The sequence below is a fragment of the Miscanthus floridulus genome, chromosome 8, assembly GCF_019320115.1.
Source record: "Miscanthus floridulus cultivar M001 chromosome 8, ASM1932011v1, whole genome shotgun sequence".
Taxonomy (NCBI): domain Eukaryota; kingdom Viridiplantae; phylum Streptophyta; class Magnoliopsida; order Poales; family Poaceae; genus Miscanthus; species Miscanthus floridulus.
Window position 1 is genome coordinate 182,410,017 of NC_089587.1, and position 140,604 is coordinate 182,550,620.

General features: G+C 46.2%; 14 protein-coding genes and 2 non-coding genes across 18 annotated transcripts; 5 read left to right on the plus strand and 11 right to left on the minus strand.

Moving 5' to 3' along the window:
* Positions 1–17,502: 17,502 nt before the first annotated feature.
* LOC136470286 (outer envelope pore protein 37, chloroplastic-like) lies at positions 17,503–23,671 on the minus strand. The gene is made up of 8 exons (XM_066468181.1): positions 23,398–23,671; positions 22,940–23,021; positions 22,071–22,647; positions 21,530–21,619; positions 20,856–21,026; positions 20,679–20,773; positions 18,880–19,000; positions 17,503–18,088 (listed from the first exon to the last, which is right to left on the minus strand). Exons 1-8 carry the CDS (start codon positions 23,669–23,671, stop codon positions 17,957–17,959), a joined length of 1,542 nt encoding a protein of 513 aa, XP_066324278.1. The 3' UTR covers positions 17,503–17,956.
* Positions 23,672–24,201: 530 nt separating this feature from the next.
* On the plus strand, positions 24,202–25,082 carry LOC136474211 (uncharacterized). The gene is made up of 3 exons (XM_066471812.1): positions 24,202–24,288; positions 24,438–24,555; positions 24,753–25,082. The coding sequence occupies exons 2-3, from the start codon at positions 24,462–24,464 to the stop codon at positions 24,893–24,895; spliced, it is 237 nt and encodes a 78-aa protein (XP_066327909.1). The 5' UTR covers positions 24,202–24,288; positions 24,438–24,461; the 3' UTR covers positions 24,896–25,082.
* A 2,886-nt stretch (positions 25,083–27,968) lies between these two features.
* Positions 27,969–31,924, plus strand: LOC136474212 (uncharacterized). The gene is made up of 6 exons (XM_066471813.1): positions 27,969–28,095; positions 28,565–28,596; positions 30,093–30,284; positions 30,647–30,697; positions 31,319–31,383; positions 31,483–31,924. The coding sequence occupies exons 1-6, from the start codon at positions 28,049–28,051 to the stop codon at positions 31,558–31,560; spliced, it is 465 nt and encodes a 154-aa protein (XP_066327910.1). The 5' UTR covers positions 27,969–28,048; the 3' UTR covers positions 31,561–31,924.
* A 3,699-nt stretch (positions 31,925–35,623) lies between these two features.
* LOC136474213 (protein PIN-LIKES 2-like) lies at positions 35,624–37,796 on the minus strand. The gene is made up of 2 exons (XM_066471814.1): positions 37,649–37,796; positions 35,624–37,378 (listed from the first exon to the last, which is right to left on the minus strand). The coding sequence occupies exon 2, from the start codon at positions 37,210–37,212 to the stop codon at positions 35,860–35,862; it is 1,353 nt and encodes a 450-aa protein (XP_066327911.1). The 5' UTR covers positions 37,213–37,378; positions 37,649–37,796; the 3' UTR covers positions 35,624–35,859.
* A 3,895-nt stretch (positions 37,797–41,691) lies between these two features.
* LOC136477675 (wall-associated receptor kinase 3-like) lies at positions 41,692–45,691 on the minus strand. 2 transcript variants are annotated; one of them, XM_066475917.1, is made up of 4 exons: positions 44,657–45,691; positions 43,716–44,246; positions 43,385–43,537; positions 41,692–43,204 (listed from the first exon to the last, which is right to left on the minus strand). In XM_066475917.1, the coding sequence occupies exons 1-4, from the start codon at positions 45,630–45,632 to the stop codon at positions 42,021–42,023; spliced, it is 2,844 nt and encodes a 947-aa protein (XP_066332014.1). In that variant the 5' UTR covers positions 45,633–45,691; the 3' UTR covers positions 41,692–42,020. The 2 variants fall into 2 exon arrangements, with proteins under 2 accessions (XP_066332014.1, XP_066332013.1); XM_066475916.1 differs by having other exon boundaries at positions 41,692–43,270.
* Positions 45,692–59,128: 13,437 nt separating this feature from the next.
* LOC136478737 (U2 spliceosomal RNA) lies at positions 59,129–59,325 on the minus strand. Its single transcript, XR_010764450.1, has one exon. It is a non-coding gene; the product is annotated as a U2 spliceosomal RNA (small nuclear RNA).
* Positions 59,326–61,324: 1,999 nt separating this feature from the next.
* On the minus strand, positions 61,325–63,026 carry LOC136477684 (la protein 1-like). The gene is made up of 3 exons (XM_066475927.1): positions 62,925–63,026; positions 62,302–62,380; positions 61,325–61,663 (listed from the first exon to the last, which is right to left on the minus strand). Exons 1-3 carry the CDS (start codon positions 63,004–63,006, stop codon positions 61,555–61,557), a joined length of 270 nt encoding a protein of 89 aa, XP_066332024.1. The 5' UTR covers positions 63,007–63,026; the 3' UTR covers positions 61,325–61,554.
* A 4,999-nt stretch (positions 63,027–68,025) lies between these two features.
* On the minus strand, positions 68,026–68,221 carry LOC136478725 (U2 spliceosomal RNA). The gene has a single exon (XR_010764439.1). It is a non-coding gene; the product is annotated as a U2 spliceosomal RNA (small nuclear RNA).
* Positions 68,222–70,406: 2,185 nt separating this feature from the next.
* Positions 70,407–79,714, minus strand: LOC136477676 (la protein 1-like). Its single transcript, XM_066475918.1, has 10 exons — positions 79,520–79,714; positions 79,340–79,418; positions 79,093–79,245; positions 78,527–78,669; positions 77,722–77,870; positions 77,371–77,451; positions 76,889–77,291; positions 75,408–75,555; positions 74,785–74,863; positions 70,407–70,799 (listed from the first exon to the last, which is right to left on the minus strand). The coding sequence occupies exons 1-10, from the start codon at positions 79,577–79,579 to the stop codon at positions 70,691–70,693; spliced, it is 1,404 nt and encodes a 467-aa protein (XP_066332015.1). The 5' UTR covers positions 79,580–79,714; the 3' UTR covers positions 70,407–70,690.
* Positions 79,715–83,720: 4,006 nt separating this feature from the next.
* On the plus strand, positions 83,721–85,274 carry LOC136477678 (zinc finger protein CONSTANS-LIKE 3-like). Its single transcript, XM_066475920.1, has 2 exons — positions 83,721–84,490; positions 84,609–85,274. The coding sequence occupies exons 1-2, from the start codon at positions 83,810–83,812 to the stop codon at positions 84,921–84,923; spliced, it is 996 nt and encodes a 331-aa protein (XP_066332017.1). The 5' UTR covers positions 83,721–83,809; the 3' UTR covers positions 84,924–85,274.
* Positions 85,275–86,927: 1,653 nt separating this feature from the next.
* On the minus strand, positions 86,928–87,831 carry LOC136477681 (uncharacterized). The gene has a single exon (XM_066475922.1). The coding sequence runs from the start codon at positions 87,775–87,777 to the stop codon at positions 87,022–87,024; it is 756 nt and encodes a 251-aa protein (XP_066332019.1). The 5' UTR covers positions 87,778–87,831; the 3' UTR covers positions 86,928–87,021.
* Positions 87,832–87,881: 50 nt separating this feature from the next.
* On the minus strand, positions 87,882–89,024 carry LOC136477680 (uncharacterized). Its single transcript, XM_066475921.1, has one exon. It carries the CDS (start codon positions 89,006–89,008, stop codon positions 88,145–88,147), a length of 864 nt encoding a protein of 287 aa, XP_066332018.1. The 5' UTR covers positions 89,009–89,024; the 3' UTR covers positions 87,882–88,144.
* A 1,106-nt stretch (positions 89,025–90,130) lies between these two features.
* On the minus strand, positions 90,131–94,666 carry LOC136477682 (serine/arginine-rich splicing factor RSZ23-like). 2 transcript variants are annotated; one of them, XM_066475923.1, is made up of 5 exons: positions 94,534–94,666; positions 94,260–94,357; positions 92,659–92,747; positions 91,388–91,640; positions 90,131–90,748 (listed from the first exon to the last, which is right to left on the minus strand). In XM_066475923.1, the coding sequence occupies exons 2-5, from the start codon at positions 94,346–94,348 to the stop codon at positions 90,460–90,462; spliced, it is 720 nt and encodes a 239-aa protein (XP_066332020.1). In that variant the 5' UTR covers positions 94,349–94,357; positions 94,534–94,666; the 3' UTR covers positions 90,131–90,459. The 2 variants fall into 2 exon arrangements, with proteins under 2 accessions (XP_066332020.1, XP_066332021.1); XM_066475924.1 differs by having other exon boundaries at positions 94,530–94,590.
* Positions 94,667–128,314: 33,648 nt separating this feature from the next.
* LOC136477683 (uncharacterized) lies at positions 128,315–130,819 on the minus strand. The gene is made up of 5 exons (XM_066475926.1): positions 130,603–130,819; positions 129,961–130,036; positions 129,538–129,651; positions 128,804–128,905; positions 128,315–128,606 (listed from the first exon to the last, which is right to left on the minus strand). The coding sequence occupies exons 1-5, from the start codon at positions 130,722–130,724 to the stop codon at positions 128,562–128,564; spliced, it is 459 nt and encodes a 152-aa protein (XP_066332023.1). The 5' UTR covers positions 130,725–130,819; the 3' UTR covers positions 128,315–128,561.
* An 81-nt stretch (positions 130,820–130,900) lies between these two features.
* On the plus strand, positions 130,901–133,091 carry LOC136477677 (protein TAB2 homolog, chloroplastic-like). The gene is given in 5 exon segments (XM_066475919.1): positions 130,901–131,237; positions 131,239–131,779; positions 131,877–132,020; positions 132,674–132,792; positions 132,794–133,091. Coding segments are annotated over 5 exon segments (1,161 nt in total). The 5' UTR covers positions 130,901–131,021; the 3' UTR covers positions 132,935–133,091.
* A 1,732-nt stretch (positions 133,092–134,823) lies between these two features.
* On the plus strand, positions 134,824–135,683 carry LOC136470287 (patatin-like protein 1). The gene is made up of 2 exons (XM_066468182.1): positions 134,824–135,357; positions 135,447–135,683. Exons 1-2 carry the CDS (start codon positions 134,824–134,826, stop codon positions 135,681–135,683), a joined length of 771 nt encoding a protein of 256 aa, XP_066324279.1.
* Positions 135,684–140,604: the final 4,921 nt, after the last annotated feature.

A 140,604-nucleotide genomic window follows, 5' to 3' on the forward strand; every position in this document is an offset into this window, starting at 1 on the left:
AATACAACACCAGAGGACATCGATGAAAGCACTACTACTACAGGTACAACATCCAAAGGCAACTAGGCTACTCTAGACCATGCATCTTCATCCCTAGGCTTGGCGGATTCTTCTACTTCCTAGGCGATGGGTCCGCATCTTCTCAGGGCAATGGCTGAGTGAGAGGAACCAAGGGTTTTGCTTCTAACACTTCTAAAGGTGGAGGTGCTGGCGGCACTGCAACACCGGTTCTCCTCTCTGGCGGGTGGATAGGGATCCCTTCCAAGATCGAAACATCCTGCCTTTCAGCAGCCAGCATCCTTTGCTTGGCCCTGGTGACAAGATAGGCCTCCCGTAGCTGATGGACATGCCGATCTTCAACCTCCTTTAGAGCTTTCGACATGGCAGTCTACCGGCTCTCAGCAGCTGCAGCACTAGCATGCGCTTCGGCTAGTTGCACCTGGAGCATCCGGTTGAAGATCTCGGCTTCCTTGGCACACCCTCAGCTCCAAGGCTTGCCGGTCATACTGCTCATCCAGAGCAAGCAGGTACGTGATCAAGTGCACCATGGTAGGACTATCTTCTTGCGCATCCTACCCTTGCAAAGCCTCCATACGAGCCCTCCATGCCCGTTGATTCTTGTCCAAAGGTGGAAAGAACCTCATGGGGGTATGGGCAATGGGCTCCTCATAGATCTGGCAGAGGTACCGCAAGGCTTTGTGGGCCATAACCTGGTAGGTGTCGATGAAGCTAAACCCAGTTGCGGTCACACTCTAGGCTTCAGTGAGGTCGGGGAACTCTTCGCTCTTCCCGATGTAGACGGTAACCTCACACCACTCGGTGCCATGCTCCTCATATTCCCGGCCCTCATACTCAAGACGATCTTTGACTCTGAGCTTTTGCAGGGTGACACGTAGGATTCTAGGAAAGCCCTCAATGTTCAAGCAGTAACTACTAACCCAGGCTCCTGCCATTTCTGGCGGTGGTGGTGAGGAACGCTGAGCGAAAAGCTGGCTCAAAGGAAAAGCTAAGCGAGCTAAAGTGCGCCGAGTGGTGGTACCGATGGCTAAGTCAGGCTCTGCTTATAAAGGTGGAGCGACAATGGTCCTGGCATAGTCCACCAGGGTTCCCGCGTGGGGTCACTATGACGAATCGACCAAATTCCACATGTTCAAGGCGAGCAACGTGTGATGCCATTACTGACTAGTACGACTGCATGGCAAGGGTCCGACAAGAGCGTAGAAAAGGGTTACGAGGAGACATGGGTCATGACAGGCGTGAACCATGGGTGAACATGGAGCATGAAGCAACAGTGCAGACCTAACTCTAGAACAGGAATGAGTCAGTCATGCACAATACGACACGCGTGACACCTATGGATGGCGTATCTACAAGCAATATGAGCGCTACAATGCACAAACAGGATATGCATGAATGCACGTCCTATACGTCCTTCCACTATTGCCAATATATAGGTCAACCATTCTTAGTTTTTTGGCACGTCGTTCTCTCCCTGTAATTAATCGATACTATCGGACTATGCTTGAGTCAGTGTACCTGCAGAAAAATTGATTAAGACTACCTAAGTTAGCAAAGTGCCATCTATCATGGATACATAACTATAGTAATAGGGCTACTTATATACTTTGCATAAAGATGTCCTATTCTTTTGAAAAAAATTGTTGTCAAATTTTATTTTAGAAAAGGTTTTCAAAGCTTTATTTCCTCATTTATGCTCTAATACCACATGTGGTAGAACCGCCTAATCTAATGCCTCCCAGGAGTGCTCGTCTTCCATCAGACACTAAGCACTCAGGGGAGAACACTAAATTACTCGGTTTCGTAGGGCACACCCCAGGGGAGAACCTGAAAATCCACATTTTTGTCATTAGGATCACAAATAAGAGAATAAAGCGTACATCATTCTTAACCATTTCTTACATCACTTTTAATACAACATCAGAGTATAATATTTATTATTATAATGGTGGAATGTAAGCATATTATTAGAGTTATGAACAATTTAATTTAACAGCGGAATATAAACATGTGATCAGAATTACAATGAAAATAAATACCTATTTATGAAATGATGAAGCATTGATATATAAACTATGACAACATATTATAATACTTTCATTCATAAAAAACATTTAGTGAGAGTTATAAATAAAAACTATGATCGCAGCGTAAAGGAAATCCTCTCTGAGCCCACCAGGAGGAATCCACACACAAGGGTCAGCTCTAGCCTCCACCTGTCACCTGCAACAGGGAGAATAAATCCCTGAGTACTCAATTGTACTCAGCGAGACTTACTCAACAGGAGGAAAGAAAAGACTCCAAGGATATGCAAGGCTATCTGGCTTGTTGAAAGGTCCTAATGGCTAGAGGGGGGGTGAATAGCCTAATAAAAATTTCTACAACAACACTTAACAAAAGGTTAGACAATTATGAGGCGAAGCAAGAGTTGCGCTAGCCTACTCAAAATCCAAGCCACCTACCATAATTCTAGTTTAGATAGTGTCTATTCATACTATAGTTATGACACTACCCTATGTTAGTGTGCTCTCAAAGGCTAACTAAAGAGCCACACCAACTAAGCAAGCAAGCTCTCACAACTAGCTACACTAAAGAGCTTGTCAACTAGTTTGCGGTAAAGTAAAGAGAGTGATCAAGATAGTTATACCGCCGTATCGAGGAGTGAACCAATCAATCGCAAGAATGAATAACAATGAAGACCAATCACCTTGGAATCAAAGGATGAATACAATGATTTTTACCGAGGTTCACTTGCTTGCCGGCAAGCTACTCCTCGTTGTGGCGATTCACTCACTTGGAGGTTCATGCGCTAATTGGCTTCACACGCCAAACCCTTAATAGGGTGCTGCACAACCAACACAAGATGAGGATCACACAAGTCACGAGCAATCCACTAGAGTACCTTTTGACGCTCCGCCGGGGAAAGGTCAAGAACCACTCACAATCACCACGATCGGAGCCAGAGACAATCACCACTCTCCGCTCAATGATCCTCGCTGCTCCAAGCCGTCTAGGTGGCGGCAACCACCAAGAGTAACAAGCGAAATCCACAGCGAAACACAAACACCAAGTGCCTCTAGATGCAAACACTCAAGCAATGCACTTGGATCACTCCCAATCTCACTATGATGATGAATCAATGATGGAGATGAGTGGGAGGACTTTGGCTTAGCTCACAAGGTTGCTATGTCAATAAAAATGGCCAAAGATGTGAGCCATAGCCAGCCATGGGGCTTAAATAGAAGCCCCCACGAAATAGAGTCATTGTACCCCTTCACTGGGCACACTGTGCTCTGACCAGACGCTCCGGTCAAACTAACCGGACCCTGGACTTAGCGTCCGGTCCACTGATGGACGCCATGTGTCACTAGCTTCAAACGTTGTTCATCAGATTTCAACGGCTATGAAGCTGACCGGACGCTCCAGAAAAACTGACCGGACGCTGAAGACCCAGCGTCCGGTCGAGTACAGTAAGGGTCAAAAACCAGTTTTCCTCGACCGGACACAGCCCAGCGTCCGGTGGTAAACCCTAGCCACTGTACCGCCAGTCAGTGCGACTGGACGCAGGCAGTCAGCGTCCGGTGCTTTTGGATCCAGTGTCCGGTCACTTGACCGACGCTGGCATCTCCTCCATTCTCTTCACCCTTGCTCAAGTGTTCTAACCACCAAGTGTATCACCTTGTGCACATGTGTTAGCATATTTTCACAAACATTTTCAAGGGTGTTAGCACTCCACTAGATCCTAAATGCATATGCAATGAGTTAGAGCATCTAGTGGCACTTTGATAACCGCATTCCGATACGAGTTTCACCCCTCTTAATAGTACGGCTATCAAACCTAAATGTGATCACACTCTCTAAGTGTCTTGATCACCAAAACAAAATAGCTCCTACGAATTATACCTTTGCCTTGAGCTTTTTGTTTTTCTCTTTCTTCTTTTCAAGTTTAAGCCCTTGATCATTGCCATGCCATCACCATTGTCATGTTATGATCTTCATTAGCTTCTCCACTTGAAGTGTGCTACCTATCTCATGATCACTTGATAAACTAGGTTAGCACTTAGGGTTTCATCAATTCACCAAAACCAAACTAGAGCTTTCAATCTCCCCCTTTTTGGTAATTGATGACAACCCTTATACAAAGATATGAATTAAAATTCAATTGAATCCATGTTGCTTGCCCAAGCATATTTACCATGTGTAAAAGGATATGGACAAGTTTCATGAACCCTAAATGGTAGCAATTGCTCCCCCTACATATGTGCTAAGAGTTTGGATTGTAGCTTGCACATATGCTTTGATAGGAAATATAGGAGTCAATGTCTACCACATGATGCTAAGGTATAAAAGATGGACCTTTGAAGCATGATACCAATCGGAGTGCACCAATATACCATACTTAGCACCATGGTTAGCTCAATACCATTTGGAAACATACTTTAGAAAGATACTACTTGTAAAGGCTTACTTGAAAAAAAGAAAATTATCTAGTGATGTCATTTCATCATTCAATCTTACAACTAACATTTATCACACAGGCATGGATGTGTAAATTTAATACTTGTGCCATGCAAGCAAATATATAAAATGCACATACAAATGCACCATACAAGTTCATGAGCTTGCTCCCCCAACTTGTGTGCTCAAACTTTTAGTTGATCCCTTTCCTTTGTTCATTTCTTTCATATATCAAGATATCTTGTTTCTCTCCCTTTATGACATTTCTCCCCCTTTCTCACTATTTTTACTACTATCTTTGTTTCTCTCCCCCTTTGTCATCAATGACCATAAAGGTTCTAAATATAGATAATATTACTTTTAGGATCAAGATTATCAATGTCAATCAATGGGGTGAGGATCATTTTCCCAAATTTGGTCTAGTCTAGATCATTTACCTAAGATATTTAACTCGGTTTGATCCAAGGACAAGCTTCTTCACACCTCCAAATGAGGGTTATCTTGTACCATGTTGAGTTAAATACTTATAGCTCATTTTCTAGATTAAACACTAGGTTTACAAGCCCATAAACATGTCATATGCTATCACTAGATCAAATCAAGCATAGAAGCAATAGTGATACCATATAAACATCAAAATCATTTGATTTTCATGAATGAGCCTAATAAAATAGAACCACTTGAGAGGTCCTAATGAAATTAAAAATGTGACTAGATGCACTAATCATGTCCTTAGCAAATATGTATGTCATGCCAATTAACTTTTACCTTGGATTGCTCGAAGGAGAGGCATGTCATATGAGTGGGGGGTGCATCAACACATATTTGAGAAATCCAATATATTCAACTCATTCCTTAGCTTGCAAAACCTTTTCTCATCCAATGGCTTGGTGAATATATCGGCAAGTTGATCTTTGGTCCTACAGTTTCAATGCAAATGTCCCCTTTTTGTTGGTGATCTCTTATGAAATGGTGGTGGACATCAATGTGCTTTGTTCTTGCATGTTGAACCGGAATGTTGGTTAGCTTGATTGCACTCTCATTGTCACATAGCAATGGCACTTTCTTGAACTTGAGTCCAAAGTCACTCAAAGTGGCCTTCATCCAAAGTACTTGTGCACAACAACTTCCGACGGATATGTATTCGGCTTCAGCGGTCGATAATGCAACACTATTTTGCTTCTTTGATGATCATGAAACAAGTGATCTTCCCAACAATTGACATGTGCCCAAGGTGCTCTTCCTTTCAACCTTGCATCCCGCATAGTCCGAGTTGGAGTAACCAACTAGCTCAAACTTTGCTCTTTTGGGATACCACAAACCAACATTTGGTGTATGCTTCAAGTACCTCAATATTCTCTTTGTAGCCTTCAAATGACTTTCTCTTGGTGAGGCTTGAAATCTTGCACACATGCATACACTAAACATGACATCCGGCCTTGATGCGGTCACATAGAGTAGGCTTCCAATCATAGACCGATACAACTTTTGATCCACCATATCTCCACTTGCATCACTATCCAAGTTGTCATTTGTTCCCATTGGTGTGCTAATAACTTTGCTATCAACCATGCCAAACTTCTTGATCATGTCCTTGATATACTTGCCTTGACTCACAAATATACCATTCTTTAATTGCTTGATTTGAAGACCAAGGAAGTAACTCAATTCTCCAATCATGGACATCTCAAACTCATTTCCAAACTCATCACAAAATTCTTGATTTGTTGATCCAAATATGATGTCATCAACATAGATTTGCAAAACAAACAAGTCTTTTCCAATCTTCTTGATGAAGAGAGTGGTGTCAACCTTGCCCATTGTGAACCCTTTAGAGAGAAGGAAGTCCCTCAATCTCTCATACCATGCTCTAGGTGCTTGCTTCAAACCATACAATGCCTTCTTCAACTTGTATACATGGTTGGGCTTCTTATCATCTTCAAAATCGGGAGGTTGCTCAACATATACTTCTTTATTGATGTAGCCATTGAGAAATGCACTCTTGACATCCATTTGATAGAGCTTGATGTTGTGAGCACAAGCATAGGCTAGCAAGATTCTAATTGGTTCCAATCTAGCAACCAGGGCATATGTTTCTCCAAAGTCAAGACCTTCAACTTGTGTATAGCTTTGTGCTACCAATCTTGCTTTGTTCCTTACTACTATCCCATCTTGATCTTGCTTGTTTCTAAAAACCCATTTGGTTCCAATCACATTGTGTCCCTTTGGTCTCTCTACTAATTCCCATACTTGATTTCTTGTGAAGTTGTTAAGCTCTTCATGCATAGCATTTACCCAATCAACATCCTTCAATGCTTCATCTATCTTCTTTGGTTCAATGGATGACACAAAAGAGAAGTGTTCACAAAATGATGCCAATCTTGATCTTGTTTGTACACCTCTAGAAATATCACCAATGATTGTATCCAAAGGATGATCTCTTGCAATGCTTGTTGGTTGGAGTATTGGAACTTGATTGCTTGCACTTGTTTGATCATTGGGTTGAGATGATGTACTAGCCACTTGATCTTGTTCATTATCATGAGAGCCACTTGCACTAACTTGATTTGCATCATCTTGCACATTTGAGTTAGAGAGCACTTGCACTTGATCATCTTCATCATCATTCACTTGCCTAGGCCTCAATTCACCAATATCCATATTCTTCATGGCATTTGAAAGTTGAATGCCTCTAACATCTTCCAAGTTCTCATTTTCTTCTTGTGAACCCTTGGTTTCATCAAATTCAACATCATAAACTTCCTCAAGAGTACCACTATCCAAATTCCAAACTCTATATGCTTTGCTTGTAGTGGAGTAACCAAGTAGGAATCCTTCATCACATTTCTTGTCAAACTTGCCCTATCTAGTGCCTTTCTTCAAGATATAGCATTTGCAACCAAAGACCCAAAAATATGCAATGTTGGGCTTTCTACCATTCAAGAGCTCATATGGTGTCTTTTCTTTCAATCGGTGACAATAGAGGCGGTTGCTACAATAGCAAGCCGTGTTGATAGCTTCGGCCCAAAAAGATTGACTCACATTGTACTCACTAAGCATAGACCTTGCCATATCAATGAGTGTTCTATTCTTCCTCTCAACAAGGCCATTTGATTGTGGAGTGTATTTGGCCGAGAATTGATGTCTAATTCCAAATTCATCACATAACTCATCAATTCTAGTGTTCTTGAACTCACTACCATTGTCACTTCTAACTCTCTTGATGGTTGTTTCAAACTCATTGTGAATGCCCTTGACAAATGATTTGAATGTTGCAAACACATCACTTTTGTCCACTAGAAAGAATACCCATGTGTATCTAGTGTAGTCATCCACTATCACAAATCCATATTTGTTTCCACCGATACTAGTGTATTGTGTTGGCCCAAACAAATCCATGTGCAATAACTCAAATGCTTTACTAGTGCTCATCATGCTTTTCTTAGGATGGGTGTTTCCAACTTGTTTGCCGGCTTGACAAGAGCTACAAAGCCTGTCCTTTTCAAATACAACATCTTTCAAGCCTTTAACTAAGTCATGCTTAATCAATCTATTCAATTGTTTCATTCCAACATGACCAAGCCTTCTATGCCATAACCAACCCATGCTAGACTTAGTGAACAAGCATGTAGATAATCTAGCTTCACTAGCATTGAAATCAACCAAGTATAGATTCTCATATCTAAAACCTTTGAAGATCAAATTAGAGCCATCTACACTTATGATTTCTACATCATCTACTCCAAATATGCATTTGAATCCAAGATCACACAATTGTGCTACGGATAGCAAATTGAAGTTCAAGCTTTCTACTAGCAACACATTGGATATGCTCATGTCATTGGATATTGCAATCTTACCAAGCCCTTTGACCTTGCCTTTGCCATTGTCACCAAATGTGATACTATCATAACCATCATTGCCATTGGTGTTGATTGAGTTGAACATTCTTGCATCACCGGTCATGTGTTGAGTGCACCCACTATCAAGAACCCAATGCCTTCCTCTGGCTTTGTAATTGACCTACAAAAGAAGATCAATTCTTTTTAGGTACCCAAACTTGCTTGGGTCCTTGAAGGTTAGTAACCAAGCTCTTTGGCACCCAAATGGCTTTCTTCTTTGAGCCCATTCATGGTTTGCCAATGAACTTAGCCTTTACACCATTTGTACCCTTAGTGAGCATATAGCATGAATCAAGCTTAATAGAGGATACTTTAGCATTTTTGCTCTTGCTTTTGCATTCTTGCTCTTTGTGACCAACTTGCTTGCAACTAGTGCAAAACCGACCATTGTTCTTCACAAAACTAGTCTTGTGAGGAGCAAAGGCCGCTTTGCCTTTCTTGGGGGTATAGCCCAATCCCTCTTTGTAGAGAGAAGTTCTTTGGCTACCCAAGGCCATAAGCAAGCGGTCCTCACCACCATAAGCCTTAGCTAAGGTGTGAGTGAGCTTAGTGACCTCCTTCTTGAGGTTTTCATTCTCAATCACTAGTGAGGTATCACAAGTGAGACCATCACTACTAGATGAGGTGGAAGTGGAAGTGCTACAAGAAGGGTTAGTAGTAGCAACAATGATAGGCATAGATAGTGATGTGTCAATTAAATCACAAGTTACACCTACATCACAAGTTTCAACATGCTTCTTTTTATCTTGTTCATTAAGCAAAGTGGAATGAGCTTTTTTAAGTTTTTTGTGAGCCTTGCCAAGCTTCTCATGGGCTACCTCTAGCTTCTCATGAGTTTCTTTGAGCTCATCAAGGGCTTGCTTAAGGGCTTTTACCTCCTTATTCAAGCTCTTGCATTCCCTTCTTTTAATGTCAAAGTGTTCTTTAGCATCTTCTAGCATATCAAATAATTCGTCCTTAGTAGGTTCATCATCATCACTATCACTATCACTATTATTTTTATTTTCATGTTCATTATCATCAACATGTTCTTCATCACTTTCATCATCACAAGATTGTACCTTAGTGGCCTTAGCCATGAAGCATGATGAAGATTCGAAGAGAGAAGGCTTCTCATTGATGGCAATGCTTGCAAGAACCTTCTTCTTGGTGGCTTTGATCACTTTCATCTTCTTCACTTGATGTTTCTTGCTTTGCTTTGCCCTTCGATGATGTGGCTTTGAATGCTACGCTCTTCTTCTTCTCATCCTTCTTCTCATCTTTCTTCTCCTTCTTTTCTTCCTTCTCATCATCATCTCTATAAGCATCATCGGTCATGATATCTCCCAAGATTTGGTTTGGTGTCATTGTGTTCAAACCGGTCCTCACTAGTAAGGTGACCAACATGCCAAATCTTGCAGGCAAGCATCTCAAGAACTTATTGGAGAAGTCCTTGTCCTCTATCTTCTCACCAAGTGCTTTGAGATCATTGACAATCACTTCCATCCGATGGAACATGTCCGGCACACTCTCATCTTCCTTCATCTTGAAGCTTGCAAACTTCTCTTTGAGAATATATGCCTTTGCACCCTTTACGGCTTGAGTGCCCTCAAATGATTCTTCCAAGCCTCATGAGCCATCTCAATATTCTTGATTTGCTTAAATGTTCTCTCATCAATTGCATCATGAATAGCACTTAGAGCAATGTCATTATTTTGGAGAAGTACTTCTTCGGCCGTGGTGGGATTCTCTGGATCTTCAATCTTAATTTTTGTTTCTACCACCTTCCAAACCTTCCTATTGATTGACTTGATATAAGTTATCATCTTGGCCTTCCAATAGGGATAGTTGGAGCCATCAAATTGGGATGGCTTCTTAGTGTTGTTGATTTGAGCCATTTTAACACCTGATGACGAAATATGGTCGGCAGTCTACCTAGGGGTATGCCCAAGGTAGTAGATTGTCGGTAGACAGATACGCAAGCCTCAAACAAGACGGTAACGCAAGACAGACACGAGGTTTTATCTAGGTTCGGCCGCCAAGAAAGCGTAATACCTACGTCCTGCGTCTGATTGCATTGCTGTATGTCAATGAGAGATGTTTTTTAGAGGGGTCCCCTGCCCACCTTATATAGTCTAGGGAGCAGGGTTACAGATCTAGAAACTAATCCTAGCCAGTTACAATTGCCATAGGTGGCCGGATAAGGATTCCTATTCTAACCGACCAGGATCTTGCTTGATCGCCAAACCTGCCTTGACTCCTTGCGCGGGACTCCAAATAGGTTGGTCGGGCCGCGCATCGTCTTTTGATGGACCGGACCCTCTGATCTAGGCCGGCCCAAGCCTAGCCGTAAGGGTATAGGGGTTAATACCCCCACAACACCGAAGGTTGTTAAGCCTCAAATAACGGTGACCTCGGCTCCGATACCACTTGAAAGGTCCTAATGGCTAGAGGGGGTGAATAGTCTAATAAAAATTTCTACAACAACACTTAACAAAAGGTTAGACAATTATGAGGCGAAGCAAGAGTTGCGCTAGCCTACTCAAAATCCAAGCCATCTACCACAATTCTAGTTTAGATAGTGTCTATTCACACAATAGTTATGACACTACCCTATGTTAGTGTGCTCTCAAATGCTAACTAAAGAGCCACACCAACCAAGCAAGCAAGCTCTGACAACTAGCTACACTAAAGAGCTTGTCAACTAGTTTGCGGTAAAGTAAAGAGAGTGATCAAGATAGTTATACCGCCGTGTCGAGGAGTGAACCAATCAATCGCAAGAATGAATAGCAATGAAGACCAATCACCTCGGAATCAAAGGATGAACACAATGATTTTTACCGAGGTTCACTTGCTTACCGGCAAGCTACTCCTCATTGTGGCGATTAACTCACTTGGAGGTTCACGCGCTAATTGGCTTCACACGCCAAACCCTCAATAGGGTGCCGCACAACCAACACAAGATGAGGATCACACAAGCCACGAGCAATCCACTAGAGTACCTTTTGGCGCTCCGCCAGGGAAAGGTCAAGAACCCCTCACAATCACCACGATCGGAGCTGGAGACAATCACCACTCTCCGCTCAATGATCCTCGCTGCTCCAAGCCATCTAGGTGGCGGCAACCACCAAGAGTAACAAGCGAAATCCGCAGTGAAACACGAACACCAAGTGCCTCTAGATGCAAACACTCAAGCAATGCACTTGGATCACTCCCAATCTCACTATGATGATGAATCAATGATGGAGATGAGTGGGAGGACTTTGGCTTAGCTCACAAGGTTGCTATGTCAATGAAAATGGCCAAAGATGTGAGCCATAGCCGGCCATGGGGCTTAAATAGAAGCCCTCATAAAATAGAGCCGTTGTACCCCTTCACTGGGCACACTGCGCTCTGACCGGACGCTTCGGTCAAACTGACCGGACCCTGGACTCAGCATTCGGTCCACTGATGGACGCCACATGTCACCCGCTTCAAACGCTGTTCGTCAGATTTCAATGGCTATGAAGCTGACCGGACGCTCCGGAAAAACTGACCGGACGCTGAAGCCCTAGCGTCTGGTTGAGTACAGTAAGGGTCAAAAACCGGTTTTCCTCGACTGGACGCGTCCGGTCCACCTCGACCGGACACAGCCCAGCGTCCGGTGGTAAACCCTAGCCACTGTACCGCTAGTCAGCGCGACCGGACATAGGCAGTCAGCGTCCGGTGCTTTTGGATCCAGCGTCCGATCACTTGACCGACGCTGGCATCTCCTCCATTCTCTTCACCCTTGCTCAAGTGTGCTAACCACCAAGTGTATCACCCTGTGCACATGTGTTAGCATATTTTCACAAACATTTTCAAGGGTATTAGCAATCCACTAGATCCTAAATGCATATGCAATGAGTTAGAGCATCTAGTGGCACTTTGATAACTGCATTCCGATATGAGTTTCACCCCTCTTAATAGTACGGCTATCAAACCTAAATGTGATCACACTCTCTAAGTGTCTTGATCACCAAAACAAAATAGCTCCTACGAATTATACCTTTGCCTTGAGCTTTTTATTTTTCTCTTTCTTCTTTTCAAGTTTAAGCCCTTGATCATTGCCATGCCATCACCATTGTCATGTTATGATCTTCATTAGCTTCTCCACTTGAAGTGTGCTACCTATCTCATGATCACTTGATAAACTAGGTTAGCACTTAGGGTTTCATCAATTCACCAAAACCAAACTAGAGCTTTCACTTGTGGGTTGATTGCATTTGCAGGAAGCATTACTAAACGTGTGTCCATATATTCGATTTGTATCAATAGCCGCATTGGTGTATTAACTAACCATTCTATGTAAGTACATGTGCTACTTTCAAGCAGGTGGTAAGCAATCAAATTTTCTTTTTCCATCTTCCATCTTTTATCTTTCAGTTCTTACTACGGTGTTAGACACGAAACAAGTCATACCGGATTGCCCGGCGATTCGCAAATTAATGCCTCCAGCTGGGTACCCCGAAAACACATGCCCCGCTTGTACCAAGGCACAAGCAGGACCAACCCATCACCCTCCTATCCTGGGGTCCTAGGTCCTCATCCAAAATGGGACTCCAAGCCCCTGCCCCTGAGTCCCGGACTCAGTGCGGTGCAAGGACCTCCTCCACCAAAAAGAAACCCTGATAGTCAGTCCGGAAAGAGCCAGAACCCACGACAAGAGAGCAACAAGTCTTCCAAGCGTCCATACCCAAGTATGTGCTCGGGATAATAAATCTGTGACTTGCCCATGATGCCTTATGCAACGACCGGTCCTTAATCGACACAGACAGGGAAAGCAATGTAACCAAGCCATGCCCCGCGTCCACGGCGACACAGCCTCTTACACCCACCAATACCCAAACCATATCCCTGCCCGGTCACCATTTTTCCTTTCCACCATTTTTATATATTCCAAGTGATAATAATCCAATAATATATTTCCTCTCTCTCACGAGTGACAGGCAATCGCTCGACTTCTACCGGAGTCCTACAGCATAGCAATCTACACGATCTTGTCATACTAGTAAGACTCAAAGGGTAAAGATATATATATATATATATATATATATGCAAGTGGGTTTCATTCAACTCCTTTAAACTTAATGCACAAATATAATTTAAAACTATAGAAAAGTAGCGGTTATGCACTGGGGCTTGCCTGGGTAAGATATATCAAAAAGTTAGTATCTACATCTTCAGATCATCCACCATCATCTGAATAGAAAGCCCATTGCATCATCTCCTGGAGAGAATATCATTACCCCATCTTCGGATTTCCAATCATCCTTCAATCGATCCGTTGATCCATCATCGTACCTATATAGTATGCATTGATGCAAATGCATAGATGTAAATAACCAACTACAACCGTGACTTGTAAAATACGATTTACGCCTTTCAAGTTAATGAGCTAGTTCTAACAACTAACGTACTAAGCTGCGTATCCATGTTGTCGAATAAGACGTTATTTCCCAATAATTATTTTAGTTATATAAACCCAAGTTGTTTCTTCATCTCGTTTTATCAATTTAATCTTTATTCGAAATAGGACATCATTATCTATCTAGCAACTAATTATCCTGGAGCTACAACAATTACAATGAGCACCTAATATTGCTAGGAACCTCCTACAGCAATTTCAGATCCAACACTATTACCAATTTACCACATAAATTCCTACAAGTTCTCCTTTTAACAATATTAAGCATTTTCAAAATAACTAGAGCAACCCTAGAAACATACCGATTCTATGTGAATAGAATACACTACTAGGTAGATCATGATTTTAGGAACTCAACAAAACTGGTTTCACCATTTTTGGATTCCTATACCACTTTATATTGATTTTACAATTTAAACTAGAAACCAATTTTTGAAAAGCATTTTAGAAATGAAAAAGTGCCGGCGACCACTAACTGGCCTAGCAGCCCATAGACGTGTGCGCGGCCTACATCCAGGTGCGGCACAGCAAGGACACGGCGGCCCAGGCGGATGAGCGGCCCGCCCACGCGTGGAAGCGGGCCAGCCCCGCGGGGCGCGCGGCACCTGGCCCAGGCAGGCGGCACAAGTCGGCCTAGCCATGGTGGCCACAGACCGGCCCAGCGCGAGAGCAGGCCAGCCCAGGCGGGCGCGCTGCCAACAACCTAACAGGCTGGCTCACGCGTGGTGAGCGCGACCCAACACGGGCGGCGGTGGTAAATTTGCGATAAGGCCCCTATACTTTCCTTAAATTAATCTGCGGTACTCTAGACATTGTTCGACACTATTAACCTGAGTCACGTATTTTGCAATGAAAACCCTGTATTAATTCTATTCTTGGATTCTCACCCTTCCTTCCTTCTCAAAGCAGGGCATGGAGCAGAGCCACCGGCCGGCGACGGCGGCAACGACGCGGTGGGGCTGGGAAAGGCGCGGAAGTGGCGGAGAACTCGCCGATGAGCTACACAGGGACCCGTGCGGCCATGGGCTAACCATGGCGAGACCAGAATTAGGCCCTGGCAGCCTGCCCGTGCGAGCCGTGGCGTCGGTGAGTTGACTGCGGCGGCGCTAGGAAATAGGGAAAACAACGGTCGTGGTCGTGGCCATGGCGTGCTATGGCAGCGGCAGGTCACGGTGGCCGGGCAGTAGGCCAAGGCGACGACGTGAGCCGCTACGATGGCGAGCGCGGCCATGGCGATTTATGTGGAGCAGCGGCCATGGCGTACGCCAGCGACCGAGGCAGCAGCTCGGGCAGTTGCATAGCGGCGGAGGAGCAGGGAAGAGAGGGACGCCGGTGCTGCAGTACGACGCGAGGCCACAGCGGCGCGTGAGGAGATGGTGGTGGCGGCCGTGGTGCAGTCGTGTCGAAAAGCGACGGGACCAGCGCGGGAGGGGCCGAGGGGGGCGCGCGCTGCGCTCCCCCACGAGGGTGACCGGCGACGGGTGGGCACAGCTATGGCGGTGCAGGCTCGGCAGAGCAAGCAGATAGGTCGAGAGCGCGAGCGAGCGGGGGGGGGGGGGAAGAAGGGTGGCTATGGCAAACTGGAGCCATGGTGGGGCGCTGCGGGACGCGGCATGGGCAGCGCAGAGCCGAGGGCGCGGGCGCGCTCAAATGCGAGGAGGAGCTAGGCGTCGTGCACGGCTCGTTACCAGCTTCATAGGCTCGACGAGGGAGGGGATCGGGCAGCACGGCACCACGCGGCCGGCAGTGGCGTGCCAGCGCGCGCACAGGAAGGTGAGAAGACGGCGTAGAGAAAAAGGACGAGGAGACCTGAGCGAACTCGTCCGAGCACGTGGTCCGATCGACGAGCTAGAAAGGACTTGGCGATGCAGCAACGATGCTCTACTTCATGGCAAGAACAGAGAAACTTGATTTGAGCGAAGCAGGTGAGCAGTGGAGCTGGATGGCTTGGCATAGCAGAGGCGACAAGGACAAACAGAGGCAGACATGGATAAGACCGCGGCAGCAGAGACAAGCAAGGCAGGCAAAGAAGTAAATGCAAAGGCCGGAGAGCATGATGCGGACGGATGAGTAGACTTTGCAAATGCAGAGCCACGACAAGAACGAGACAGCGATCAATAGCAGTGCCAGGCGAGTACGCTGCACGCCAGGAAAAATAAACGAAGCTATTGCGCTCTCTCTCTCGTCAGTTCGAGCTTATCAAAATAAACACGTGAGTATATATATATATATATATATATATATATATATATATATATATATATATATATATAGGGAGAGGCTATTCAGTAGCCGGCTACAAAATAAGTTATTTTGTAGCCACCTCCATTTACTATAATTTTATATACTAATTTACTATAATGTCAATACATATTTACGATAGTTGGGTTACTATAACACATGGGAATATTTACCATAACGTTATATTAAATCACTTAGTAAGGAGTTACTATAATCTCGTAAATTAACATAGTAATTATCATAACTCAAAGTGGCTACAGAATAAGTTATTCTGTAGCCAGCTATAGGATAGTAGTTCTATATATATATATATATATCGTTCTATTTATTAATGGATTTTATTTTATTTATAAGAGTTGTTTTTCATGCTTAATATAACAGAACAAACCGTTCGCTAGAATCATAGTTCGACATTTCTAAATATCTTTACGCACTAGGTAATTTAACTTGGGCATTTATTTGAGTCCACAAAACTAAGTCACATGGGATTCGCTTATCGCATCAAGTATATTTTATATAAAAATTCCGAGAACTCATTTCTAAAAAAATTCTTAGGCCTAAATCACGGTGCTAAACAAGCTCGTAACACTAGGGGTGTTACAATACAGTTTCTAAATGCCAAAAGAACACATCGGACATATAAGATACAACACTGCTCCCTTCCCTCCCTGTGCCCACCGTCCCCACAGACAGGGGAAAGAGATGACGGGCGTTGCATGACTTGCGTCCTGTGTGTTCGTTTGCGGAAATTGGGCCCCGTTTGGTTCATGGGAAAAGCATAGGAAAAATAGAGGAATCAAGTTCCTAGGGTTTTATTCACTATAGTCACGTTTGGAACGAAGGAATTGAGGGTGACCTTTCCTTTGAAACGGTGAGCAATCCTCTACTTTTGGAGAAAGAAAACATCCACGCGGAGCCAAGGGAATGTTTCCTGCAGCGCTTGCGTGCGCGCTCATGGGCTAATCAAGCTCATGATGACGGATGCTGCTATTCCATTGAGGAAGAGAAAAATAGAGTTCAGTAGCAACTGAGTGAAGAACGGATAAGATGCTACTTGTGGGGGCGGGGGCCCTCTTCCATGCTTTATTTGTTAGTGAAAAGGAAAAACGTTTACTGTTAATTTTAATTTAAAGCTTTGAGTTTGCAGCTAACTCTAAAATTCCTATACCAGTTATATTCCTGCGTTCCAAATACTGATTCTTATGAAATTCCTATGTTTTTCGATCCTTTGCCCATGCCTTTCCTATTCCTCTTTTTTCTCCTGTTATTGTTCTTGTGTTTTTCGTTCTTCTAAACAGGCCCTAGGTGGCTGACGAGGACATGAGAGACAGCATGCTCATTTTTTTTTCTAAGGAGAACTGACATGAGAGCATGCTCCTCTTTTTTTTGGAAGGAGATCTGCATATCATTTCATTAAGAAATAAAACTACATGCTCCTCATTTTCCTCCCTAATTTCTTCAGTAATCAATTAATTCTTTTGAAATTCTTACACTCCAATGGGCTCTTGACAATTGGAAATTTGGGTATATGAATAAATCAATAATCACCCAGTGTCTCTTACATAAATCCTAAATGCCTAGTCTAAAATCTGAAAGGAGCCCCGGCCTCTAAGCTCTACCCATTAAGCCATCAAAGAATAAGTACAATCGCCCTGAGGGCAAGCCTCTATTGTTCCCACAAAAAGAAAATATAGTACACAGGCAGCGAACTTGGGTCCCTGATCTTCAGTAGTATTTACATAAATTTTGAATTGCTTCTGGCGCTGAATACTAACTATGTACACTAGTTGAAAGTACATGATAAATAGAAAGAGCTCATGGATTGTGTTGTCGTTGTTGACCTGCGCAGATTGCAACAAAAGGTTCGCCGAAGCCTTTGGAGTCTCCACATAAATGGATAACTTACACCAGGTTACAGATCCCATCGTTTCTTCACATTGAAGAGGAAAACGGGATTTCTGAGATTATCCTGGGGTACTTGAAGCATAACCTGAAGTTTTGTTTTCATTGGCGCAGTCTTCGCTTTGCCCCCTTCTTCTCCAACCTAACATAAAAAAGCATTTCATAAAATTAATATATTAGTATATTACTCTACTCATGTCATATGCAATTCAAAGTTTCAAACCATCAGAAGGCCATGATAGTTTCAATGTCAATAATGCTAATTGTCAATGTGACGTAGGATATAAAGGTTTTTTCAATGTCAATAATGCTAATTGTCAATGTGACGTAGGATATAAAGGTTGATCCATGACAATCGTTGCTATGGTATCCTCATTCCTCAAACAACCATTTTACCAAAGGTGCCAACAAGAACAATTATAGTCCCTAAGATTTAAATACTCGGTGCAAAATATGGCCAATATCTTATGTTCAATGTACTCATTATTTTAAGTGCATTCCACAATAAATTGAGAAACAGCAATATCATATGTAAGGCCTCAGGGCTTTGGACAAATGAACAGCAATCCAATACCTTAGCAAGTATCCTTGTTTCAGGGTTCAAACAAGAAAATAACTTGGTACCTACTCTACTAGTATAAGGTTCTCTATAAATATAATAAAGGACATGCATAACTGAAACCTGATAGCCTACGGAATTCCCCCCAACAAACACAATCTTAATATAGCAAAACCAAACCACAATTACTGCATCTCCTTATGGACATTGTATTTTGGTTTTATTCATTTTTCCCAACATAGTGTCACCTTGAATACATTGCGAGGTTGCAATCACCAACAATAAGGAAGAAGTGTGAAATGCAAGTTTTGCTTATTTTCAAACTCATCTGCTTGTATCTTATAACCAAAGTAAGAGATGCTGCTGTACCATACCCAAAGAGAAGCCCATCCGACTCGCACCTCAGAATCATAACCAGCTTTCACTTTGAAATTTTTACCCACTGTATGCTTATAAACAGCATTCCAGTCATCAGTGTCGAAGCTGTAATGATAGCTGAAAGGAGAGGAAGTCAATGTTACCACCGGAAAAACGAATCTACTGCAGAAAGAGGATGATGCATGCAACATGCAGTAGGTAATCCTTCAAAACAATTGCAAGTAATTTCTTTCAACTTTAATCCTGGGAATATGATGACCGTAAGTTCTAGCAAGTAGCAACTGCATAGATAGTAGTGTTCGATAACAAATCATAAGAAAATAACCAACAAAATAGGGGGAAAGACACTGGACTGCTAAAGATAAGCCAATTTTCGTTTGTAGTTATTTAATTATGCTTTGTAACAAAATAGTTAGCAGGCAGAACACTGCAGTGCAGTGTTAAGATCCTGGAAGCTGGAATACCACCAACATACAGGCAGGGCATGTTGCTGACTTTTTAGAATCTGAAGATAAACTTACAATGTATGGCAAAATCTTGAGCGAACATTAAGAATTTAAGTATGATCAGAAGTTGCAAAATGCAAGAGTGCTTTTATCAATAGTTTAAACCCTTCAGGTTTTGTGAAGCAAACTTCTTGTGCAGATAAAGTAATTGAATATTGGAAAAAGTCCATTTTACTCCCCTTAAGTACAGCCCCAAGTCCATTTACCCCGCTAAACTATGATTTGGCTTACTTAACCCCCTCTCTTTCTTAAAACGGTTCATTATTCACCTTTTGCTCTTACGGCAGTCAATGTGCTCCAAAAGCAGGCAATAGACTACAATAAATGCACTCCTACTGCTGGGTAGCAACCATTGTGGAACCAGTAAAGAACAAAAGCCCCCAATAGCACTATAGTGGCAGCTAGTTAGAGAGTCTGGGTTTGTATGAGTGAGATCAGTTTGGCACTTGATCTGTACAATCTCTATAGGGGCGTCACAGTTACAAGCACCGTGGAGATAGAGAACCTTCGCGTACAAGTCCCCCTCTTCCTTGCAATTCCATGAAGCCATAGCAAGATGGAGATACTGCAACTATTCCAATACAGGAAGAAGGTAGTAAACTTGTATCTGATTTGAATTTGCTACATGAGTTTGTGTGATCGATGCGTTGTTTGAAGCAAGAAAATTCAGGGCTGGGCACGTCAATTGATGAAGGTAACAAGACAAGCTTCGTGAAACTAGTTCCTATGTCTGTACTCTGTAGGAGAGAAACAGTCAAACAGAGAGATGAGAGGAAGGAGAAAAGGCCAACGAGAAACGAAGAGTTTCAGGCGGCAATATGTATGTCAAGCACCAGTCTCCATGTCAAAGCCAGCCAAGCTAGCATTCTTGACCGGCAAAACAGCTCAACCCTCTCTCCATGCAGACGAAATCAGTATCAAATAAAAGCAAAAGATGAATAGTGATCTGGATTAAGAAAAAGAAGGTTGTTAACTAAATCGCACTTTAGCAGGTTAAGTGGACTCCAACGATACATCAGGGGGACTAAAATGGAGTTCTTTGAATATTCTTTTCATTGCTGAAGGTAGCTTGGTTTTTCTCTAATGAACACATCATCAAGAAAGATTTGCTAATTTGTAGCAAAACAGATGGAACACAAGTGCAATTCACACAATAGTTACTGGAAGTAACTCGTTAAAGACCTGAAGCATTAACAGTGCAGAGACCTTGTGACGAAAAAAAATGTTTAGTGGATGCATTCATAAATGGGCACAAGATAATGATCACAGAACAATGATCGCAGCCTCACCTCAACTTATCAGAAGGACCAAAACGCCTTTTGAAGCCTATGGATACTGCATTGGAAGGCAATGAGACACTTGGAACTAAAGTTAATTCCTTGTCCTGCCACAGGAAGCATATGAACAGAATCAAACTTAACAGGAAGTCCAAAAAACAGAACAAAGAAAAGGATTAAATAGCTCACCTTATAACAATATCTTAGATTAAGATCATTTTCATTGTACTGAGAAGTAAGAACACCGTCCAAGAAATCAGATTTTCCAATCCCATATACAGAAAGCACCTTCTCATCATCTTCATTTCTCCTCTCTTCTACTGAAACTTGACCAATAGGAAAGTGGAACGTTGCCCTTGGCTGCCAAATAAAATAAAAAAGGAGAAAACTCTTACATTTAACAGGGTTTAGATGCCATATACTATTAGCCAAAAGAGAAACTGATGAATAGTTAACATAAATGTGTATAGTATTCACAAAATCTCTAAAATGCAACTTTAAGATATATGGTACATTGCATGATGCAACTAAAAATAGAAAACATAGAAGTCAAAATGTACAAGAATATTTCAAATAACAGTATAACACAGTCAAAATAGTATTTGAATGGTCAGTGTTTTAATATTACAAACCTCTTTAGTCTGTAAGGAGTAGCGTTTCTAGTATTTCCCAAGGGTAAAAGTGATACCAGAGCATGGATTAACTCCCTAGTTTAATTCCATGACAACGACAAATCAAGATTTATCTGAACGCATAACGATGATATCAGCCTAATAGGACATCTGAACCTTGTTAGAATACCTAAATTATTTGATAAAGGATTAAAAAAAAAATGTTACCAGTAAAGGAACCTAGATACTCACCAAACCACTGTAAGGCACCAAAGATGATAACTCCAGTTTATATAACGGATCACCCAAACTAGTGATCACCGAAACTTCTCCTTGTTGGGCCTGAGAAACCAAGGAAGGCACATTAAACCCAATATATTCTTTTGAGAGCAACCCAATATTACATTGGCACTTCAACTTAGCAAATTTGAATATAAATGACCTAGTGAATGAAAGAAAAAAAATATACTCCCTAGACTATCTCCAACAGGAGACCTATTGCGGCACCCAAACTCAAAATGGGTCGCCAACAAAGCACCTATACAGCAAACCCATTTTTGGTGCCAGGAGAGACATGACCTATATATGAGCATCCTCGCTCCTGAAAACCCATTTTGCAGCTCTTTTGGGTCCTGTTGTTGGAGAACAAAAATGGGTGTTGAATCCTTTCCTGTAGCGCTACCCAAATGTCGAATGGGTCTTATTTTGGGAAGTTTAAGTGCAACTAATATGCAAATATTATTTGCTGACCACTTGTAAAGCCATTCCTTGACTCAAATTTACGGCGCAATACCTTGACATCGTGCGAGGCACGGAGCTGGATGGCGCCTCCGGGAAGCGAGCAGTCTCCGCGGAGCAGCGCGTTGCGTGCCTCGACGTCGTAGAGCACGGAGAAGCGCTTGGTGATGAGCCCCACCAACGGCGCGGTGAAGAGCTGCTGAAGTGGGTCCCCTTCCTCCCCGCCCCCTTGCCACTGGCCCTGCGGGTCGCTCTGGAAGGAGAGCCGCAGCTTGGCGAGGTCCCCCGCGAGCTTGCACGACACCTTGTTCACGAACACGCCCTCCTCGCTATCGTACTCCGTGGTCACGCGCAGGCTCGGCAGCCTCCGCGACCGTGGGACCACAGGCTCCGGAGGTGGCAGCGGGGGAGGAGGAGGCGGTGGCGGGCAGAGGAAGGTGAAGGGGCAGCGCAGCCCGCTGAGCCATGGGGGGAGCTTGATGTTGAGATTAAGGGGATTGGGGTTCTGGGCGGCGGCGGACGCCATGGGGGCGGCGGAGGAAGCAAGGCGAAGCGGCGGAGTTGAAGAATCGAATGCAGGACGGAGGGAAGTGGGAAATTTTCCGGCGTGGGATTCGGGAGGCCTAGGAATCCTGGGTCCGGTAGTTTTTCGATTGAGGACCCGGATTTATTGTTTATTCCGGGCTAGAGCACTGCTTGCTTGCTGACAGGACCTGTTGGAGAGATCAGTGATACAATACAAGTGAAATTATTAATATACCTACTAAGTTTTCTCAGTAACTGCACCTTGGAGACAGAGAGAGTGAACAAGATACTGTTTGGTAGTCTATAACTAGATGTATACTTATTTTGAGGCAAAGGGCATGTTTGGCCAAAATTTGATATACCAAAGATTTTGCAAGCCAAAAACTAGACAAAAATTACCATAAATTTGGCAAATCAAATGTTTGAGTTTGGTAAGTTTTAGGAGCAAATAAAATACTAGCCAAATCACGACTTGCTAAACCTTTAACATGAAAAAAATTGGAAGTGAACCAAGCAAGTCCGAAATTTGAATGCACTCACTCACTTCTAACAATCACACACCTCGCTTATTTCGACCAACATGCAGCCAAAGCAACCTATATCATTCAAAGCCCTCTCTATTTTTCCCAATCGCATAATCACGTAATCCCTCTGTTCTTGAAAAAGAGTTATTATCGATTTCCAAAAGTCACCAACTTTTAACTTTGTTTAAATATATTTAACAAAATGTTAATATTTAGGTACATAATTAGTATTATTAATTAGATCGTTGAATATACTTTTATAATAAAGTTATTTGAAAATATAAATATTACACGTATTTTTTATATATCTATTCAAAGTTAAAAAAGTTTCACCAGCACCATTCAGGCAGTGGTAACGGATGCGCGGGTAAACGAGCGCATAATCGCATTTGCGGCGCTGTGGCATCGAACGGTCCACTGATGAGGTGATCTTGCGCGACCCCGTACGTCCCCTCTTCCCTGCGACCCTGCGTCTACCCACAGGCGGACAAACCACAGCCCACGGCAGGACGGCCGCGAGCGGCACTCGTCGAAGTCGCGAGCTGTACCGTTCCAGGCCGGAGACACCGATAGGCCGTGCGCCCGGGCCCGGCCCGCATTTCTGCATATGCTGGGTGCCTGGGTCTGGGTCACGCCTTCAGGGTCCGGGGCGCGTACCGTGCACAGTGCACGTGCACTCGTCCGATGCGTAGTAGCGATTGTGGAGAGAGTCAAAGGGTGGATCATAGCCGAGCAGGAACTGGCAGAGCTAAAGCGCATGATTTCACCGGGAGAGGTGCGTGTAACATACGAACAACAGTTGTGCATCGTAACAAAAGAGTGGTCGTTCGGGGATGATGACAACTAAAGCAATTTGTTAACGATCGATGGACGCTGGTAAATACTTTGTTTATCCTCGATACAGCGGGCGCCCCCCGGTTTCGTCGACAGATTGTCATCAATTGCATACTCTTACCAGGTACTGTGCTATTATACTGAGGATCCAGCAAATCGTTTCAGTCAGAACCAAAATATCATTATCTAAAAAATTCAGACCCAAAATATGATAACGGCAACTTGTCTTGCTAGCAAGTACTCCAGTGTAGTAATATAAAGAGGCCTGCCCGTCAGAAGCTGGAAGCAAAGCAAGGTTGCAGACCTACTTCTACTTGCTCATCTCTGCAGTCTGCACTCCGCATTTGGTTGCCCACGGACCACGGTGAATGCTCAACTGCTTAATTACAGGTCATTTTGATTCAACCCTTTTTTTCTTGTGTACCATATGCAAGTTAGCATGTACAGTACTACTTCTAATTTTTTTTTTCTCAATACTGTCATTATTTCTGATACTTCGTGTCATGAAAATTGAAAACGCGGTACATTTAATCTGGCAGGTCGTCAGCACCTTACTAGCACTAATGGCCACCAAGTACATCATCGGGTCGGTGGCGGCGTCTTTCGCCTTCGCGTACGTCTGCGGCGTCTATGTCGCCGACAGGAAGGTCCTCGGAGGTGAGGTGCCAGCCACCGGATGCCCGGCTGTCGGTTTAGGGTTTAATAAGGCGGCTGAAGTTGATTTGTCGTGAGAGGAAAATACTGTACCACGACTGATAAACTAAACCGGCTGAAGTTGATTTATCGTGAGAGAAAAACATTGTACCACGACTGATGAACTAGGTTGATACCTCTCACTGCTGCTTTGTCTGCAGGCACGACTCCACGGACCGTAGCGACGAACGAGTGGTGGCAGGAGACGGACAAGAAGTTCCAGGCGTGGCCTCGCACCGCCGGCCCGCCCGTCGCCATGAACCCCATCAGGCGCCACAACTTCATCGTCAAGTCGTCTGAATGAACCGCGTGCTGCCGATCTGCACCTGCATCGTGATGACGATGTAGCTTATCGTAGCTTTGTTACATGGTAGGAGTAGCCAATATCCATGCGCTTTCGAATTCTGTCCCGAGTATCATGTGAATTTGTTGTTCGGCATGAACACGATAGAATGCTGGCCTTTTTTTTCTAAACAAAAGTACTTCTATCATTGTATGGCGACTAAAGATTATGAAGACCTATAAGTATCTATACAACATGCATGTGTGTGTTTTAGAGGATCCATTGCAAATTCCAAAAAAACTCAATTCGGCTTTGCTCATTCGTCTAAGTGCTATTTTGAGAACAAGAGATCAGAACGTCGAAAGGGGCGACTCAGTTCTGTCAATAGGAGAGATTCATCGAATTCCTTGGTTTTGCTTCGTACGAGTCAATTGGATTTGGATCACTTGTTTATTATTGAGTTGCTATTATTTTCTCAATTTCTGTCAATAAAAGGAGGGATTCTTCGAATTCCTTGTTTTTGTTTGGTACAGAGACAATTAGATTTGACTACTTGTTTATTGCTAAGTTGTTATTATTTTCTCAATTTCTGTCAAAGGAGGGACCTGGGGATGCATGACGGAGCGTCCACAACCTGTACATAGGCTAAGTTTTGCAGGTCTGCAGGTAGCCCAAAAAATAGACTATTTACATGTCCACGGATAACCCGCCTTGCAACCCTAGAGGGGTCATTGAATTCCCTGGCTTTGTTTGGTGCAGAGTCAATTCGATGGGTTCGAGTTGCTTTTATTTGTAAAGCCCGGTTTAGTTCAAAAAATTTTCACCCTAAACTGTCACATCGAATCTTGCGGCACATGCATGAAGTATTAAATATAGACGAAAAAAAATTAATTGCACAGTTTGGTTGGAAATCGCGAGACGAATGTTTTAAGACTAATTAGTCCATGATTAGCCATAAGTGCTACAGTAACTAACATGCGCTAATGATGGATTAATTAGGCTTAATAAATTCGTCTCGTAGTTTTCAGACGAGCTATGTAATTAGTTTTTTTTTATTAGTATCCGAAAATCCCTTTCGACATCTTCAAAACATCCGATGTGACATCCAAAAATTTTCATTTCACGAACTAAACACCCCTAAGCTGAGTATCTACGCATTGTTCCATATAAAGTATCTCATATACCACTTAATCATAACACAAATATAGATACATACATGTATGCACACACATCCACAAATACGCGTATGCACTCTACCTGTTTGTTATTCATGGCTCAAAGCATAATACATTTAAATCTTGAAATAAATCAATGAAATATGAACACTTGGGCATGTCGAGAACTTCACTAGTATATGTCCACAAATCACTGTCGAGTCTAAAATCGGCATCAATGTTAGAATTAAAGCCGACGGCGGGGGCAATCGACAATGATGGAGCTCACTTATCGCTGCCAATCCCCACACCTGACAGTCAGGTCAAGGCTAGATCTGACCATTAATTTCATCCATTCAAACTTAAACAAAAGTCACTTTAGTTATAGGACACATTGCATCACTTACAAATCGTGTCATTTCGCGGTACATCACTTAACAAGAATTACCACTTCTAAAAAAAACTCAAGAACACCTATGAACAATACATATCACCAATTCACCACCAATAATAAAACCAAAACTTATGATGTCCATCTTGCCATCATCACCAAGTTTAGGCTTCACATCCAGCTCTACTAGATCACCAATCATGCGGGGCCTTGACTTCTAATATATGTGCAATTTTCCTTTGCGAGCAAAGTTGGCAAGCACTTTCCTATAATCAAAGCTCCACTTGAAGAATATGCATTTGCCTTCCACTTATAAGACTACAAAAAAAAAAGCAAGACCAAACCTGCATTAGCCAAATTATCTCCAAATTCGCATCACAATGAGATAAATTACAAAGAAGCGACAACATATTGTTCATTGTTCACTTCGGAGTTGTAGCAGAGTCCCTCACTTGCGGCGGATGTGTCTAGGTGGCAGTTGGGCTAATGATGGATTAATTAGGCTTAATAAATTCATTTCGCGGTTTACTGACGGATTATGTAATTTGTTTTTTTATTAGTATCCGAACACCCCATATAACACATGATGCGACACTCCAAAATTTTACACCCCGAAACTAAACAGGACCTAATTTCCTTTGCACTACTATAGCACAGACATTTGACTCACCTCGCTGACCAAGGGAGTAGTATACGTAGGGGGGGGGGGGGCAAACAAGGATGAGTCTTCTTTAACTTTGAGTGAGATATTGATCTACTAAGGTCCCGTTTGGAATTTTGGATCCATGTGATTAACTAGTTGACTAGTTTTTAGTCTATAGATCCAAATGGATGAGCTAATGGATGGACTAGCACTTAGTTAAGCCTCTAACTAGTTGTTAGTCCACTAGTTGGCAAAAACCAGCTAATTTAGACTAATTGTGGCAATTAAACTTTTTGAAAAAAAGTAAAAAACACTCCTTCCTAGTCTCTGCTTGCAAGTAGTTAAGGGCATAAATGTCTTTACGTGTAAATAGTACTTCCTCCATTCCAAATTATAAGACGTTTGACTTTTTTGACATCAAATTTGACCACTCGTCTTATTCAAAAATTTATGCAAAATATCAATTTTTTTATCGTGGTTTGCTTTATTAATAAAAGTTCTTCAAAAATGACTTAAATTTGACTATATTTGTACAATTTTTTTAAATAAGACGAGTGATTAAACTTGAGGTCAAAGAAGTCAAACGTCTTATAATTTGTGATGGATGAAGCACTATATATATACATACATTAATCGTGGGATTCAAAGAGCATTAGACAAATTTTTAGTCAGCTAACTATAAACCCGAACAATTAGTTCTAGTACTAATACATCTTAAACATGGCATAAGGACTCAACTATACCTGAGTAAAAGTTAGAGGACCATTTCCAACTACGAAACTGCTGATTCTTGCAAGTTCACCTTCAAATTGGTGGGAACCGTTGGATCGTAATTAGACGCTGGAGATGAAAGAAAGTCACGCTAAAGTCACTGAGTCTGCATCCGAAGAACTCTCCAGCGTTCACTCTTGTTCGTTGTTTCTCTCCTCCCGTTCGCTTGGCGTGCGCGACGGCTAGGGCGACCGCCGCCCTACGCCCTGCTGCCCATGTCTTCTTCGGGCCCGTTGCCGGCGACGGGAACCCACCACACCAGGTATGCTCGCTCCTTCTCTTCCCTTCCTGCTGTGCAAAATTGAGCACCTGAACCCTAACTTAGAGCTATTTAGCTATTTGTATTCGGATCTGATCTAATCACAATTGTGTACATGTATTATGCCTACTAACTTCGATTTTTGTTTTATCACCCATGTCAGTTGGATCCATGGTTTAGTGATCTCTCGCAGTCACAGTTAGAAACTGGAGTTCAGTGTGAAAAATAAATCGATTCTCTGTAGCATTCTTGTGCGTTTGCTTCTCATCAGTTGATAAGCTGCTTAGTTCTTTTCTTAGGATTTCTGATACTGCGATTTCTGTATTGCTTCTCATTATTTAGAGTTGTTTAAATGTCAAACCATCAATTAATGCCTCCCTTGTCTTGTTGTATAGATTGACATTTTCGTCAGCTTTGTATCTTGATACACGTATCTGCTTATGGTTGTCTTTATATTCTCAATATTGTTCAGGAATCGTGCAAACAGTCGGCGCAAGTCTGGAGGTACATCTCTTGCAATAAAATTAGATACATTTGGATAGGCTTATCAGGCACTTGATATGTTTTCCTTCAGCTTGTTTGCCGAGTTCATAGAACGCATAATGTCCCACCAATTTAGTAGTTGATATGGTCTGATTCACGTATATTTTTTTTTCTTTGTGCAAGCTCGTGGGAACAAACAAGCTAGGGTTGCCAGAATGAAGTGGTGGAAATTAGAAGGAGAGGCATCAAAGTCACACAAGAATGGACCGAGTTCAGAACGATGATATACATGATCGCCTAGAGGTAGCACCAATTGAAGAAAAGCTTATCCAACATCGGTTGAGGTGATTTGGTTATGTCCAAAGAAGACCTTCAGAGGCACCAATGTATTGTGGAGTCCTAAGCCAAGCTAATAATATGAGGAGATGTAGAGGAAGATCGAAATTGACATGGGGGAGACAATAAAAAGAGATTTGAAAGCTTGAGATATACCTAGAGATCTATGTTTGAATATGAGTACTTGGAAAGCAGCTATTGAAATGCCTGAAGCGTGATTTGGGGCTATTGGTGGGTTTCAACTTTAGTCTACCCCAACTTGCTTAGACTGAAAGGCTATGTTGTTGTTATTGTTGGTTGGGTTGACGCATAAGGGATCCTACTGTTCACCAATTTAGTCAAGATGATCTGATCCACTATCTGGGTGTTCTGATGTCAAATACTGTCTTTCCAAGGGAGTGTTTGATCTAGCTACTAAAATTTAGGAGGTGTGTCAGGAGGATGTTGCATGGGGTGTTCGGATATTAATAAAAAAAGCAAATTATATAATCCGTCAGTACTCCACGAGGCGAAATTTTTAAGCGTAATTAATCCGTCCTTAGCACATGTTTACTGTAGCAAACATTATCAAATAATGGATTAATTAGGCTCAAAAGATTCGTCTAACAAATTAGTCATAAACTATGTAATTATTTTCATAATTAGTCTATATTTAATACTCCATGCATATGTTCAAATATTTGATGTGACGACGACTAAAATTTAGGAGGACTAAACACCCCCTAAGTTAGTCTGTGAATATGTTTAGAAATCTCCACAGTTCAATAATTGTGGTTGCTCTGCTTCGAATGGACAGACGATTACATAGTTTCAGCTTCCAAATTCGTAAGAACAGAAGGATCCTTTAATAACAAACTAACATTCTTGTGTGAACCCACACACACCAAAAAAGTTACTCAATACATTTACTTGCAACTGTAAAAAAAATGTAAAACTGAAGACACCCGCAACCACAGTATCTATAATTAACCATTTTAAGAGAAAAAGTAGTTATTTGTGTTGTACTTGAATGATCATCACTGGTGGCTTTTCAGAAACCTTATGTTTGCACTTAGAATTTTCTGTTTACTGTATTTTTTTAATGGTTATCACATCTCTTAATATGCCACTGCTATATATTAAGTTGTTAGGCAGTCCTGTTCATCTCTCTTATGAGTTATGGCACTTTTAATCGTTATTCCACCAAACAGATAGGGCTAATTACTCCTACAACAATGATGGAGAGAAGAGTCATGTTCCTTCATTAAAGAACCTTCCTCCAATTGTTCATCATGAAACATTCTTCAGCAATGTTCAGAATGACTACAATCAAACAGGATTAGTGCCTTTGGAGGGATGTTCTGCCAGTGAGGCTTCACAGCTTCTCAGTGACCGTATGTATCTCTGCAAAACTGCACACTCTTATTTTAAAATGTATGTGCCAGAAGTTCTAACTTTTTGAACACTCAGAGGTGCTGCATGCTACTACTGTGTAGTACTCTTACATTGTAATAGGGTTGGGGAGTCACTTCTGTGATAACCTTAGGGGGTTGCCTTCCCAGTGTCCACATACTCAAATTTGCAATATGCAAGACAACTTCTGGAACACCTGTAACCTTTGATTTCATTCTTGGTTTTCTGTTTGTGTGTTCTACATTTTAGCATATCAAGTTGGGTGCTCCTTTCGTCCATTACTATTCCTTTCATTAACTTAGTTATTGTTCACTTATAGTAAGCCTTTATTCTGACTCTGTAGGTTGGACTGCTGCAATGAACATGTACAATGACCAAACAATTGACCCATCAGGTGAGTCCTTCATAGTACTCTAAACTCTACATTTCTCCATGGTTACTGATAAAACAAATATTCCAGTCTTTAATGTTAGAGAAGTGAGAACCACTCTGGCAGTGAGGAGAAAAATTGGACCTTACTAGTTACTTTCTTGTATGTTATTACATGCATGACAACTTGAAAGTTGACATTATATTATTGTGCTTTGCTCCATCTATTGCAGCGGCTTTTAAGAATTGAGAATGTCATACACTCATACTGGGTAGAGGGTTATGTGCATATACTCTGCTGCAACTCATAGAACTAATATGTTCATATTGAGTAGAGAACTAGAGTCCTAGAGATGCTGTAGTGTTATATATAATATCATGCTCTGCAACATTAAATAACAGTAGTCAAACAAAGTTGGGAATCGGTTTTCTTAGGGCATGCTACCTGGAAAGGCGTCTCTTGATCAAATGGGAATTTCAATAGCATGTTATAAATACTATATTCTGGTGAATTTATCATATCAACCTGACACCTCAGATAGATATCTGTGTCCGTGGTGCCAGTGTTGCTATCTTGGTATGCTGTTATCTTGATGTTTGCCCAGATAGCTATGCTGTTAACTCTGCTATCTTGATGTTTGCCCAGAGAAACCAGTAATGTATTCTGGATCTAGCAGCTCATCATGGGGTCACCTGAAGCTTCCTCGTCAGGTATGACTTGGAGTAAAATTCTTGTCGTGATTTCCTCCTACACGTCGTTTTGCTAATTGCTGTATCCTAATTGCTGTCTGGGTCTTATTGGGATTATAGATGAACTTCCTTGAAGAGTTGCGCCGTGCACTGGACGCTCATACAGAAGTTGCATCGCCCGTTGACACCTGGAACTAATTGAAGTCAGCATCTGCATCATTATGGGTTATGACTAATTTATGGAAGGCAGGCTATTGGCCAGGTCTATGTATGTTGTATCTCATCACACGGATGATGTGCCAAAAGGCTTTCGTCTGACCTGCAACTGCTTGGGTTTCTTCTGGAATCAGCATTTGTACAATGGTACCATTGTTACCCCTGGCCTTATAGCTGCAAAGCAGCTTGTTGTAGTATCAGTTAAATGTGGCACCGGATACTCACGCCATTGAAAGTTTGAAACAGCTTGGTTGTATGGTAATTCGAAGAAGACTTGGTGTCATATGTCATTTTTCTCGACTTGGAGTGCTAGAATATTTAGAAGGTAATGCTTATTGAAAACCTCATTTTAACTTTAATGGTACTTTTCTGTGCGCTAAATCACCTGATGTTCAGAGCTTAATTGGCGGATGGTTAAGCGGTAGTGGGAAGTTATGTATCAGATGTTCCGATGGGTACAAGACATTAGAAGCAAGAACAACTGTCATGGTAAATCAAAGCCTAAAACTGCGTAGCAGCAGTAGTAGTAATAGTCTACTGCTAACTGCTTGAGGATTGAGTTGGAAAAGTTGTGTCATGATAAATCAAAGCCTAAAACTGCGTAGCAGCAGCAGTAGTAATAATCTACTGCCAACTGCTTGAGGATTGAGTTGGAAAAGTTGTTCAACTAAGATTCCGGCAGAGCCATATGCAATTCTACATTTTCATTTCCTCTTTTTACTATTGGTTTTGTGATATGTTTTGGTACTATATATATATAGTCAGCAAGCGTAATTAATGTGCTGACATGTTCATGCTTGGTGCGTCGGCATGCTTGCGATATTTCCGTTACTACCGTGCGGTGGAATCGGCGGCACCCATGGTTCTTCAACGTTCCGTGGCAACAGCAGCGACGTGCTCTCCCTCGTCGACTTCAAGAACGCCATCACCGGTGATCCAAACGGAGCTCTGAGGTCGTGGAACGCAGCCACCCCTTTCTGCCAGTGGAGCGGCGTCGTATGCTCCAGCAAGCATCCAGGGCGTGTCACGGCGCTAGACCCTGCCGACACGGCCTGTCAGGCTCCATCTCCACCTCCATTGGCAACCTGACTTCGCTTACGGAACTCAACCTTTCCTCGAAGGGAGGCACCAGCGCCTGGACGTTCGGCCCAGTAGCGCGTCCGGACACAGCTTCCCACCCATACGATGCAATCCACAGGAGCCCGTCCGGCAAGAACGACTCGCCGCAGCCTTTCCACAGAGCGCACGGCTCGCCTTCCCCAGCGCGGCGCGTGCCGGCCTCCAGCTCGCCCCGTCCGCAGCCCCCCGCAAGTCGCGCGCCCCATCTCCCATCCCCAGCGCGCCCCTTCCACAGCCCCCCGTGTTCGCCGCGCCCCATCCCCCGGCGTCCGAGCAAGTGCCACCGTGACTCTCTAAACGTATCTCTGAAACATAAAATACTTAAAACAATACAATATACGTATGACGAAGGTGAAATATTTGAAACATATGCATACAACATATGTGTGAAACATATGCAAGATCTAGATTAAACACTTGTAATTTGCAACATGAAAACATTTACTGCAACAGCTGAAACATTTGGAACATCCTGTTACAGCATGTGTAAAACATATGCAACATTCATATCAGAACGCTTGCAACATAGTCTGGAATAGATGAAATATTTTGAAAAAAGGCTTGCAACATGCCTCTAAAACACCTGCAACATATGCAACATGTGCATTCTACTTTTGCAACATCCATATAAAACAATCGTAAGACCTCTGAAAAAACACATAAAATATGCATTTTCAACGTAGGGGTGGGGAGGTCTGGGCCGGTCGATTCCAGCCGTCGGGTTGGGAGCCGACAGCGAGCGGCGGCGCGCGACCACCATCAGCCAATGTTTACAATTTCGGCAAAATATCACCTTTTTTTTTGCCGAGGACCGATTTTTTTTATATTGATCAAAATTTTTTATCTTTCACTCCAAAATTATACCAAACCACACTAAAATAACCCTCCCCATTCTCTAGTCTTATTAAAACCCTAAATTTCTTCAAACTTATTTAATTTTCTCACTCACACATTCGATGGCATTAACATATAAAGCTCGTCCACCGTCAGCCCGCTGTAATACCGCGGCTCTACTTCTGTGGTATATTGTGTTATTTCGTTGATGTTATATAAATTTGTGATGGATGGTGGATTAAGAAGTTTTTTTAGTGAAATGATGCCAATTTTTTTTAAAAACTAAATTTGAATTTATTTAAATTTGACTCAATATTTCTGAAATTTCTAAAATTTTGTATTTATCGTCGGGGACTGCGATTTTTTTTCTTACCGGTATTGTAAACCCTGCCACCAGCATCTGGCCATGCTCGTGGTGCCCTAGGCTCGGCCTGGGACGATCCAAGGCGCCCTGACACGTGCGTCTAGTGGCCGGTTGGGAAAGAGGCCGAGAAGATGCTCTAGTGATAGCGGACGCGAGATAGAGAGAGATGGGAGAGGCAGCGCACGGGATAGGGGCGCGGCGGGCGGGTTGCGGGACGAAGAGGTCGAATCCACGTGGACCGGGCGCGCGACGGGACAAGCCTCGGGAGGGAGCAAACTGTCGCGGGGAGACACGCATCGCAGGCGTGGCCGGAAGCGGCGAGGCGGCCCGCGTGGGAGCATTATGGTTCCTCAAACACTCTCTCCGGTCTCACCTGTTGCCACCTCTACGCCGTCGTCTCCACAGACTCGAGGTCCTTGATCTGGGCAACAGCTGGCTGCGCGACAGGATTCTGGACGCGGTCACGAACTGTTCGAACCTGCGTATACTCGGCCTTCGTCGCAATCTTATATTTGGTGAAATTCATCCAAAGCTGGGCCTCCTCTCAAACCTCTTGTTCTTGCGGCTTTTTCAGAACAACGTCTCAGGAACCATGCATCCCGCCGGCCATCAGCAACAGCACTCATATACAGAGAATCAGTTTGTCACTTAATCAGCTCAGCTCACAGGAGGCATTCCGGACGAGCTGGGCAAACTGTCAAATTTGCGGATACTGATGGTCGATAGAAATTTACTGTCGGGTGGTATACCGCAGTCATTCTTTAACGTGTCATCTCTACAGTATCTATACCTCCAAGAGAATAATTTCATCGGGGCAATTCCATCCTCTATTAGAAATCTTACTAACTTGAGGTGCTGGTTGCCTGGTTCTAGCAGAGAATGCATTTAGCAGTGACATAAGCAATTTGGGAAATCCATCTACAGTTTAGGAGGATGGTTCACCAGAAATTATTGTATGACACTTGATCTTATGGATGGATGGAAATTTCAAGCTCATTACCTGAATGCACAGTTCAAGCTCATTACCTGAATTCTCTGGTGCTCTGCTGGAGCCCGAGGCCTCAGCAGATTGCTATCCTCTTCTCTTGTGTTGAGCTGAGTTGGGTTGTGTGTGTTTGCTGGTTTAATCGTTTTTCTTTTAGTTTTGGTGCTGTGTGGGATTTTGGGATTGGTCTCCCGACCCTCCCTTTGTAACATTCTAGTGGGGGGGTCAGGATTGGTCTTTGACCTCTCCCTTGTAGCTTCCTTTTTCTTCTTCTTAATGAAATGAAAATGACACGCAGCTCTCCTACGTCGTTCGAGAAAAAAAAAAAGGCCCCGTTCATTTGGGCTTGTTTGGCTGATAAGTTATGACTAAAAGTACTGTTGGCTGTTTTGTTGTAAGAGAAAAATATTGTTCGTTGGCTGAAAAAGTACGACTTATAAGCCAAACAAGCCAAGGGAACAGGGCGAAAAAAGAAGAAGGAAAGAGTGTCTGACCAGAGAACATGACTGCTTTTCTGGACAATGGACCAGGACAACGAACGAGGAATGCTCAAAGTCAATTGACACAAATGGATCACATCCTTGATGTCAGATAGCAAGGTCGCCTGATGGTTTGGGTCTTCCACGAGAAGACTGAACACTAATCATCTTCATATATTAACCATCAAGCAACAATGTTATTCACTACTATCTATCTTGTTCTACTAAATTTATCCAGGTAATGATTTGCATACAACAATAGCATCATGAAATGCACATCAATATATTGACCAAAATGAACAGACAATATATGTATCTCTTGTTTGAACAAGAAACAATACACGCAACTGAAACTTAAATAACTACCAAATAATAAACACTTTTCACTGATAGGGGACGAGGCCAAAAACCCATTCTTCTAGTATCCTATTTCTGAGCCACCGCCGTCCCGAGATGATTGCTATGTATATATGCCAGAACTGGATGGTCAGCCATTGTCTTCAAATGAAAGAAAACAACTTGAAGTATACAATCAGGTAGAGGGAAAGAGAGAACACTGCACAAATATGCTGCCAAAATAGAAGGGCGGATGCTTCCTTAACACCATAGCCTCTGAGACTGGCGATTGCTCCAAGCAGGATAGCACTTGGCGTGGAGTACTGGAGGGAAAGCACAAAGCGGTACATATGGTTTTGCTCGAGTAGATGCAACTTGTCTGCTAGGGTCACAACACCAATGCCAATGCATGGGAGAACCAAAAGCCTGGCCACAATTATACCGATGATAGTCCTCATGCCCAAGGCATTATCTTTTGGGCCTTCCGCAAGCATGCCTCCTAGAATTAACATCACTGATGGAACCACTGCAGCAGCTAGGATTTCCAAACTGTCGGTGAAGAATGAGAGCGGTGCATCAGCCCCAAACACAAAATCTTTCAAGACAGGAACCATGCCAATGATAATGGCAAGTAAAGAGGCGATTGTCGGGGGCTGAAGGACATGCTGAATTGGAGTCTTCTCAGCTACAACCCTGATCCTCCTGACCACTCTTGGCTCTGCCAAACATCTGAGCGACTTAGGACTGCTAGGTCCAGCACCAGAAGTTCCTTCTTCAGTGAAATCAATATCAGGAAACGTATTCTGTGAGGAACCTGAAATGCTCATGAAAACTCTTGCAATGAATGGTGTCTTTGAATGCTCAGTTTCTTTGTCAACCATCCCTGGCCACTCCGCCTCATGAAGAAGAGACCTACTGTAGTTGCTGATCTGCTCGGGTTCTTCCTGTATCTCATTCCCCTCCCCAACAATCTCATAGAACTGCATCGGTGGCTCCATCATGTGGTAGACCAAAGTGTACACAAGAATAACCGCAACCCACTGCGCGAACGAGACATAAGCGATGCCCATGGTGTCACATCCAGGACCGAAGGGATGATCATTGGTGTGGCAGACCGACCCAATGATCGCAATCGGGAGGTTCCCCGTGTTGCCAAACCCGGTCATGATCACTGTGAACCGGAACAGGTGCGGCGGTGGGCGGCAGATCAGGGCCACGATGTACCCAAGAACGCACCCAATGGCAGTGCTGATGAGCACGTTGACAGGGATGAACCACCAGTGCAGGACGTTGTCTATGGTGACCGACTTGCCGAGGTGGACGAAGATGAGGCAGGGGAGGAAGAGCGCGAAGACGAGCTTGCTCAGCAGCTTGAAGGTGGCCCTGGGCACGACCTGGACCCGCGGGTTGGCGAGGAGCAGGCCGATGACCGTCAGGCACAGCAGCTTCATCAGCGGCACCACGGCTGACACCCAGTCGCCATGGACGGTCACCTGCGGGTCCATTGCCCAGAGCATTGCTGCTGCTATAGGGACCCTAAAGCTTCTTGCCTTTCTCTGCCTTCAGTGCTCAAAACAGCCCTCTTCTAAACTCTGAAAAATACTCCCACTTTTTGGTTGTACAACTAAATTATATTCTCTTGCACAGAGACAGTGCTCAATCAGATGCAAAAGGATGATATTTCTGCACAGAAAATTAATGGAGAAGATTCAGCAACGGAGGAAAAACTACGAAATCGTATTATACGGGATTAATAGCAAAAAATTCTAGCTTCCACCCGGTGCGGATCTTGCAAAGTAGTGCTTGATACTTGAATCGTGTTCTAAACTTCCTACAGCTCTCGAATTTCAGGTCTTGGCGAAGATTCAGGCAACCGATCAGCAAGAAAATCAGAAGCAGCAAACAGATCACCGCAACGGAATCAAACCTTGCAAGATTCACGGCAATACTTACTGGGAATGAAGGAGGGATGGGGGGAGGCGCTGTGCTGTGCTATCCCTCTCCGCGACGCGATGCGCCGAGGCAGGCAGGCAGGAGCGGCAACGACGAAGAGAGAAGAGGGGAGAAGAGTGGCGGCGTGAAAGGATTCCAGATTTTGGCAATTCCGTGTGGTACTTGTCGAGATCGAGACAAGGGCAAGGGCATGGGCATGGGGCCCAGCAGGAAGGGACCCAGGCAGAGGTGTGATGTGATCTGCGATTTTTTTTTTCCTCTCGAAGGCACGTGAATTCGGGGCTCTGATTTTTTTTTTAGAATCAATTCGGGGCTCTGATGGAGACAACAGCATCCGCATGTGGTCTTGATCAGGATCAGATCGGTGATGCCATGTTACGCCAAAATGATTGAGGCTACGGTTGGATCTTGGATCTCAGAATTGGGGAGGCCGAATTGAATTGGATTACCAGTTCAAATGCAAGAAGAATGTAACTGCTGCTTAAAATTCAGGGCTTGAATTCTAGCTCATAAAAAGGGACCCAAGGTCCGGATTTTTTTTTTTTTTGACCCATAGTGTCTTTTTATTAATGCAATAACTTGGGGGATAATCTATCCATCACACCTTGTTCGTTTGATCCCTAAACCATGGAGATTAAGGGAGACTGGAGATGATTGAGAAGGATTTTGACTTATAGGGAATTTAATCCTCTCAATCCTCCTAATTCTCTTAGTTTAAGGATAAAACAAACAAGACGTCAGCGGGTTAAGGAATTTGGAGGGGACAAGAAACCTTCCACCTAGATCACTCACATTAATACTATTTTTTACATTGTCGCTTTCTTTGCTAACTTAGCTGCCATGGCTGCCCAATCAAGCTTGTTATCTGCAAAGTCAAATTTTTTGGCTTCTGGTATGGAGGAGGATCTTGTTGGCTGGTTGCACGAACTCACAGACCTCTTTAGGGCATGTTTGACACAAATTTTTTTAGCTATGGCTCTTCCTACACCAGCAATTGTAGCAGCACCGTTCAATGAGCTTTTTTTCTCTCTCTCGTCACAAAATAAACACTATGAGAAACCACGATTTCTGCCTCCTCCGCCTTCTGCTCCTCCGGTACTGCTGCTCCTAGTGGTGCTTCAGAGTTGAGACTGCCGGCGTGTCACGAGTGACCAGCACGAGAGCGACGGATCGGAAACAGGGGGAACGAAACGAACCAACCAGCCCACCCGGGTACTACGCGGAAACATCTCCACGAGGGTACGGATCCATTGGGCTGCGTCTGGCGTGATCGACTAGGTTCGGGCCGAGCATTGCTTTAGGTTGCCGGCCTGGCAAACCTGAGGCCCTATAGTCTGATCAACATTTTGGCGGCTGAAAGCTCTAGTTTGGTTTTGGTGAATTGATGAAACCCTAAGTGCTAACCTAGTTTATCAAGTGATCATGACATAGGTAGCACACTTCAAGTAGAAGAAGCTAATGAAGATCATAACATGACAATGGTGATAGCATGGAGATGATCAAGGGCTTAAACTTGAAATGAAGAAAGAGAAAAACAAAAAGCTCAGGCAAAGGTATAAACCATAGGAGCTATTTTGTTTTGGTGATCAAGACACTTAGAGAGTGTGATCACATTTAGGTTTGATAGCCGTACTATTAAGAGGGGTGAAACTCGTATCAGAATACGGTTATCAAAGTGCCACTAGATGCTCTAACTCATTGCATATGCATTTATGATCTAGTGGAGTGCTAACACCTTTGATAACATTTGTGAAAATATGCTAACACATGTGCACAAGGTGTTTGCAGGGTTGAGATGGGTTTAGGTCCCTCTCTCCCTCCCGCCGAGCGTCCGGTCACTGGACCGACGCTGGCATCAGCTCTGTTCTCACTTCTATCTTCTCCACCCTTGCTCCAATGTGCCAACCACCAAGAATTTGCATCCGGCGCAATAGAAAATAGACATTTCATTTTTCCAAAAACGCCGAATCCCGGCGGGATTCAGCGTTTTTGGAAAAATGAAATGTCTATTTTCTATTGCGTCGGATGCAAATTCTTGGTGGTTGGCACATTGGAGCAAGGGTGGAGAAGATAGAAGTGAGAACAGAGCTGATGCCAGCGTCGGTCCAGTGACCGGACGCTGAATCCAGAAGCACCGGACGCTGACTGCCTGCGTCCGGTCGCGTTGACTGTCGGTACAGTGGCTAGGGTTTACCACCGGACACTGGTTGTGTCCGGTCGAGGTGGACCAGACGCGTCCGGTCGAGGAAAACCAGGTTTCGACCCTTACTGTACTCGACCGGACGCTGAGGTTCCAGCGTCCGGTCAGTTTTAACCGGACGCGTCCGGTCGAGGTCGGTACCTTACTGGAAACGACCGGACGCTGGGGGATCAGCGTCCGGTCAGTTGAAGCTGCTGCGTCCGATCACCGTCATAACCGTTGGAATCTGACGAACAGCGTTTAAAGGCGATGACACGTGGCGTCCATCGGGCGACCGGACGCTGAGGGCCAGCGTCCGGTCAGTATGACCGGAGCGTCCGGTCAGAGCGTGTTTTGCCCAGTGAATGGGTATAACGGCTCTATTTGATTGGGGCTCTATTTATAGCCCCATGGCCGGCTGTGGCTCATATCTTTGGCCATTTTCATTGACATAGCAACCTTGTGAGCTAAGACAAAGCCCTCCCACTCATCTATATCATTGATTCATCATCATAGTGAGATTGGGAGTGATCCAAGTGCATTGCTTGAGTGATTGCATCTAGAGGCACTTAGTGATCGTGTTTCGCTGCGGGTTTCGCTTGTTACTCTTAGTGATTGCCGCCACCTAGACGGCTTGGAGCAGCGAGGATCGTCGAGCGGAGGTGGTGATTGTCTCCGGCTCCGATCGTGGTGATTGTGAGGGGTTCTTGACCTTTCCCCGACGGAGCGCTAAAAGGTGCTCTAGTGGATTGCTCGTGGCTTGTGTGATCCTCATCTTGTGTTGGTTGTGCGGCACCCTATTGAGGGTTTGGTGTGTGAAGCCAATTAGCGCGTGAACCTCCAAGTGAGTGAATCGCCACAACGAGGACTAGCTTGCTGGCAAGCAAGTGAACCTCGGTAAAAATCATTGTGTTCATCATTGATTCCGAGGTGATTGGTCATCATTGTTATTCATCTTCGTGATTGATTGGTTCATTCATCTACACGGCGGTATAACCATCTTGATCACTCTCTTTACTTTACCGCAAACTAGTTGACAAGCTCTTTAGTGTAGCTAGTTGTGAGAGCTTGCATGCTTGGTTGGTATGGCTCTTTAGTTAGCCTTTGAGAGCACACTAACATAGGGTAGTGTCATTGCTCTTGTGTGAATTGACACTATCTAAACTAGAATTGTGGTAGGTGGCTTGCATTTTGAGTAGGCTAGCGCAACACTCGCTTCGCCTCATAATTGTCTAACCATTTGGTTAAGTGTTGTTGTAGAAATTTTTATTAGGCTATTCACCCCCCCCTCTAGCCATTAGGACCTTTCAGCGGCAGCGGGCAGCCCTTGTATATTTTCCACGGACCCGGGCTTGCAAGTAGAGGTGGAGAAGGACAGGCGTGCGGCAACAAAGGTCGACGACGGCGAAGAACACGGGGTGCTCATCAAGAGAATCTAGCTGTTATTTCTCTTTTCTTGTGCGGTGCCCCGTCAGGGGATGGATGTAAAAGTTCTTTTACTTTATTAATAAAATCCAACCCTTCTCTCTCAAAAAAAAGCAGAGCGGAGTAGCAGCTAAGATGATATAGGCCACGTTCACTTCGCTGAAAAAACAAGCCGAAACACTGATGTTTTGTTGTGAGAGAGAAACATTGTTCCGGCTGAAAAAACAAGCTGAAAAGTACAGATTATAAGAGAAGCGGACAAGGTCATATATTCTCATGATCCTCTAACAAAAAGATAGCTCTCATGCTCCCATGCATCACACAACCGGAACCGGAGGCTGAATGCTCATGATGTCTTATGAAAAGATACTGTGCACACCTAGCCAGCATGTCCATCACACAGATAATCAGGCACACACAAACACAACTGAGATGCTCCGCCATGCAAATATGTTCATCGCCAATTCCAAACTTGGGCCAAAAGTATACTATAATACAACCAAATGGTATACTACATACTCTCATCTAAGGCCTTGCGCATGTATTCATCTCAATCCACATGTATTGAAGTGGATTGGAGTGGAATGGAACTAAATTTTATTCCACTCCAACACATGTGGATTGAGGTGGATACTCATGCATCCAAACAAGGACTAATGAGAGGATACATTACAGTGCCTCATGGCTGAAAATATGCAACAACTTGGGTGCATAGCAAGTACTTGTTTGGATTGTGTTATTTTGACCATACATATATGTATCTCATAGTTAGCGTGGCAAACTGATTGAGGATGCAAATTCTTTCTCTAGACTGTAGCCGCGAGAGGTCTCTTGATCACAAGGCAAACGGGTAGCATTCCCAAGATCGAGCTGTGCATGGGAGTTTCTAGCATGTAATGGGCACAGCAAATGCTCAGCCTCACCATTATTTCCTGGTGAATGGTGTCTTTTTCTTCTTAGCCTCCCTGTCCTTAGGAGCTGCAATTTCATCTCCACTTCTTTCATAGTTGGTCTCTCTACTCCTTTGGTCCTCAAGCATGCTTGTGCGAGTAAGGCGATATCATCAATTTCTCCTTGGTCTGCCTCTTCCACAATCTGTTGATCTATTATTTCCATAAGGACTCCTTCTTGAAGTGCTTCAATGAAGTAATGAGCCAAGCTTTCTTTCACACCAGAATCACTAATAAAAACTGGTTTCTTTCTTGTCAGAAGCTCCACAATAATCACACCAAAACTATATACGTCACTCTTCTCAGTTAGCCGACCAGTATTGTAATATTCTGGATCTAGGTAGCCAAATGTGCCTTGGACAATTGTCACCACATGAGTCTCGTCGATTGAAACAGATCTTGAAGCACCAAAATCAGAAACCTTCGTGGTGAAGGTGGCATCCAAGAGTATATTGGATGACTTCACGTCTCTATGAAAAATTGGAATTGCAGCAGCTGAGTGTAGATAAGCAAGCGCCCCTGATGATTCTACCGCAATCCTAGTGCGATCATCCCATGACAGCAAACATTTACCATCGACATTAGTGTGAAGAAGGTTGTATAATGTGCCACTAGGTATGAACTCATACACGAGCAAGGGCACCTCAGTTTCCAAGCAACAACCAAAAAGTTTCACCACATTCCGGTGGATGATTTGAGACAATATTGCAACCTCATTGATAAACTGATCTATCTCGGTTTGCTCCACAATTTTAGACCTTTTAATGGCTACCACATTTTGATCGGATAGAATACCTTTATAGACAGTTCCATGTCCTCCACGGCCAAGGACACGAGTAGCATCAAAATAGTTGGTGGCTTTCTCTAGTTCCTCTAAGGAGAATATCTTTGTTTTGTTTGGGGTGCTCTCATCAAATACTAGTTGCTCCAACAACAGACCTTGATTTTTCTTGAAGTATGCTCTTCGGATTCTCTTCTGCGTGCCTTGCTTCCATTTTCTAGCTATTAAAATGGAGCAGAACACAAAAATTATGGAGCCAAGACCACATCCAATTCCAATTGTAACACCTGTGTAGCACATCCATTAATGTCATGAATTCCACAACAAGATCATTCTACTTTTTACCAACAAGATTATTGCATTTTTATAAATGAGATGTGGATATGTGGGGTATGACTCACCTAAAATAAGACTGTGTTGCTTAGCTGATGTGACACAGTTCCTTTTTGTTGGTTCAAACACTTTACCATGAGGACAAGTTGTGCAATAATACCCTCCAAGAGTATTATGACATACTCCATTGCAATCATTTGGCTCTAAACACTCATTAATGTCTGCAAATAAACTGGAATCAAGTGAGCCATCATCAAGTTCTTTAAAATATTGAAGCTTGTAAGGTTCATTTGGTTTTACAGTATGTCATGAAATTCTCAAGAAGCTCAAGTGTTCCAAAATATTCCTTTTTGACACACGCACACATACACACAAACACACAAAGAGTGAGAGAGAGACCTGTACAACCATCTGGGCTTTTGACATATGGATTCCCATCAAAGCCTTGCGAGCACTCGCAACGGTACCCTAGGTATAGCGTCCCATGGGTGACATTAACGCATTCACTGTGGGGGCTGACACACGCATAAGTTCCATTCCTTTGCAAGGCTGTTGCGCAGGTTAAGTTGGAAACAGCCCACCTCATCTTGATATCAAATTCTTGGGTGAATTCAATAAAACTCCTCACGTATTCGCTTGATATCCTGTAATCAAAGTCGCCATTGGAGGTATGAACTACCACCACCTGGTCATCGCTGCTGCTTGAATCATTAAGCATGCTGGTAACACCCAGGTATCCATCATTCACTGACAATTTGGTCACCATAAATCTTGTGCCATCTCCTCGGTCAAGAACAACTGTCTTATTCGACACGCAACTAAGTTGAAATTTCGGTTGTGCACAACAATGTTCTTCTAACCCAAAAGGGAAAGGGATGGACATGTTTCCACATGACCTCTTGCAATTTCCTTTAGGAATGGGGTCGTAACCTGCTCCAAAAATGAGAGGGGAGAACTATTGAGCATATGTGTAAATAAAAGAAGAAAGAAGTTATACACCATAGCTCGATGGTTATTGAGCATAAGCAAGAAGAGACATGTTTCAAACATTAAGGCTCTGTTTGGCACAACTTCAAACGGTTCTGGCTCCTTGCTACTGCGTGGAGGAGCCAGAGCTAGTGAAGCTCAAAATAGTGGCTTCACTAGCTCCTAATTCATTTCGGGAGCACAGAGGAAAATAGCTCCTTATTACGGTTCATAGAGGAGCTAGAGCCAAAGTTGCCCGGAACTCTACCAATTAGGACTTAATATTTTCCAAATTCTCATGTGCAACTATAATAATATGAAGCTCTAGTTGTTTCATTGAACTAATTAATTAGGAGTTGGGCAGTGTCACGAACCTTCGATGCAGCCATCCAAAATGTAGGGATTGCCACTTACACGAGGATTGCAGTAACAGAAGTAGCCGCCCCACTCTCCCGTCTGGCATAAGCTGCCAGGGCTACATGCAAAGGTTTCCTTATTCGCAGATGCGATTTCACAACTTGGTTGGTCCGTTGCGAAAATCTCCAAGCTTGTATGCACACTTTGGTTTATCCAGCTCGAGTAAAGGTCGCTTGTGTTGAATACATAATTACCATCAGTTAAGAAAACCTTTGCAGTGGAGGAAGCAGCATCTGGTTGTGCTCGGACGCCATCCCTACTTGACAGCGTGAACCGAAAGCCTCGGAGGTACTCTGGCAAGGCGATGCTGCAGCAGCCGAACCCATTGCAATTATTTTCGGGCTCCATACGGACCATACCCATGGCCATGGTCGCCCTGTCGCCCGGGCAGGAACTCGAGCAAGAACCAATGGTCAGGTTCGTCCCAGTATCGAACAGGACGACGTCGACGTCGCAACCAACAAGGTACATGCGGGTGTCAGAGTCTATGACGAAGCCCTTGGCGGGCGACTCCCAGGACCCCGTGGAGTTGTAAGTACTCGTACCTGGCGTGACGGTGATATTGAAGCCGATCGAGGCGTAGGCGAAGTAGTGATCTGTCCCGTCCGTGCCAAGCATCTGGGTGCTGCTGTTGGCCCAGAAGAGCCTGGGAGGCTGGGTGGTGGTGTCGCAGGTGAGCTCGAAACCCTGCCGGAAGCAGCCGGGCTCGGTCCCGAACGGGTAGAGGAACTCGGCGTCGCCGCAGCGGGTGGGGCAGTGAGCCAGGGAATCAGCTGAAGGGACAGACAAGATCCCTCTCCCTCCGCCTCCGGGGGCGCCGCCGGCGCCGGCGAATCCAGAATCCCGCCCGGACGCTCGCGGCACGCTGCTTCCCAATAAGCACGTTAGCAGGAGCTGCGTGCCGATGAGTATTGCCGTGACGACCGAGCTCATCCTTGCGTCGTCGCTGTGTTTCTTGCTGTTTAGAGTTCGATGCTAGCTAGTGTGCATGTAGCAGACCAAATGCACGCCCCGTTGATCAAACGTTACCTGAAAGGCTGAAGTGGTCATATGATTGCTACGGCCGTTCCCGGGGCGACGACTGACGACTAGTCGTCCCACTTGCCGCTTTAATTTGCTGTTTAAGTTAGCGATCGTGACACTAACGTGCGGAGCCAGCTAGCTCAGCTGTGGTTCTAAACTGTACACGTACACGTACCCTCAATTATGAATTGCCATATGACTCTGGTCGCCGGTAAAAAAAAAACGTGCTCAGTTTTTTTGAAGCTTACCGGTATAGGTCAATGTCTGCAATGCTATTGCTGTCAATAATAATCTAAGGCTCTAAGCTAGACTTCATGAGTCTGAATAGCAAGTGTGGATGTAGACTCCCGTGCATCCATGACTCTTGACTCAGGAGGGAAGAAGGTGAATTGGGTCACTGAAAACGCATTAAGGTTCTATTTCACATGGCTTCACCAACAGTTTCACGAGCTGTTGTGAGCTATTTTGTGTCAAACACTCTTTTTCAAAACAGCTTCATGGGTGAAGCTTCTTTTTTACGCTCTAACAAAGCAACAGAGAGAGGTGAAATTGAAAAAAAAAAGTAGCTTTCATAGCTCTCCTCCTCATTTCCCTCTCTTAGCCATGCATAAAGCTGTTGGTAAAACTGCTTTGCCAAACAGTTTTCCCAAAACAGCTCAGCTTCATTGAGAAAATTGCTCGTGAAGCTGTTTTCCAACTTCAATAATAAAGCTGAGCTGTGCTAAAAAAGGGGGCCTATGCTAGAGGGAAACAAGAGGGCAGCAACTTGACCTATACGGCTATACCTGTCGGTGGATACGTTTTACTCGTTTTCAAACACTTACATGTTTTATTCAGATAGAATATGGATAATTTTCTATCTAATAGAAATGGGTAGGGTAGGGTATGGACAAATGGCGGACCCAAGGCCTGGCGACCAGTAGCGGAGCATGGAGAGGAAACAAGGGGGGCTAAGAAAATTTGAATGCAATTATACTAGGTAGCCGCAATATATTACAGGCTCTCCTATCATTTCTTTTATTCTTTATACAGCCTAGGTTTCCTACTTTTGATTTGTGGCTTTACAGAATAGCTTTTTTACCAAGGCTCGAAAAGGCGCCAGGTGGTATCTAGGCGGTGACCCACCGCCTAGAACCTAAGTGAGCCTAGGCGTTTTTCTAGGTGCTTTAATTTTTATACACATACATATATATTACCTTAAATTATCTTGAGTAAAAGAAAGAATAACAGACTTGTAAACCTAAAGTTGGAAGAAAGGCCAACAAATAAGCCTAGCCCACCTTATCCATCCACCATCCTCCTCTTAGCCACACGAACCAGAGTCCTTATTCTGCTTTCTCTGCCTCCCTTCCCTGCTCCATCCTCCATGCTTTCGTCCCCGGCGACGCCCGCCTCCTCCCTCCTTTTCTAGTGACGCGCGCTTCCTCCCTCCTTCTCCGACGCCACACGCTCCTCTTGGCTACACCTACCGTCTCCGCAGCGGCACGGTCGCCGGACGTCGACACCTTCCCACCCTCATAGCTGCGCCCGCAGCTCGCCTTCCTCCCAGCTATGCCCTAGCCTCCACTCATCCCCTGCCACCTCTCTTGTCCATGTCGGCGGCCCACCCTCGTCCCGGCCGCTCCTATCCTCCGCCTACCCCTTAGGTGAGGTGGCACCCCTCTGCCTAGCGCATAAGCGCACCTAGGCGAGCGCCTAGTAGCGCCTTTTTAACACTGTTTTTACATAGCAACATGATGAGAAAACTACTACATGTAGTGACAAATAGGGAAGGAAGGGGGCAAGAGCCCAGGTTCGCCTCCAAGAGGCTCCGCCACGGTCGGCGACCCTAGGCACCCGCCCAGGCTCCGTCGTTGGCAAGTGCTTAGCCCTTCATCGCAGCACCCTTAGTCGAAAGCTTTAAAATCACATGACCTAATCAATGTATTAAGTCTCACCTGGGCTTCATTTTAGTTATGGGTCATATCGGGTTCATAAACCCGCAGTCTCCAATAGACCCGCTTCCCTGCAAAATCCGACCCGGTAGGCGGCGCAGCGACAACGTGCGCCTGGGCCGGCCCAGATACATAATGATAGGTCGAGACAACGATCCAGTCCCCGACCAGAAGGCCAGGCCAAGGTGGAACCGTAGTCCGACTTTGACCTCGTTCTCCGACCGAGGATACGTCGCACCTCTGCTCACTGCTCTTTCGCGACCGACATGGTCGGGGCCGACTGAGAACGACCGACCGGGGACTCTCGCTCGGTGAGGGCCTAGGGATCAGGCGGAGCAGATAAGGTAAGGCGCTCAAGTCAACCACAATACCGAGGACCGTACTCTACCATGCCCTGTGCACCTACGGGACGATGCCTCCAGGCCATGCTAGATGGGCACTATACAACTTTCCAGACTCATCAGAGCACAAACGGTATTATAGGCGCCGATGTTGGCCATACCGGGCGAACACGGTAGAGCCTGCCAAATGCATCTAAACATAAACAATATTGTGGGCGCCGACGACCATCTCATACCCAACAACGTGGGCAACAAGACTAGGTAGCATACATATACACTCTCTCTCTATGTGTGACTTGTAAGGCCATCCCTTTCAACTATAAAAGGGGATGCGCTCTCTCCCAACAAGGGACACTAGACGACCTGAGGACTCGATCAGCTCTAGAACTCGACAGCTACATAGAGCATATACTCCAATACTTAGCGCATGTTAGAGCACCCGTCACACTCTTCCATTCGGTTTAGAGTCCGACCGGGCCTCTAACACCCCCTTCTCACTCCTTACCCATTTGTAACCCCACAGCAAACTTCAAGCACCTGGGTTTAGGAATAAAGTCACCGACCGACTGAAATTGGACGTAGGGCACGTTGCCTGAACCAGTATAAATCCTATGTCATCGCGTGCTAGGCCACATCCGATCACAATGCACGGCAAAACTACAAATATTTACTTGTCGGACACATTTTGCTTCGACAGTTGGCGCCGTCCGTGGGGAGGACGTTGTGCGTTCATGCCTTTGGTCATCGGATGGCCCACCTTTCCACCATTTTCGGTATGACGGGCTCAAGCGATACGATTTGCTTTGGCTCGCTGGAGTTTCCCATGCTCCCACCTATTGGGATGTGGGTTCCTCTCGTCTTCGTGCCACTCTAGACCTTCCTCTTTAGGAACCTAGACTTCATCGCCGACCACCTCTGCGTACTCCACCTCTACGAGGAGGCGCTCATCCCGGCATCCACTGGAGGAGGAGCGTCCTCCACCGGCCCTGGGCCACTCGACAACCTCACCGTCGAGACACTCGCGCTTTGCCTCGAGCCCATGTTGGGCTCAAACCCCACCGTGAGTGATGTACATATTGTTCTTTACTCACTATTTAACACCTTCCGTTGAATCTCTGAAGGGACCCCGTTGTCCCCACCACGACTGTCGTGTGACCGGTTCTCCTACGGCTTCACGTCCCCCGTGGACACGTGCTTGTGGGGGCTCTGAAGGATGCTGACGCTGCCCTCTCTCACATCTGAGTTTGTGGGAATGATGGGCTATGCTCCCGCCTCCTTCCATGACCTCGTCGATGACGAGGTCAAAAGCGAGGGCTCCAGCATCGGCGATGTCATGGCACTTGGCCACCGTCTGTCCTAGGAGTGCGCTATGGCGGACGCCTAGGGACAACCACCGGTGGTAGTGGAGTCTCTGCAGACTCACACCCCTTTGGATCCCCGTGCAAAGGCCCTAGCGCATGCACAGCAGCACGGCGAGGAGTTACAACAAAGGCGACAGAGTCAGCCACCACCTGCGCTGGCGCGCTTGGCACAGCACGCTGCGCCACATGCGTGGAACCTAGCGAGCGGCACTCGGGGTCACGCCCGTCAGGTCCAGCGTAACATCTTGGGCAGAGGGAATGACCCCCTCAGCTTGCTCGGGCTGGCCAAAACATCGTTGTTGTGGGGATGCTTCTGCGTGGCCTCTCTGAGCCTACCGACCCCCAGGAACAGGCAATCCACTGAAACCTTCGGGCGCTGGTGGAGACCGCCGCCATTCAGTAGGCAGAGAGCTTCGCGTCGTGACATTGGCTCGTGACATCTTGCCCCACTAGCTTGGCTATGTGAAGCCCCGTACCACCCGCGACCTACTTGACATCGCCACGAACCATGCCTCTGGCGAGGAGGCGGTTGGGGCGGTCTTTAGCGGCAGTTGGGATAGGGGCAAGGCCAAGCGCGAGGACCAAGGTGAGTGCCCCTCCACACAAAGGGGTAAGAAGAACTAGAAGGATCGGCACCAACAGACCAACCCAGCTTTGGTCATTACGGTCGACCGAGCGGGCAAGCAGCCCCAGTAGGGCCAGCCTGACCACTTTGACAAGCTCATGGAGAGTCCATGCACCAACCATACCTATCCCATCAAACACCTCTACAAAGACTGTAAGCTCCTCAAGCGCTTCCTACGCCAAGCCGCCAAGCCAATGGAAGGGAAAGGCAAGGAGGAGAAGGCCAAGAAAGGAGGCACGATGGGCAAGGATGATGACAGCTTCCCTAACCCCGAGGAATGCCTCATGATCTTTGGGGGATCCAATACTATCCACTCCAAGCGCTAGTACAAGGTACGCTATAGAGAGGCATGCGTCACCGAGTCAGCCATCCCCTCTTTCCTTAGCTACTCGAACTTCCCGATTACTTTTGATCAGAGATACCATCCTTCCCACGTCGCCCGACCTGGTCGCTACCCCCTTGTCGTCGACCCCATCATCCGCAAGAAGCGCCTCTCCAAGGTGTTGATGGATGGAGGCAGCGGCCTCAACATTCTCTATGTCGACACCCTCGACGCCATGCGCATCCCCCGGTCAGAGCTCCGCTCAGTGAGCTCTCCCTTCCACGGCGTGATCCTAGGGGCGCAAGCATACCCACTCAGGCAGATTGACATGTCTGTCATGTTTGGCAACTGAGCCAACTTCTGCTCAGAGGTCCTGACCTTTGAGGTGGTGGACTTTTCGGGGTCCTACCACGCCATCTTGGGGCGGCCATGCTACGCCAAGTTCATGGCGATCCCTAACTACACCTACCTCAAGCTAAAGATGCTAGGACCGAACAGCGTCATCACCGTGTGTAGCACCTTTTCACACGCCTACATGTGCGACCACGAGCATTATGAACTCAATAATGTCATCATCAACTCTGCTGAGCTCCTGGAGCTCAGGAATTCGGTGACTCCAGTAGTCCCTGACTGCAACGAGCCGACCTTCTCAAGCACCTTCCATCTGACTAAGGAAACCAAGGCGATGGGGATCGACCCCACTGACCCGACCAAGACGATGTGGATCGGGACCAAGCTCTCGGCCAAATCGGAAAGCGAGCTCACCGACTTCCTACACGCAAATCGCGATGTCTTCGCATCGAAGCCTTTTGACATGCCGGGCATACCGAGGGAGGTCGCTGAGCATGTACTACACGTCATTCTGGGCTCAAAGCCCGCCAAGCAACGCCTCCATCGCTTTGACGACGAAAGACGGAGGGTCATAGGTGAGGAGATCGCCAAACTTTTGGCAGCCAAATTTGTCAAAGAGGTATACCACACTGATTGGCTAGCTAATCCTACTCTTGTGAAAAAGAAGAATGGAAAGTGGAGAATCTGTGTTGATTATACTAGACTCAACAAGGCGTGCCCAAAGGATCACTTCCCTTTATCACACATAGATCAGATAGTCGACTCCACCTTAGGGTCTGAAATCATCTCCTTCTTGGATGCCTACTTAGGCTACCACTAGATCACGATGAAAGAGTCCAACCAGGTAGCAACTTCATTCATCACCCCATATGATTCATACTGTTACATAACCATGCCTTTCGGTCTGAAGAACGTTGGCGCCAACTATCAATGGTGCATGCAACGATGCTTCGCCGACCAAATCGATCTGCCCGACCAACCTGATCAGGTCAAGCGGCCGAAACCAACAATCATCGTCTATGTAGATGACATAGTGGTAAAAATGGCTCAAGCTAGCGACTTGATCGTAAACTTGGCCATAACATTCGCGAACCTCCGAAGATTTAGTGTCAAATTCAATCCCGAAAAATGTGTTTTTGGGGTCCCAAAGGGGAAGCTGCTCGGATACATCGTGTCTAAATGCGTCATCGAAGCCAACCTCGAAAAAATCACGGCCATCTCCAACATGGGCCTGATACGTAACATCAAGGGTGTACAGTGGCTCACCAGCTGTTTGGCCACCAAGAGCGGGTTCATCTCCCGACTAGGTGAACGAGGGATGCCTCTCTACAAACTTCTCAAGAAGACAGACGCATTCGTCTAGACAAGGGAGGCACAGTAGGCTTTGGAAAGCCTCAAAGCATCACAGACGTTGGCACCAATTCTCGTCGCTCCCGAACAAGGAGAATCCCTCCTCTACATCGTGGCAAGCAACCACGTTGTGAGCGCCGCCCTCGTTGTCGAGAGGGGGGAGCTAGGACACCCTCTAAAGGTCCAATGACTAGTGTACTTCGTCGATGAGGTACTCACCGATGCCAAAGTTTGCTACCCCCAGGTTTAGAAGCTTCTATACGCCGTGCAGATGGCAACCCGGAAGCTCCTGCACTACTTCACTGACCACGAGGTCATGGTCGTCACCTCGTACCCACTCAAGGTCATTCGTAGCTGCAACGCCGCCGGCTGAATCTCCAATTAGGCTCTCAAGCTCATGGGCCACGACATCAGGTATGTCCCCCGCACCGCTATTAAGTCTCAGGCTCATGCCAACTTCATCGCCGAATGGACGAAAGTCCAGCTCCTAACCCCGGATGTCACCCATGAGTACTGGACGATGTACTTCGACAGGTTGGTCATGGCGCCTGGCTTGGGGGCTAGAGTGGTTCTGATCTTCCTAGATGGGAGCAGGCTCCGCTACGCAATCCATCTCTATTTTTTAGCCTCGAACAATGCCATAGAGTACAAGGCCCTCATCAACGGACTACGCATCGCCGTCGAGCTCGACGCCACATGGTTGTATGTTCGTGGTGACTCAGAGTTGGTCGTCGACCAAGTCATGAAGGAGTCCTCCTGCAAGAGCCCTCTCATGGCGGCGTACTGCTAGGGATCGAACTGCATCATGTCCCTCGAAAGGACAATGATGCCACTAACTTCCTCACAAAATTAGCTACAGACAGGAACCCGCCCACCGATAGGGTCTTTGTAAACGACCTCCATGAGCTGTCTGCCCGCATCCAAGAGGATCTGACCCAGACGCGCTCCAACACCAATCTGGCACTCGGGGGCTCTGACCTCCCGACGTGCCCCACCCCCGATCGAGTGCTCAGGGGCTTCGACCTTGGCGCCTCCATGGCAATGTCGCCCGACGACATTGTCATGGTGGCACTCGATCCGGTCGTCTAGAGAGCATCACTACTCGCCTACCTCCTCGAGGAGGTTCTACCACCGGAAAGGACTGAAGTGCGATGAATCGCTCGACGGGCCAAGATGTTCGTCACCCTTAGTCCATGCCAAAATCTATGGACATGCCGAGACGTTCGTCACCATTAGGACATGTTGTCAGGTTCATAAACCTAGGGTCCCCAATGGACTCGCTTTCCTGCAAAACCCAGCCCAGCAGGAGGCGCGGCGACAACACGCGCCTGGGTCGGCCTAGATACATAATGATAGGCCAAGACAACAATCTGGTCCCTAACCAGAAGGCCTGGCAAAGGTGGAACCGTAGTCCGACTCCGACCTCTTTCTCTGACCGAGGATACGCCGGACCTCTGCTCACTGCTCTTTCCCGACCGACATGATCGGGGCCGACTGGGAATGACCGACCGGGGACGCTCGCTCGGTGAGGGCTCAGGGATCAGGCAAAGTAGATATGGTAAGGTGCTCAAGTCAATCGCAATACCGAGGACCGTACTCTACCATGCCCTGCGCACCTGAGGGACGGTGCCTCCAGGCCATGCTAGATGAGCACTATACAACTTTCCAGACACATCAGAGCACAAACAGTATTGTAGGCTGTGGGGAATATACCCCCGGGTACCACAAGATGGTACATGGGCTACACCATCCGAGGTGGCCCGGCCCATAAGATCGAGGCGTGCACAGCAAGATTACAAGTTGTACTAGATATTGTAATAGTACCAAATAGGATACTTTACTTGTAACCCTCCTCCTCCAGACTATATAAAGAGAGGCAGGGGTCCCCCTCAGGGAGGACAACAAATCTCACCCTAGATCAATACAAATAACAGAGCACAGGACGTAGGGTTTTATGCCACACTAGCAGCCTGAACCTGTATAAATCTTATGTCTTGTGCCTTTGTAACCATCTGGTTCTTGATTACACGCACCGTCTACCCATAATCTACCACCACGGGCACCTCCCCTCGGTGGACAGCCGACCATATTTCATCAACAGTGGCGCACTAGGTAGGGGGTGTGCATGCTGATCCTCTGGTGAACCAGGTGGCATACCTCAAGATCAACGACGTCGGCGGCGACCCAGTGTCCCTCGACATTGTGCATCACGATCTGCTTCCATCACCGACGACCTCAGACTCATGTCACAAAGCGACTCGTGGCTGCGCGCAACAGAACTCGAAGTCCTGCGTCAACACGTCTCTAGCAACGATTAGATGGATCAAACACGAAGATTATGGGGGCCGGCCACTAATGTCTTCGTGCTCGGCATTCTTCACCGTCATGGCTCCACGAGGCAACGGTGGCACCAAACGCTGCTGACCGCAAGCCAATAAGAAAAGAGCAAGATCAAAAAAGGCATGCAGGATAATCATGCATGTACGTGTGCATGCTTCACGTACAGAGCAATCCAGCTTGTTGTGCACGTGAGGTACTGCTACTACGGAACCACCCGGACATCACGCCGTGGCCGTCTAGAGGCATAAGGACGACATCGCCCGGACTACTTACTCTGACCACCTGCCGCGTCACAATGATGATCGCCACGAAGAGCGGCGCCATGACAACCGCGACTGCCGCCATGATGATAGTTCGGAAAGCTCGAGAGCCGGGCAACTTCGTCAACGCCGACCAGATAATGTCATACGCCACCAACCGACGATTCCAGAATCATCCATCCAGTAAACAAAGGAGCATTCAAGATCTAAAAGGCGTGCTGGCTAATTCTGGCTTGCATGCATGGGTTCATGATCTACGTCATCATGCAAGCTAGTTATATAGCTTCTACAAGCAAGCCACGTCGACCACGTCCCGAGCGGCTCCACCGAGCTCCGACCACCAGACCACGTCGACCACGTCCTGAGCGGCTCCGCCGAGCTCCGACCACCAGACCACGTCGCAATGATGATCGCCACGAAGAACGGCGCTATGACAACCGCGACCACCGTCACAACAGGCTGAAAAGTACGAGGATCGGACAACTTTATCGCCATCGACCAGATTTCTATCCAAAGATAAGTACACTTCTAATATTTATATTTAATATAATTTTCATTACGATGTTTCTCCACAGCGTCCTTGCCATGATTATTCTTCAAATAACGTTTGTCCATGTATACCATCTTAAATATAACATACAGCTATACTTAATGCAAATCCTCGACCAGTCATGTTGACGCTCGATGCCTCCAGAGACGGCCCTGTCTCCGGCTCCTCCCTACACATGCACGAACGTCTGCCCTCTGCGTTATCGATGGTCGGCAGCGGCTCCTTAGCGACGCTTTGTTCTTCCTACATGTGCATGGGCTCCGCGCCCCGCGTTATGGTTAACGGGCTAACTAGGGCTGGAGACTCAGCTACATACTAACTGGTCGGGCGGTTTATGTTAAGTATAAACACAAACTTTACATTAACACTGATGTTTACAAAGCACCAACTGCTTTATCACATCATGCTCATGACTGCTGAGCGTTATTTCTTCATCGCTGATTTTTTCTCCATAAATTATTATTTTGTACATCATGTACTACCATTCTACATATTTATATTGCAGGAATTTCGAGCTATGTTCGGGGACTTCGTCGCTCGCTTCTCGACCACGGCTCGGGGACTTTGTCGCTCGCTTCTCGACCACGGCTCGGGGACTGCCTTGATCACTCTCTGACCATGGCTCGGAGACTTCGTCGCTCGCTCCTCGACCTATGCTCGGGGACTGCCTCGATCACTCTCCGACCACGGCTCGGGGACTTCGTCGCTCGCTCCTCGACGTGTGCTCGGGGACTGCCTCGACCACTCTCCGACCATGGCTCGGGGACTTCGTCGCTCGCTCCTCGACCTACGCTCACGGACTGCCTCGATCACTCTCCGACCATAGCTCGGGGACTTCGTCGCTCGCTTCTCGACCTATGCTCGGGGACTACCTCGATCACTCTCCGACCATAGCTCAGGGACTTCATCGCTCGCTCCTCGACCTGTGCTCGAGGACTGCCTCGATCACTCTCCGACCACGGCCCGGGGACTTTGTCGCTCGCTCCTCGACCTGTGCTCGGGGACTGCCTCGACCACTCTCCGACCACGGCTCAGGGACTTTGCGTCTCGACTATATGTGACTGGCAACTCGCATACAGTTGGGATATTTTTTTCTCACTTAGACCTTGCTACAAGGCTCATACCTCGCCTTCCAGCAAGCTCGGGGACTACATCGATACGATGCACCTGCCGGTGCATCTCGTATCGCCTGTACGACGATTGGATTCTCAATTTAACTGGGAATTCTTTTTAGACCCTGGCACCACGTGCCTACGTCACCTACTACCAGACTCGGTGACTAAGTGGGCACACTTCACCTTGCGGTGAATGTGTTTGTTTTTCGACTACTACGCCTCTGATGATCAAGGACGCTACGCTTCAAGACGCACTTACATTTCTTTTCAGAAATATAAGTGGGCACACTTCCCAGGGCGGAAATTTTTTTCTTTCTTTTTAAGAGCACCATACATTCTTCGGACAACCTACTTCTCCGGCGACAACGGTGGTCGGATATGTCAAGAACTCAAGCCTCACCGTTCGGAGAAGGTTAAAATGGCGTGTCGCATCAGAATACATGGCGCTCGGGGACTAGCTGTGGGGGATATACCCCCGGGTACCACAAGATGGTACATGGGCCGCACCATCCGAGGTGGCCCGGCCTGTAAGATCGAGGCGTGCACAATAAGATTACAAGTTGTACTAGATATTGTAATAGTACCAAATATGATACTTTACTTGTAACCCTCCTCCTCCAGACTATATAAGGAGAGGCAGGGGTCCCCCTCAGGAAGGACAACAGATCTCACCCCAGATCAATACAAATAACAGAGCACATGACATAGGGTTTTACGCCACACTGGCGGCCTGAACCTGTATAAATCTTGTGTCTTGTGCCTCTGTAACCATCTGGTTCCTGAGTACACGCACCGTCTACTGATAATCTACCACCACGGGCATCCCCCTCGGTAGACTGCCGACCATATTTCGTCGACATAGGCACCGATGTTTTTCGTACCAGGCGAACATGGTAAAGCATGTCAGATGCGTCTGAACATAAACAGTATTATGGGCGCCGACAACCATCTCATATCCGATAGCGTGGGCAACAAGACTAGGTAGCACACGTATACACTCTCTTTCTCTATGACTTTTAAGGCTATCCCTTTCAACTATAAAAGGGGATGTGCTCTCTCCCAACAAGGGACGCTAGACAACTCGAGGACTCGACGACCTGAGGACTCGAACTACTCAACAGCTCTAGAACTCGATAGCTACACAGAGCATACGCTCCAATACTTAGCGCACGTTAGAGCATCTGTCACACTCTTCCATTCGGTTCAGAGTCCGATCGGGCCTCTAACACCCTCTTTCTCATTTCTTACTCGTTTGTAACCCCACAACAAATTTCGAGCACCTGGGCTCAGGAATAAAGTCACCGACCGACTGAAACTGGACGTAGGGCACGTTGCCTGAACCAGTATAAATCTTGTGTCATTGCATGCTAGGCCACATCCGATCACAACACACGGTAAAACTACAAATATTTACTTGTCGGACACATTTCGCACCGATAGGTCTGCTAAATTATCTATGGGTAAGTCTTTAGCTCAATTAATTATCTATTAATAGAAACGGATGATTAGATAATACAAATCATTTTAGTTTCATGTTTCTAATGGGGGACCCACATGCTGATCATACTTTATTGTCTGAACGCAGGACTTTTAGTTTTAGGGTCTATCTTTTGACGTGGGTTGACATATATATCTAGCCAAACTAATCTACACGATCCAGTAGAGTTGCGAACCCCTCTAGTTTCATAAAAAAAACTAATCACGAAATAGACCCCCGTTATAACGAGTTACCTCCAATTAACCCGTTTGGATTGTGGTATTTCTAAAGAAAAAATATGATAATCAAGATTCCTCTATTTTATATTGTTGTATTGTATGCGTTGTTCATGGCGTTTGCAACGTAGGACTAAACTTATCCTTCCCTCCAGAAAGTTTCCCTCGCCTATGCATTTTGGAGGAGAAAAAACATCCAGACTTAAGCTAAAGGAAAATTTCCAGTGATGTGACACATTGCTGTCTCACTTGTGTGAGGTAGTCAACTACCCAAGCTAATCTCATGCTACCAAGTTTACCCAAAAAGCGACATCACTAGTCAAAACAAAAATGAGATTCTTCTATTATCTCATTCCTGCATTCCAAACGCTTCCTATAAAATTCCGTCTTTTTTATTCCTCTTTTACCATATCATTTTTTTCCTATTTCTGTATTTTCTCTCCCCCTGTGTTTTCTATTCCTCCATCCCAAACGGCCTCTTAAATTGTGAGCGCAGGATGCTTGGGCCCAGTCTTTTGACGTGGGGTTCAGGGTCCATATTTTAGTCATCTCTAACTAATTTCAGTTATTTTTATGAAAAATTTAAGGAGTAAATGTGATGTTTAAAATTTGAACAGAGCTAACTACGGTTGACGGTGGATCATTGACCTGAGTTAATCCTTTCCCCTTGTATTCAACTTTTGTGTTTAAATAATAATACAGTACCGGTGTGATATTTATGTATCACCGTTTTTTGACCTGTTCGTCCAAATGTCGGGTAAGAGGATGCCTCTCTGATGAACTACCTTTTCACTTTGGTGGCAAGAGGATATGCCTCTACGTGCAGCGTATGACAGCAGTCGTATACCACTGTTCAGCAAAAAGATTGAGTGCAAAACTCAAGTTGGCACATCACAGAAGATTGCATAACCCCACGGGTTAGATGAGAGCGCGAAGAGTAGATTGCATGATTCAAAGGTTCAGATCGATTTGCATAATAAATTAAACAAGGTGATGTTACTTTGAGACCGACTAGACCCCATCCAAAGCTGTTTGGCAACAATTGAGCCCCAAATTTTGCCCCGTGCTGGGCCAGAAGGAAACGGGAAGCCCAGTACAAACAATGGGCCATTGCCAGAGCCAACTAAATTTGTTTTTGCTTCGGTTGGGGTGCGCCAGGCCCTACCTTCAGTGCAACGTCTGGGCGACGCTCGAGAGCCCCCGTGGCAAGCCACTGTGGTGGACCCTCCCCCACAAAAAATAAATTTAATATCAAAGTGAACACATGGCCCACATATCAGATATTAAACTGATAAGAACAGATACTACACTTGATCTTAGCCAAAAGGCCGAGAAAGGTATGAGTTCCTGTGTTGGCCTGCCCCTTCTTTTATAGCTCCGTCCCTCCATGCTTCGTCCTGGCTAGGAGATGTGGTACTAAACGCTTGCCTCTGCAACAAACGCAACCGGCTGCGGGCGGGCGCGGGCAACCTGAGCGAAGAAAGCGAAGCTAGGCCGTGTTCTAGTAGCGGGCTTCCCGTCGCGTGCGTCCGGCCCATTGGGAGCCTGTTAACTTGTATAGTCAAGAAGAGTCACAGTCACAGTCACAGACACCGGGCGGGAGGCGCATCCACTCGCCACCGCACGCGGCCGGCCGGCGGGGAGGCTGCTTCCGGAATCCGGAGCTCTCCCAAGCGCCCGCGGAGGAGGACCGGCCTGGTACGAACAGTCGCTGCGCCCGCGAGTCCTCGAGATATCAGCGGAGGGAAGTGTTTTTCTTTTCCCCAAGATTTGGTCGCTCCAATTGTGTTTGCTGTGTAGATTTAGTTAGTCTTGGTCTCTTGGAGGTAGAAGTTTAAACTATTATCAAAGGAGGGAAGGCAGTCGCGCTTTTGTGAAGTTTCATAAATCATAGTAACGCGCAGGGACGGTTTTGGAAAGGAGCTGTTAGATGAGCTATGACCATATCCGGTGAAAGCTGTACTGTTACAAGCTTTGTTATAGTATACTGTATCACTGCTAAGCTGTATTGTGGCAGGCTTTGTGTACTATCCTCTTAATGAAATAGACGAGGCTTCTAATTTCTCAGTAAATGAAACACTAAGGTAGTGATACTGTATTGATTTATATCACATACTTATGTACTCTATTTTTTTTCTCCCCAGGACAACAAAAAATTGTATATGTTTCACCGGGTGGAAGGGTTTCTGCCTTCTCAACTGAAGGCAAGTCTCTTGGAATAGCATCTTGCTGTGTGGCTAACCTTTCAAAGGGAACGAGAATCTAGCACCGTCAGAATACACGTTGTGACGTTGACCGGTGAATGCAGTCAAGGATGTTTTTTTTGGTGAATAATATTGTTTTAATAGATAATTGCAATTTAGATGCTAGTTATAGAAAAGAAAAGCAAAATAACACCCTGTCAAGACTTGGGAAGCCGACTAGGGAGATTGCCAATAAACTTACGTGGCGCATACCTGTTCATTGGTCGATGAACAAATGCCATGTCATCCGCAACTAGAAAGCCGACTGGGTCCACCGGTGGCCAATCCACATGCCAATAAGCTAAATGGAGGGGATCACACCTCAGTGGAGGGATGATTCATAACCCGATAGAGCTTATCACCAATTGGAAGACCGATAGGCGATTCATAACCCAATAGGGATTATCACCGACTGGAAGACCGATAGGCGATTCATAACCCAATAGGGCTTATCGCCAATTGGAAGACCGATAGGTCTATTAGCTTTACAACCCAATAGGGCTTATCACCAATTGGAAGACGATAGGCGATTAAAACCAAATGGTACTTATCGCCAATTAGAAGACCGATGGGACTGTTAGCTTTACAATTGATTGTTAATAGGCATGTCGGCAATTGGAAAATCAATAGGTCTGCCACAAAATAGTCATATGTGAACAACAATTGACTTATGTGGCATAACTTATCGGTTCTCTGCCTGATTACATATCGGCTCCCCATTTGTCGATTAATCCAATACCGGCTTCAAAAGAGCCGGCAATGTGTTATTTTTGCAATTTTCTGTAACTAGCACCTATATTTGCACCATCATCTATTTAAGACGATATTATTTCAAAAGAATCGTTAAGAATGTATTAATTTGTGAGAACTGCTCGAGTGCTCAGTACGTAAATACGTGATCCACATGTGGGTGTTGCCTAGACCTCCTGTTCTATGTGCATCATTCGCGATATGGTCTTCAAAGCTGACCCGGAGTCATACTTATCTATAGATATGAAAACACAGGTAAGACCCTCTGATTAAGAGACATAATCGAGACAAGTTGGCATTTTTACTATTGGAAGAATAGAAATGCTATACAGTTTCGAAAGGGAAGCCTAAACTTGGTGCGTTCAATTTACACGCCATTGGGTGCCCCCATGTATCACAGTAAAGCCATTACAAAAGGATTATAGCATAGAGATAAACATCGAATAAGGTGGCAAAACGACCAAAACGAAAATGAGCGTTAAAAACAAGTCACTTCTACAAACTGGGAGACTAGTGAAGTCGTCATGCTGGCATAACATGTTACTTCTCAAGTCGAGCTAAGGTACCTAAAATAACCTCACGCAGCAGCTTCAACCTTCTGGGACTTGTTAGAATTCTTCTCTGATTCGGGGTTTCTATCTCGCTTCCCGTTGAAATGCTTTCCTCCTCTCTGGTTCTTTAAAGCCCTAGAAAATCAAGAAAAAGAATAATTAAGCCATGTTATCTTCCACAGAAAGGTTAAGACAACTCTTGTTGAAGATGGTGTACGGCCCTATATAAGAGCAGAAACCCAAGGGCTTTCACTTGAAAGTGGCGCCCCTAGTTTTACATGAACATACCTGTAATTTTAACAAACAAAACCGTAATTTCAAGGAAGTTGAGCCTCAGCTGGCTGAGGCCTGAAGGTGTAGATGTACACCCAAACCAACCAGGTTTCAATTCCAAGTCCTCATAGAGGCAAATTTGGGTGCATGTTTTCTTTTTGACATAAAGCCAACTAGTTCCTCAAAGGTTTAGTTTAAGTGTCCAAGAAAAAAAAACTGCAACTTACATCAATTATACTGAGTAAATAAGGTGTCTGTGGTGCCAAATTCAACAGTTAGCCCAGTTAATTATATTGAGTAAACAAGGTGTCGTGGTTTAAATGTTTAATTGTGACAGTTAGCAAAGGTATCATTTATGTTAGTGTCAGCTTCCATGAGGAGAATTGCTTACACATATCATCAAGCGCATGGAGGTTCTTTTGTGAACTTCCTGAGATAATACAGTGCAAACAAGACAAAGAGATAAAACCAAACAGAGTTGACAGAGAACACACTAATACCTTCCCTTGTAGCTTCTACTATCCTTGTACTTTCCTTGAATGCCGCGAATTGTGTTCCAATAATCTTTCTCAGCTTCACCTGCAAAAACAGATAGGTACTGCCTAAGATCTGAAAATATAATTCCTATCTGGTGCATTCAGTAACATCGATGAAAACTGATCCCACCAAGTATACCACCATAAAGTGGAATAACACCCTCTACAGCAAGGATGCTATTCAACACTGTTCATTAATAAGCTATGAGAAGAAAACCAAAGCCAAACAAAAAGAAAAAGAAAAACTTTATCTGCACTAGTAACTATTCCCCCCTCTGGTAAAATAAAAGTGCGTTCCTAGAATGGGTAAAGCTAAATTGATTCTGTCGATAATATCTTTATAAATATCAAGACAAGCCACAAGAAAATGATTCTGAATTGTCTGAAAAAAATACTTCTATAGTATCCAAATTTTATTAGACTTACAAAAACAACTGAACAGAAACTGGTGGTCAAAATTTTGCTTTTTGAGCTCCTAAATGGCCACAAGGACACTAATTTGTTACTAGAGCAACAACTTGTAACAGAATAGATTAAATTCAAGATTCAAAAAGTCAAAGTCAATAAAGAACAGCTGCTGCTCTTACCAGTCACAGGCTCCAAAGTAACAATGTGGTCTTTAATTATCAAGCCACATTCATCAGCAAGTACAGCGGACATGCGGGCCATTTCAGCTGCCTTAGAATCTTCAAAGCCACCTTCAAAGCGGTCAATAATAATCTAAGGCTCTAAGCTAGACTTCATGAGTCTGAAGAGCAAGTGTGGATGTAGACTCCCGTGCATCCATGTGTTATGGCAAGTAGAGCCGGCCCAGGGGCCCACGTGGTACTGTAGCGATGCGGTACTGTAGTACGTGAACAGATTAGATTAGATTGTTTGGTTTGTTAGGAAAGAGATATGTGGTTTAGTTTGTTAGGAAAGATATATGTTAGATTGATTCGGTTATGATATTTTCTTAGGGGTCAAGTCAGTCATCTCTATAAAAAAGAGAACCCTATATCAGTTATAGTGAAGGAAGAAGCAACAATTAAGTTGCTGGCTTCCCCTGGGAGCCAGCTGTTCGTGCCCTCTCTCCCTCGCGTGAACAGTACCCCGTGGGTACTGTAGCTCCATCGCCGCATCTCCCTCTCAATCCTCCAGCCACGTAACATCTAGTATCAGAGATCTCTGGTTCGATCATATCCACCCCCTGCCATCAGCGCCAGCGCCGTCGGCCGCGTCGGGGTTGTCGTCCACATCCTCGGGAGCGCCCCTGATGTTGGAATCTTTGGCCGCCGACGTGGCTGCGATTGCCCGCGGCATGACGGCCATGCAGGCGACCCTGGCCGCCCTCATCCCACCACCTCCCCCTCCACAACAGCCGGCACCACCACCACCTTCACAGCCGTCGCAACCGCAGGTGATCTTCCCCTACGGCATGCCCCAGACCAGCGGGACGGGGGTGCCCTCCACTTGCTGCGGTCCCAGGGCGTTCCCATCCAGCAGATCAAGTTCCCGTCGTCGCCGTCACCGCTTCCGTCTTGGATCGCCGGTTCGTCAAAACCCATCTACACTGCGCCCAGTACCCAGCCGCACCTACCGCCGCTTCCGGCCACCAGGGCTGTCTTGGCGCCTGGCGGTGCCCCGGCTTCGGACGTCTTCTACGGCGGGGTGGACGGCCCCTGTTCCACGGCGACAACCTGATGCCGACGCTCTCTGCCGCGTCGCCCTTGATGGACAGCACGGGCGTGGCGCCCTCGGCCGCCGCACAAGCCCCGTTGGAGTTCGCCACATCACCGATGAAGGCCCCGGCTGCCATAACTCTGGCAGTCTCATCACCAGCTTCGCCAACAACCCCGCCAGCACTAGTGTCACCAATGCAGGCAATCATCCATGCATCGACATTGGCGGACATGGTGCCTTTGTCGCTGCCTCTACGAGCCACAGCACCGATCCCTCGAGCAGGGCCGTGGTTGTTTGCATGCGCTTATTTTCTGCCGGCTCAGCAGTAGGCCTTCAAAGCTCCATCGGTCGCTTGGAGTACGCCTCCAGCACAACCCCGCTCGGCTGCACCCATAGCGGGGGTGGGCACCATCGACTCCACGTGCAGGCGCTCCATGGATTTGATCCGGGCAGATTCGATTCCACGCAAATCAGATGGAGCAGCCAAGTTTGGCACCTCGAGGAGGAAGCAGGTCTGCCATGGCGATCTTCTCTGGACCGCAAGGTCTTCCGCTCCATCAATCGCCACAGCTCGAGGACGAGCTGTCTTCGAGGGGTGGAGTAGTGTTATGGCAAGTAGAGACGGCCCAGGGGCCCACGTGATACTGTAGCGACGTGGTACTGTAGCACGTGAACAGATTAGATTAGATTGTTTGGTTTGTTAGGAAAGAGATATGTGGTTTGGTTTGTTAGGAAAGATATATGTTAGATTGATTCGGTTAGGATATTTTCTTAGGGGTCAAGCTAGTCATCTCTAAAAAAAGAACCATGTATCAGTTATAGTGAAGGAAGAAGCAACAATTAAGTTGCTGGCTTCCCCTGGGAGCCAGCTGTTCCTGTCCTCTCTCCCTCACGTGAACAGTACCCGTGGGTACTGTAGCTCCATTGCCGCCTCTCCCTCTCAGTCCTCCAGCCACATAACACCATGACTCTTGGCTCAAGAGGGAAGAAGGTGAATTGGGTCACTGAAAACGCATTAAGGTTCTGTTTCACATGGCTTCACCAACAGTTTCACGAGCTGTTGTGAGCTATTTTGTGTCAAATACTCTTTTTCAAAACAGCTTCGTGGGTGAAGCTTCTTTTTTACACTCTAACAAAGCAACGGAGAGAAGTGAAATTGAGAAAAAGTAGCTTTCATAGCTCTCCTCCTCATTTCCCTCTCTCAGGCATGCATGAAGCTATTGGTAAAGCTGTTTTGCCAAACAGTTTTTCCAAAACAGCTCAGCTTCACCAAGGAAATTGCTCGTGAAGTTGTTTTTCCAACTTCAATAATAAAGCTGAGCTGTGCTAAACGGGGCCTACGCTAGAGGGAAACAAGAGGGCAGCAACTTGACCTATACGGCTATACCTGTTGGTGGATACGTTTTACCCGTTTTCAAACCCTTACATGTTTTATTCGGATAGAATATGGATAATTTTCTATCTAATAGAAATGGGTAGGGTAGGGTATGGACAAATGGCGGACCCAAGGCCCGGCGACCAGTAGCAGAGCATGGAGAGGAAACAAGGGGGGCTAAGAAATTTTGAATGACAATTATACTAGGTAGCCGCAATATATTACAGGCTCTCCTATCATTTCTTTTATTCTTTATACAGCCTAGGTTTCCAACTTTTGATTTGTAGCTTTACAGAATAGCTTTTTTTTACCAAGGTTCAAAAAGGAGCCAGGTGGTATCTAGGCGGTGACCCACTGCCTAGAACCTAAACGAGCATAGGCGTTTAAGGCGTTTTTCTAGGTGCTTTAATTTTTACACACACACACACACACACACACACACACACACACACACACACACACACACACACACATATATATATATATATATATATATATATATATATATATATATATATATATATATATATATATATATATATATATTACCTTGAATAAAAGAAGGAATAAGAGACCTGTAAACCTAAAGTTGGAAGAAAGGCCATCAAATAAGTCTAGCCCACCTTATCCATCCACCATCCTCCTCTTAGCCGCACGAACCAGAGTCCTTATTCTGCTTTCTCCGCCTCCCTTCCCTGCTCCATCCTCCCTGCTTTCGTCCCCGGCGACGCCCGCCTCCTCCCTCCTTTTCTGGGGACGCGCGCTTCATCCCTCCTTCTCCGACGCCACCCGCTCCTCTTGGCTGCACCTACCGTCTCCGTGGCGGCGCATTCGTCGGACGTCGACACATTCCTTCCTCCCAGATGTGCCCTAGCCTCCACTCATCCCCTGCCACCTCTCTTGTCCATGCCGGCGGCCCGCCCTCATCCCGGCCGCTCCTATCCTCCACCTACCCCTTAGGCGAGGCGGCACCCCTCTGCCTAGCGCATAAGCGCGTCTAGTAGCGCCTTTTTGAACACTGTTTTTTACATAGCAACATGATGAGAAAAGTACTACATGCAGTGACAAATAGGGAAGGAAGGGGGCAAGAGCCCAGGTTCGCCTCCAAGAGGCTCCGCCACGGCCGGCCACCCTAGGCACCTGCCCAGGCTCCGTCATCGGCACGTGCTTAGCCTTTCATCGCAGCACCCTTAGTCGGAAGCTTCAAAATCACATGACCTAATCAATGTATTAAGTCTCGCTCGGGCTTCATTTTAGCTATGGGTCCGCTACTGATATGGAGAGTAAATTATCTATGGGTAAGTCTTTAGCTAAATTAATTATCTATTAATAGAAACGGGTGATTAGATAATACAAATCATTTTAGTTTCATGTTTCTAATGTGGGACCCACATGTTGATCATACTTTATTGTCTGAACGCAGGACTTTTAGTTTTAGGGTCTATCTTTTGACGTGGGTCGACATATATATCTAGCCAAACTAATCTGCACGATCCTGTAGAGGTGCAAATTCCTTCAGTTTCATAAAAAAAACTAATCACGAAATAGACACCCGTTATAACGAGTTACCTCCAATTAACCCGTTTGGATTGTGGTATTTCTAAAGGAAAAAATAAAATAATCAAGATTCCTCTATTTTATATTGTTGTATTGTATGGGTTGTTCATGGCGTTTGCAACGTAGGACTAAACTTATCGTTCCCTCCGGAAAGTTTCCCTCGCCTATGCATTTTGGAGGAGAAAAAACATCCAGACTTAAGCTAAAAGAATTTTTCCAGTGATGTGACACATTGCTGTCTCACTTGTCTGAGGTAGTCAACTACCCAAGCTAATCTCATGCTACCAAGTTTACCCAAAAAGCGACATCACTAGTCAAAACAAAAATGAGATTCTTCTATTATCTCATTCATGCATTCCAAACTCTTCCTATAAAATTCCGTCTTTTTTATTCCTCTTTTACCATATCAATTTGTTTCTATTCCTCCTTCCCAAATAGCCTCTTAAATTGTGAGCGCGGAATGCTTGGGCCCAATGTTTTGACGTGGGGTTCAGGGTCCATATTTTAGTCATCTCTAACTAATTTCAGTTATTTTTACAAAAAATTTAAGGTGTAAATGTGATGTTTAAAATTTGAACACAGAGCTAACCACGGTTGACGGTGGATCACTGACCTGAGTTAATCCTTTCCGCTTGTATTCAACTTTTGTGTTCTTTCGGGGTTTTTTTTAAATAATAATACAGTACCGGTGTGATATTTATGTATCACCGTTTTTTGACCTGTTCGTGCCTCTCTGATGAACTACCTTTTCACTTTGGTGGCAAGAGGATATGCCTCTACGTGCAGCGTATGACAGCAGTCGTATACCACTGTTCAGCAAAAAGATTAGAGTGCAAAACAGAAGATCGATTGCATAACCCCACGGGTTAGATGAGAGCGCGAAGAGTAGATTGCATGATTCATCAAAGGTTCAGATCTATTTGCATAATAAATTAAACAAGGTGACATTACTTTGAGACCGACTAGACCCATCCAAAGCTGTTTGGCAACAATTGAGCCCCAAATTTTGCCCCGTGCTGGGCCAAAAGGAAACGGAAAGCCCAGTACAAACAATGGGCCATTGCCAGAGCCAACTAAATTTGTTTTTGCTTCGGTGGGGGTGCGCCAGGCCCAGCCTTCAGTGCAACGGCTGGGCGACGCTCGAGGGCCCCAGTGGCAAGCCACGGTGGTGGACCCTCCCCCCACAAAAAATAAATTTAATATCAAAGTGAACATGGCCCACATATCAGATATTAAACTGATAAGAACAGATACTACACTTGATCTTAGCCAAAAGGCCGAGAAAGGTATGAGTTCCTGTGTTGGCCTGCCCCTTGTTTTATAGCTCCGTCCCTCCATGCTTCGTCCTGGCTAGGAGATGTGGTACTAAACGCTTGCCTCTGCAACAAACGCAACCGGCTGCGGGCGGGCGCGGGCAACCTGAGCGAAGAAAGCGAAGCTAGGCCGTGTTCTAGTAGCGGGCTTCCCGTCGCGTGCGTCCGGCCCATTGGGAGCCTGTTAACTTGTATAGTCAAGAAGAGTCACAGGCACCGGGCGGGAGGCGCATCCGCTCGCCACCGCACGCGGCCGGCCGGCGGGGAGGCTGCTTCCGGAATCCGGAGCTCTCCCAAGCGCCCGCGGAGGAGGACCGGTTTCACTCTCCTCCTAGTGCTTCTGTTCCTCAGCTGGTAGCCTGGTACGAACAGTCGCTGCGCCCGCGAGTCCTCGAGATATCAGCGGAGGGAAGTGTTTTTCTTTTCCCCAAGATTTGGCGTTGTGGTACTAGAGATTCTCGTTGCCTTTGAATGGATCCTTGGTGTCCGTCGTGTACTCGTGTATTTGGTCGCTCCAATTGTGTTTGCTGTGTAGATTTAGTTAGTCTTGGTCTCTTGGAGGTAGAAGTTTAAACTATTATCAAAGGAGGGAAGGCAGTCGCGCTTTTGCGAAGTTTCATAAATCATAGTAACGCGGAGGGACGGTTTTGGAAAGGAGCTGTTAGATGAGCTATCACCATATCCGGTGAAAGCTGTACTGTTACAAGCTTTGTTATAGTATACTGTATCACTGCTAAGCTGTATTGTGGCAGGCTTTGTGTACTATCCTCTTAATGAAATACGGGTGAATGGCCCGATCGAGAAAAAGCAGGCTTTGTGTACCTTACTGTCATATAGTTCGGGTTCTTGATTCTGTTGCCGGTTGTTGTAAGACTGGTGAGCAATGCAGATTATCTTTGGTTATATATGACTATTGTGGCTGCAGATTCAGTGAATGCTCCATGTTGACATAGATGAGGCTTATAATTTCTCAGTAAATGAAACACTAAGGTAGGGATAATGTACTGATTTATATCACATACTTATGTAGTCTATTTTTTTCTCCCCGGGTCAACGAAATTTTGTATATGTTTCACCCGGTGGAAGGGTTTATGGCTTCTCAACTGAAGGCAAGTCTCTTGGAAGAGCATCTAGCACTGTGTGGCTAACCTTTAAAAGGGAACGAGAATCTAGCACCGTCAGAATACATGTTGTGATGTGGCCCTTGCATTGACCGGTGAATGCAATCAAGAATGTTTTTTTTTTGGTGAATAATATTGTTTTAGTAGATAATTGCAAATTTAGATGCTAGTTATAGAAAAGAAATGCAAAATAACACCCTGTCAGCACTTGGGAAGCCGACTGGGGAGATTGCCAATAAACCTACGTGGCGCATACCTATTCATTGGTCGATGAGCAAATGCCATGTCATCAGCAACTAGAAAGCCGACTGGGTCCACCGGTGGCCAATCCACATGCCAATAAGCTAAATGGAGGGGATCACACCTCAGTGGAGGGACGATTCATAACCCGATAGAGCTTATCACCAATTGGAAGACCGATAGGCGATTCATAACCCCATAGGGATTATCACCAACTTGAAGTCCGATAGGCGATTCATAACCCAATAGGGCTTATCGCCAATTGGAAAACCGATAGGTCTATTAGCTTTACAACCCAATAGGGCTTATCACCAATTGGAAGACTGATAGGCGATTCATAACCAAATAGTACTTATCGCCAATTATAGGCCTGTTAGCTTTACAATTGATTGTTAATAGGCATGTCGGCAATTGGAAAATCAATAGGTCTGCCACAAAATAGTCATATGTGAACAACAATTGACTTATGTGGCATAACTTATCGGTTCTCTGCCTGATTACATATCGGCTCCCCATTTGTCGATTAATCCAGTACCGGCTTCAAAAGAGCCGGCAATGTGTTATTTTTGCAATTTTCTGTAACTAGCACCTATATTTGCACCATCATCTATTTAAGACGATATTATTTCAAAAGAATCGTTAAGAATGTATACATAAATACGTGATCCACATGTGGGTGTTGCCTAGACCTCCTGTTCTATGTGCATCATTCGCGATATGGTCTTCAAAGCTGACCCGGAGTCATACTTATCTATAGATATGAAAACACAGGTAGAGACCCTCTGATTAAGAGACATAATCGAGACAAGTTGGCATTTTTACTATTGGAAGAATAGAAATGCTATACAGTTTCGGAAGGGAAGCCTAAACTTGGTGCGTTCAATTTACACGCCATTGGGTGCCCCCATGTATCACAGTAAAGCCATTACAAAAGGATTATAGCATAGAGATAAACATCGAATAAGGTGGCAAAACGAAAATGATCGTTAAAAACAAGTCACTTCTACAAACTGGGAGACTAGTGAAGTCGTCATGCTGGCATAACATGTTACTTCTCAAGTCGACCTAAGGTACCTAAAATAACCTCACGCAGCAGCTTCAACCTTCTGGGACTTGTTAGAATTCTTCTCTGATTCGGGGTTTCTATCTCGCTTCCCGTTGAAATGCTTTCCTCCTCTCTGGTTCTTTAAAGCCCTAGAAAATCAAGAAAAAGAATAATTAAGCCATGTTATCTTCCACAGAAAGGTTAAGACAACTCTTGTTGAAGATGGTGTACGGCCCTATATAAGAGCAGAAACCCAAGGGCTTTCACTTGAAAGTGGCGCCCCTAGTTTTACATGAACATACGTGTAATTTTAACAAACAAAACTGTAATTTCAAGGAAGTTGAGCCTCAGCTGGCTGAGGCCTGAAGGTGTAGATGTACACCCAAACCAACCAGGTTTCAATTCCAAGTCCTCATAGAGGCAAATTTGGGTGCATGTTTTCTTTTTGACATAAAGCCAACTAGTTCCTCAAAGGTTTAGTTTAAGTGTCCAAGAAAAAAAAAACTGCAGCTTACATCAATTATACTGAGTAAATAAGGTGTCTGTGGTGCCAAATTCAACAGTTAGCCCAGTTAATTATATTGAGTAAACAAGGTGTCGTGGTTTAACTCCGCCTATGGTGGGGCGCCTTTGGTGTCCCAGCATAGCAGGTCCCAAGCCCTGGTAAAGGAGGAGGGTTGTGTTAGGCGTGGCGAGCCAATGTAAAAACTTAGCCACTTAAATGGAGATGAAACCCGAAAGAAAATCGTTGGGGCGTAACCCTCTTAGCGACGCGCCATATCGGAACCCAGGTATGGTGTTAAATGGGCAAGGGCCGGGTCGTCACCCCCGTGACGCGCCGTGTCTTGATCTGGGCATGGTGTCAAGTAACCAAGGATCGGGTCGTCGCTTCCTTAGTGGCGCGCTACATCGGCGCCCGGGTGTAGTGAAAAATGAGCAAGGGTCTTCGCATCAGAGTCGACGGGTGCGAAGGGTAAGGAAGCTAGTCGAACCAACTAGGATCCGTTTAGGTAGTTGGAATGTAGGGTCACTTACAGGTAAGTTAAGAGAATTAGTCGATACCGCGACTAGGAGGCGTGTAAATATATTATGCGTTCAAGAGACTAAATGGAAGGGTCAGAAGGCGAAGGAGGTGGACAATACAGGTTTCAAGCTTTGGTACACAGGGACAGTCGCGAATAGAAATGGAGTATGAGTTTTGATTGATAAGAGCCTCAAGAATGGTGTGGTGGGAGTGAGAAGGCAAGGAGATAGGATTATCTTAGTCAAGCTTGTCGTTGGTGATATGGTCTTGAACGTAATTAGTGCGTATGCCCCCCAAGTAGGCCTCGACGAGAGTGCTAAGAGACAATTCTGGGAAGACTTAGATGGCCTGGTTAGAGCTATACCTAGTAGTGAGAAGCTTTTTATAGGAGGAGATCTTAATGGGCATGTAGGTACTACAAGCGCAGGTTTCGAGGCAGTTCATGGAGGTTTTGGGTATGGTAGTAGGAATCAGGAGGGGGAGGAAGTTCTGGACTTCGTGGTAGCTTTTGACCTGATGATAGCCAACACTTTCTTTAGAAAGAGAGAATCTCATCTAGTGACCTTCAGTAGCGGACAACACTGTAGCCAGATTGACTTTGTCCTCGCAAGAAGAAAGGACAAACGAGCATGCTTGGATTGCAAGGTGATACCATGGGAGTGTGTTGTTTCTCAACATAAGCTTTTGGTGGCAGATTTTCGTTTTCAGGTGCGTGTCCGTAGGGATAAACAAGCTAAGATTGAAAGAACAAAATGGTGGAAACTGAAAGGGGAGACGTCAGAGGTGTTTAGGGAAAGGGTTATCAAAGAGGGCTCTTGGAAGGAAGAAGACGACATAAACAATATGTGGGACAAGATGGCAACCAACATTCGAAAGGTAGCCTCAGAAGTGTGTGGAGTAACCAAAGGAAGGGGACGCGAGGCTAAAGATACTTGGTGGTGGAACGAGGAAGTCCAAAGGGCTATTAAGGAGAAGAAAGAATGCTATAGACGCTTGTACCATGACAGGAGTGTGGACAACATAGAGAAGTATAAGGTGGCAAAGAAGACTGCAAAGCGAGCTGTAAGTGTGGCAAAGGGTAGAGCGTACGAGGATCTTTACCAACATTTGAGTACGAAGGAAGGAGAGAAGGACATTTATAGGATGGTTAGGGTTCGTGAGAGAAAGACACGGGACTTCAACCAAGTTAAGTGCATTAAGGATGAAAGGGAGCATCTCTTGGTAAAGGAGGATGAGATCCGACATCGATGGCAAGAGTATTTTGACAAATTGTTCAATGGTGAGAATATGGACACAACCTTTCAGTTAGATGACTCTTTTGATGACACCAATAGACGCTTTGTGCGGAGAATCCAAGAATCTGAGGTCAGAGAGGCGTTGAAAAGGATGAAAGGAGGCAAGGCGATGGGACCGGATGGTATCCCAATCGAGGTGTGGAGATGCCTCGGGGACATAGCTGTAGTATGGTTAACCAAGCTGTTCAACCATATTTTTCGATCGAACAAGATGCCTGGTGAGTGGAGGAGAAGTATATTGGTACCGATCTACAAGAATAAAGGGGATATTCAAAGTTGTACAAATTATCGGGGAATTAAGTTGATGAGCCATACTATGAAGCTATGGGAGAGAGTTATCGAGCATCGCTTGAGAGCAATAACGCGGGTCTCTATGAACCAATTTGGTTTCATGCCCGGAAGGTCAACCATGGAAGCCATTTTCTTAATAAGACAAGTTATGAAGCGGTATAGGGAGAAGAAGAAGGACCTACACATGGTTTTTATTGACTTGGAGAAGGCTTATGATAAAATACCAAGGAATGTTATGTGGTGGGCTTTGGACAAACATAAAGTTCCAACGAAGTACGTTGGGCTCATTAAGGACATGTACAGCAATGTTGTGACTAGAGTTCGAACAAGTGATGGAGACACGGATGACTTCCCGATTAGGATAGGACTACATCAAGGGTCAGCTTTGAGCCCTTATTTGTTTGCTTTAGTGATGGATGAGGTTACAAGGGACATACAAGGGGACATCCCTTGGTGTATGCTTTTTGCGGACGATGTAGTGCTAGTTGATGAAAGCCGGACAGGAGTGAATCAGAAACTGGAGTTATGGCGGGAGACTTTGGAGTCCAAAGGTTTTAGACTTAGTAGAAATAAAACTGAGTATATGAGATGTGACTTCGGCACTACTACTCGGGAGGAGGAAGATGTTAGTTTGGAAGGTCAAGTAGTGCCTAGGAAGGATACCTTTCGATATTTAGGATCAATGCTACAGAGGGACGGGGATATTGATGAAGATGTTAGCCATAGAATCAAAGCAGGGTGGATGAAGTGGCGGCAAACGTCTGGTGTCCTATGTGACAAAAGGGTACCACAGAAGCTAAAAGGCAAGTTTTATAGGACGGCGATTAGACCTGCTATGTTGTATGGTGCAGAATGTTGGCCTACGAAAAGACGACATATTCAACAGCTAAGTGTCGCGGAAATGCGTATGTTGCGTTGGATTTGCGGTCATACAAGAAGGGATCGAATTCGGAACGATGATATACGTGAGAGATTAGGGGTAGCGCCAATTGAAGAAAAGCTTGTCCAACACCGGTTGAGATGGTTTGGACATGTGCAACGGAGACCTCCAGATGCACCGGTGCGTAGTGGAATCCTAAGTCAGGATAGTAACGTGAAGAGAGGCAGAGGAAGACCGAAGTTGACTTGGGTAGAGGCAATAAAAGGAGACTTGAAAGGATGGAATATACCCAAAGACTTAGCCTTAGATAGGAGTGCTTGGAAGACAGCTATTCACGTGCCTGAACCTTGATTGTTTCTGTTGGGTTTCAACTCTAGCCTACCCCAACTTGTTTGGGACTTAAAGGCTTTGTTGTTGTTGTTGTTGTTGTTGTTGTTGTTGTTGTTGAAGGTGTCGTGGTTTAAATGTTTAATTGTGACAGTTAGCCAAGGTATCATTTATGTTAGTGTCAGCTTCCATGAGGAGAATTGCTTAAACATATCATCAAGCGCATGGAGGTTCTTTTGTGAACTTCCTGAGACAATACAGTGAAAACAAGACAAAGAGATAAAACCAAACAGAGTTGACAGAGAACACACTAATACCTTCCCTTGTAGCTTCTACTATCCTTGTACTTTCCTTGAATGCCGCGAATTGTGTTCCAATAATCTTTCTCAGCTTCACCTGCAAAAACAGATAGGTACTGCCTAAGATCTGAAAATATAATTCATATCTGGTGCATTCAGTAACATTGATGAAAACTGATCCCACCAAGTATACCACCATAAAGTGGAATAACATCCTCTACAGCAAGGATGCTATTCAATACTGTTCATTAATAAGCTATGAGAAGAAAACCAAAGCCAAACAAAAAGAAAAAGAAAAACTTTATCTGCACTAGTAACTATTCCCCCCTCTGGTAAAATAAAAGTGCATTCCTAGAATGGGTAAAGCCAAATTGATTCTGTCAATAATATCTTTATAAATATCAAGACAAGCCACAAGAAAATGATTCTGAATTGTCTGAAAAAAATACTTCTATAGTATCCAAATTTTATTAGACTTACAAAAACAACTGAACAGAAACTGGTGGTCAAAATTTTGCTTTTTGAGCTCCTAAATGGCCACAAGGACACTAATTTGTTACTAGAGCAACAACTTGTAACAGAACAGATTAAATTCAAGATTCAAAAAGTCAAAGTCAATAAAGAACAGCTGCTGCTCTTACCAGTCACAGGCTCCAAAGTAACAATGTGGTCTTTAATTATCAAGCCACCTTCATCAGCAAGTACAGCGGACATGCGGGCCATTTCAGCTGCCTTAGAATCTTCAAAGCGAAGGTATCCTGAATTATCCCCGATGCTGAAGTCCACATACTTCAGGAGGAAACATATTTAAAGAAACATATCATTATCAACAAGTGCTGAAGGTAAATGGGATGCAGAATACATGTCATTACTTGGTATTCAAATATGAGTTTCCATTTAGTAGCATCGTGGCTGTAAATTGTGAGGTTTCCGTTAACGAAATTTCAGAACATTTGCCGGTAAATAACCAATAGATCCTAAAGAAGTTACAGCATTTTGAAAGGCAAAGGAAAGTATATGGAGTATCATCAAAGAAAGTTCTAACCGGCACCAATATTTTTTTTCCTCGGATGCCCAGGAGAGATTTGGTAACTGGTGTGCCGGGGGAGGTGATTCCTCAACTGGTACCAAATAACTCAGTTCCCTGGCATGCCTTCCAGTGAAAACGTGCCTACTACCACCACCCCATCTTTCTTTTAAATATGTTCTCTCCATGCCAGAAGAGTCATAATTTTGCATCCACGCAGCCATTAAGCATGTCAGAATTTTCAAGAAAAACAGCCATCCAACTCCCTAAATGGCCTCCAGCCACTACCATGATCAGTAAAGCATATCAGCAAGGGCAACAGTGAGGCAGCAGGTAGCACATCTCGTGCTAGTCATCAGGAGCTATTATCTAGCAGCTTGAGGATGACAGTCGCAGGAGAGAAAAGGAATTCAGGAAGGACAAAAGAGAGAGGGAGGAGTTTCAAGCAGCACAAAACTAGAAGACAGGACAAATACAGCAGGTATCTGTCTACGTAATTACTTGCAGAATACCCATGGGGCCATGGGGCCCATTCCAAAAGGCATAGATAGAACAGGAATGAAACAATGCCAAGTAGGGGCACTACAGTTAAGCCCGACTTACAGGGTAGAAAAATAATCTTTGTATATACTTAAAGGCAAGCTATTGGCCAGGTGGCTGACTTCGATGGCACATGGTTAAAAATGTTTTGAAAGCGTATGGCATAGGAGAAAACACTTAATTAGAGGCAGAGCACATAAGTGCAAGTTATTCTGGCAAACAATAAATTTCCCCACTAAAGGTTGTATGAGTCGTCTAGACACCTTTTCATTCTTAATATCATGATATGCAGCTCTCCTGCATATTCGAGAGAGAGAGAGAGAGATAAGGCAAACAAAAGAATTTACCCATGTAATCCATGAACTGAAATTTGAGTCCTCAGCGACACTTGTTGAGCATAGGTGAATTTATAAAAAGTGGTATACTTCCTATCTACATGATAGGCCAGAAAAAGTGAAAAGAAACCCATACCATTTCACTTCAAGACAAAAAATGGAAGTATTACTGTTAAACCAACAAAAGCAAAATCCAGAAAGAGGCATGAATTATCATTACCCGAACAGTTCCAAATTTTTTGAATGCTTCTTTTAGATCCTCCCTTGATATTTGGTTCTTCACATTCACATCGCCAGAAATGTTTTTGCCATCCCTGCTCAATGATTCACTATCACCATGTTTATCACTTTCTACCGGGGCATCACCAATACACTTCTCGGACTCTGCAGCTTCCGCAGTGTTTAGTTCTTTCTCTTTGGTCATGTCATCTGAGGACTTCCCTTGCTTAGTACCATCGCTCTCAACAGTGGACTCTGGCCCCTGGCCTGAGAGTTTTTCCATGGAACTGGAAACCTCTAATTTCGTGGCAGAGTCATTCCCTTCATCTATGTTATCTTGCTGCACCACAGAATCAACCATGGTCTTCTTCAATTTGAAGGCCACAATTAGACCTTTTGGATAGCTGCAACCAAATTTCAAGGACTATAAGAGACAAAAATAATAATAACTGACCAAATAGGCTGTAAGATACAGATACTCACCCTTCATCCTGGTTACCCTTTCTAGGGCGTGCCTTTTCATATGCTTCTTTTTTGGACTCCTGTTCGGCATCAAACTCCTTCCTTCATAATTCAGGCAAGTAACAGTCAAAATATCAAAGATGTCATTGAGTTAAAATACAAAACATGTAAAGAAGTCAGGACAGGAAATCTGTGTGAATAAAGATGTTCACTTAGATTCAAGATAGTTAGAAAAATGGCTAGCCTATCATAATACATTCCAATGGCAATGAAAAGAAAGGAAAGCAAGTTCCCAAAGGCAGGAAGCTAGATCATTTTATGAAGGCATTAATGGGCATCTGTTTTATTTGTACAAATAGAAAAGTGGTTTACTTTGGCCTTATTTCCAGATTTGCCCCTGCAAATACTAAAGCATTGTCCATAATACTTTTTGCATCCTCTTCTTCAGAAAACTCAACCAAAGCAGTCCCGCAGAAGTGTTTTTTGTTGACAATATTGCGTGGAAGCCTCACGCTGTTTACCTATGAATTTATACCAAAGCACATAAAAATGTTATGTTATTTACCCAAACAAATGCACAATTCCTCTACTTCCATTGCAGATTAACAGTATATAACTTGAAAAGGGCATAATAACTCTTAAAGTCTCCAGATATCTTTCACATCGGAAGCAAACCATACTCATAGTCACATAAAACAGGTTCACCACCTTCGACCCTCGACCCAGGTTCGTCGACCCCGACCCGGGTTCACAGGTTCATTTTCGACCCGAAGTGTAAAAATCTCTCGTGAGTAGCATACCACGTACCGCGACCCCGTACCTTGACCCCATCGACCCAGAAACTTTGTGACTACGACCATACTGCAAAAGAATACTAATAGAACAGAAATATGCAGTCAAGGGCCTGAACAGGACACACGGCAGAGCAGAACAGATAATTATATTTGTCTATGCTTAGGCAGTTCGCCATGCTGCTGTTTTTTATTACAAGTTAAAAATCTTGATCTGCCATATTGAACAAATTGAATGAAATATATGCAGTTGGTTATTATATGAATCTTATTTCAATTTCATTCAATCCATTTCCTAACCAACCAGTAGCACACTAACTGCAGTATTTGAATGAAAATAGATAGAACACACCTTCGCATAGTTTGTGAAAAAAGATAGAACACACCTTCGCATAATTTGTGAAAAAATATTGGATGCCTTCCAGCTTTACATTGTAAGGTAGCGGAGATACAGCAATAGTCCTTGAGTCTACTTGTTCTATGATCTCATCTGGCTTCGAGAATTCACTAGCTCTACCAATCTTCTTTCCTGCAATTGAAGTACAGTAGAAATGAACCGACTCATATTCATTCCAATCCGCCTCTTAAATCAACTATTCATTGTATAGAACCATGTCCCTTGACTTACAATAGAAGTTCATACTAATATCCACTTTCCAGTAAAATATCCGTAAAGCAGAGATCATAATCAAGTGCAAGCCAAGGCAAGGTGTCATCTTAAGACTGTGGCAGTATATACAAATGCTAGCCACAACTTGTTCATAATTCAAGCTCAAGGGATCTACGTTTGTCGATATTTTTAATGGAGAATAGGACGATCTAAAATCTCAACTACATTGAGAAACACAAGATTTACATTAAATCTCTGCTACAAAGCTCAGGTGTTTAGCCTGTGACAGAACTAAACCAAACTTCCTGAAAAAAAGTGAGGGAAGGGCAGGAATTGGCTTACCATCCTCCGATACGCGGAGGACTGGAGAACGCCGGAGCACCTCAGCAACCGCAAGCACGGTCTCCTCTGGCATAGTCTCGGCCTTCACATCTGCGTCCAGCCCCAGGTGGGACTTCATCCGCGAGAAGGAGCATATCAAGGGCAAGCTCACCACTGCACAGTTGGCAAAAACAACAGAAAATTCAGCCTCAGCTCGCCCACAAAACCAAACAGCAGGGAGATGGAGCAAGCGGGCGAGGGGCGCTACATCCGTCGTCGCTCTGCTCGACCGTCTCCCGCAGGAACTTGTCGCGGGGGAGGTTGCTGTCGCTTAAGTAGAACTCCACCTGGGGCAACCAAATCAGATACGTACTTTTCCGAAGAATCGCACGGGAAAAAGGAAAAAAAAAATGTTGTGCAGCTGGGGCAACAAGGCGGGGTCGCGAACCTGGCGAAGGACTTTCTTCGCCTTGCCCTCGTCGAGCGGCGCGGCGGCGGTGGCGGCCATGGATTGCTGGTCGCCGATCGCGATCGAGCTGGACTGCTGGAGACTGGAGAGGAATCGCCGCTGCCCGCTAGGGTTTAATTCGGGTGGTTTTAGGAGCAGCGCCGGCGCGGGTGGAGCGTCGGCGAGGAACTTGCGGCGGCGGATGTTCTCTCCATGAGTCCATGTAGTCTCTACCGGCCCGGCCCACAATCCCAACACGATGGCTTCCAAAACGGCCGGTCTCGAAGGCACTTGGGCTGCGAGAGGCCTCCACGCAAATAATATTGTTTTTTTTTCATTCAAGTCAGCAGAGCCGTGACTGCACTGAACAACTGAAGCAGTCGCCATTCGCCGACGGCCCGACGTGGACGTGCCAAACCGGCCTGACCCGTGCGCGTTTCTCCTGCCCGCGTATCCGTGCGATTCGGACCGAGGGTCCGCCCGTCCGGATAGAGATACGGTCTCCCCTTACGTGCAGGACCGACCCTCATGCTCGCTCTGCCTCTAACCTCCGAGCCAGTGGTAGAATCCTATCTCATCATCAGTTATCTTGATTTCTGATAGGAACCGCGTGTGGGGCGCTAGCTCTTTCCCTGAACAGACAGAAACCGGATAGCTTCCGGGATAAGCATGTTCTCCCTAGTGGCATCTCTCTTTGTGACTGCCACTGGTGCCTGCTGCGTGCTCGACCCGAGCCAAGAGCTGTCATAGTGTCATGCATGCTCCGTTGATTTCAGCTTTGTCTGTTTAGTGGTTTCCGGATCAGTCTATTCTTCAAGCTCGCTGTTTGCTCGTGTCTTCTCTTTCATTACTCAACGGTCGTTATCAGCTTAGTGGTACGCCTAACTGTCCCTTTTGTTGACATGATACCGGAATTTGCAGTAGCTTAGTTTTCTATACTTGCCAAGATTGGGCTCATGCACTACTACTAGAGCACAAAAGCATGCTTGCATACTTGCTATTAATGGCACACTTGCGTCTCGTGCCAACCTATATGCGACGCGACGCGAGAAATGTTTGCATTTGTACTAGTGGCACACAGACGCACGCACTTGCGGTTCATGCGACCATTCTAAAGCTACTTTATTTTATCGGTGTACTCCCTCCGTGAGAAATGTTTTTTTTTTTTTTGACGGAGGGAGTAAAGAGATGGAGCCGGACAGACAGAGCAACAGGTGATGGGGTCACTAGTCGGCAGTCGCTACGCCAACTTGGCCCAGGCGGGCCGGGCAGCGTCGCGAGCGCACAGGCACAGCACCCCAGGGGCCCAGGCCCTAGCCGAAGGATCCAGATCTCGCCTGTGATTCGCCCGGCGGGGACTGGGGAGGGCCACCGGCTGACCTGTCACCCCCGTATCCGCAGGGGATAAGCGCGATCGTCCGGGGGGCCAACCGGGACGAGCCAGCTGGCGCGGGGCGACCGCACCCGGGTGATTGGGTGAAAGGAGACGCTTTGGGCCGCCGGGGCCCGGACGCTGTCACCGTCGCGGTCGCATCGCATCCGGCGCCCCCTCCGACCTCCGTCTCGTGTCGCACAGGCACAGCGGCGTACTGTAACGAGTAACGACGAGCGATACCAACCGCGCCTTTTCCCGTGTAATAATGCGAAAAGGCTTTTTTAATCAGAGAGTAAAAGGGCGTGCAAGTGTGAAGGGTATCTGCGTGCACTTGCAGCGTGTAGGCACAGAACTTGTCACCATCCAAAGGAGCAAAACTTGCTTGTATACTGTATTGTACTATCGCACTGCTGTTATTGAAGTTTACCGTGCTGTGCCACTGCCCACTGGGATAATCTACTCCTATTTTTTTTGGATTAAATAATCTACTCCTATTTTACATGTGTGTGTCGCTGTTCATACGGAAACCATATTGTCCCATGGGTTTTCAACCCTTCTTCAGGCTCCCTTTGAATTCATTAGTTTCACAGAAATTGTATAGAAATTCCACAGCAATAGGTTTATTTTTCACGAGAAAAACGTAAGAATGAAAAAAGAAATCTCGCATTCTAAAGGGGGCCTTAAAAGAGCAAGAGCAAATGCTCTAATGTGTACTGAGTACACTACAAACTTGAAAAGATAAATGCACACATCGAAGCCAAAAGATTCTCAATCCATTTTTTTTAATGTTTCTTGCATTCTAAGGACTTAAAGATTAAACTTTCGATCGCCCTTGTAGTGTTTAAATTATTTAGGAAGCATTTAAATGGAGTTAATTGAGCTAAAAGGTTCTCAGTGTTATCACCAAATAGATATTGGTGTATTTGTTAGACAAAGCATTTTTAGCAAATAGGCATAGTTCTCACATGAACACATACGTAACTCTCGGTTCATCACGCAACTAAACTAGTGATAGAGCTCTCACATGAAAGACGAGTGATGACATAGTGTTTACATGATAATAAATGAGTAAATGGCCACAAGTCTCTTTCTCCAGTCCTATTGTCCTAGCCTATAGCCGGCCCACCAACTTGCTAATGCTACACCTACGTTGATGGCACGTTGTTGTCCACTATGCCACACGACCTAACAACATGCTTGACTTTGTCGTCTTCGACCTTCCTCCGTTGATCAGATTTGCACCGCCAATGGCTCACCTCTAATGACCCCTCATGCGCTATTCAACCCTAGTCGGAGCTCTCCACATTGATCCCCTGCTTCTGCTTTAACAAAACGGATAATAACGAGCCCAACATCTATGATGTTTACCTATGTAAGATCGTTCGAAAACTAAGAACGGACTAGAATGCGACCAAATCTATCACTCTTGAGAATTATGTAGAATCGTTCAATAGACCAAAGGACTAAACTGAGGTTTTTGGTTTGACCAAATGCATGGCATGTACTGAGGAAATTTGAGCACTAGGCATTCACGAAACACTCAAGCGCCCTAGATGAACCTTAGATTTCATCAAAAGAATCGAGTATGCTACAGTCATCATTGTTAACACACATTTTTATTTTAAAAACTTCAAACTTTATAACTTTCGACAAACAATTAATCAAAGTATATACTACGTACATATTTTACGTGCAAAAGTTAGATCAACAAAATGGGAGATGCTAATTTACAGGTGCCTGAAAACGAGTTCTCTCTACGGCGACGCTTTACAGCCGTTGAAAGACCTCAGCCGCATAGGGAGTCTAATGCGCTAAGCAGCCGTGGCCAGTGCACAAGCAATCGCCTGAACGGACTAAATAATTCAGGTATCTGATAGTTAGGAAGCGTCCAATAAAATTTATTGGGTGACCTAAATTAATGTTAATTTATTAACTAATATTATAGTGCAAGAGAAACTCAGAACGCCAAGACTTTTCGCGTTTGATTATGCTTTTACGTTGACGAGGAAAGGTGGTACTGTTTAACCAACGCAAAAACAACAGACTTAGGGCCGGTTTAGTTCTCAAAAAATTTTGTGCAGTATCCGTCACATCGAATCTTGCAGCACATGCATGGAGTACTAAATATAGACGAAAAAAAAACTAATTGCATAGTTGGGCGAAAAATCGCGAGACGAAACTTTCGAATCTAATTAGTCCATAATTAGACACTAATTGCCAAATACAAACGAAAAGTGCTACAGTAGCCAAAACTCAAAAAATTTTGCATCTAAACACGCCTTTAAGAGAAAATCTTGAGGGCTTGTCCGGTTAGCAAAATCCAGGCCTAGAAAATATTTCAGGTAGATTTTTTCCAGAAAGCCATTTCGTAATATCTAAACGGGGCCTTGCTAGTGGGCATCTTACATTGGCATCGAGTTTAAAAGTCCTTTTCCAGTGACGATTAGCAACTCTAGTTGACATCTAGGGCAAAGTTTAGTTCGGTAAAGTTTACACCCATAAATTTTATATAGTGCACGATTTTTTACTATAGCATTTTGTTTGTATTTATGAATTATTGTCCAAACATTGACTAATTAGGCTCAAAGATTTGTCTCCCAAAATTAAAGCAAACTGTGCAATTAATTTTTAATTTTATCTATATTTAGTACTTCATGCATATATCACAAGTTTGATGTGCTGAAAAATCTTATTTTTGTATAGTGTACTTTGGAGAACGGGCAACCCCGAGACAGCGACGGGACGCCGGTCCACTGGCCGCCCGTCTCGTGGCCGCCAGCCCCTCCACGTGCTAGCCGACCCCTCAAAACGCCCGCTGCGGCGGGCACACACCAACAAACACCCCGAGGGCAGCCATTTCCAACGCAAACCCCCCGAGAGCCCGTCCGTGACACCAGCATCCAGCAGGCAGCAGCATGGACACCGCGGTGGAGCTAGAGCAGAAGCCGGCGGTGGGGTACTGGAGCGTGATGGGCGCGCGCCCCTGCGACGCGTGCGCCGCGGAGCCGGCGCGGCTGCACTGCCGCGAGGACGGCGCGTTCCTGTGCCCCGGCTGCGACGCCCGGGCGCACGGCGCCGGGTCGCGCCACGCGCGCGTCTGGCTGTGCGAGGTCTGCGAGCACGCCCCCGCGGCCGTCACCTGCCGCGCCGACGCTGCCGCGCTCTGCTCCGCCTGCGACGCTGACATCCACTCGGCCAACCCGCTCGCGCGCCGCCACGAGCGCCTCCCCGTCGCGCCCTTCTTCGGCGCGCTCGCCGACGCGCCGCAGCCCTTCCCGTCCCCGGCCTTCGCCGCCGCGGCCGCAGCGGGGGCCAAGGCTCAGGGGGAAGCCGCGGCGGCGGATGACGACGACGGGAGCAACGAGGCCGAGGCGGCGTCGTGGCTGCTCGCCGAGCCCGACAACAGCCACGAGGACAGCGCCGCCGCCACCGCCGCAGACACGTTGTTCGCGGAATCGGAAGCCTACCTCGGCGTCGACCTGGACTTCGCCCGGTGCATGGACGGCGCTAAGGCCATCGGCGTGCCGGTCGCGCCGCCCGAGTTGGACATCGCTGCCGGCAGCTTTTTCTACCCCGAACACTCCATGAATCACAGTGTAAGCCTTACTTCTATACATCCTGGACCCTCACACCCATGGTTTCTCTCAGATTCCTCGAAAATATGCTCCCTTTTAATTTTGTGGACGGTGGTGATAATGTCCCTTATTATTACAGTTGTCGTCCTCGGAGGTGGCGGTGGTGCCGGATGCGCAGGCCGGCGTGCCGGCGGTGGTGAGCAGGGGGAAGGAGCGGGAGGCGCGGCTGATGCGGTACCGTGAGAAGCGCAAGAACCGTCGGTTCGACAAGACCATCCGCTACGCGTCCCGCAAGGCGTACGCCGAGACGCGGCCGCGCATCAAGGGCCGCTTCGCCAAGCGCTGCTCCGCGGAGGCCGAGGACGACGCGCTGGAGCACGACGAAGGGGCGTGCTTCTCGCCCGCGGGGTCGGCGCACGCGGCGTCGGACGGCGTCGTCCCGTCCTTCTGTTGAGGAGAGAAGACGGCGACCCCGGCAGACGGCCCCTCCCCGCCTGCCCGGCGGCGACGACGACTCCTTAGTTTTGCCAACTCTGCCGACTCTGAACCTTTTTTTTCCTCTCTCTCTCTTTTGATCGAGGGGTTGCCAGCTCTGGATCTGAAACTCCGAATGCATGGGACGCGAGCTCCGTGTATCATGAATAACTGTGTAGTTGTTCGATGGACGAACTCAATCGCGTTCGCATGGAACTCTTGTAATCCTTCTCGGTCCTCACCATCACTGTAATCCACCCTTGTACATTACCATCTAGAGTTGTTTCTTTTCCATGAATGCATCTGCTACCTGAAAATTTTGCTGTTCATATGCATCACTGCCATAGTGCAGCACTCGGCTCTCAGAAAGATCAATGAGATAGCACAGCTATCCAGCTCTTTTCCTGCTGCAGTTGTTGCGAACAAGGTGGTTGGTTGGTAGAGCATCGATTCAGCGATCGAAATGAAAACTGTGAGCTGCTCAGCAGTTACCGAAACGGGGTTCCAGGTAAATTTCTGATTTGAGCCTTGGAATTGGGTTGAATCAATGAAGAGACTTTTCCCTGTGTGCCCTTATAAAAGATCGTAATTCCCTATGTGCTCCTAAAAAAATTCAGCGGTCTTCAGCGTCACTACTCCAACTTTTTCGTGTCATCCATGCCACTTCCGTCAGCTTGGGCTCTAACGCCGTTAACCTGCAGGTGTGAAAAGACGAAAATGCCCTTAAGTTCAAATATATTATTAATTTTTTTTGAGCATCTTAACGACTTCAAATGAAAAAACTCAAAACTAGAAAGTTGTAGATCTCGTCGAGATCTATAATTTTCATATAAATTTTTTTTCATTTAATTTCGCAAAAAAAATAATATGATTTTTCTAAGATATATTAATCATATCAAATCATATTTTTTTTTTGCGAAATTAAATGAAAAAAAATTTATATGAAAAATTATAGATCTCGACGAGATCTACAACTTTCTAGTTTTGAGTTTTTTCATTTGAAGTCGTTAAGATGCTCAAAAAAATTAATAACATATTTGAACTTAAGGGCATTTTCGTCTTTTCACACCTGCAGTTTAACGGTGTTAGAGCCCAAACTGACGGAAGTGGCATGGATGACACGAAAAAGTTAGAGTAGTGACGCTAAAGACCGCTGAATTTTTTCAGAGACACACAGAGGATTACGATCTTCTATAAGGGCACACACAAAAAAGTCTCATCAATGAAGCCTTTTCAGCCGTTGGTAGCTGCAGGTGAAGTTGCAGCTAGAAGACGAAACCGGGTTAGTACGTACCACCACGTGACTCAAGTGTACCCGGTACCCCCAGTCCACTACTGTGCACGACTTTTTCCCGACAAGTGGCACGCAACGCACGACGCCGCCGCACATCGAAATTCCTAAATGCGGCAAGCTTTCCTGCAAGAGGGAGGCCCCCGCTCGCTGAACAGCACCAACGATGGCGCGCCACCCGTGAACGACTATGGTCCCGTTCCCTCGGCTGAAAATACTGTTTCACCTGATTTGTTGTTTTAAAATAATATTATTTCGGTTGAAAAACAAACTGAAAAACATAGATTATAAGAGAAGCGAACAAAGCCTATACGTACGTATTAACAGATCAGTAGATCACCAATCTCCCCTCTCTATAATATCTATAAAAATTATATATATATATATAGGTCAACAAAACTTATTTATATTTTTCTATATTTCCTCGCTTCTCCCGTATCTCGTCTCCCCGGCACCCGGTGGGGTATTTATCTACACTGGGGGTGCTGGACTTCTTCCTCAATGCTGGAAGAAAGAAGGGCAGCGAAACTCCACCATGGCGGGAGTTCTAGCTTGATTTGGGCACACCAATAGGTCTCGGACAAGGTAGAATCGAAAAGGGCTTTTTACATATTTACCATTATTACGATCGCCACTTACAGGAATCGCACTCTTAGAATGACGCTTACAAATTTAGCCGTTTTAGTTCGCGCTCCTTTCATTTTTACCACTTTCGCCTATGTGGCACGCCAGCTCATGCTGACACGCTGCCCCCCGGCACGGGAAATGACCCCGCTGCCCCCGGCCATCATTCAGCATCTGAAAGCTTGACGATCATGAGCAGTTCGCCACGGGACTCCACCAGGTACCGACCAATGACCTCGCGATCATAATGCTTTGGGGTCGCAAAGTAGAACGTGTGCCCCGCTTCAATCTTTAGTTCTCCGTTGGGAAGCAGCACCGGCTTCATCTCGTGCACATACTCAGCTGGTGTGAGAAGGTAGAAGGCCCCATCGAAGTGGATGATGTCCTCCACTTCGGCCTTCTGCATCTTGCCGTCAAACAGGACATGTGGGTCAACAGCGTGAGAATCACCATCCCTCCAGAAGCACAGCCGGCGTTGATTCGGCACGCCGGGCGCACCATAGACGATGGCGGCGCCCACACAACCGTCCTGCTCCGGCTCTGATGAAAGTGTAGCGGCGACCATCACCACAGGATAGGTCGTGCTGTCGTAGAGCCTCGAAGATGGTCGCATCACGGCGTAGTCCGGGAGGACGCGTGGCTCGCCGGTGCGCAGGTTGAACAGAATGTTTCCTCGAGCACCGCCATGGGCGACGAAGATGTATCGGTACGCGCCAGTGGTGGATCCTCGTGGCGCCGCTCGCTCCGAAGCCGCAGAGGAGGCAAGAGAGCTCTGGCCTGCCAGCGACAGGGCGCACAAGCCACGGGAGGCGTGGCGGCAGCTCCAGCTTCCCGAGCGCGCGCCAGTCACGGCAGACCTCGGGCAACCTGGCGCGGTTGACCTCGCACGGGACGCGGCCGATGATCTCGTACAGAACATGTGCTGGAAGATCTCCGATCGTGCTCATGGGTGGGGGGTTGGGGAGTATCCAGGTCGGAGAAGAGTGGCTGGAAGGGCCGTTCTCCGGGAAGAAGAGCGTGACATTGGAAGGCGGCCCTTCCGACCACTTGCCGTTGTTGTTGTAGAAGTACAGCCTCTCACTGACGCTGCCGAAGATGATGTCGTCGTTGTAGAAGCTTCGATCGTCTGAGAAGTAGACGCCATCCTCGAACCCAGGGTAGTCCGCCGTTTCGTAGGATCTGGAGCAGCCTTGCCCCACGAACAGCATGCGGCCACCTAGCGTGTCAAGCTTCCGCCAGGAGTAGGGGTACCCAACCGCGCTGCCGCTGCCGTCGTCCTCGGGTTGCTACGGTCCAACCGCGCTGAACACCTTGAACGCCGAGGTAGACGAATCAGAATCTGGGGCGTATCTTACAACCATCAGCAGTTCGTCGCGCGAGTCCACCAGGTACCGGGCACGAACGACCGCGTCATGAGTGCGATGCCTCGGCACGAAACGGTGCAGTGTCGACTCCACCGCTGCTCCTCGCACCTCGTCCGCATCTAGAACGAAGGTCGGTGCGCACTTGAGGATGTGCTCGTTGTCGGTGAGGAAATGGAACAGCCCCTTGCGGTAGACGACGTCCTCGATAGCTTGGGAGTCCCATGGCACGGTATCATACGCCACCGGATCACCCATACGCCAGAATGCGCAGCGGCGATGGCGTGGGCAGCCTCCGTCTCGGTCCCGCTGATAGGTGATGATGCCGGCGATGACGCAGTCTGGGTCATCCGGCGGGGCCGAGAGGGTGGCGGCGAGGATGACCATGTAGACGCACTGGAGCGAAGGGTGGGGGCTAACCACGTCGGGGAGGACTCGCATCTTCGACGTCTGGAGATTCAGAAGTCGATGATGCTGGTTCTGTTTCATGGCGAGGAAGAGGTAGGCGCCATCGTACGAGTCGAAGTAGCGCATGCCGGCCCGGTCCTTGCACAGGTGATGAGTTTGGCCGTCGCTGAGGATGCAGGCGAGGCGTGTGACGTCGCTGGACGTGAGTAGGAGCATTGGGAGCTCGGGCGGCGGGGGCGGAGCTACGACGACCCTAGCACGCCATGCGCGGCAGGTGGCGGCCATGCGCACGCGGTCCCATTCGCACGGGACAAGGCGGGCAATCGAGGATATGACGCCCGGTGGGAGGTCCGCCCAGGATGAACTCGAGGTAGGTGCCATGGAGAGCAGGGATTGGGGGGTTTGCGAGTTGCTAATGGCAGAAGCGAGGAGGAAGACGACGAAGTTCCCTTTTGTTTTGGAAGAAGGAAGTCAGGCTGGTTTTATAGCGGACTAGCGGTGAGTTTGTCCCAGCTATCGCCCCTCCCCATTTCGTTAGCCGCCATCCTGCGCGTCTAATTGAAAGATGGCCGGGGCAGCGGGGTCATTTCTCGTGCCGGTGCCAGTATGTCAGCACGAGCTGGCGTGCCACATAGGCGAAAGTGGTAAAAATGAAAGGAGCGCGAACTAAAACGGCTAAATTTGTAAGCGTCATTCCTGTAAGTGGCGATCGTAATAATGGTAAATATGTAAAAGCCCCTAGAATCAACACCGATGGATCTTGGAGGGGTCGATTTGATACCAACAGATCTGACAATGCACCGTCAAGCACGAGAGCGTGGGCGGGTGGGGTTCATCGGTGGCCGCCTCTCACAAGAAAATTTTTTATTTGACACAAAGTTTTGCTTTTCTATTTGACAACCAAGTTTAAAATCTTTCCTATTTAGCATCCAAATTTAAATTATTTTCTATTTGTCACCTTTCTTTTCTATCTATTTGACGGTGTTAAGTCCCAAACGAAAAGACCGTTTTGCCCTTGTTTTTTCATATAGTAGCATTTTTTATTATTTTCAAAACTGTTATGTTTCCCGGTTTTTGTTGCTTCTGTTACCACTGGAATTAACAGCGTTACCACTCTAAAGTAATGGAAGTGTCAAATAGAAAAGCAAAAATGTTTCTAATGTCAAATTGGAATTTTTCTCTCCTTTTGAAGTGTCCTGCTAGATGCGGCAGATGGTGTCAAGGCAGATGCCCAAGCAAGGGCAAGAGAGAAAAACAAGGCTTTTGATGTCGGGGCACGATATTGGGGGAGTTGCATCTCCCACTGTGTTTGGAACGATGAAACATTGGTGACTACCTATATATATCAGGGATGAAATAATGGGAGTGGCGACAGTTTAATGGGGAGGTGATGCTCCACTGTCAACGGCAACCCAAGCAGCAACCACCATCCTCTCGCTGCTTCATATTGATATCACGTCACACCCCCTGAATGAAAACACCGACCAAAAGCGAGTAGGAACATCCTATGAAAAGCTAGGGAGGTATCTCAGCATTGCGCACGATAAACACTTTGTCCAAATTCGAATACAACCTAGCAATACAAGTCTAACACGAACCAGATCTTGTCTTGACAACTAGAAGCGCCCAAAGTCATCCAGTCAATACTTAAAACAGAAACGTTATGGTCCTGCCTCCACAATTGTATCAGCAGCGGTGTGTCCAAGGGAAACCCAAAACACTGGAACAAAATCTCAGACTGGATCCTATAGAATTACAGTTGTATCGATGCGCTCGGGCAAAACATGCTGGGGCCCCTCGCATTTTCCAGCATCTTGGGGCAGCTAAGAATCTCAGGCGTCATTGGCATATGGGGACTCGTCACGCTGGGGCTGCTGTCCTGGGGATCTGCTATAGCTTCTTCTGGCATCAGGAGGCGGTGGCGGTGACCTGCTGTTATTTCTGGGAGGAGGTGGTGGTGGCGACCTGCTCATGTCTCGAGCTCCCCGTGGTGACCTGCTCTTATTTCTGGGAGGAGGCGGCGGCAGTGGTGGTGACCTGCTGAGACTCCGTGCACGAGATCCTGGTGGCGACCTGCTATAACTTCGCCTCCTAGGAGAACGATCTCGTGGGCTGTAGCTCCTGAAAAACCCAACATTTGTTTTCAGGTTTAACACAAAATAATCCATTGAAAAAGGCTGCTAGCGAGGCAAGAAGACGATGATTATTTTATGTAGTCTCTCAAAATGTTCCCCTCAAATATTAAGTTTGGATTCACAATGATAACGAAGCTATAACAGGTGGGAGAGGGGGATAAGAATGCATTGGATCATATTGTACCAATGCAACATAAAGAACTACACTCAGAAGTTAGAATGCATAGTTGAACGTTTGATTAAATACTATCCATCAAATCAGGAACACATCTAGTCATGTACTAGATATTAACTACAAATAACATCTCTAGGTGTGACTTCTTGTCATCATTCTTCTTTTTTCAACATGCCATCTTAATTTTCGCTGCATGTATTTATATCAGTGTAAAGGGGCTACTTCTAATCACAGAGCAAAACTGAAAAAGGGGAAATGTGGCAATGACTAGGCTCAAACACAAAGCTGGAGATGTCCAGAAAACCTTTGTTATTATTATCTGTAAATAGTGCATTTGAGACCATTACTGGATACTCCCTTGTGGTTATAAAGAATGTGTTATCTTCGAAATTTTGCTTCGTTCTCAGAAGTTTTACTATATGTGGTGGATTGGTGTCATTAGCAAATTACCTTCTGACGCTTGGGCTCCTTCGATATCTTGGGCTGTGGCTGCGGCTACGACTTCGGCTACGGCTGCGATATCTAGGACTTCGGCTGCGACGCCTTCCACTACCCAGGCCTCCCGAACCAACCCGTAAGCGACATTCACGTGCAAAGTGGCCAGATTCACCACACTCATAGCACTTCATATCAGAACCGTTACGGTCTCGGCCACGGCCACCACCAGCTTTGGTTGACAGCTCAACCCTCCAACCATTCTTACCTATCGAGCACAAATCAACAAGATAACCATAAGCATAAATTCACAGATTGCTGAACTATATGTATTCACAATAGCTAAATTGCAAAACTTTGTTCAATTACTAATGCACAATAAAAAAAAGGGTGAAAGATTCATTATCATGTAAGATCGGAGCATGTTAGCAGTTTGAAACAAACTCAATGGCTTTCTTGCAAAGCAAGCCTTGCATTAAAGTATTGCGGTTGTATGCAATTGCAGGACAAGGACTTGAGTACCTGCTCCATTGCCAGTAAGATATTGTTTATTAGTATACATATGCATTGACAATGTACAGCAGGGCCAAGATATCCAGCATCCCAGCATTGCTATAACTATAGACATGACTTAGTGTATTCATAAGTCAGTTGATATAATAGATACTAATTTCTATTCCTGGTAAAAGTGCAACTGTTATGTATCCAACCACAGGCACAAACATTGCATAGTTGCCAAAGACAGCTTTTCCCCCATTTCACGAACTCAACTCACAGAACACAATAAAAGCACAGAGACATTTGATTTGATACCTTCAAGCATACTAAACTATATGGCTATTACTTGCCAGCTGTAAGAGAAAGAACTCAAAACTTGCTGATGGATATAATAAAGTTTAGACAAGCAAACTTATTGGGAAGTGACCAACAATGAGAACTTAGAAATCAGGCAGCACAAATATCTTTCACATCTTAACATCACATAAGCTACCACTTCATTTGAGGCACAACTTCCTCTGCAGGGTGATAATTGCTGTGAATCAAAAGCTTTTATACTATTATTATCTGAAGTTTATAAGCCTTTTCAAATCTACAAATAAGTAACTAAAAAGAAAAAAAAGATAGTTTTTTACATATAGTAATTTAATAGGGCCACATCTACATTCTTTACAAAGGAACAGCCTACTATCAGAAAACTGCATAAATTACTTGTACAAAGTCTTACAGGAAAAGGCAAGCTCTCTACAATACAAAGTAATAAATAGGCATCCATAGTTATTAAGTACCATCCAATTCACGAATGGCATCTTGTGCATCCCTGCGGTCATCAAAGTCAATGAAGGCAAACCCTGGTGGTTTCCTAGCAACCCATACACTGCATGGAAAGAGCAAATCAGTCCAAGTGAATGCATATAAACTATAATAATCTATTGTACAGAAAAAAACATTTTAATACGGTATTGAGCGCAATTTTATTATGAACATGTTTAACTTAGTGTCATCTAAATCAACAGCAAACAGGAGATAAACAACAACTCAGCATGCAAATGCAGAAACAAATTCAACCAAACCTACATAGAAGGATGGCTAGGATACTTTTTCGAGAAACCAAAGTAAAAAAGATGGCACTTTTGTACAGGGTAACAGCTAAACCTGTCAAATCAACTACAAACAGAAGTAAATATATTGGCATCAACCAACTAAAGAAAAAGGTTGAAGCATTTCATCCAGTCTTAAGATATCCATAGTATTGAGGAAATATGATTCCGAGTTAATTTTGTCAATTCTGACATCACCAGACAAGAACCTTTATTTATAGATCATAGACATAAAAATTCCAGGTCAGAAGGTAGCATTGTTATGTTGGATGCGCTTCAGAATCACTGGCATGATTCCATCTTTCCATCTATCATAGTAACTTCAACTCAATCTACTCTACATCTCACTGGTTGTTTCTTACTCATCATCATGTTCACCCAGTATTTTTACTGTGGTATCGTCAATTCATCATCGACATGAAGCATAAAAATAATTGCATAACTGCAAGTGTACTAGATGTCTGGATTAAATCACAAGTGTTCAGAAAGATACCCTCTAATCTTTAGAAAGAGGTCCTACCTTTCTTCTAAAAAAACAAAGGATAATAACAACTCACAAGCCTTTAAAACAAAGAAGCTCAAATTAGTCTGCAAGAAACTAAGGAAGCAGCCAACACATAAAGTGGAAATTTTAAAGCTAGACTCTTAGTTGTCTTGAGCTTGATAGTTCTAACAAGATGTGATTGTCTATTAGTGAGGCTAACTAGATAAGATTGGCACCATATGTACTGGTAAGTTGAAACCGCACTTGCCAACTTATCATGCAGAAGCCCAAGCCCTACCAAACTAAGCCTCAGGTACTTGTAATTTAACGTGAGCATAGTACTGCTGCCTTTCCCTTCTATTTCTCAAACAGCATATGCATCACCAAAAAACTCTGAGATTGTCAAGAAACAAACACAACTCTACTAAAACTTGATCTACTCAACAAACAAACAAAGCATACACAAATGCATCGGCATTGAGTCACTGCGCCACAGTTTACTTATTGATTTCTATACATATCATATCACATGACCACTAAGTGGAGCACAGGCTTCTGTATTGTTGTTTTACCATTGGTACGCACTATGCGCAATACGAAACTATCATACTCAAAACACAAATTGTTTAGCATGCATGTATATGAACTAGCAAGCAACAGCGTAAAGTCGTATATGCTATAAACAGTAGGATAGAGGCAAGTCGGGGGAAATCCTACCGGCAAAAGGACTACCTTAGCGCTTCCGCTATCAATAAAGAAACAAAAACGAAGCTTAGCACTTTCGAGCAAAGGCACCGCATCTCACCTCTTCAGAACCCCAAACGTGCGGAACTCGTCCTCGATCTCCCGCGCTGTGACACGCGGATCCAGGTTCCCAACGTAGACGCGAGCCATGAACTCAGCCTGCAAGAGCGAAACAATCTGAACAAAAAAGTCACTGAAATCCACTCCAAGTCGGAGTGGAACCAAGCACCACCGAGGAAACCCAAATTCCTCACGAATTAGACCAAAACGGAGAAGAAAATCGAGGCGCGCTGGCCTAGGAACCAGAAGCAGTGAGGGATCTAAAGCGTACTTGCCTTCGCGAGCGAGTTCCCTCCGGGTGATTTGAGATTTGGGGTCGCTAGAGCGACCGGGGCTGCGGCTCTAGGCTAATATTTTCTATAAGCACACGTCCCATAATGTTATTTTTTTTAAGGAGAGAGTAAGCAAGCGCGTGTTTAGTTTCAGGAAGTTAGAATTTGGGGCTATCGTAGCATTTTCGTTTTTATCTAGTAATTAGTGTTCAATTATGGACTAATTAGGCTTAAACTGTTCGTCTCGTAATTTCTCACCAAACTATGTAATTTGTTTTTTTTTTATCTATATTTAATACTTTATGCACCGGCCATAAATATTTAATATAATAGAGCACTTTTTAGAAATTTAGTATGGAATTAAACAAGGCGCAAACGTCCGTCTACAAAAGTCAGACTAGTTTCGGGTCTAAAATTTAAGTCTAGGCCTACCTAGAGGGCAGATTCGGGTTTCATGCCTTGGCTCGGGCTTTTAATATAAAATAAATAAAATTAATGTTTTAGATTGGACTCGAAACATGAAAAAAAATTCTGAGCAACGAGACCTCTTGCCTATCCATTAAAGGACGAGCCTTACCAATTTAGCTCAGATCCACCTAGAGATGGCAACGGACATAAAATCATTGGGTTTTGCCAACTCAAACCTATACTCATGAACATAAAATGTGCCCGTTAAAAAACTCATAACTTGTCATGAGTTTAATTTTATGCTTAAACTCATGCCCACTCAGGTCATAGGTACGCAACGGGTCACATGTGCCTGCAACAGCAAGCGCACTATGTCACCACCAGCATTGGCGGATCCAGGGGGGCTGGGGGGCTGCAGCCCCTCGTGAGAGTGATTTTGCCTTGATATTACTGTAGAAAAAACATGATTTCATCGTTAATCTTCGACATTTGTTCTAAATCTCTATTAATTAGTCTCCCCTGAGGTGCTCATCCTGGCTCCGCCACTGACCACCAGTAAGCAGATAGTTGTATAATACATATTAACAATTATCATATACTCATATATGCATACTGCATAATACACTAAAAATAACATAAATGGGAAATCACATTTCACCAACCATTCAACAGCCAGCCACCATAGTTTTTGTGAATAGACGACGATGCACATGAAGAGCTAATGATCTTTCATGAGAATCTCAGCTCTACACCGGTGTCAAAAGTGCAAATGGAAATATGGGACCCCTCAATTTATACTTCAAAGAAAGCTACGGTCGTATTTTTTCAGTCAACGAACAATATTTTTCTCTCACAACAAATCAATCAACGGTACTTTCAGCCATGGTTTATCAGCCAAGCGAACAAGGCAATTGTAGCACCTGACAGAAATAGAAGCAACCAGTCTCTAATTTGGGTTGTTGTTTGGATGGTTGCAAGCAACTATGCACTTTTATTTGCCTTTCATAATGGTGGAGACAGTTGCATGATGCGCTCACATACTTCTGTGTGGGTCCAAACGATTGTTTGTTGGCCGTGCCCGTCTGCCCACGTCTCTTGTGGCAAGCCAAGCTGATGCCACTGTAGTCAGATAGATAGGTTGCTACCTCGCCAATTGCTGCATTCCTTTGGACCTTCCTTAGGGTCTTATTGGGATGGCAGAATTCACCAATTAGTTGGGCTGATTTTCTATTAGAGTTTTTCGATGACTGTCGAGGCGCCAAACGCAAGGTAACACTCTTCATTTGTGCAGGCGCGTTATGGACAATCTGGAAGACTATGAATGACATGGCGATCAACAAGAAGGATCTCACTTCCCCTAAAGTGATCATTTTCAAGACCTTGATGCTGATCAAATCGTTGCGCCCCCTGATGAAGACGAAGCTGGAACCAATAGCGGAAGAAATGATCAACCTGTTGACGTCCAATGCTCACTAGATCAGCCCCCTTTTATTCGTCTTTTGTAGTATTTTTTGGAGTGGTGGAATCCGCGTGGCTAGCGTTCTGGTAGGAGGGGTTCTCTGTAGACATCGTTCGCGCGTAGTTGGTCAGTCAAGTTCAGGTTGATAGAAAGTCGAGCTTTTGTTAAGTTTCTCTCCTTTTATGTTCTTGCAATGTAAACTGGGAATCCCAGTATCCGGACCTATGGTGTTTGATATGCTTTCTAATAAAGTTGGGCGAATGCCTTTGGTCTAAAAGGTTGCTACATCGCTGGTTAGCATGTCTTGGAGCCTTCTACGACCTATGGTTCTAGCAACATTGGTCTAACAAGCGTTTAAGGCAAAAGAAACGAAGAAAAAGGTCCTAGTAGCTTTGATTCATTTTTCCTTTGTGTCAAGTGGTCTATCTTTTGTATTATAAATCGTTTTTCTAGATGAATATCAGATATGATATGTCGGGTATCAGTATTCGGGATACCCGAAAAAGGGATCTGAGGACCGCGGACGATAACTCGCCTAGATAATCAAGGACGTATTTTAGTCTCGATCGACTCCGAAGGGACGGTTTCCGCCTCGCCAGAGCCCTTGGGCACGGGCCCCGTGTAACCCAACCCTGAGGGTACGGGAGCTGTCTCGTCCGACCCTGAGGGCACGAGCTCCGTCTCGCCCAACCCCTCGGGCGTGGACTCCGTCTCGCTCGACCCCTCGGGTGTGGGCTCCGCCTCGCCCAACGAGGTCCGTACCACCCCCAACCACTATGGGTCCAAGCGTGTGGCCCTGGGTTAAGCCTCTGACACCAGAAGGGCACGGGCACGCCTTGACGTAACCCATGGCCACGACAGGCTATGCACGGGGGTTCGCATCGCCAACAGTGACGGGTGTGTGGGCGTTGTGCTACCTAATCCCCGTACGGCCGCTGACAAGCACGTTGGTTCACCACGCCGTCCGCCGGGACAGGATGAAACGCTATGACCAGCTGATGATGTCGAGGCATAGCACCAGTGGTGAATAGGAGCCCGACATGGAGCCATCCCCGTCATCATCTACAACGTCGACAGGATCCGCATGAAGGAGAAGAAGGATGCGGCAGTCCCAGAGTGTGGTAGAACTGCCTAATCTAATACCTCCTAGGGGTGCTCATCTTTCATTAGACACTAAGCACTCAAGGGAGAACACTAATTTACTCAGTTCCGGTGGGCACACTGAAAGCTCTAGTTTGGTTTTGGTGAATTGATGAAACCCTAAGTGCTAACCTAGTTTATCAAGTGATCATGACATAGGTAGCACACTTCAAGTAGAAGAAGCTAATGAAGATCATAGCATGACAATGGTGATGGCATGGCAATGATCAAGGGCTTAAACTTGAAATGAAGAAAGAGAAAAACAAAAAGCTCAAGGCAAAGGTATAAACCATAGGAGCTATTTTGTTTTGGTGATCAAGGCTCTTAGAGAGTGTGATCACATTTAGGTTTGATAGCCGTACTATTAAGAGGGGTGAAACTCGTATCGGAATGCGGTTATCAAAGTGCCACTAGATGCTCTAACTCATTGCATATGCATTTAGGATCTAGTGGAGTGCTAACACCCTTGATAATATTTGTGAAAATATGCTAACACATGTGCATAAGGTGTGTGCAGGGTTGAGATGGGTTTGGGGGCGATTTCAGGAAAATGAAATGCCTATTTTCTATTGCGCCGGATGCAAATTCTTGGTGGTTGGCACATTAGAGCAAGGGTGGAGAAGATAGAAGTGAGAACAGAGCTGATGTCAGCGTCGGTCCAGTGACCGAACGCTGAATCCAGAAGCACCGGACACTAACTGCCTGCGTCCGGTCGCGTTGACTGTCGGTACAGTGGCTAGGGTTTACCATCGGACGCTGGCTGTGTCCGGTCGAGGTGGACCGGATGCGTTCGGTTGAGGAAAACCAGGTTTCGACCCTTACTGTACTCGACCGGACGCTGAGGTTCCAGCGTCCGGTCAGTTTTAACCGGACGTGTCCGGTCGAGGTCGGTACCTTACTGGAAACGATCGGACGCTGGGGGTTCAGCGTCCGGTCAGTTGAAGCTGCTGCGTCCGGTCAGCGTCATAGCCGTTGGAATCTAACGAACAACGTTTGAAGGCGGTGACACGTGGCGTCCATCTGTGGACCGGACGCTGAGCCCAGGGTCTGGTGAAGTGGACCGAAGCATCTGGTCAGAGCGCAGAGTACCCAGTGAAGGGGTACAACGGCTCTATTTCGTGGGGGCTTCTATTTAAGCCCCATGGCCGGCTGTGGCTCACATCTTTGGTCATTTTCATTGACATAGCAACCTTGTGAGCTAAGCCAAAGGACTCCCACTCATCTACATCATTGATTCATCATCATAGTGAGATTGGGAGTGATCCAAGTGCATTGCTTGAGTGATTGCATCTAGAGGCACTTGGTGTTCGTGTTTCGCTACGGATTTTACTTGTTACTCTTGGTGGTTGCCGCCACCTAGACAGCTTGGAGCAGCGAGGATCGTCGAGCGGAGGTGGTGATTGTCTCCAGCTCCAATCGTGGTGATTGTGAGGGGTTCTTGACCTTTCCCCGGCGAAGCACCAAAATGTACTCTAGTGGATTCTCGTGGCTTGTGTTATCCTTATCTTGTGTTGGTTGTGCGGAACCCTATTAAGGGTTTGGCGTGTGAAGCCAATTAGTGCGTGAACCTCTAAGTGAGTGAATCGCCACAACAAGGACTAGCTTGCCGGCAAGCAAGTGAACCTCGGTAAAAAATCATTGTGTTCATCATTGATTCCGAGGTGATTGGTCATCATTGTTATTTATCTTCGTGATTGATTGGTTCATTTATCTACACGGCGGTATAACCCTCTTGATTACTCTTTTTACTTTACCGCAAACTAGTTGACAAGCTCTTTAGTGTAGCTAGTTGTGAGAGCTTGCATGCTTGGTTGGTGTGGCTCTTTAGTTAGCCTTTGAGAGCACACTAACATAGGGTAGTGTCATTGCTCTTGTGTGAATTGACACTATCTAAACTAGAATTGTAGTAGATGGCTTGCATTTTGAGTAGGCTAGCGCAACACTCGCTTCGCCTCATAATTGTCTAACCATTTGGTTAAGTGTTGTTGTAGAAATTTTTATTAGGCTATTCATCCCCCCCCTCTAGCCATTAGGACCTTTCACACACCCAGGGGAGAACCTGAAAATTCACATTTTCCATCAGAATCACAAATGAGAGAATAAAGCTTATATCATTCTTAATCATTTCTTACATCACTTTTAATACAACATCAGAGTATACTAGTTATTATATAACAGCGGAATGCAAATGTTATCAAAGTTATGAACAATTTAAATTATAGCGGAATATAAACATGTGATCAGAATTACAACAGAAATAATTATCCATTCATGGCATGATGAAGCATTGATATATAAACTATGACAACAGATGATAAACTTTCATTTATAAAAACATTTAGTGAGAGTTAAAAATAAAAACTACGATCGCAACATAAAGGAATCCTCGCTGAGCCCACCAGGAGGTATCCACACACAAGGATCAGCTCTAGCACCCACCTGTCACCTGCAATAGGGGGAATAAAACCCTGAGTACTCAATTATACTCAACAAGACTTACCCGACAAGAGGAAAGAAAAGACTCCAAGGATATGCAAGACTATCTGGCTTGTGGGTTTATTGCATCTGTGTGGAGGTATTAACCCCTATACCCTTATGGCTATGCTTGGGCCAGCCCAGATCGGTGGGTCCGGTCCACCAAAAGACAACGTGCGACCCGGTTAACCTGATCGGAGTCCCGCGCAAGGAGTCAAGACGGATTTGGCGATCAATCAAGATCCTGGTCGGTTAGAATAGGAATCCTTATCCGGCCACATATGGCAATTGTAACTGGCTAGGATTAGTTTCCAGATCTATAACCCTGCCCCCCGGACTATATAAGGCGGGTAGGGGATCCCTCTAAAAATCATCTCTCATTGACATACAGCAATACAAATCAGACGCAGGACGTAGGTATTACGCCTTCTTGGCGGCCGAACCTGGATAAAACCTCGTGTCTGTCTTGCGTCACTATCTTGTTTATGGCTTGCGCATCTATCTACCGACAATCTACTACCTTGGGCATACCCCTAGGTAGACTGTCGACCATATTTCATCGACAGTGGCGCGCCAGGTAGGGGGTGTGCGTACTGCTCTCCAAGCAAACAAGATGGTCATCGTCTTCGGCTCCATGGCTATGCTGAATGGCCTCACGTTCACCGTCGACCAGATCACCTAGACCACCGGCTCCGATGACTTCATCGCCATGCCCACAGAGGAGGCATGGATTCAGTCTGTGCCGACCACTGCTTCACCTGCATCGGCTACGGCTCCGACCATGATGGGTACGGCTCCGACCACGATGGATCTAGCTCCGACCATGGTACATCTGGCTCCGGCCACGCCTACATCATCTTTAGCCACACCAATGACTCGTCGTCCACTTCCCCGCTACAAAGGGAGGCAGATCGACAACACCGACCTGCTTGACTCCATCGATCGGGTCAGCACCAAACTCGCTGAAACCCTAGCTCTGGTAAGTACGATTCAAAGTCAACCTAACGAGTAGGTAACTGCTCCTCACAACAGATCTACCCGACCAGCTCGGACCAGTCGTCCTGCACGACTTGGTACAGATCTCGTGGTCATATCTACTCCTGAAGGACGCTTCGCTCGTCGCCGCCCAGCCTCCGCGATGGGTCTCCGGCTCTTCGAGTACGAAGCCTCAATAGAGAACCACCAGGTCTAGCCCTATGGCCTGCAAAACGCTGCCTCCAACCACGCGTGTAACCTACAATGCCGCTTGGATCTATGCTTTATGCACCGACCTCGGCCGAAGCCATGCAACTCGTCAACATGATCTAGACTAAAGATTATCAAGAAGGATCCATCCACACAGTCCAAGAGGGCGACTCTAGCTCCTCGTCTAGCATCGCATCTAATGCATCTGTCCACACTGAGCTTTAGCATCACAAAGACGATGGCGCCAAGTACGATCTGGATCTGCCAGACCACGCCTCGGGGTTCTCACAATTCCTGTCTTTCCTGCCAAGATGAGGGGATTTGATCCATATTGTTAGCAATGACGAACCGCCAGCAGTTGGCAAAATAGAACAAGAAAGGACTGCGCGCGAAGCACGCAATATTGACCAGTTTAATCGCCAACAAATTGAAGCTGAAGCAGACCAGGAGGCGCGACGCGTAAGGGTCCAGCCACGCGACCTCAACGATGCTTTCGACAGGGTGGGGGACAAACAAGTCTTCAGGACTCCAAGTGCCAATGTAGCCGTCGCCATGGCAACAATGCAACAGCTACCCAACACCCTAGAAACCCAAGCGGTTCGCGATGAAATACAAGCCTATCTAACGGCTGCCATGGCCCAGACCATAGAGGTTGTAAATGAAGTCCGGGCTCCATCCATCTCAGTCGAGTCAAGCCATAGCCGCCAGCTCCCAAGTCGCTCACAGCCACTCAACCCACGTGGCTCACGCAACAACAACCCATCAGACAACTGTCAAGGCAGAAACGGTGGCCACGATGGTGGTCAGGATGACAACCGCCGCCGGGAGGACAACCGTCGCGACGTCCGGGATGATAATCACTGAGACAACCATGACAATCGCCGCGATAACCACGGTCACAGGGCTAATCTAGATGGCAATCAAGATCGCCGCGATGGCAATAATGATCTCTGCCATTACCTTAGTGGACGCGATCTACGCGCTCACATCAACCAGAGAGCCGATGATCGAGCATCCTATGAAAGCTATCGCCGTATGGAGTATGACACTGCCCACGGTCCACCGGGTTTGAAGTAGTTTACTCCGCACCTTCACCAAGTCATATGGCCCAAGAATTTCAAGCTCGAGAAACTTCAGAAGTACGACGGCAAGGAAAACTCTGAATTATGGGTCATGCTCTACGAAACTGTGTGCAGATCAGCCATGGCTGATGAGCACGTCATGTCTAACTACTTCCCAGTCGCTGTTGGCCATGCAGGTCACCAATGGCTAGTCAGCTTGCCAGCGAACTACTTTGATTCTTGGCAGGAGCTTAAGCAAGCCTTCATCGACAATTTCATCGCTACTTGTGAACAATCAGGCAACAAGTACGATCTGCAACGGATCCGAGATCGGAAGGATGAGCCACTGTGCGAATACGTCCGGTGTTTCTCGGAGATGCGCATCAAGGTCCCATCAATCTCCAATAATGAGGCAATCGAGGCTTTCATCACTGGCCTCTGCTTCCACGATGCCCTAAGAGACAAGCTCCTCCAGAAGAGGCCTGAATCGGTCATAGCGCTCCTAGCCACCGCTAAGAAATATGCGGATGCCGACGACGCTAAGAAGATAATTATTGAAGAAGCAGCAAGGGTTCCACGCTCCGACCATCCCCCACATCGCGACGACTACCGCGACAACCGTGGTCGGAACGACAATTTTGATCGCCGCAACCAGCGCAACGACTCCGCGACCACCGTGACCAACGTAATCAGCGGCATAACCGCCATGATGATTACAGGAACAAGCGTGCTCAGGAAGACAACGGTGAGGTCAATACCGTTAAAAAGGGTGGCGGACGTCGTAATTACGAAGACGACTATGCCAAAGCATTGAAAGGGCCCTGCCAGCTCCATCCTAAGTCAAACCATACCATGGAGAATTGCTGTGTTCTCAAGTCTATCTATACGCGTCAATAGGCTCCGAATACATCCGATAAGCCTAACGACGCAGGGGAATAGCGCAACGAGGATAACGACGACGACGATGCAGACCCTCGTCACAAGTACGTCAAGCCAACCGATCGCGTGCACACCATCATCGGAGGCAAAGTGTCCATTGAGACCAAGCGGGAACGCAAGTTGCTCGCCTGTGCTTGCTTGAACGTGGCCAACGCCGACAACCTCCTCGCTAATCCGTGGCTCCCTCCGTGGTCTCACCGCAAAATCTCTTTCAGCAGAAAGGACTAATGGGCCGCAATACCTGAGCCAGGACGTTTCCCCCTGGTCCTCGATCCTTGTATCGACAAGGTCCAGTTCGATAGGGTACTGATCGATGGCGGCAGCTCCATCGATATACTGTTCAAGAACAGTCTACCCGCCCTAAAGATAGCTCAGGCGGATCTCAAGCCATACGAGGCCCAGTTCTGGGGTGTTCTCCCCAGACAGAGCTCTATACCTCTCAGGCAGATCACGCTACCTATGCAGTTTGGGACCCCGGACCACTTCCGCACCGACTACGTCAACTTTGTGGTCGCTGACTTCGACGGCACCTACCATGCTATTCTTGGTCGACCGTCGCTCACCAAGTTCATGGCCATACCTCATTATAGGTATCTGGTGCTCAAGATGCCTACCGAGAAAGGAGTCCTAACCCTCCGAGGTAACGTGTACGCAGCTTACACCTGCGAAGACGACAGTTTCAAAATAGCAGAGGCCCACGACCTCTCTATTCGCATGGCCAAGACCATGCTTGATGCTAAGAAGACCTTAGTCGACCACCTGGAGATCCTAGAGCTCGAGGCTCCATGCAAGAACATCAAGTCAAAGGAGCACAAGGTGATCCAGCTAGTCGACGGTGATTCTAGCAAAACGGCCCTTATCGGGGCCAACCTGGATCCCAAATAGGAAGACGCGCTCATCAGGTTCTTGAGGAGCAACGTGGATGTGTTCGCATGGAAACCTGCCGACATGCCCGGTGTACCTCAGAACTTGATCGAGCACTCCTTGAATGTCAACAGCAAGGCCAAACCCATCAAGCAGAAGCTATGATGGTTCGCTCATGACAAAAAGGAGGTGATTAGGGTAGAAGTTACATGGCTTTTGGCAGCCAGATTTATCAAAGAAGTGTATCATCCGGAGTGGTTAGCCAACTTGGTTCTTGTACGTAAAAAGAATAATGAATGGAGAATGTGCGTTGATTACACTGATCAAAACAAACACTGCCCTAAGGACCCCTTCGGCTTACCTCGCATAGACGAGGTCGTAGATTCAACCGCTGGTTGCGAGCTCCTTTCCTTTCTTGATTGCTACTCTAGTTATCACCAGATCGCTCTCAAAAAGGATGATCAGATCAAGACGTCTTTCATCACGCCCTTCGGCGCCTACTGCTACATGACTATGTCATTCAGGCTCAAGAACACTGGGGCTACATACCAACGCGCCATTCAGGCCTGCCTCACAGACGAGATAAAAGATGACCTTGTAGAGGCCTATGTGGATGATGTAGTTGTCAAAACCAAGGAAGCACATACCCTTGTTGACAACCTAGAACGCACCTTTGCAGCCCTCAATACATTCCAATGGAAGTTAAACCCAAAGAAGTGCATCTTTGGTGTTCCTTCTCGTATATTGCTAGGCAACGTCGTCAGTTACGACGGCATACACCCTAATCTAGAGAAAGTCAAAGCTGTCTTAGACATAAAGCCCTCCAAAAAGGTGAAGGATCTCCAGAAGCTTACCAGATGCATGGCTGCTCTCAGCCGTTTCATATCAAGATTGGGAGAAAAAGGACTACCATTTTTCAAACTGCTCAAAGCATCCGAGAAGTTTGAGTGGTCGGATGAAGCAGACGTTGCCTTCACGCAGCTAAAACAATACCTTACATCACCACTGGTCCTCACTGCTCCTAGAGAAGATGAGACTCTCCTACTTTACATTGCGGCAACCAATCGGGTGATCTCCACTGCTATGGTGGTCGAGCGCGAAGAGCCGGGCCACGCCTATAAGGTACATCGACCGATTTATTTCATCAGTGAGGTCCTCAACAAATCAAAGACTAGGTACCCACAGATTCAGAAACTGCTCTATGCCATACTGATAACATCCTAAAAGTTGAGACATTACTTCGACGGATATCGTGTGGTGGTCATGACCGAGTACCCTTTGGGGGACATCATTCGCAATAAGGATGCGAACGGACGCATTATCAAATGGGCAATGGAGCTATGCCCCTTCTCCTTGGAATTTGCAAGCCGTACTACAATCAAGTCTTAGGCACTCATCGATTTCATCGTCGAGTTGATAGACTTAAGCACGCCTGCTTCCCCGAGATTCGATGAGTATTGGACGATGTACTTCGATGGCTCTCTCAACATTAGCGGTGCGGGAGTAGGAGTCCTCTTCGTGTCACCATCCAAGGAGCAGCTCCGGTACATCCTCAGGATTTATTTCCCAGCATCTAATAACGCCACTGAGTATGAAGCATGCCTGCACGGTTTGCGCATTGCGGTTGAGCTTGGGGTGAAACGTCTCTATGTCTACAGAGGCTCGACTCTGGTTATCAACCAACTTAACAAGGACTGGAACACGACCAGCAAAAAGATGGACGCATACTACAAATCGATAAGAAAGCTAGAAGGCAGGTTCTATAGCATCGAGTACATACACGTGGTCCGGGACAAGAACCAAGCAGCAGATGCGCTGTCAAAGTTAGGATCATCCCGAGCCAAAATCCCACATGGCGTATTCATCCAAGACCTGCTCACGCCTTCCATCGAAGAGGAAGATTCCACGGTAGACAATCCTCCAGACCAGTAATTGGTGGCTACGGTTCCGGCGTCGAGCACCATCAAGCTGCCTTCGACCACTCATGAGCCCGACTGGAGAATACCTTTCATCAAGTACTTAATAGATGGCAGTGGTTATATTGATTGGACAGAAAACGAGCACCTGATACGTCGCAGTAAGCAGTATCTGCTCGTCGATGGCAAGTTATGGCGTAAAAATGCAAAAGAGGAAATCTTGATGAAGTGTATAACCTAGGAAGAAGGCAAACATCTCCTGGACCAAATCCACTCTAGCTCCTGTGGCAACCACGTGGCCTCAAGAACACTGGTCGGCAAGGCTTTCCGAGCAGGGTTCTATTGACCGTCAGTAGTAGCCGACGCAGAAAAGCTAGTCCGCCACTATGAGGGTTGTCAGTTCTTTGCCAAGAGAATACATGTACCAGCACATGAGATCTAGACAATACCAGCCTCTTGGCCCTTCACATGCTGGGGACTGGATATGATTGGGCCCTTCAAACCAGCTCCTGGGAAATTCACATGCGTTTTTGTGCTGATCGACAAATTTTCTAAGTGGATAGAATACATGCCTTTGGTACAGGCATCCTCAGAGAAGGCTGTCATGTTCCTCAACCAGGTCATCCATCGTTTTAGCATACCTAATAGCATCATCACCGATCTGGGTACTTAGTTCATCGGGAACGCTTTTTGGGACTTCTGCGATGAAAGGAGCATAGTAGTAAAATACGTCTCGGTGGCGCACCCTAGAGCTAATGGACAAGTCGAGCAGGCAAATGGCATGATCTTGGATGCATTGAAGAAGAGGATGTATAGAGAAAATGACAAAGCTCCTAGAAGATGGCTAAAAGAGTTACCAGCTGTGGTCTAGAGCCTCAGAACTCAGCCCAGTCGTAACACCGGCATCTCACCATACTTTATGGTTTACGGTGCTGAGGCAGTCCTTCCAGCAGATATAGCTTTCAGGTTAGCATGGGTAGAGAACTTCGATGAAGGAAGGGTCAATGAAGTACGAGAACTAGAAGTGAACAACGCATAAGAGAAACGGCTCGATTCTTGCGTATGTACGGCCAAATACCTTGCTGTTTTGCGTAGGTACTACAACAAGAACATTAAAGAGCGGTTCTTCGTGGTCGGGGACTTGGTCCTGAAGTGGAAGATGAACCAGGCTGGTGTCCATAAACTCGCAACCCCATAGGAGGGTCCTTTCATGATCAAGGAGGTCACACGACCAATGTCTTACAGATTAGCTCACCTAGACGGTACTGACGTACCAAACTCGTGGCACATCAACAAGCTTAGATGTTTCTATGCTTAACTACTGAGATATGTACCCCTCTTATACTTTCGATTTACTTCAATAAAGCTATTATGATTCCTCCGACCACTCTAATGTGTCACTTCGAATTTTATGGTTATTCTAACTTAGCCAGTAAAAGCCGACCACCACTCCTTTTATGGTTTTCGGAGTAGGCCCTGTCTCCGGTCCCTCCCAACATGTGCATGGGATCCGCTCTCTATGTTATAGGTGATTGATAGGTCCCCCTTGGTTTGACTTATCCGCGTCTACGTGTGCACAGGTCACAAACCTCACACTCCGACCACATGGCAAACTAGGGCCGCACAAACTTTTCGGGATGGTGTGTCGAGCAAAATGGTACAACTAAACAGAACATTAACATGTTCTCACTTAGTTACACCAGCATAAGTTTTAAGCCTAAAAATGTTTTATACAAAGCAAACAAGCTTATAATGATATACAGTTACGTTATTACAAGCTTGCCTGAAGAGGCCCAAGTTTACAATAACACAACTATTCCCCCTTCTACAGCTCTAAGCCTATTACATTGGCTGGTCGGGGCGCGCGGCACCTACTGCTCGCTGCTTCCGATACCCTACTCGGGTCTTGAGGACTCTTGTGCTGGTCGAGCTGAAGGGGATGGCCCCGCCGATGCCTGGCTGGTCGAGACCATAGGCTTCGTCGGTTGGCTCACAGCTGATGGCATTTCTAGCTGACTTGTCGATGGCGTTCCCTATACAGGTGCTGTCCCACCTCCACACAGGTTAATGTCGCCAATTATCTTTGATGATAGGTCTAGCTAGGCCATCCGAAGCTCCTCCGCCTTATCTGGGTCTACCTCCTTCGGGTATCCAGCTTCTAGGCGCTTAAGATCGATCAGGGGGTAGTGGGCACGCACCATGCTTAGCACATGGGCACCCGTGTACTCACCCGCCTCCTTCATGAACTCTTGGAACCATCCCCATGCTTGTCTGCATCTCTCAACTAGTCCAAGCTAGGGTGTCCTTGGCTCTTCCTCTGTGAGCACCGGGTCGATAAGGTCGAGAACGGGCACAATGCCAGTGGCCACTTCCTAGCATCGGTTTTTCCATGTGTCCCGATCCTTGGTGGCCTCGAGGCATCTTGCTTTCTAGCCGTCATGCTCTTTGATCATGGCTTCTAGATGCCTCTTGGCATTGACTTTTAAAACTAAACACCGCACAAGACATCAAATGTAATGGCACGACAAGACAAGGCAGGCAACAAAATGAGGAAGGTGGTCAGGAATACTTACTTTTTAGTTCCTCCTTCATTTTGGTGATGTGGTCCTAGAGTTGAGACTGGTTGCATACCAGTTTCTCATTGTCCTCCTTCAGATGACCACACTCTACGGTCATGCGGCTATTCCCCTCTTGGAGGCGGGTTACTTTAGCTTCTAAGCCTGCATTACAGCTATCACTACCAACAACGCAACAATACGTGTTACACACCTGCTGTGATAAAGTGACAACTTACTTGTTTTTTCCCGCTCTTTGTTATTAAGCTGGCCGACTAGGTTCTGGTTCTGTGCCTCTAGCTCTGCCCTCTCCTAGTCGGCAGCTTCAAGTTGGCGGCGCAAGTGTTCCACCTCGGCCGCCAGTTCTTTATTATTCGCCGTGATTCCCTCAATCTAGTCAAAGCACCTCTTTCGGTACTTCGTGGTCTTCATCAAGTCCTGCATATAAATAAGCCAAGTCAGACAGATCGACTATATAACAGGGTCAAGTGGTCAAGCCAAACATACCTAGACTTCTGTCACCAGACGCTTTGCCACCCGTTCGACTCTTAGGGCCTCTTCGACCTCTAGGATTTCTTCGTGCATAACCCACTCATCATTCCGCCAGCACGACACATATACATGTTGTTGTTTATCTTGGGGACGGCCTAGGATTTCTTCTACTTCGTCCTCTTCGGCCTCTTGTTTAGGGGGCGGCGCTGGTCTAGAATCTGCAGTCACCACGACCACCATGGCTTTCCCACGAGCCGTAGCATCGGCTAGCGTGCTCTGTGCCAACCCCGGTTGCTGCTCCTCGGCTTGAACTGGTTCTATTGGCGCCAAGGTACCTGCTTTAGTAGGGTTTGTGCTCAGAGCACTCGTACTTTGCTCAGCTGTCTTTTCGACCAGCTGCTCGGGGACTGACGTCTGGTCGCCTGCCTGCTGAGGCTCTGGTGAAATTCCTTCTTCAGGTTCCTCCACAACTGGCCGCTGGGTAGCTCTTTCTGCCAGTACTGGCGAAGCCATGCCGCATCTGGCTAGGTGGTCAGGATTTTCGGTGGATGCCGACCTGATACACCACGGAAAAGTTCAGAAGACAATAATGTTTAATACAAATTATAAGCTTACATCAAAGTCACAGATACTTATAGCTTTGAAGCATGGAATGACATGGCGAAGGAGCGTCTCTTCAATCGCGCCTGCTCCATGTGCTCGGCGGGTTCCACCGGGTCTTTTCTGATGACCGGTACTGGGGCGGGGGTTTGATGCTTAACACTTCCCTCGCTAGTCCTCTGTGTTGCAGTGGTTGGTGATGCGATCACTGCTGGCATAGAGGAGCCACCCTACTCTGTTGACCCCATTTGTCTCCTCCTCTTTCGAGGGACGAGCCAGAAGATGTCCACATCCTCTACTTCGTCGTCTGAAAGGGGAAGATGGCTTGGCACCATTTGTTGGTAGCCGGCCGCTTGCCAGCAGCTCTAGTCGATGCATCCTCCACAACCTTGAGTGCCGCCCAGTGGACGTCTTCAGTCCTGGCACTGGTCTGGGCGGCTGGGCCGACAACTTGCGGCCAATCCACACCAGGGGGCGGAGACACGAACACTGCTGCCTGGTCACGACCATTACTCTGAGAAACATAAAGGAGACAACAGTCAATTTCTTGTTACAACATGATTCTACAGGTACAAGGAAGTATCATTTACCTTTGGGGGAGGTTAGGCTAGCTTGAAAGCATGCTCAATGTCGTTTAACTTGACATAATTGGGATCGGCCAGGTTGAATAGCTCCCTAATCCTGGCCTTGATTTCTATCTTGTTGAGCGCCTCTTTCCTGGTCCTTGTTGGATCTACGCTTCCCTTGTACTCGAAGCCAGGATGTACCCTCTTCTAGCAGGGCTGGATCCTTCGGTTGATGAAGTTCCCGACCACGCTCGGGCCATCTAGCCTTCCCCACGGGATCATCCTAAGTAGTTCTGCGATCTGCTCCAAGTTCTCGGGCTTCTCTGACCAGCTATTTTTCTTCTCTGGAATTAGCCCCACGTCGCACAGGGTGATTGTGTTTGGCTCTTCGCGGTTGTAGAACCACTTCTTGTACCATTCGTCCAGTGAGGTGTTCCAGGGGTAGTGCAGATACTGGGCCTTCATACCATCACGCAGATTGAGGTAGACGCCTCCGGCTATCTTCGAGCCGCCGCTTCCTTTCTTCCGTAGACAGAACAAGTGGCGAAAGAGGTCGAAATGGGGCTAGAAGCCACCATAGGCCTCGTAGAGATGGATGAAGGTGGAGACAAGAAGAATTGAGTTGGGATGCATATTGCAAATCCCAATCTCATAATACAAGCAGAGACTCTGAAGGAAAGGGTGCACTGGAACCCCAAAACCCCGCTTGAAGAAATCCTTGAAAACCACAATCTCACCTGGTTGTGGATCGGGGAAGCTTTCTCCTTCTGGCGCACGCCATCCCACGAGTGCCTTGTTGTGGAGCACTCCCATGGCGATGAGGTCTTCGATGGTCTGCTCATTGCTTCTTGACTTCCACCACTCCTTCACCATGACTCCTCCTTTCTTCTGGGCGTCTCTCTTCACCATTAGTCTATCCTTACTAAGGGGTGGATGCGGTGGCGAGGGGATTGGTGATGATTTTCGGAGGAATAGGGTTCGGCAAGAGGAAGAAGAAGGTTGCGGCGGCGAATGACAATGGGGATCGGTAAAAGTAACTTACCAGATCTATATTATAAATAACAAAGAGCTCCGTCGTTTCGTCCGCCCGAGATTCTTGGGAGATGTGCGCACGTGCCACGGACGGTTGTTCGCACAACCTCGAGATCTATGCCAATAAACACGCCCCTTCGTTACCAGTGTACGCACCTCTTCGTTGATAGAGGGCCCACACTGACGCACCTGCATACAGGTGCCACACGACTGTTTGCCAGAAAAGAGCAAGAAGACAGAGTGACGTACTATACCCGTCTGCTTTTTTGACTAGACGTATCAGACTGGACTTGACAAAGCAAGGAGATAAATAAATACATCAAATAATATTACAAGTGGCATTTGTATTTTTTTGCTACATGTTTTGTGCTCGTGGACTGCACAGACCACTACCGTGCTTGGGGATTGCTCCGACCACTGCCATGCTCGGGTACTGCTCTGACAACTTATGTGCTCGGGGACTATACCAACCACTGCTCGGAGAATGGTTCTCCTCGACTACATGTGATTTGTACTCACATATAGTTGAGAGACATTTATTTAGACCTTGCTTCAAGGCTCATACTACATCGGTACGATGCACCTGCCGGTGCATCTCGTATCGCCTATACAACGATTGGATTTTTAACTTTAATGGAAATTCTTTTTTAGACCCTGGCACCACGTGCCTGCGTCACCTACTACCAGGCTCAGGGACTAAGTGGGCACACTTCACCTTGCGGTGAATGTGTTTGTTTAATCGACCCTTATGCTTTGACTGATTGTAAGGATTACTAGCATGCTCGGGGACTGTCCCGACCACTGCTCAGAGATCGTTCTTCTCGGCTACATGTGATTTGTACTCACATATAGTTGAGAGGCATTTATTTAGACCTTGCTACAAGGCTCATACTTCGCCTTCTAGCAAGCTCGGGGACTACATCGGTACGATGCACCTGTCGGTGCATCTCGTATTGCTTGTTCGGCAATTGGGTTCTCAACTTAATTGGAAATTCTTTTCAGACCCTGGCACCATGTGCCTACGTCACCTTCTACCAGGCTCGGGGACTAAGTGGGCACACTTCACCTTGTGGTGAATGTGTTTGTTTTTTGACCCCTACGCCTCTGATGATCAAGGACGCTACGCTCCAAGACGCACTTACATTTCTGTTCAGAAATACAAGTGGGCACATTTCCCAGGACGGAAATCTTTTTCTTTTTTCTTAAGAGCACCATATATTATTCGGACAACCTACTTCTCTGACAACAACGGTGGTTAGAGACATCAAGGACTCAAGCCTTATTTATCGGAGAAGGTTAAAATGGCGTGTCATAGCATAATGCATGGTGCTCGGGGACTAGCTATGGGGGTATTAACCCCTATACCCTTATGGCTATGCTTGGGCTGGCCCGGATCAGTGGGTCTGGTCCACCAAAAGATGACGTGCGGCCTGGTTAACCTGATTGGAGTCCCGCGCAAGGAGTCAAGACGGATTTGGTGATCAATCAAGATCCTGGTCGATTAGAATATGAATCCTTATCCAGCCACATATGGCAATTGTAACTGGCTAGGATTAGTTTCCAGATCTGTAATCTTGCCCCCCGGACTATATAAGGCGGGTAGGGGACCCCTCTAAAAATCATCTCTCATTGACATACAGCAATACAAATCAGACGTAGGACGTAGGTATTACACCTTCTTGGTGGCCGAACCTGGATAAAACCTCATTTTTGTCTTGCGTCACCATCTTGTTTGTGGCTTGCGCATCTGTCTGCCAACAATCTACTACCTTGGGCATACCCCTAGGTAGACTGCCGACCATATTTCGTCGACAATCTGTAGGAGCATTACTAAAGTGTGTCCTTATATTCGATTTTTATTAACAGCCGCATTAGTTCATTAACTAACCATTCTATGTAAGCACCTATGCTACTTTCAAGCAAGTGGTACGCAATCAGATTTCCTTTTTCCACTCCATCTTTCATCTTTCAGTTCTTACTACAGTGCTAGGCCCAAAAACAAGCCATACCGGATTGCCCCACAATTCACGAATCAATGCCCCCAGCTGGGTACCCTAAAAACACACACCCTGCTTGTACCCTGGGCATAAGCAGGACCAACCCATCACCCTCCTGTCCTGGGTGTCCAGGTCTCCATCCAAACTGGGACTCCAAGCCCCCGCCCCTGAGTCTCAAACTCAGTGTGGTGCAAGGACCTCCTAACCCAAAAACCACCAAGACAGTCGGTCTGAAAAGAGCCGGATCCACGACAAGAGAGCGATAAGTCTTCCAAGCGCCCATACCCAAGTATGTGCTCGGGATAATAAGTCTGTGACTTGCCTCGAGTCTTATGCTACGGCTAGTCCTTAATCGACACAAACATGGAAAGCAGTGTAACCCAGCCGTGCCCTGCATCCACGATGACATAACCTCTTACACCCACCAATACCCAAACTATATCCCTGTCCGGTCACCATTTTCCTTTCCACCATTTATATTTTCCAAGTGATAATAATACATTAATATATTTCCTATCTCTCGCGAGTGACAGGCAATCACTCGACTTCTACCGGAGTCCTGTAGCATAGCATTCTACACGATCCTTTCATACTAGTAAGACTCATAGGATAAAGATATATATGCAAGTGGCTTTCATTCAACTTCTTAAAACTTAATGCACAATTATAATTTAAACTGCAGAAAATAGGGGTTATGCATCGGGGCTTGCCTGGGTAAGATATAACTAAAAGTTAGTATTTGCATCTTTAGATCATCCACCATCATCTTAATAGAAAGCCCATTGCATCATCTCCTAGGGAGAACACCATTACACCATCTTCAGATTCCCAATCATCCTCCACTTGATCTGTTGATCCATCATCGGACCTATATGATATGCAATGCGAGGAAATGCAAATACGTAATTAATCGACTGTAATCGTGACTCATAAAAATACGATTTACGCCTCTCAAGTTATCAAGCTAGTTCTAACGATGAATGTACTCATCTACGTATCAACATCGTCAAGAAAAGTGTCATTTCCCAACAATTATTTTAGTTACATAAACCCAAGTTGTTGCTTTATTCCATTATATCTATTTAATCATTATTCAAAATAGGGCATTATTATCTATCTAGCAACTAATTATTCTGAAGCTACAAGAATTACAATGAGCAGATAATAATATTAGTAATTTACTGTACAATTTTTAGAGTTAATACTATCACCGATTTATCACCGAAATTTCTACAAGTTCACCTTTTTATAATATTAAGCACTCTAAATCAATTAGAGCAACCCTAAAAACATACCAAACCTATGCGACAAAATACACTATTAGGTAGATCGTGATTTTAGAAACTTAACAAAACTAGTTTGGCATTTTTACGATTTTTCTATGATTTACTACAAATTTTACAAGTCTATTTCCGTAACTAAATTAACAAGTGCTTCATAAGACTAAAGGCCAGCGGCCACCAAACCGGCTGAAAGCTCTAGTTTGGTTTTGGTGAATTAATGAAACCCTAAGTGCTAACCTAGTTTATCAAGTGATCATGACATAGGTAGCACATTCCAAGTGGTGATGCAAATGAAGATCATGACATGATGATGGTGATGCCATGGTGATGATCAAGTGCTTGGACTTGAAAAGAAGAAAGAGAAAAACAAAAGGCTCAAGGCAAATGTATAAATAGTAGGAGCTATTTTGTTTTGGTGATCAAGACACTTAAAGAGTGTGATCACATTTAGGTTTGATAGCCATACTATTAAGAGGGGTGAAACTCGTATCAAAATGCGGTTATCAAAGTGCCACTAGATGCTCTAACTCATTGCATATGCATTTAGGATCTAGTGGAGTGCTAACACCCTTGAAAATGTTTGTGAAAATATTCTAACACATGTGCACAAGGTGATAGACTTGGTGGTTGGCACATTTGAGCAAGGGTTAGGAACTTCACTAGCAGAGTGTCCGCCCATAGAGTACGGGTTGTCCGACGGTGCCACCGGCGCCCTAGACAGAAAAGACAGAGGTCACTGTAAGTGACCGAACGCTGGTCTCTATAGGACTAGCACGTCTGGTCAGTAGCAGCTGAAGAAGCGTAGCGTCGGTCATCAACTAGACGCTGGCTGGCTGTGTCCGATCACACTGACATGGTCTTACACAGAGGAGTCACCAAGTGACCAGACGCTGGGTGTGTCCGATCGAGCATGACCGGACATGTCCGGTCGAAGAAATTCATTTCTGGAACCTTACTAGAAATGACCGGACGGTGGAGGCTCAGCGTCCGGTCACTTATGCCACAGCGTTCGGTCGACTATTGACCGTTGAGATCAGGTGAATAGTATTCAAAGAGAGGGGACACATGACGTGTATCACATGATCGGACGCTGAGGGCCAGCGTCTGGTCAATCCAACCGGAGCATCCGGTCACCCCGAGTTGTGCCCAATGAAGGGGGTATAACGGCTCTATTTCATGGAGGCTTCTATTTAAGCCACATAGCTGGCTCAATCTCACCCTCTTGGCCATTTGCATTGACATAGCAACCTTGTGAGCTTAGCCAAAGCCCTCCCACTCATCTCCATCATTGATTCATCATCTTTGTGAGATTGGGAGAGAATCCAAGTGCATTGCTTGAGTGTTTGCATCTAGAGGCATTTGGTGTTCATGTTTCGCTGCGGGATTCGCTTGTTACTCTTGGTGCTTGCTGCCATCTAGATGGCTTGGAGCAGCGAGGATCGTCGAGCGGAGGGTGGTGATTGTCTCCGGCTCTGATCATGGTGATTATGAGGGGTTCTTGACCTTTTCCCGGCGAAGAGCCAAAAGGTACTCTAGTGAATTGCTCGTGGCTTGTGTGATTCTCATCTTGTGTTGATTGTGCAGCACCCTATCGAGGGTTTGGCGTGTGATGTCAATTAGCACATGAACCTCCAAGTGAGTGAATCGCCATAACGAGGAGTAGCTTGCCGACAAGCAAGCGAACCTCGGTAAAAAATCATTGTGTTCATCATTTGATTTCGAGGTGATTGGTCTTCATTGTTATTCATTCTTGTGATTGATTGGCTCCTTTCTCGACACGGCAGTATAACCTTTTTGCTCACTCTCTTTATATTACCACAAACTAGTTGCTAAGCTCTTTAGTGTAGCTAGTTGTGAGAGCTTGTTAGTTTGGTTAGTGTGGCTCTTTAGTTAGCCTTTGAGAGCACATTAACTTAGTGTAGTGACATAGCTATTGTGTGGATAGAAACTATATCAACTAGAATTGTGGTAGGTGGCTTGCATTTTTAGTAGGCTAGCGTAACACTTGCTTTGCCTTATAATTGTCTAACCGGTTTGCTAAGTGTTGTTGTAGAAATTTTTATTAGGCTATTCACCCCCCTCTACCATTAGGACCTTTCACCGGCCTAGCGGCTAGCTCGGCCAGGTCCAGCGGCCCAGCGCGTGGACGCGAGCTGCCCAACAAGGCAGGCGGCACTGGGCCCAGGACAGGCGGTGCGGACGGCACAGCGGTGCACCCGGCTGGCGGCCCACTAGGTGAACATGCCGTAACAAGCGCGAACGGCCCAGCCCAAAGGCCATGACCTAGCAAACCAGAAGCGGTCAGCCCATGCAGGTAGCCCAGCGGCGGTGACATCATTTTGCTAAGAGGCCCTTGTAGTTTCCTTAAATCAAACCGCAGGACATGAAAACTGTTTATGTGAGTCATTGATCTTGCATCGAGAACCCTATAAAGACTTATTCCTTACCCTGCGGTCCCTCTCGTCATCATCCAAGCAGAGCGCACAGTGGGGAAAAATTCCACCGACCGGTGGGGCGACTTACTGGTGGTGGCGCTATCACGGCGAGCGCTGTTGAGCATGACACCCGAGATGGAGTGGCGCGAGGAGGTGAGCGGGCCATGACCGAGCCCGGCCTAGCCACGGCATGGACCGAGGCGGAGCTTGGCACAGTGGCCACATGCAGCCATGGCAGGGGAGGCGACAACGAGCGACCATGGCATACCAGAGGCGATTGTGGCACGGCTGCTGGCGAGAGTAGTCTCCTCGACACCGAGCGGACCCGGCACGCTCGCGCATGTGGTGACGGCGGTGGAAGTGGCCACGGTGGAGCGCGACGGTGGTAGCGGAAAGAGCCACAGGGTGCGAGGTGAGGTGGGGCCGTGTGGGATCACGCAGCTCAGCTCGCAGCGCGCATGGCGGCAGGTGATGGCGGCATGCCAGCACGGCCGTGGCGCGTGGACTACGGAGGAGGCATGGAAGGGCAGCGTAGTGGAGCTCATGCGCGCTGGCAGGCTTCTTAGCACTGACAGACAAGGCGACGAGGAAAGCGCTTGGGAGGCAGCATTGTGGGCCCACAGCCCCAGCACGGGGCCATGGGGCTCGCGACGGCGGGCAGAAGACGTGGCATGACGACTTCAGTGCGTAGCGGCGCTGCAACTTAACCTCTGTGTGCACAAGAAGAAGAAGTGCGGGAGAGGGAGCAGTAGGATGTGGGCACGACAGAGGCAAGGATGGTGAGGTAAAAAATGAGCTGCACCATTGCAGGCTGCTATAAAGGTATGCTGGCTGCTGGTGCTCTAAAAAGATGAAAACATCACCTATGTAGGATAGTGGATAGGAATTAGGCACGCAGGATGAGACGCTAGCTTTTCCTAGCCTATCTCTAAGCACACGCATGTAGCTCCACGCTACTCACTCGCGAGAGCCAGCTTTAGGCGACACCAAGAATCCCCGGCGCCGCTAGTTGTCTCTCTCTATGCTAGAGCGTGGATGTGGGGATCAGGCAGGACAGCGCGGCATGGACGGCAGTGGCGCGCCAACGTGTGCACAGGGAAACAAAAGGACACGGCGTGGGCAGAGTAGGGCCACGTGCTCTCCTAGAGAAATTTCAAGCGAAGCAATACACGGCAGCAGTAGGGACGACACATGCTCCACGTGCTATGGCACGACACAGAATCAGACAAAGAGAGAGAAAAAGAAAGAGCAAGCAATCGACTCGACAGCGTGGCACGATGTAATAATTTGGGTGATTCAAACGGTTAGGACGGCAGCTGTCGCGGTACGTTACCAATTTACCTAGGGACTAAAATGAGTCTATACATAAACGTAAACATGTCACTAGACCAAAACTTTTCAACCGAGCGTGCTTATCAAAACAAACACGTGAGTACATACATATATATATATCGTTCTATTTATTAATGGATTTTATTTTATTTATAAAAGTTGCTTTTCATGCTTAATCTAACAGAACAAATCGTTCGCTAGCATCGTTGTTCAGCATTCCTAAATATCTTTACGCACTGAGTAATTTACTTGGGCGTTGATTCGAGTCCACAAAACTAAGTCACACAGGATTCGCTTATCGCCTCAAGTACGTTTTAAATAAAAAAATCCGAGAAAACTCGTTTCGGAAATTTTTCTTAGTCCTAAATCGCGGTGCTAAACAAGCTCGTAACACCAGAGGTGTTACAACCAACCCCCCTTAAAAGAATCTTGTCCCAAGATTCGAAGCAAGAACCAAAGGATGGGAAACACGATTACATTTCGTAGATCAGGGATTACACGACTTTGAATACTAAACCACATAGGGATTTAGGGATACATGGTTAGGAGCAAACTAATATAACCAAGACTTAATTCAAAAATCGAGATAGACGAGGACAATGGAGAAACAATAAGATAATGAGTATCTAAAACATGGCGTAGTACCAACAGATCTAGAAACAGGTGACTGAGAAGTAAAACATCGTGAACCCTAAGATTGACTACCCCAAAGAGAACTTGATCTTCTTCACTGAACCAGATCCTTTCTTCTCCTCAGATTACACCATCACCTCAGACTACCGAAACTAGCTTTACAATGTCGACTGGATTTCGTAGCTCAGCTCCGAATGTGAGGGAAATGGGGATGGAGAAGAAGAGCAAGGACCAAGGGTATCTTATAGTGACGAACAGAGGTGGGGCATAACACACTAGAAGTGGAGGTGACATGGATGGGATACACAGACATGCTGTGGGGATAAACACGGCCATGGTGTGCTCCCTGCACAAGCGAGTGAATGGGAAATAAAGGAGAGGAGATAAGAGGATGCGCTCGATGAGAAAGGCATGTGGGCGGTCGTGTCCCCAAAAGAAGAAAGAAAGGAGAAGGAAAAGGGGGTCCAATACGAGGGATGAGGTATGAGAGTGTAGAGCCGACCGGATGCCAAGAAAAAGGAAAAAGGAAAAGTGCATAGTGCACAAGGACGATGAGTGTGGCACGATGCCATGGCCACATGAGATGGACCTGACACCAACGACGTTCGCAAGGCATGCAGTGAAACAATCCGGTAGGCGTAGTGTGGTCAACTAACACAAGGCTTGGGACATGACATCCACTTAGGCTTCTACAATCACTCCCGACTACCCAAGGCTAACTTCCCTTACTACTCTTCTTTTTCTTTCCTTTACTAGACCACATCCGGCTTTCATGTAGACTGAGACCATGTCATACTTTCTTCCTTCAAAACCACCTCCTTTTGTTTACTTAGAGAGAACACTATTCTATCAACCTGTTGTGGATTTCTTGTTTGAACACCTGAACATTTCCAAGAAAATTATTTGTAACAAAAGTGGTATGGCGGTGTAACTTGATAAAGGTACTGGGTCAACAACCTCGATATCAGCGCATGCCGAGCAGCGTCACCATGTGGCAGCTGTTCCATAGGGAGCCCTCGGTTTCATCGCAGCACCATAAGCTATTAACCAGGCAAATACTACCAACTTACACACCATGAAGGTGGTGGGGTCAGACCATAGAGTAAGGGGAGTATTGCAAGGGAAAATTCAAACAACAAAGGTTCCCTTCATAACAAGGGACAAGAAATTCAAATCCAATGGTGGATTTGTTTTAAAGAGATTCAAGTGTTCTGTTGGGACATCCACAATTAGTCCATATAGTGTCCAAAATTATCCAATCACGGCTGATCTACTGGTATTTGAATGGCAACTCCTCTTGTAACCCACCTAACATCGCCCTTGAAAACATTAAGCGCGTCTAAAGAAACTTAGGGTAGATGAACACAATAAACACAGTGAAATAACTAAAATACATGTTCTAATGGTCTTATACGGGTATAATGTATAGGCATTCTGGCTCCCATTCACGACACAACATTCACCTTTCTTGCTGATAGATGATCTCAACAACTACGGACAAAAACAATGGCAAAAGTACAATACTAGAGAACAACGATGAAGAACACTACTACTACGGGTACAACATTCCAAGGCAACTAAGCTACTCTAGCCATTCATCTTCATTTTCGGGCACGGTGGATTCTTCCACCGCCCTGGCTATAGATCTGCATCTTCTCTTGGCGGTGGCTGAGTGAGAGGAATCAAGGGCTCTACTTCTAACACTTCTGAAGGTGGAGGTGCTGGTGGCACTACAACACCAGTTCTCCTTCTTTTTGGCGGGTGGATAGGGATCCCTTCCAAGATTAGGACATCCTGCCTTTCAGTAGCTAGTGTCCTCCACTTGGCCCTGGTGACAAGATAGGCCTCACGTAGCTGATGGACATGCCAATCTTTAGCCTCCTTTAGTGCTTCCGACATGGTAGTCTCCCAGCTCTCAGCAGCTGCAGCACTGGCATGTGCTTCAGTGAGCTGCACCTGGAGCATTTGGGTGAAGATATTGGTTTCCTTGGCTCGACCGAGATAGATCCTCAGTTCCAAGGCTTGCCGATCATACTGCTCATCTAGAGCAAGCAGGTACATGGTCAAGTGCACCATGGTTAGACTATCCTCTTATGCATCCTGCCCTTGCAAAGCCTCCATGCGAGCCCTCTATGCCCACCGATTCTTGTCCAAAGGTGGAAAGAACCTCATGGGGGTACGGACAATGGGCTCTTCATAGATCTAGCAGAGGTACCGTAAGGCTTTGCGGGCCACAACCTAGTAGGTGTCGATGAAGCTAAACCCAGTTGCGGTCACACTCTAGGCTTCAGTGAGGTCGGGGAACTCATCACTCTTCCCGATATAGATGGTAACCTCACACCGCTCGGTGCCATGCTCCTCATACTCACAGCCCTCATACTTGGGACAATCTTTGACTCCAAGCTTTTGCAGGGTGGCATGTAGGATTCTGGGAAAACTCTCAATGTTTAGGCAGTAACTACTAACCTAGGCTCCTGCTATTTTTGGCGGTGGTGGTGAGGAACGCTGAGCGAAAAGCTAGCTCAAAGGAAAAGCTAAGCGAGCTAAAATGCATTGAGTTGTGGTACCAATGGCTAAGCCAGGCTCTACTTATAAAGGCGTAGCGTTTAGTGGTCCTAACATGGTTCACTAGGGTTCCTGCGCGGGGTCACTACGGCTGAATCGACCAAATTTCACGCGTTTGAGGCGAGCGATGTGCGATGCCATTACTGACTAGTACGACTGCAGGGCAAGTGTCTGACAAGAGCGCAAAAAAGGGGTATGGGAAGACATGGGTCATGACTAGGGATGGCAACGGGGCGGATTCGGATTAGGTGGAGTCTCTATGCACCCAAAACTTGAAATCGGAACCCAAAACCGCACCGAACACCGATTCGGGTGATAATCTGTCCTCAAAACCGAACCTACGGATACCCGAAACCTGAATGGATACCTGAAACCCGCTTTGTATGACAACATAGTAAGAGAAATAAGGACTTTCCATAAACATATGCATGATATATATACATATATTCACATGTATAAACAAGAGGCAACAAATAATAAATATTTTCATGAGTCAACCTAGAATAATTTTAATAATATAAGTAAACAAGTTATTATTAGCATATTAAAAAACATGAGTTTTAATTCCAAATGATTTATTTCAGATATCCATTGGATATCCATGGGTGGAAAACCAAACTCGAAACTGAACCCGATTGGTTTCGGGGCCCCGAACCCAAAAACCGTGGGTGAGAAATCATCTCCCAATCTAAACCTGCAAGACCCGAAACCCACGGATATCCGACTTGAAACCACCCCATTGCCATCCTTGGTCACGACTGGCATGAACCATGGGCGAATGCGGAGCATGAAGCCACAGTGCAGACCTAACTCTAGAACAGGAACGAATCAGTCGTGCACAATACGACACGCGTGACACCTATGGATGACATATCTGCAAGTAATACGAGCGCTACAATGCATAAACTGGATATGCATGGATGCACATCCTATATATCCTTTTACTGTTGCCAACATATAGGGCAACTGTTCTTAGATTTTTGGCACATCGTTCTCTCCCTGTAACTAGTCGATACTATCGAACTATGCTTGAGTCAGTGTACCTACAGAAAAATTGATTAATCCTACCTAAGTCAGCAGAGTGCCATCTATCCTAGATACATAATCATAGTAATATGGCTACTTATATAACTTTGCATAAAGACGTCCTACTTTTTTAAAAGAATTTGTTGTCAAATTTTAGTTTAGAAAATGTTTTCGAAGCCTTATTTCCTCATTTGCGCTCTCATACCACCTGTGGCAGAACCACCTAATCTAATGCCTCCTAGGGGTGCTCGTATTCTATTAGACACTAAGCACCCAAGGGAGAACACTAATTTACTCGGTTCCGTCAGCCACACACCAAGGGAGAACCCAAAAATCCACATTTTTCTATCAGGATCACAAATGAGAGAATAAAGATTACATCATTCTTAACCATTTCTTATATCACTTTAAATACAACATCAGAGTATACTAGTTCTTGTATAACAGCGGAATGCAAATGTTATCAGAGTTATGAACAATTTAAATTATAGCGGAATATAAATATGTGATCAGAATTACAACGGAAATAATTATCCATTCATGGCATGATGAAGCATTGATATGTAAACTATGACAACAGATGATAAACTTTCATTTATAAAAACATTTAGTGAGAGTTACAAATAAAAACTACGATCGCAGCGTAAAGAAATCCTCGTTGAGCCCACCAGGAGGTATCCACACAAAAGGATCAGCTCTAGCATCCACCTGTCACCTACAACAGGGGGAATAAAACCCTGAGTACTCAATTGTACTTAGCAAGATTTACCCGACAGGAGGAAAGAAAAGACTCCAAGGATATGCAAGGCTATCTGGCTTGTGGGTTTATTGTATCTGCAGGAGCATTACTATAAGTGCATCCTTAAATTTGATTTTTATTAACAACCGCATTAGATCATTAACTAACCATTCTATGTAAGCACCTGTGCTACTTTCAAGCAGGTGATAAGCAATCAGATTTCCTTTTTCTATTCCATCTTTTATCTTTCAGTTCTTACTATGGTGCTAGGCCCAAAAACAAGCCGTACCGGATTGCCCGGTGATTCGCGAATCAATGCCCCTAGCTGGATACCCCAAAAACACACGCCCCGCTTGTACCCCGGGCACAAGCTAGACCAACCCATCACCCTCCTATCCTGGGTGTCCAGGTCCCCATCTAAACTAGGACTCCAAGCCCCTGCCCCTGAGTCCCGGACTTAGTACGGTGCAAGGACCTCCTAACCCAAAAACCACCAAGACAGTCGGTCCAGAAAGAGCCGGATCCACAACAAGAGAGCGACAAGTTTTCCAAGCGCCCATACCCAAGTATGTGCTCAGGATAATAAGTCTATGACTTGCCTCGAGTATTATGCAACGGCCGGTCCTTAATCGACACAGACAGGGAAGGCAGTGTAACCCAGCCATGCCCTGCGTCCACGGCTGGACCCAAGTATGCGCCCAATGCATGGATCCACGACTCCATCTCACCCAATCCCTCTGATGCCTTGGCTACGCTCAATGCCTAGGTCCATGAGTCTATCTCGCTCGATCACTTGGCTGCGCCCGACGCCCGGATTCATGACTCCATCTAGACCGATCCCTCTCATGCCTCGGCTGCGCCCAATGCCTAGGTCCACGAGTCTGTCTCGCCCGATCCCTTGGCTGCGCCTGGATCCGCGACTCTATCTCATCTGATCCCTCACCTACCTTGGCTACGCCCGACGCCTAGGTCCATGAGTCTATCTCGCCCAACCCTTGGCTACGCCTGACGCCTAGATCTGTGACTCTGTCTCGCCCGATCCCTCGCCTACCTCAGTCGCGCCCGACGTCTGGGTTCGTGAGTCCGTCTCACTCGATCCCTTGGCTACGCCCAATGCCTAGATCCACAACTCTGTCTCAACCGATCCCTCTCATGCCTCGGCTACGCCCGACGCCTAGGTCCGTGAGTCCATCTCGCCCGATCCCTTGGCTACGCCCGACGCCTAGATCCTTGACTCCATCTCGCCTGATCCCTCTCATGCCTTGACTACACTCGACGCCTAGGTCCATGAGTCTATCTCGCTCGATCCCTTGGATGCGACCGATGCCCGGATCTATGACTCCATCTCGCTCGATCCCTCTCCTACCTCGGCTACGCCCGACGCCAAGGTCCATGAGTCCATCTTGCCTGATCCCTTGGCTACGCCCGACGCTCGAATCCACGACTCCATCACGCCCGATCCCTCACCTGCCTCAGCTGCGCTCAGCGCCTTGGTTCACAAGTCCATCTTGCCCGATCCCTTGGCTACGACCGATGCTTGGATCCGTGACTTCGTCTCGCTCGATCCCTCGCATGCCTCAGCTTCGCCCGATGCCTGGGTCCGTGAGTCCGTCTTGCCTGATCCCTTGGCTACGCTCGACACCTAGATCCACGACTCCATCTTGCCCGATCCCTCTCATGCCTCGGCTGCGCTCGACGCCTATGTTCACGAGTCCATCTTTCCCGATCCCTTGGCTACGCCTGACGCCTAGATCCGTAACTCTGTCTCACTTGATCCCTCACCTGCCTTGCCTGCGCCCTGATGCCTAGGTCCGTGAGTCCGTCTTGCCCGATCCCTTGGCTACGCCTGATGCTCGGATCCACGACTTTGTCTCGCCCGATCCCTCGCCTGCCTCGGCTGCGCCCGACGACTGGGTCCACGAGTTCATCTCTATCTTGCTCGATCCCTTGGCTATGCCTGACGCCTGGATCCGCGACTCTATCTCGCCCGATCCCTCTTATGCCTTGGCTGCACCCGATGCCTGGATCCATGACTCCGTCTCGCCTAATCCCTCTCATGCCTCGGCTGCGCCCGACGCCTAGGTATGCGAGTCTATCTTGCTCGATCCCTTAGCTATGCCCGACGCCTAGGTCGCCCGATCCCTAGATCCGTGACTTCGACTCACCCGAACCCTCGGTGCGCCCAACGCCTTGGTTGATGACTTCGTCTCACCCAGTCCCTCGACCATGACCGAAACACCTAGGATCATGCTCCTAGAAACGATGGGTCAGAAACTAAAGAGGAGGCTATGCCCACCAAGGTGCACACACTCACGCCCGCTGATAAAACCCCCCAGGCGATTTTGCCCGGATCGCCCGAGGGCTCGGGGGCTACACCCGCGGGTGTGCTCGCGCACACCCGCTGTCGAAACAAAAAATTCCCCCACTGGCAACACAAAAACCCTCAGATGATTCTACCCGAATTGCCCGGGGGCTCGAGGGCTACACCCACGGGTGCGCTCACGTGTACCCACCATCAATACAAAAATCCCCCAGACGATTCTACCCGAATCGCCCTGGGGGCTTCCGGAGCTCCTGTTGGGTTCATAAACCTAGGGTTCCTCATGGACCTGCTTCCCAGCAAAAGCTCGGCCCAGCAAACAACGTTGCGAATGATGCGCAACTCCTGGGTTGGCCCAAAAACCTAACGACAGGCCAGAAGGGCGATCCAATCTCCGACCGGAAGGCCTGGCCAAGGAGGAATGCTGCCTGCTTCCGACTCTGGCTCGCCTCTTCCGACTGGAAGGTCTCGCTTCTGACTCCGACCCGCGTCTTCGACCGGGGATACACCGAACCTCTACTTACAAGCTCTTCTTCGACTGGCGTAGTCGGAGCCTCCTGGGACCAACCAACCGGGGACGCCCGCTCGGTAAGGACCTAGGAAACGGGTAGAGCAAGTAAAGCAGGATACACAAAGTCAACAGCGATACCAAGGACCGTACCCTATACACCTGCAGGACAGTACCGACAGGACTATGTTAGAAGGGTGCCCTACAAACTTCCAGGCATGTCAGAACCCAAGCAGTGTTGTGGGCGCCGACATTTGCCCTACAGTGTTGTGGGTGCCCTCAAACTCCCATACTAGGTGAACACGGTAAAACCCCCTACGTGCCTCTGGGCATCAACAGTATGGCAGGCACCGACATCTGCCATACCAGAAGAAGACTCTCCCACATGCATCTGACATTAATAGTGTTATGGGCGCCTACCATCATCTTGTACCCAACGGCAGTAGGCAACAAAACTTAGTAGCATACGTACTCTCTCTCTCTCACTTATAAGGCCATCCCTCTTCATCTATAAAAGGGGATGCGCTCTCTCCCAACAAAGAGATCTCTTTCGACTGATTCAAACATAACTCTAGGATCAATCACACAGATACACAGAGCACACACTCAAATACTTAGTGCACGTAGGAGCTCCCGTCACTCTCGGCCTTTCAGTCCAGGAGTCCGACCGGGCCTCTTGCACCCCACAGCAAACTTCGAGTACCTAGGCTCAGGAATAAAGTCACCTGACCGACTCAAATTGGACGTAGGGCACGTTGCCTGAACCAGTATAAACCCTGTGTTATTGAGTGCTAGGCCACATCCGATCACAACGTTCGATAAAACTACTAAATATTTACGTATTGGTCACTTTATGCACCGACATTCCCCTTCTTCTATAAAAGGGGAAACACAACGCAACACAACACGAGGGAGATAGGCACGAGCACACGGCTGAGCAGCTGAACAAACTCTCAGCACTTTTCAATCCTTCCACCACAGACCTAGTATCCGCTCCCTCTCTCGCCCATCTATAACCCCTACTACAACACAGACCGGATGTAGGGACGTTCTACCCAAATCAGTATAATCCTTGTGTCATCCGAACACACCATCTAGGCTAGACACGTAAAATAGAAATTTATTAACCGATGATCCGAAACATCGACATGATATGATGCACTCTTTTGGGTGCCTTTATTAAGAAAAACTATATAATTTAGGACTCCAGCCCCCTTCGTTGAAAACAAAAGGCTCACAAGGACTTGACGTTTCACTGGATTTGTGGGTGTGAATGGTTGAGGTTGCTGTTAAATCCAAAATTCATGTGGACGATGTTTCGCCATGAGCTTAAAACCAGAATTGGGATTTTTTTTGATGAGGAAAAAAAAAAGAGGGAATCAAAGTTTTTGTAGTGGCTCTAGAACAATGAACTGCTATCCAGTCATTCGTGTTAAGAATAGTTTTTGGGCACGAGGGGGGCCCAAAAAGAAATAAAATGAGATTATTTGTTCTAGCTGGAGTCGTCGGTTGGATGGTACATTATCCAACTTTTCTGAGATGGTAGAAACCTTACCGATGATAAGCAAACCTCATGACAATTTTTTTTTGCTAAGTCAGGATGACTTGCGCTTCTGAAATTGTTTTTTTTAACGTAGCGCTTCTGAAATTCTAATGAAATCATTTTGTTCCAAACAGGCAAAAACTAGCTTGCTCGGTGCGGAGTGAAAGAGCGAGCACAACGTTAGGAATTCAAACTGTACATACATGCTCAGCCTTCTAAAGCACCCAATGTTGTGAATCTATACCACTCATGCTCAGCTCCTTTGCCATAAAAAAAAACCCTTCAACAAATTCCTAATGATATGCTCCTGAAGTTTTCCAAGTTGAGCTTGAAGTTGTGCAATTCCCATATCTCATTAACATGCATGGACCTTCATAGGCTCTGGAAATAAAAAATACAACAGAATGCTGCCACTCGAGCTCAATCAACAAGAACAAAAGAACATATATAAAAGTAAGACTTGAGGTACCCACATTTTCATAGTAAGATCAATCAACAAGAACATATACAAAAATAAGACTTGAGGTACCCACATTTTCATGGTAAGATGAAGTCACACCCTAGCAATAGATTCATCATTCCATTGCAGGTGTCATCAGCTCACTAAATACAAACAACCAGTCAGAGACTTCTAAGTCCAATCCACATCTTACAAGCTCAATGATTTGGCAAACGAAGGAAAAGAGTTCTCAAAGACTTCAACATTTCACATTTAAGTATGAAGAACTGCTCTTTAGCAGCTGCTATAATCAGAAATTGTTGGGACGACTCTGTTACATGTATATTAATGTTCAGCCCATGCTATCAGTGCTTGATAAACATACAAGTCTGGGTGCGCTATTGCACAGCCATTTGGGATTAACTCCCAAAAAATTGGGTGGATTCAACAAATAAGATTCAGATAAGAGCTCTCCTGGCCAAGGAACGTGAAAAAGAAATCTCCAATCATGGTCCAGTATTATTGCCCAAATAAACTAGAAATAGCCGTCAAATATCCAGCTAGCTGCAGAAATGGATGAGCACGCGATCACATATTCGTAGCGCAAAACTGTAATTAACATTCTGGTTTCTAAGTAAATAAATATCAAGCATCAGACATCACTGTTGTCCATTAATAACATTTCCCAAGTCATGTTATTGGTTATGATAAAAGTTTGTATATACTAAAAACCGAATTTCTCCTGCATTCAGTTTACGTACCTGCCCTAAGATGCCCTTTCCTGTCTGAGCTTCCACTACCAATCCAGCAGTCAGTCCTATCATTGCCAATGCCCCATTGATCGCTTCTGCTTGACGGCGCCTCTACAAGACAGACCACAGTGATTTGGATCAAATTTGAAGAGTAAGAAAACACAATGAAGCATCAAAATAGAACATAGACTGATATTGGGGTTCAGAGGGTAGTGCAGCAGACGAGTTTTCCAGGACAAACAGACACCAATTAATGGATGACGAAATAACTATTTGTTAACAGAAAGTGGAATTAATATATTAGTGATATAATAAACATATATGTTTCTTGAATCACCAAAGGAATTTCAGCATCTCTCTTATAAGTTATAATTTCCCCCGCAGGTAGAGTTTTTTTTATTAATAATCCATGTACATGTGAACATTACTGCAATGTACAGTCCACTAGGTAATATTAAGTTGAACATCCATTTGCAGTTAGGTTAGATGCCTCAACTGAAGAACATGCAATCAAGTTTTCATCCACAGAAAAAAAATTAGAAATGGGGAACTTGCAGGACAACATGAACAGGGAAAAGCCTAGTTCTGTTTCCAGTTATCTGAAACAATGATTCATCGCCAACTATTGGCCCAAACAAAAGACAGATGTTTTCCACTTTTCCTTATTACGAAGATTCCTTCCTTTAGCATATATGATTGATTTAATCTAAGGAATGATAAACTCCAATACAGCAACAATGCACCTTCAGCTTTTCTTTGGCCCTAATTTCTTGCATTTGTTTAGCAGCTAGGCGCTTAGCTTCCAGTGGATCAACCATCACAACATTCTCACCTGAGCTTCTTTTTCCTTGTGGTGCCTGATTCATTTGAAAAAAAAAACAGTTTAGCTACCAAGAGAGAATGTATTATATAGAATAAGAATAAGAATGCAGCAACTGGCACTAAAGAAAGTTGAATAACTTTCTCCAGGACCTGGGTTAGTATAACGCATAAAGTGAAGAGTACTAAGGAATTATGGTATCCTGGTTGGGATATAGGTCTAATAAATTGAGCTTAAACTTATAAAAAATATCAAATCACATAAAGTTATATTCAACAAGCATTATTAATGTCATAGTCCTACCAACCCTAAAAAATAGATGGCCTACTCAAAGCCTGATGCATACATCTGCACTAGCAAAGGCCAGAACGTGGCTTCTCCGATATAATGTATGTCCCAATTGCTTGTATTGGATTGTCCATCTATGAGAGAAAAGACATATAACTCAGAGGTCAGTTAAGTTATAATGCGAGTACTATTGATGTCACTAACCACAACCAGAATTAGCTATTATTAGTAAACTAAGTAAAATCAACTGATATTAATTCAAATGTACTGGTCTCCTGGCTGCTTGCCAACCCAAATGAGGAAGTTGAACCGTTTCACAGTTGTAAAAAAAAGTCGAAATGAATTTTTCCAAGGGTTTGTAACTGAAGAATAGGTTTTGAACTTGTAACTAGTGACTATTCTACATATGGTAGGAAAAGCAACCAGATACACCAGAATGTGGAGTTCCAACCAAATATTCTTTAATACCTATAGCAGTTAAAGGTAAATTCACAAGATTGCAGAGAATAAAAACCAACACCGAGCGGTTTTCGATGTTGACTAGCTTCAGGAACAACAGTGCAAAATTCTCGTCTGACAAGAAAAAATAACATCTAACATCATCGAGCAAATTAATTTGAGATTTCGAGAAAGCTTTAATGAATTGGCCAAGAGCAATACTGCATCAATGGAGGCAGGGCAACAAGAAACAAGAACACACCTGGACAAGGACGGAGCAGAGGACACACGCTTGATCGTGAGGAAGCGGGAGGAGCCAGAAGAACAAGAGGCTGGAAGAGGAGGAATCGACGCCGAGAAGCAGAGACCAGTGGAGCACGCCATTCTTGCTGCTCCCCGCCTCCTACCCCCCTCTCCTCTCTTTCTACGGACGCCGGACACCGTCGTCTTCCACCCTCTAGTTTTTTCGTTTTTCTTTTTTTCTTTCTCTACCAAATCAGGTCGTCGTTATCCTCTTCCCTCACCGTTAGGTGGGCTTCTTCATGATCTTGGGCCGGCCCACGGTCCAAGCGGAAGACTGAGATCACCACACTGCTTGGTGGATGAACTGGTTCACGCCGCGACCGCCATCCCTAGCGTTAGCTTCTGCGATGTGGCCGTGGGCGCCTGCCTGCTCCCGGCATGACGACCGCCACCGCCATCGTCGCCGGGCATGGCCTCGCCCTGCGCCGCAGCCTCCCCCTCCCTAACCCGCCAGGGCGAGCCACCACCTCGGTCTCCCTCTCCGCGCGCCCCGTCACTCCCGCCCGCTGCATGATTGTTCCGGCTAGCCCGTCGCGCCGGTGCCGGTCCATCTCGTCCGAGAGCTCCACCGCCGCATCCGCCGCGGCTGACATCAGCCGACGAAGAAGCGGAGCCCGTGGACGAGGTGGACCCGCAGGCGGAGGTGTGCTACCTTGACCCCGACGCGGACCCGGAGTCGATCCGGGAGTGGGAGTTGGACTTCTGCTCGCGGCCGATCCTGGACGCGCGCGGCAAGAAGCTGTGGGAGCTCGTGGTCTGCGACGCCACGCTGTCGCTCCAGTTCACGCGCTACTTCCCCAACAACGCCATCAACAGCGTGACGCTCCGCGACGCGCTGGCGTCCGTGTCCGAGGCGCTGGGCGTGCCCATGCCCGACCGCGTCCGCTTCTTCCGGTCCCAGATGCAGACCATCATCACCCGCGCCTGCGGCGAGCTGGGCGTGAAGGCCGTGCCGAGCCGGCGGTGCGTGTCGCTGCTGCTGTGGCTGGAGGAGCGGTACGAGGTGGTGTACAGCCGACACCCGGGGTTCCAGGCCGGCACCCGCCCGCTGCTCGCGCTCGACAACCCGTTCCCCACCACGCTCCCCGAGAACCTCTTCGGCGACAAGTGGGCGTTCGTGCAGCTCCCGTTCTCCGGTAATTTGGCACAGCGATCGATTAACCTTGATTATTGAGCCATTGATGAGGCCTTGAGCAGAGCGAGCTTCTTCTTCTGATTGTTTATATTGTGCAGCTGTGAGAGAGGAGGTGGAGTCACTGGGGAGGAGGTACGCATTCGGTGCGGGGCTGGACTTGGATCTGCTGGGGTTCGAGCTTGATGACAGCACGCTAGTCCCTGGTGTCGCCGTGGAATCATCTCGCGCCAAGCCTCTAGCCGGTAAGCTTGTACTGTACCAAATATTCACCCAACGCCAATGTCACAATAGAAGAATGACAATGTGCTGTCTCGATCGGCGTATTGAAATTAACAAGCAGCCTGAAGCCCCAAAGCATTCAAAACGTGTGTAGCAAACTGGCAACGATTTTTTTTTTCATGGTCATGGCTAATTCTTGGATGCAAATGCATCTATATGTTAAGATTATGAGACGTAGATGCTTTTTTGTTGGTAAAAAACTAAATTCTTATTAAATAAATAGTACTTGTATATCAGTTGATCACTTTGATCTCTATGAACAATGATCTTATTGAAATTGGCTAGTGTCTTTCTCCAACAACTTAGGTTTTTTGCGGTGCATACAAGTCAATAAAGATTAATCGTTGTGCACCTCAGCACCTAGGCAAGTTTTGGCATGTCATATGAGATGATCTCACATGTGTGTCGTTCCAGAATTTTATCACTAGTACTTTGAGAATGTAGAAGAAATGACAGACACACAACAACCATCTAGTTGATTCTAGTCTAGAAGAAATGACAACTGGATATGCATTTGATGTAGAACAAGTTACCGCATTTGAACTGCATACTGTAAAGGGGACAATGTCGAACAACTAGATATTCATCTTTGTGTTTTCTGTCTCCCCCATTTCAGCGTGGATGAACGGTTTGGAGATTAGCGCGATGGAGGTGGACACCGGCAGGGGGAGCCTGATCCTGTCGGCGGGGGTCTCGACGCGGTACATCTACTCCGGGTACCAGAAAACCCCCGCAGGCGACGCAGGAGGCGGAGGCCTGGGAGGCGGCCAAGAAGGCCAGCGGCGGCCTCCACTTCCTGGCCATCCAGGAGAACCTCAACTCCGACGGCTGCGTCGGCGTCTGGCTCCTGCTGGACCTGCCCCCGCCGCCTGTATGATGGATGATCTATCCGGACGCTAGTTTCTTTCCGCCGTGGATTTCGTCTTGGAAAATCACTGTAGCATCGACGTCTAGTGCTGTAGTAAATTATTTTTGGGAATCAGTATACAGAAATTCAGAGAGGAAAGTATAAACAAATGTTTCAACTTTGAACAGCCTTGCAGGTCGCAACGATTTGTTTTTGTTTTGTTGATTGATTCCGCTAAGGAAAAACTCCACGTTACTGTCCTCAATTTTCGCGAAAGTTCATTTTTTCTCCCTGAACTTCCGGACAAAACATCCTCCCTCAATTTTTAAAACCGTTCATCTTACATTCTTGGCTTGTTATAAGCAGTTTTGAAGATGATTTTGTCTTTTTCTTTTTTATTTATTTCGACTGAATCTTTAAAAAAATCATAGTAAATCACAGAAAAAATCATAAAATACAAAATCTATTTTTTTTGGACTCCACATGAGTAGAACTACACAGTGAATATATAATATGGTATGCTTTAGTACAAAGTTTTTGTTGTGGCTTTAGATCTATGCTTTTATGTAATTAATTAGAATAATTCATAGATGCAGTTTCTAGGGTCCAATTGTGGTGAAATTTTTATGGTGGGATAACTATTGTATGATTGAACTATAGTAAAAATTTCATACTCATTCGATCATGTATAGCTTAGTTATAGATTTATTTATATTTAACAAGCATAAACCTAAATAAAATCTATAACTATGTTATACATGATCCAATAAGTATGAATTTTTTACTACAGTTTAAGCATACAATAATTAGCCCACCATAAAAATTTCACCATAATTGGACGATAGAAACTGCAGCTATGAATTATTCTATTTAATTACAGAAAAGCATAGATATAAAACCACAGCAAAAACTTTGTACTAAATCATACCATATTATATGTTCATTGTGTAGATATACTTATGTGGAGTCCAACAAAATTAGATTTTCTATTTTATGATTTTTCTGTAATTTACTATGATTTTTCTGTAATTTACTATGATTTTTCAAATATTCAGCCAAAATAAATAAAAAAGAAAAAGACAAAACCGGCTTCAAAACCGCTTATAACAGGGCCAGGGAGGTAAGATGAACGGTTTTAAAAGTTGAGGGAGTTGTTTTGCCCGGTTTTAGAGTTTGGGGAGGAAAAGCGGACTTTCGTGAAAGCTGAGGAAGATAATGTGGACTTTTTCCTTCCGCTAATGGCCCAATGGTACCATCGGCCCGAGCTCTAGGCGGCCGCCTTCCTCCATCGCAGGCCAGCCCATCCCGCCCAGCGGCGTGGCGGCCCAGTGTGTGTGTTTTTTTTAAGGAAAGGCCCAGTGTATTGTCGTCCCTAGTTTTTTCACGAGGGGTGTGCACAGCGCGTGCCATGCCCGGCCGCTGCCGTGTGACGCGTTCGCAGCACCACCCTCACCCTGTGCACAACCCCGATTCTCAACAGGGTGTCCGGGTGCGGCATGCACGCTGACGGCAGATTCATCATCCACTGCGCCGCCCCGGCCCGGCCCAGTGCGCCGGAGTGCCGGATTATGGCCCCCAGACCCTCACGCGCCGCGCACGACCAGCGGACCAGGCCGGTGCATGCAGCATGCGTCCGTGCACCCGGCCGGCCTCTCTCTATTCTTGAGAGAAAACGCGGTAGCTGCTCGAAGCTGCTGGGGCCGCTGTAATTTGGTCATCGCCGAATCGAGGCTGAGCCAACCAAAGAGAAAATTTCCTATTTAGCCTCGAAAATAATGCTACTTTTCTATTTGACATCGAAACTAAAAATATTTCCTATATGTCCTCAACTCGAGTTTTTATTTTCTATTTGACATTTCCGTCGGTTCCGTGAGCAACTACCGTTAGCTGTTGAAGTGAGGCGATGGGAAAAGACCAAAATGCCCTTTGAGGTAGGAAAAGAACTCGGTGGCCTAGAGTCGCGGCTGTTCATCTTCTCCACGTACAAGGTCCAGAACGACACGCTCAAGAACGCGCACCTCTCCGACATCTGCATCAGCACGTCGGCGGCGCCGACCTACTTCCCGGCGCACTTCTTCAAGACCGAGGCCGCCGACGGCAGGTCCCGGGAGTACCAGCTCGTCGACGGCGGCGTCGCGGCCAACAACCCCACCATGGTCGCCATATCCATGCTCACCAAGGAGGTGCACCGTCGGAACCTGGACTTCAACGTCAGTAGGCCGACCGAGTACACGAACTACCTCGTCATCTCCGTCGGCACTGGGTCGGCGAAGCAGTCGGAGAAGTACACCGCTGAGCAGTGCGCGAAATGGGGCCTCATTCAGTGGCTGTACAACGGTGGCTTCACGCCGATCATTGACATCTTCTCACATGCCAGTTCCCACATGGTTGACATCCATGCACCCGTGCTCTTTCAGGCCCTCCACTGTGAGAAGAACTACCTTCGCATTCAGGTATGATACGTTTGTAGGATATACTAAAGCATATATATTCTGTTCTTGGTATAAAATCGACGATGATCGATGCTATCGTATTTATGTAGGATTATACTTTGACTGGGGACGCATCGTCAGTGGACATCACGACCAAGGAGAACATGGAGTCTCTGATCGGGATTGGCCAGGAGCTGCTCAAGAAGCCAGTGGCGAGAGTGAACATCGACACTGGGGTGTACGAGTCCTGTTCCGGTGAGGGCACAAATGTAGAGGCACTTGCTCACTTCGCCAAACAACTCTCTGACGAGCGCATGCTACGCAAGAGCAATATCAACTCCAACTAGCTCTCAAGTATCAATTACAGACTGGCAGTGGAATTCCGCACAAGGATCTTCAGATTGCAGAGTGGTCATTATATACACAGACTAGCAGTATGCCTCAGATAGATGCATTGCATGGTAGCTAGTCGTTTGTTATTTTTATCTACTTCTTTCTTCCTCCTTTTTCCCTTTAACTTGACAACAGCTTCTGGTTTATCTTTTCCCATCGCGTCACTTCAACAGCTAATGGTAGTTGCTCACGGAACTGACGGGAATGTCAAATAGGAAATAAAAACTCGAGTTGAAGATATATAGGAAAGATTTTCAGTTTCGATGTCAAATAGGAAAGTAGCATTATTTTCGAGGCTAAATAGGAAATTTTCTCCCAACCAAACGTAGAAAAATAACATAGAGGATATTTTTTTATTCAAATGACAAATAAGAATTTAGAGAGTGAGTTTAAAAAGAGATGCTCTAACTAGCCACCTGCCCGTGGAGGAGCACATGAATAGTGAGAGGTCGACTAAACCAATAGTAGATGGATAGATTAACGATATTTTAAACATGGTTAAGTGCAAAAAGTCCACAAGAATAATCTAAGGAGACATGACTCTTTTGGCCTCAACCAATCAACATTAGTTGAAATTTATATAACACACAAAAAAAAATCGACTTTTTCGCTTTTCCTTTCTAAATGTCAACTAATGTTGACTACAGGGAGTATTTATCTTTATCTTAGTAAAAGATAGTTAAAAGAAAACAATCAAACCCACTCTTGAGGTTTGGAATTATACAACACCAGTAAAGAAGATTCTACGTAGTTATTTTTCACTTTGCGAACAACTATGATTACAAGTATCATATATACTAGAACAAAGAGTCCTTCTCAAATATAAAATAACAAAAACAAAAAGCAGATTGTTTTCTACGCGGATGAAGAAACATAGTATAATACTTAAACAAAAACGTCTATGCAAAACATAACTAATAAAAATATATATAGATTTGAGACCAAAAGTTACGGGAAATCAATAGTTTATTAATTGTTACTCCCTCCGTTCCAAATTATAATTCATTTGACTTTTTGGACCTCAAGTTTGACCACTCGTTTTATTCAAAAATTTTGTGCAAACATAGTCAAATTTAAGTCATTCCTAAAGAACTTTTGTTAATAAAGCAAGCCACAACAAAAAAAGTAATATTTAGCATAAATTTTTGAATAAGACGAGCGGTCAACCTTAGGATCAAGAAAGTCAACGAAGTATAATTTGAAACGGATTTAATATATTATATAGAACTAGCAAACGTGCACGTGCGTTGCAACGGGAGCCAATACGTATAGTAACATGACTCCGTATCATCGCTATATGGGAGTTGTTCTAACTCGTATCAAGTTAGCTATTTATCGACGTATCAAGAATTGGTCCTTTCTTTATATGTGGTGACTATTTTGGATATATTGCACCGCATAGAGATAAATTTTTTAGACTGGATTGGACAACAAATATCTTAATACCTTAATTCACTGTTTGATAAGTTGGACCATGGACTTAACCATGTTCCACTATGAGAAGTTTTATTCCTAAAATCCTAATCAGATAAAAATGCATCACTAACTTAGCGATTGAAATCTTTGTTTCTAAGGAAAGAGTCAATGTTTTGTTTTTTACACTTATTATATTTGTTGGAACGGGATAAAAATGGTTGAAAAAATCGTGAAAAACAAAATTGAAAAATTGGCATGTATGACCGTAAGAAACAAAATAAAAAATCGGCTGATGGAAAACAACAACGGGAGAGTAAAATGAACATGAGTTCGATCGGGCAAAAGTTGACCTGGCGGGAGTAAATCGGACGTGAGTCCGTTCGACGAAAAGGACGACAGAAGTAAAATGCTCAGAAAAATTGTCCACGTGGCCTCAGAAAAATAGAAAGGGAAAAATCGTCAGAGTCGAATTAGAAAGGAGAAAATCATCGGAGTCCAATTGGCCTGGTGGGAGAATTTTTGTTCCTCTTAGTTAGCAGGCGTGGAACTGGCTCTAAAAGCTGAACCATGAGCGCATGGACGCGATGACGAAGACCAATCCCAGCTATCATAAAAAAAATAGCTTTGTCTAATTTATACTTCCTTACTTTGTGTCGGTATAGAAAGTGATCAACTAGTGAATATTTATTGTTTTGCTGTACGTTGTGATCGGAGGTGGCCTGACACTCAATGACACAGAATTTATACTGGTTCGGGCAACGTGCCCTACATCCAGTCGGGGTCGGTCGGTGACTTTATTCCTGAGACCAGGTGCTCGAAGTCTGTAGTGGGGTTACAAACGAGAAGGAGAAATGAGAGGTGTTCAAGAGGCCCGGTCGGGTTCAACCGGAAGGGCCGAGGGCGACCGGAACTCCACTATGAGCTAGAAGTCCAAGCGTGTGCTTGAGGAGTTGTGAGCTATCGATCTAGTGAGTCTGAGCTTGAAGAAGTCTGTCTTTCCTCGTTGGAGGGAGCGCATCCCCTTTTATAGATGAAGGGGATGGCTTTACAGGTGAGAAGGAGAGAGAACGGATGTTTCTAAACCTTGTTGCATACGCTGATGAAGACTGGATAATGGTAGGCGCCCCTAACACTGTTGATGTCGCTGTAGAATGTCGGATACGCACGGGAGGTCGTGCTATCTTCTTTAGGAAGGATGGACGCCGGTACCTGCAAATATTATTTGATGCTTAGTGGCATGTGACGAGCCGCGCTATGTTCACCCGGTACAGCAAATTCTGGTGCCCATACCGTGATCGATGTCCAGAGACACGCGGGGGGCTTACCGTATAGGAGTTTTAGCGGCCCATACAATACTGTAGGGGAAGATGGTGGCTGTAGAGTATTGTTTCGTGCAGGGTATGGTCCCTGGTACAGTGGTTTTGACTTGTGAGCCTTACCTTGCCTTTCTCCGCACGTCTTCTGGTTCCTACCAAACAGGGCGCCCCCGGTCGGATGGCTCCAGTCGGCTCTGAGTGCGCCGGTCGGAGAATAGCGATGAGCAGGGTTCCCATGAGCCTCGGTCGCGGGTCAGAGTCGTGGGGTTGGAGTAGGAAGCAGCGTTTTGGGTCAGGCCTTCTGATTAGAGAGACTGCTTAGAGATGGTTGGTGCCTGAAGCGAGTGCTCCGGTCGGAGAGGTGGGCCGAAGAAATTGTCGAGCGGGCGCTTGTTCTTTTGGGTAGACCTTCCGGTCGGCGACCAGACTGTCCTTCCGGCCCGTTGTGTTTTAGACTCTTGGGCCGGCCCATGAACTACATGTTGTTTTTCTGGGCCGAGCCCGGGCGTAGAAGCCGGTCTCCGAGGGACTCCGGGTTTATGAACCCGACAGGAGCCCCCGAGCCCCCGGGCGATTTGGGTAGAATTATTCGGGGGATTTTTGTCTTGCCAGCGGATGCGTGTGAGCGCACCCACGGGTGTAGCCCTCGAGCCCCCGGACGGTTCGGGTGGAACCGGTTGGGGGTTTCTATGTTGTCAGCGGGAGATGTTTTGTGTCGTGTCGGTGGGTGCGCGCGAGCGCACCTGTGGGTGTGCGTGTTTTTAGTTTTTTGAGATGGAATTTTGTTTTACCATAGTGTCGTTGTGCAGCCGAGGCGTTTTTAGGTGCGGGGATTAGATCGAGACAGAACTTGCTGATCCCGGCGTCGGTGCACGCCAGGGATTAGGCAAGGAAGTTTAGTTTGAGACAAACCTTGGTGTCGGTGCGCACCGTGAGCGGAGATAGCTTAGTTCTGGAGATGGACGAGATGGAGCTCGTAGGTCCTAATGTTGGTGCGGCCTGGGCAGCCGAGGTAGTTAGTTCAGTTAGTTTTTACGCGAGTTCGGAGTTGGGGTTCCTAGCTAGGGTTTTTTGGAGTGCAGTCGGTAGTGAAGCCGTTATGCGAGTTCGGAGTCACAGTCCCAGGCCACAGTCAGATGTCGTAGATCCTATCGACTCGAGTTCGGAGTCGTGATCCCAAGGTTTTTGTTGGAAGTGAAGCTGTTACGTGAGTTCGGAGTCACGGTCCCAAGGTTTTTGTTGGAAGTGAAGCTGCTACGCGAGTTCGGAGTCATGGTCCCAAGGTTTTTGTCGGATGTCATAGATCCTGTCGACGTGAGTTCAAAGTCACGGTCCCAAGGTTTTTGGCATTTGAGCCCCCGAGCCTTGTCGGGCCTTCGTGGGGGTCGATGTGAGTTGTTTTGTGCTACCCCATCCGGTTTCTCACAACCGAAGGGGCTGAGTTTCGTCGCCTGTCCCGATCGCTCGGGCTCGAAGACTAGCTCGGTGAGCTCGCTAACGGGTGTGATCGAGCAGAATCCAGGTCCGTTGTTCAAGATGGGGTCAGCATAGCCCTCTTGTGGCATTCCACTACTCCTTTACCTGCAACCCGGTAGATGCCTAGGTCATTCTGGAGACCGACTCAGGTGGCCTAATGGCCTCCACTCGATAGAGATTCTGTGAGCTTGGTGAGAGGTTCAGGATCAAACGAGAAGGTTGAGATGACCCAGTTTGCCAGACCGAGCGAAGGCCGCACGGTGCTCATCTACGGTTTTCTTCCCTGGCTCTGTTGTTTGCTCATGTCGAATGAGGCAATCGCCGCTTTGTGGCGCAACATGGAGCGTTCTGGTGCATTTTGCTGCACGTGCGATGCTTAGTTCCCAAGCCCCCGGGCGGTTCATGCCCTAACCGTCCAGGGGTTTCAGGCGTATGAGATGAATGCTCGTATGGATGTATGAATGATTTATAAAGAAATAAGGGGGTTTTGACAATGTTTACCTTAGCGACTGGAGTGACGGGGCTCCGAGAGCCTTAGTAGGAAAAGTCTGACTGGGACCTTGACGACCTGAGTGACGGGGTTCGAAGAGCTTCAGTCAGAGATGCCCGACCGGGACCCGTGCACGTCGTCCGCGACAGAGTTGGCGTGGCCTACATGGGGCGCCCC

What these genes read in the sequence shown, in the direction of transcription:
- LOC136470286 (XM_066468181.1), bottom strand. Translation starts at nt 23,671, where the DNA reads ATGCAGAAATGCGGGCCGGGCCCGGGCGCACGGCCTATCGGTGTCTCC. An exon ending in TGGTGCCTTACAGTGGTTTG is followed by an intron (nt 21,027 to 21,529) that starts GTGAGTATCTAG and finishes TTTATTTGGCAG; the next exon opens with CCAAGGGCAACGTTCCACTT. An exon ending in GGTCCTTCTGATAAGTTGAG is followed by an intron (nt 19,001 to 20,678) that starts GTGAGGCTGCGA and finishes CTCTCCTTTCAG; the next exon opens with CTATCATTACAGCTTCGACA.
- LOC136474211 (XM_066471812.1), top strand. Translation starts at nt 24,462, where the DNA reads ATGGCCACCAAGTACATCATCGGGTCGGTGGCGGCGTCTTTCGCCTTC. An exon ending in CGACAGGAAGGTCCTCGGAG is followed by an intron (nt 24,556 to 24,752) that starts GTGAGGTGCCAG and finishes CTTTGTCTGCAG; the next exon opens with GCACGACTCCACGGACCGTA.
- LOC136474212 (XM_066471813.1), top strand. Translation starts at nt 28,049, where the DNA reads ATGTCTTCTTCGGGCCCGTTGCCGGCGACGGGAACCCACCACACCAG. An exon ending in ACGGGAACCCACCACACCAG is followed by an intron (nt 28,096 to 28,564) that starts GTATGCTCGCTC and finishes AATATTGTTCAG; the next exon opens with GAATCGTGCAAACAGTCGGC. An exon ending in CCAAACAATTGACCCATCAG is followed by an intron (nt 30,698 to 31,318) that starts GTGAGTCCTTCA and finishes ATGTTTGCCCAG; the next exon opens with AGAAACCAGTAATGTATTCT.
- LOC136474213 (XM_066471814.1), bottom strand. Translation starts at nt 37,212, where the DNA reads ATGCTCTGGGCAATGGACCCGCAGGTGACCGTCCATGGCGACTGGGTG.
- LOC136477675 (XM_066475916.1), bottom strand. Translation starts at nt 45,632, where the DNA reads ATGAGCTCGGTCGTCACGGCAATACTCATCGGCACGCAGCTCCTGCTA. An exon ending in TTTGGATGGCTGCATCGAAG is followed by an intron (nt 44,247 to 44,656) that starts GTTCGTGACACT and finishes TTTTTGGAGCAG; the next exon opens with GTTACGACCCCATTCCTAAA. An exon ending in GCAACACAGTCTTATTTTAG is followed by an intron (nt 43,271 to 43,384) that starts GTGAGTCATACC and finishes TGTGCTACACAG; the next exon opens with GTGTTACAATTGGAATTGGA.
- LOC136477684 (XM_066475927.1), bottom strand. Translation starts at nt 63,006, where the DNA reads ATGGCCCGCATGTCCGCTGTACTTGCTGATGAATGTGGCTTGATAATT. An exon ending in TACTTTGGAGCCTGTGACTG is followed by an intron (nt 62,381 to 62,924) that starts GTAAGAGCAGCA and finishes CTGTTTTTGCAG; the next exon opens with GTGAAGCTGAGAAAGATTAT. An exon ending in AGTAGAAGCTACAAGGGAAG is followed by an intron (nt 61,664 to 62,301) that starts GTATTAGTGTGT and finishes TTGATTTTCTAG; the next exon opens with GGCTTTAAAGAACCAGAGAG.
- LOC136477676 (XM_066475918.1), bottom strand. Translation starts at nt 79,579, where the DNA reads ATGGCCGCCACCGCCGCCGCGCCGCTCGACGAGGGCAAGGCGAAGAAA. An exon ending in TTTTCACAAATTATGCGAAG is followed by an intron (nt 77,871 to 78,526) that starts GTGTGTTCTATC and finishes ATAAATTCATAG; the next exon opens with GTAAACAGCGTGAGGCTTCC. An exon ending in AAAAATTTGGAACTGTTCGG is followed by an intron (nt 75,556 to 76,888) that starts GTAATGATAATT and finishes TTCCTCCTGAAG; the next exon opens with TATGTGGACTTCAGCATCGG.
- LOC136477678 (XM_066475920.1), top strand. Translation starts at nt 83,810, where the DNA reads ATGGACACCGCGGTGGAGCTAGAGCAGAAGCCGGCGGTGGGGTACTGG. An exon ending in AACACTCCATGAATCACAGT is followed by an intron (nt 84,491 to 84,608) that starts GTAAGCCTTACT and finishes TTATTATTACAG; the next exon opens with TTGTCGTCCTCGGAGGTGGC.
- LOC136477681 (XM_066475922.1), bottom strand. Translation starts at nt 87,777, where the DNA reads ATGTTCTGTACGAGATCATCGGCCGCGTCCCGTGCGAGGTCAACCGCG.
- LOC136477680 (XM_066475921.1), bottom strand. Translation starts at nt 89,008, where the DNA reads ATGGCACCTACCTCGAGTTCATCCTGGGCGGACCTCCCACCGGGCGTC.
- LOC136477682 (XM_066475923.1), bottom strand. Translation starts at nt 94,348, where the DNA reads ATGGCTCGCGTCTACGTTGGGAACCTGGATCCGCGTGTCACAGCGCGG. An exon ending in TGCCATTCGTGAATTGGATG is followed by an intron (nt 91,641 to 92,658) that starts GTACTTAATAAC and finishes TGTGCTCGATAG; the next exon opens with GTAAGAATGGTTGGAGGGTT. An exon ending in AGGAGCCCAAGCGTCAGAAG is followed by an intron (nt 90,749 to 91,387) that starts GTAATTTGCTAA and finishes TGGGTTTTTCAG; the next exon opens with GAGCTACAGCCCACGAGATC.
- LOC136477683 (XM_066475926.1), bottom strand. Translation starts at nt 130,724, where the DNA reads ATGGCGTGCTCCACTGGTCTCTGCTTCTCGGCGTCGATTCCTCCTCTT. An exon ending in TGGCCTTTGCTAGTGCAGAT is followed by an intron (nt 129,652 to 129,960) that starts GTATGCATCAGG and finishes CAAATGAATCAG; the next exon opens with GCACCACAAGGAAAAAGAAG. An exon ending in GGGCCAAAGAAAAGCTGAAG is followed by an intron (nt 128,906 to 129,537) that starts GTGCATTGTTGC and finishes TCTGTCTTGTAG; the next exon opens with AGGCGCCGTCAAGCAGAAGC.
- LOC136470287 (XM_066468182.1), top strand. Translation starts at nt 134,824, where the DNA reads ATGCCCTTTGAGGTAGGAAAAGAACTCGGTGGCCTAGAGTCGCGGCTG. An exon ending in AGAACTACCTTCGCATTCAG is followed by an intron (nt 135,358 to 135,446) that starts GTATGATACGTT and finishes GTATTTATGTAG; the next exon opens with GATTATACTTTGACTGGGGA.